At 26.3% G+C, this 115,176-nt stretch overlaps 2 protein-coding genes across 3 annotated transcripts; both read left to right on the top strand.

The window, feature by feature from the left end:
* Positions 1 to 9,304: 9,304 nt before the first annotated feature.
* LOC132927516 (teneurin-a) lies at positions 9,305 to 44,633 on the top strand. Of its 2 annotated transcripts, none has more exons than XM_060992057.1 (35): positions 9,305 to 9,827; positions 19,336 to 19,614; positions 19,682 to 19,786; positions 20,658 to 21,257; positions 21,339 to 21,533; positions 21,591 to 21,800; positions 21,876 to 22,061; positions 22,162 to 22,308; positions 23,336 to 23,543; positions 25,309 to 25,335; positions 31,368 to 31,487; positions 31,550 to 31,728; positions 31,808 to 31,941; positions 32,729 to 32,971; positions 33,100 to 33,265; positions 33,429 to 33,681; positions 33,753 to 33,991; positions 35,564 to 35,721; positions 35,784 to 36,166; positions 37,507 to 37,648; positions 37,712 to 37,969; positions 38,041 to 38,199; positions 38,442 to 38,679; positions 38,775 to 39,034; positions 39,095 to 39,270; positions 39,335 to 39,467; positions 39,607 to 39,879; positions 40,338 to 40,646; positions 40,710 to 41,026; positions 41,390 to 41,531; positions 41,591 to 41,722; positions 41,790 to 42,047; positions 42,561 to 42,738; positions 42,946 to 43,586; positions 44,214 to 44,633. In XM_060992057.1, exons 2-35 carry the CDS (start codon positions 19,392 to 19,394, stop codon positions 44,520 to 44,522), a joined length of 7,701 nt encoding a protein of 2,566 aa, XP_060848040.1. In that variant the 5' UTR covers positions 9,305 to 9,827; positions 19,336 to 19,391; the 3' UTR covers positions 44,523 to 44,633. The 2 variants fall into 2 exon arrangements, with proteins under 2 accessions (XP_060848040.1, XP_060848039.1); XM_060992056.1 differs by having other exon boundaries at positions 38,439 to 38,679.
* A 5,672-nt stretch (positions 44,634 to 50,305) lies between these two features.
* LOC132926500 (procathepsin L) lies at positions 50,306 to 90,860 on the top strand. The gene is made up of 8 exons (XM_060990866.1): positions 50,306 to 50,568; positions 50,636 to 50,756; positions 55,549 to 55,698; positions 62,321 to 62,434; positions 63,013 to 63,146; positions 63,253 to 63,388; positions 87,842 to 88,002; positions 89,933 to 90,860. Coding segments are annotated over exons 1-8 (1,059 nt in total). The 5' UTR covers positions 50,306 to 50,566; the 3' UTR covers positions 90,174 to 90,860.
* The last annotated feature ends 24,316 nt before the right edge of the window (positions 90,861 to 115,176 follow it).

The raw sequence follows: 115,176 nt of genomic DNA, 5'->3' as shown, positions 1-115,176 counted from the left end.
TTAATCCGCTTATATAGTGTAGATATAATTTGTGTTCGATGTGCAGGCATAAATTCCCAAAGCCAAAGTTGTTCTAGTAGTGCTCAAAACGAGGAAAACATTTGAAAATTGGAATTGGGTAACGAAAAAGTTGAAAAGCAATTTCACACTTTATAAAGTGTCACAAAAGCAAATAGCAGTTTGTTGTATTTACAAATAGCTTCAAAAATATGTTTATAAAAAGAAAAATGTATTTATTACGAACAAATTATTTTGGACTCAAGCTAAAATTCAAAAAAATATTTATTTTACTAATTCAACGTTGCGAGTAATTCAATAATTTGTTTATCTTGTCGAAATTCTGCCACAGCCCACAATTCATGATCATTTTACAGGTACAACGTAGTTATTACTACCTTAAATAAAATGTAATACTACAATTGTAATACCTTGTATGTATTTATAACGTATTTGCTAGCAAAAAAATGTGCTGATGAAGATATAGGATATAGGAATGTATTCATCAAACATATAAATTGTAAAAATTAAGTGCTATAATGTTTGAATTATTTACAAATTTCTAGTGCAATGTATTCTTAGGCTCCCTCAAATTTAAGATGTTCATTGATGAACGATAAACTTAGTAAGTATATTAGTACTATGTGACTGCATAATATTGCGGTCCACAATTGTTGAAGTGTAATACATACGCTAGAACATAAAAATATATTATTATTATTACGATGGTAATTACAAAGTACCTATTTGAACAGATCGATTTTTAATGATAAGTGATTATTATTGTTTCGTATTTCAATTTGGAAGTAAATATTAACTAGCATTATAGTATTTATTAGAAAACTAACTAGAATTTTGATTTTATATTATATTTGTAAGAAACCCTTAAATAAATACCTTAAATCTATATAAAAAAAGTTTTTGTAAAATACAAATTTAATTAAAAAATTTGAATAGCTGATTTATGTTTGCAGGTAATTGTTTAATTATATTTTCACATTTTAATAACTAATTACGCTTATATCCTTTTGACAAATAATTATCATGCAATCTTCTGAGACGCTTCGCAAAATATTGTCTTCAATTTAGCGCTGATAAGTTGACTGAGCTAATTACCTTGTTAACCAACCGTGAGTCTAAGTTTTGTTGCCTCGGATCGTCGTTATTTTTTTTGTATAAGTATGTGTTAATTAATATGAAAACTGAAGAAATATTACTTTGGAAATTTTAAGATGAGAAAATTAGATATGATAGAAGGGAGAGATAACGAAAAATAATAATAAGCATTGTTTGGTTGAAACTTACTGAGTTAATTAAATTTTTTTTTAAAACAATTTGGGGCCGAATAAGCCAAGAGCATAAAACTAAGTCACGAAATAAAATGTTGGAACTTTGTTAGTTCTAAGTACTATTTCCTGTGCCACCCGAGTAATTTTTTTGGAACATCTATCTACTAGATATTTTAATTAAATAAGCTACATTTACTATAACAAATCATTGCAAAACCCAGTGAGATATCTACCTAGTGCATATTTATCTCATTTTAATAACTCTGCATAAACTTTCAGGGGTATATTTCTTACTTAATAATTAATATAATAATTATTAAATTATTAAAATGACATTTATTTATATTTTATACCATATTATATGATTGTTATTAATTTTTGAATCAATATTAATTTACCTACTGTAAAACAACGTAAACAAGGTTATAATATAAATAGATATTAATATATTAGATAAATATATATATATTAATCTACATATTTTGAAAATTTTACTGCTGTGTACCTAATAAATAATAGTATAAAGAAAATTTTCAAGACTATGTACTTAAAAATATAAAATAGTATTAAAATACTTTTAAATTACAATAAAATAATTAAAATCGCTACTCTTCTTTTAAATATTTAATTTAGCTAAATTTGAAATTCAAAAAGCTATAAAAAAAAAATTGTTATTATATATTTTTTAGATTTTTTGGTTTCATTATAAAATACTTATGACAAACCTTCTATTAAATTATAAAGCCTTAGCTATAAAAATGAAAATTTTATAAATTTTAGCTACAGATGAATTTCAAATTTTTTTCAAACATAATTAATTTTGTTAAAAACTGATTTATCCTAAAATTCTTATTTTTTTATTTTATTTTGTTTTTTTGATTCCCTGAAGTACCAATTAGTTCTAATTTACCACCAAAAACTACTCCTGAAGCTGGAAATCAAAACAATTTTACCACTCCAAAAACTAATGAATGTTGTGTTCAGCAAAAAGAAAAATAATAATAATAATTTTAAAATCAATAAATTGCACCACTCAAAATCGAAAATAACCAATTATTATTTATTAGTACTCAGATATTTTAATTATTATAACTCCGCCAAATATAATTTTGTAATATTAAATGTTAGGTTTTTAATATCCTAGATAAATGTAAGTTCGATAAAGTTCTAATATTTTAAAACTAAACAGTAAATAACTAACAGTAAATAATTGAAAATGTTATTTCACAATATTTATCAATCTATTTTCTTCAAACTTATTATTAAGTACTCAAATTCAAATATAAAAAATAACAAACATATTATAGTAAGTAGTACGTAATAAAATTTGAAAAATAAAATTATTTCAATATTAATTGTACCTATTGGCAATCAACGATTTTATTAAAAATTGTTTATCGTAATAAAAATATGAATTGGCTTGTAAATCCGAGATGATTTATTCAAATATATGTATGTGTTTTTTTTTTAATCGTGGGACAAAGGAGTAATTAATTATATATTAATTCCCCTTAGTTTAAAATTGTATTGTGAACTTATATAAAATAATCATATACATAATGACTATTTTAAAATTTTGAAAATATTTTTATTTTTTTTTCAAATAATAGTTTCTATAGATATTACACGAAAAATCGCATTATCTTAAAATTATATGCACCTTATTATAAATTAAAATTACCTACTAACTTTCTAATCAATTAAAATACTGTATAGAATTTAAAATAACAAAATACACCTCCCTAAGTAAAAGCATTAAAAAACCATTCGGAGAATACACTGAATTAGACAATAAGTATTTTAAAATATACAACTCAGGTATTTATAGTATAATTATGGTAAGTGTTTACATTTTAAACCATTTCGGTTAATATATATTTCGGCATTGACAGTCTTAGTTTACAATAAAAATATTAAATTATCCCCAATAATGTACTCTTTAGGCCACAAGATCCCCGATATGGCACGAAAAGCGTGACTAGCAGCCTCAAATTCAGATTACTGTGATTGATTTTTGTACACTTTCAAAGTTCCAAAGATACATAATGAACTAAATTCTCAACTTAATTCTTAGACTTACCGAATTCAATACATTTATTATGTATATGTACATATCACATATGTATAGAATAATACATTAGGTAACACAATTACTTGGGACAAAGCCTGTGATATTGCGTTTTATTTGTTCTTTATAGTATGTGTAATTAGATTAAATAATACAAATTTGTACATTTCAACTTTTTTTATTTAATTAGGTATGTAAATTATAGTTATAAATTTTGTGTTTAGTTATCAAGAAAAAATTAATTAAAATCCTAAATACTCGAAAAAAATCTACTCTGTACAATTTATAGTGTAAATATATATATCAATATATATATTTAATTTAACTTAGCCAATCCAGTTTCAAAAAAATCAACTTTGTTTTGCGGTTCTAATTAAAAAACGAATAACTGCAGATAGATTTATATTAGTATTTTCTATAAATTATATAATTTTCAAAATATTTTCATTCTTTCTGAGCTATAATAATTATACATTTTTTTTTTTTTTTTAGTTTTTCTTAAAAACATGTCAATAAGATATTTTTTACTAAATTTTTAATTGCTTGACAATTTAATAAAAAGATCCAAAAATAAGTCGTTTAGTTGTTTTAACTAGAAAAAAAATGTTGAGTGTAATATAATAATTATTATATAATTTATATGCGATTTGTTTTTGTTAAAAATTAGTTTAACTTACGTATCAGTACGATTAATATTAGTGTAAAATAAAATATTATCCTTAGGAGTAGGTTTTTTTACAATGATTTATTATTGAATGGAATAATTAGTAATTTTTTTATGTACTTATATTGACAGTTAAGTTGTTAATTTTTACAATTTAAATTACATATTCAAGAATTTTTATTTACAGTATATATTATACTAACGTGGTAAAAAAAATAAAATTGATGAATTGTGATTAGCTACATTTTAATTTTTTGAAATATCCATATTTATATGACTTTGAATAAGTAGTGAGCATATATGTAGGTATTTTATGAAGAGGTGGCATTATAAACCACTTTCCAGGTAGAAAGTATTTGTGGTTGGATAATGGAATAAAAACGGCGTGGAGTTCTATGAGAACCCAATCTTCTAACGTATAAAATCGAAGATTGAATGCATTGTAAGTTCCCAATATTCTTGTAATGTTTCTATAGAGAATATAAAGATCTTTATATCGTTAATACATTTTAAAGTAGAATGGGGAATTCGCTATACTCAATAGTAGATTTTGATTTTATCTTGCCATTGAGTATGTTACTCAACGGATGAAATAGATGTGTTAGATTTAAATGTAATGATAAATAAAAAGTTTTGAAACTTATTTATTTTAGACTGATATTATGTTTGCATACATTATATCATATAATCTATAATTTATAAGTTGTTATATATTATTAACTTATATAAGTCAAAATTCAATACTGGTTTACCGTAGAATTATATAAAATGTATACCTATAAGTTATTGGTATTAAATAAAACAAATGCATTCTATATCTTAAAATTAGTCTAAATAAATTGAAAACTAGATTTATATACATAATTTTTACACGCCAGGAAGTGGTAATGGCTAAATTCCTACTTTTGATGTCACAACTAAATTATTTATTTCTTGTTTCAGGTCATATATTTTAACGGTGATCGGTGGTTTTTATTAACCAACTACTTACCTACTACTGTGTAATTCTAACTCGTAGGTACGTAATTAAAAAAAAAATTAATTTAATTCATAAATATTCATTTTTTTTTTTATTCGAGCAAATATTTCCTTCCGTTATGTTAATTGACCACCTATTTATTATGTGCGTTATGCGACCAGTCTATTTCGTGCGTAAAATCGAATTAGGTCGCTAAGTTGTATGCGTTGTATAATGACGTACATGTTATATGCTAGGAGTTTGCATAATTAATACAATAATACGTATAAGTCAGAAGTAGCTAATGTATGGTATTTCATAAGGGATTTGTACAAAGCTCGTTGTCACAAAATGGCCGACCAACAGTCATCTGCCGGTCTGTTATTATACTATACATATTGGTACACGTACTCATATAATACAATTATTTATAATTGGCAATTAAACGGATTACAATACATATTTTATCATTAGATAAATATTTTGATTTATCAAAATACACCAGAAATATTTCTTTAAATTATAATTTCATTCCACTTATTTTGCCGTTTTTCAAAACTATTAGTCTAACTTTTAAAAATTAATCTTATATATTCACTTTTTATTAGGCATTCTTGTTGTTGGCAATTTATCAGCTTCTTTTATTTAAATTAATAAAAAAATTTATACAATTTTTAAGAAAGCTATTTTAATTTTAATGGCAAGCAATTATAAGTATTTATTTTATCGATAATAAGTATCTATAATCTATATATATATATTAAGTAAGCCGTATTATTTGTTATTGTATTGTGCAATTTAATTAATTTTCTAGCCCATTAACTTAAATAGAATGTGTTATAATGATCTACAACCCTCTATAGTACATATAACATTGTTTGGCCATTCTGTAGGAAGCTACTCATTTAAATTAATAAACTAACCCTTTTAAGCCAATTTCACACTCGCATTGATAAAGATGTCATTTAGAGGGTGCCGAACACTTTACTGACAATTTTCAGTAATCTATTTTCTACGCTATATAGTTGAATTATTCACTTTACTATGACATAAATTACTAATTGCAAACTCTGTTTTTTTAGATAAGCCTGACATTACATTACGGATTTATAGAGTTGTGTAGTAAATACGTATATAAAATAAGTATACGGTCTATATAAGTTCTAATGAGAAATATCAAATCTATATTTATTTTAGTTTTGGTTACTAAATCACGTCTATTTTTTAAAAACAGGTGACAAGGATCTATCCAGGTATACCCGAATGTATGGTTTTTCATTATTACCTAAATATGGGTCGTATTTTAATTAGACAGTAAACGTGTTGGAATAAAAAAATGTCTACAATTTAAACGGAAAATTCCGAATTTATTTGTATTTGTAAATACTATCGGGATACATCTATATATTATTTGGTGTTTTTCCTTTGTGTATAAATGTATTCTAAATTTTTAGTGTATACACTATACGTAATAGTAGGAAGCGTTTTTAGATTGTAATTCGATTAAAACTGTTCAAAAGAATTATTATTCAAATGGGTAACTTTTAATTTTTATACAATTTAGTATTTAATTTGGTTTTTTTTATGCGTCTGTTTTATAAATTATAAATGTACACATAGTAGTAATCAGTATTTCAGTATGTTTTATGCTAGCATTCGATTAAAACGTTTCAAAAGACTTATTTGTATTTTTTTTTTCTATATATATTATATATAGAGGGTGCGACGACAGCTACGATGAGTGGCACGAGCCATATTGGGGTCGTAATAATATACTGCAGCACACTACACTAACACGACATAATATAATATAATACATCATAATAATATTACTTCTACAGATCCACGACGAGACTGCCACATCGTATAATACGTGAATATACTTTATCATGTATACCAGGGGTGCCCAAACCGTTTTTAGTCACGATATACAAAAAATACACTTCACCTTTGAGGATCGACTTTCATAGAACATTTTTCCAGTGGCGTGTCCAGTACAAAGTAATTGGGTAGGCCAGTTTTGTTCTGTAGCGTGTAAGCGTGTTTATAACTATTAGTACCTATTAGGGAAGATTTGTCCTGTCATATGGGATATGGGTATGATAATAATATTCAATAATAAATAATAATAATATTAATACTTAATAGTAACATTTTTATTTTTGATAAAAAAAAAAACCAAACAGTCAAATAAAAATTGGGTAGGCCCGGGCTTAGTCGGTCTACCCTGTAAACACGCCACTGCATTTTTCGATAAAACTTATCAAACATTTGTTCACTACAACCTCGATTAATTTTCGTGCGTGTGGCCCTAAAAATAAATTCTAACATGAACGACTTTGAAATTTAGCCGACCTTGATATATACTCAACTATTTTACACATTTTAAGTAAGAACAGCTGAATTTAGAAAAATCAAAATTTTTAGTTAGAAATCAAATTATATTTCTGTATCACTTAATGTGATTGTTGTAAAGCAAAGTGATGGAATTATTATGATATTCAGTTTTACGTGAACATTTTTTTCTGGTAATAATAATATAAAATCTATATATACATTTTATTTACAACTTTTATAAATTAAAAGTCGTATCTAGATTTTATTTAACGAGTTAGTGTAGAAACAAATAGTCCAAATTTAGACTCACAACTAAACTATTTAATTTAAAAATTTTAATTTTCTTAATTTGATTTCCGTAGATTAACTAGAAAAATAGAAAAAAAATACAACCCTATCGTCTATCGAGTAAGTGTTTAGTGATGATTATATGACTCGAATTATATGTATTAAAAATTTAGTAAATATATGATGCAAATATGCAAAAAAAAATGGATCAATATATATCCGCCAATATGCACAAATAATGTATCATAAATTTACACTTAAAATAAAATATTAACTTGAGATTAAATCATGTTTTATTGCAAGTGAAACAAAATAAAACAAATATTGAAGGTACCTTTCAACATTAAAAAATGTTAGTTAACAAAATGCATAAATATAAAATAAATCATTATTTTGGATTTTGGTAACAATTTTAAATATACATTAAATAAAACAAATTTTAAGTTTAAAAAAAGCCAGAATAATTAAAGAAAATAATGAAATAACAGTTCAAATTTGTTGCGTTGACAACGAACAAATACCAATATTTGTATACAACAAGTTAATTTTCAATAATTTTGCTTATCAAATAATTTAATAATATAATGAATCAGTAATTGACAAAATCATTTTTTTCGTCAATACTGGTTATACTTATGTTCACCGATATAAAAATAAATAATTCGTTGATACGTATAATATCAGTCTTTTGATTGTTTAACCAGACATGTTATACTGTGTGATCGTAGAGGGAGGTAAAAAAGCTTAATTTTTCAAAATGTCATGGTTATTGTACTATGCTGGTCGTCGTGTGGGAGGGCGGAACACTTCCGGCGCCGGTGGAGTCGTCAATACGACAAAAGGTAGGTAACCTATACGGCGTATAATGTATATTCGTCGTCGTAGGTACGATGCAGATGCAGAAAGAGCGGCGCGGCGATACGAAACGCACACGGCGCCGCCGCCGTCGGCCAGACGCAATCGTCGATAAAAACGGCTCGGTGAATTGTTGTGGGTCGGGGGGTGGGTTGGCGAGGAGGGACGTAGACGGTGTTCTTGTGTGTTATTTTTCCGTGTACGTTTTGTTTTTGCACGGCCAATCGTAATAGTAATTTAACAATCATATTATGCGCCCGAATAACATTTAAATATTACGAGGAGGAATAGTCGTTGAAAAAAATCATACAAACTATGGCCTCGGCGCGTGTAATGGTGGGGCGGTGGGGAAGACGACTGATCCCCTCTAACAACCCCTTACACACGAAATCCGTCACCGACGGATCCGCAACTGTAATGTTACGAAACCACGAATACAAACGACAGCAACAGCAGCGATAGTAATAGTAATAATAGTAATAATAATAATAATAATAATAATAATCGCGATCGCATATCTCGAACATTTCGCCGGGGTGTATGTGCTTGCTGCACGTATTTACGGCACACGGTGGTGGCAGCATCTGGCCCCGGAGGGTGTATCCACCGGGTCGGGCGGCAGGCACGTTCCGGAAATTTAATTAAATCCACGAAACCGCTTTGGCTTTGATTACGGACTGAAAATCCCCTTTCCGTGAAACGATCGCCGACGACGGCGCACGATGGAGCGCGACGGCGACGGCGGCGACCCCTGTGCAAGCGACACGACCACGGCGGGGTGGACTTGCGCACGACAAGCGTCCCTCTCGCCCTCGCCGGCAGCTTCGCCACCGTTGCGTGCGCGACACATTATGGATTTGCCCGTCCGCCCGACGAGTTGCACAGTCGCCGCCACCGTTCGACCGTATAATAATTGATCGAACGCTTTCTCTCGCTCACTCGGTACCTCCCTCGCTCACGCCCCCTCTCGCTCTCTCTCACTCACCCTCACTCTCTTTCTCGCTTCCTTTTCCTCTTTCGTTCTCTCTCCGTCGCCCTCCGCGGACGGTAGTCGCGCGCATTCGCTCTCCAGACACCGTTCGTACGCGGCCCGAAATAACGATACGCTACAACAACGGCGCACACGGCGGTACATCGTTGTCGTATCCGCGAATCGTCACGACCGTTCTCGTCGTACGGTTTTTTTATTTCTCCGGTTCGAGATCGTCTCTGATCGTCGCCTTGTACTCGCGATGTTTCCCACGGGATGTGTACTGCCGTCGGCGGTACGCCTGCTCGGCCTTTGACGACCGGGTGACTGTAACGAGCGCATCGACGACAGAGCCGCCACCGCCGAACGTGTCCCGAACAGCGTCGGCCGAACGACAAAGGGTGAGTAGTAGACGCCTCTCGTCTAACATAATTATACAACGACGCCCTGCGAGTTGTTTTAATTATCCTATTCGTCATCATTATTATGTTATCGGGTTTATCGAGTTGGTCGACGCAATTACGAGACGATCTGATGTCGTTATTTGTCACGATATATGACATATTATATACATATATATGACGCGGTATGTGATGAGTGTACTTTATAATACGTCTGTAAAAAAAAAAAAGTCCATTTCACCCTTTCATTTTCCTGTTTCCAACGTATAACGCTTGTGGGTGGTATAGGTGTCACGACGGATACCTACATCGATTTATAATTCTTTCTGTACCCTCCCGTTTTTCTATCTTCGTGACTTTAAACTAAAATGTTGACTATATACCAAGGTACCCATGTGGTTTTCGACAATTTATTGTCAGAATTACCAAATAGTAAAACCTATAACCTAATATTATATTATATTGAAATTCGATAACATATATTGCAGAAATTTTAGTACCTACTTCAAGAGTTTTAAAATTTATCAAAATTTTTATTTGAAAACTGATTCACTTGTATCAATGTTTACGAAATAATTTTTGTAAAAATACGTTTGCGTGGAAATAATATTTTGTATTTTTAGTAAGCGTAGAATATGATACATAATTATAACATATATAAATAAGTTTTGATGATGTTTACATAAGTATGAACTATTATTCTATTCTTTATAAATATTTCTAGGAATACAGTATCGTTTTGTTTTACAAAATGAAAAACAATTACAAGAAAAAAATGAATGGATAGTGGGTATGCAAAACCAACTAGATGTGGAAACACCATATACCACACTTAAGTTTAAAGTATAAATCTTAAACCATGTTGCAATAAAAAAAAAATACATTTGAAAATGGAGAAATAAAACTAGGTTTACACTATCATTTGAGTAAAATGTCCATTAATAATATCTTAAAATAATATATTTCACCAAAAATAAAATGTTAAATGTATTTTACTATAGATTTATCAAACTACCATATTTTGTTACTCTATTATATTCAATCAATTACAATTTTATAATTTAAATACTTGAATTATTTCTATAAATTTCTTAAAAATAAATAGACATTTTTTCGTAACTTTTAAAAATACCTATAGACCGTGTCCATTTTATAATACCGATAGATTTAAACATTAAACATTTTATATGTATAAACCTACTATAAAAATACATAATTTTCACCACTCCAATGAGTCTTAAAAATAAATAAATATTTTATTACCTGAAATTTGTTATAAAGCTGCGACTTAACATTTTAAATGCATGTTAGTCACAAATAACAACTAATATAAAATAAAGGCATTTGCGGAAATGGCTGTTAATGTTAAAGGGGCCTAGCTAATATGTTTAACACTTAACACTAATCGCAAAATCTAAAATGAATAAAGTATGATTATAAAATATAAATTTTTTTAGTGGCAGGGAGCTGTTTAAATAACTAAAGCACCCTCATTTTAAGTTTAAATCCCATTCAAATTCTGCTTATATATTTTTAGGTATAATACGTAAGTCTAAAAGTGATTTACAAAAATTATAATATGATAAACTTAATTGTTTCTTTAATGTTTGTTTAATTCAAATTACGAACTAGAAAAGAATCAAATTATATTTAATGTTAATAAGTTATTAAATAATGTATTAATAAAACAGATTATTTATCATATTATTTTTCAATCGTTATTAAGGTATACCAATACCTACTTAAATTGCTTATTTAAATATTTGTTTTAACTCATTCACTTGATAATTACCTATTACCTAGTTTTTGAATATTTTATTCCTTTTTTATTTATATCATTTATGGTAAATTTTTAACGTGAAATTATGATATATTGAATAAATCATTCTACGAGTTAAAATTGTTTTGGTTTTATTGACTTCATTGAATTCGCTTAAATTTTATAATTGTATATTTGTACAGTATAATGGATATTGTTTTTGTGAAATCAAATTTCAGTAATTTATGATGTAAAAAATAATTAAAATAAATTAATAAATCTGGCAGGGTTAATGAAATGATTTTGCTCGTTCGTTTGGCTAAATACTGATAAATCGAATTTATCATTAATATCTATATTTAATACAAATATATATTTGAGTACATTTTATTTATCTTTGTTTTAATTTCTGTCGATATAGTTATTCACGTGTTATACGAGTAGAAATAATAAATAACAGTAGTAATGTTTCTCTAGCGTTGGATAAACAATGTACTATTAAAGTGCAAAAATCATCAACTAAAAATCATGTAAATCTAAATCCACTAACACAATAGATAGGCACTTCAATGAAATTTCATTTATTTTTTTTATTAACATTCTGTGAGAGAGTGGCTTTTTCGAAATCTGATGTTCGTTTGTTGTTGTTTATTGTTGTGTATTTTGGTAGTCGGAAAAAATTCCATGTAAAATATCTAACAGAAGAAAACTCAAAAATTAAATATAACCCGGTAAAAAACCGACAGAAAGAAAAACCCACGCAAGTGATACAATTATACTCTATGTATAGTATGTTTAATATTTATAAATACGAATAAAAAACCTTTATTATAGAATTAGTTTTACACCATCTTTACTTGAAGTTATAATTTCCATTTTTATGATTAGTTAAATAATATAAAAAACATAATGTACCTCATAAATATTTAAAAAGTGAAAAAAATGATTAACAGAAAAAACAGATATTTTCTCTAAACTTAACATGGTTATAATTTTTAGTCAACATAACCTTAATAACTTGCATTTTTTTTTATCCAACTATTAACACAAATTTTTATATATTGATTGTTTTGAGCAAAAGACAGTTTAATTAATTTATATTATTGGGTATCTTTAGTATTTATTTGTCAGTTTCTTGTATACAGATTCAATACTAATTTAAAAACTAAAGTAACATTTAATAAAAAATCTTGATTCGTTATTTTTTCAAATCATGACAAAATGTCAACTAAAATTAAACATTGGATTTTTTCCTGTAAGTTGGATATTTTTCCATGTTTTTTTTTTACTTTTAATTATGTAATATACATTTTTAATTTTAACTGATATATGAATATAACAATGAACATCGGAATAAAATGCCCATAATATAATAAGTTTTAATCCGTCAAGCAGAGTATGACATTAGACGTTATAATCAAATTATCTTATAATTTAATCAAAAAATCCTCGGTGTAGAATAACTCTGTTAGAAAACCAATGCAATTGCGTTTACATTCTGGGCATGTTCGTTCGATGCGGCTGTACGTCGGATGTGCGCACGCGTATGCATCAGTATTCAAATGACTACCCTCGACGCTTTTCTAACATAGACGGGATGTCAAATCATTGACACCGGCCAGTCGCAAAGAAAGTAATCTTTTATTTCTTTTTTTCTTTTACTAACAATCAATCAACGTGTATTGAAACAAACGTGCCTTGATCGAATGACATAAGGTTAGTGATTATTTATTTTATTAGTTTGATGTAAAAATAAATACAAAACAATGTAATTAACGAACCTTTCGTGTGTATATCAATAATTCTTAACAATGATATTAATTCGCAAGATAAATGATATGTTAAATGCTTAATAATACTTCAGCTTTATACAATTATTATTATCGACGAGAGTTTCATGATTCTTATGATTATAATAAATCATAATAGACTGTGAACACAATTTTTTAAAATCTATTAATATTTTTGTTTAATCGTATAAATATGGCTGAACTAAAAATAATATGAAATTATCATATCTTTGTCATTAATTGATTAATACAAAGAGTTGTTATTTCATATCTATTTTAACATCTTAAGGGGAAATGATTTGAGAAGGAACACCAGATGTGATTCTTGTGATGAAAAGAAAACATTATTATTATAAGCCCTTGGCGATATATGGCAGAGATAATAACACACCGGACTGTCTTAATCGTACGCATGGGACTAATGTTAATTATAAAATAGAAAATAACGTTTTAAAAATAACAATTTCTTTCATTATAGAAGAATACTTTTATTCTAGTTAATTCATAAGTGGAAGTGATTTTGGATTATAAAATACATTTATGGCCATGATCCAATGACTGTTTATATCGATCTTTTATTTAACACAAGCACCATTCGCATCATATAAAACTAGTTACAAAATTAAATTGAAGCGTTTACTGAAAGAATTCCAATTAAAGGACAAATACCTAGAGGCTAAAATAGAATGAATAAAAACAATTTGATAACGTCGTAGATTCTTCTAGGTCTTAAGTTTTTCTTGTTAGACGTATAAATCTAATTAAGTTATGTCTATTTGGTGAAAATTTAACGTTTACACATTACAAAAGTTAGTATAATATAGAAACTTAGTTTAAAACTGGTTAAAAATTAAAAATTAGTATCAATCAAAAATCGAATGTATATTAGTAAAAATGTATAAGTAGATGTTTATAGTTACTAAACTATAGTAAAAAAGACAGTTATTTCAATAGTAGCTATTTATTTCACCAGATTTCGGATTTTCAATAACTACCAGAGATTTTAAAAATATATTTACACACTGATTATAAATAGCGAATTTACTATAATATAACTTCTTTAGATGTTATTTTCTGCATACATTGTATATATTTAAATTAAAAATTAAAAACATACAATAGACATTTCATACATATTGAATACACCTATAGGATATTTTTGAAAAGAAATATCATATTATTTAATTATTTTAATACTTAAAAATGATAATTTTTATAATTCTGCATTATTAGTATTAATATTTAATATATATAATTTTAATTCATTTTTATAACATTATCTATTTAAATCTATATTATTAGTTATTTTTTATTATTATTTAAATAAAAATACATTTATTTTAGAACATATTTTTTGTCAATTCATATTGAGCATATCTAGATTTAATATAAGGAACTAATCAAAGGGAATTGAAGAAACATAAAAAAAATGTACAATAGGAACTTCATTAGTTAAAAAAAACTCAAGTTGTCATACGCATGATATATATTTAATATTAGTATAATTATAAATGTTTACCTAAAATTATATATTATATTAAAAATGATACTATTAAACATATCTACTCAATATATATATTATGTAGTATAGCCACCTTGTGAAATCGATCTTTAAATGAAATTTTCCCTCCAATTTAACACAATTTAATTATTTGAAAGTAGCTATTTCAACGTCTCCCGCGTATCCACATATTTTCGCGTCCTATACTGTAAATGTCCAAATATTGATTAAGAAATTGTTATCTTATCACCGCTGATTTAACTACTACTTTTATTTAAATTTTAATTATAACATGAGCGTTCTTTGAGAAGGCAGACGAGAGCATTCACCCCAACCTAGATTTTCATAGACTGGTTAAAGTGCTGATGCAAGCCAATTTTAGAACAGCTAAAGGTCACCATAAGAGCTCATAATACATAGTAGATAGCACAGATAATACTCTTAACTTTAAATTTGATAATAGGTTATTTCACTTTAATATTAATGTGAACAATATCAATGTGTTGTTGAACGAAAATATGATATATCGCGCGTGGATCGGAGAGAAAAAACAAATAAATAATGCAACGATTGCTGAAATTCTCTGTTAAAAAAAAAAAAAAAACAATAAAAAACTATGGCTTTATAATACCTAACTGCAAACAGTAAACTGTCTTATAATATATGGCTGGCTTACAATTAATATATTATTTACAACAGTAATAAATATATTGTAATATACTATAAAATATTGTTAACGATTGAATTGTGAAATATATTCTGTATTTCTGAGTGTACTGTGTAAAGTAAATTGTATTACTATTTTGCTATACGTATTTTATGCTTAAGAGAAATAACTAATAATAATACAATTTTGGTTTTTAAAAATATAACTGATGATAAAATTAGCACATCTATTATAAGAAATTACTAATATCACTTCTAATACATTACTTAAACATTTTAATTGTCTAGGAAATAAGCATATTTGATAAATTAACTATACAATTCTACTACAAAAATCTATAATCGCTATAGATGCTGTGAATAGATAATAGTAATAAAAATAACTGTGAATTCGTAAATGTAGAATCGTAATATAGAATGATTTATTAGTTAGTTATTAGTTAGATTTAATGTTTCCAAAGAGTCTTCATATTATACCTTTATTTGTGAAATAAATTAATTTAAAATAACTATGAATTTAATATAAAAATAATAAACATTTTAAAAATTAATATAGCGAGAATAAATGGATCACCCAAGGGCTTATACTTTATAAATGTATTTTTTTTTATTAGAAAGACTGAATACAATTTCAATAAGCTTGACTACTTGTATAAAAAAAGAGTAGGTGAGTTTGTCAGTTTTTACTTTATTGAATCAGAAACTGATTCTTTGTTCAATCTCACTGTCGTCCGCGTTAAAAAAAGAAATGCTCTGATCAGTCTGACTGGATTGTCACAGGATTTTTTTCCATTCTATAAAATGAAAGCCCTATTATTAAAACGAATTTCAGACGTATTTCAATCAAGCCACTCCCTGTATTGTCAATCCCAGTAAAGTACAAAAGTCCTGAAATGTAGGGGTTATTTTCTACTTACTATTTAGTACTTATATGCAATGTACTTAGAGAATTATGTAACTTTTTTCATTTTTCTTATACATTATAACTCACTTTTTTTTATGATATAGAAAAACTTTGTTTGAACTTATTTCTTGTTAACGCGTATACCGTTGTGATGTATTTGAATATAAGTTTATAATATTATTGTAGAACTGCATTTCAAAGGTATTGGAGAATCATTATGCGAGTACCATATACAATGTTCACATTTTTTATAACGGAATATTGTTGTAATGGCTAAAATTCTTAGATAGTAGTATTGCCAGGAAAAGAAAAAAAATAATACTGTTTAATAAATTTAATTGATCGAGACTTACAATTTTTTTTATAGACGAATTATTTTTACATTTATATTACCTACGTATACCTACTATTATATTTAATCAAATAAACAATAACTATCGAAGTGATTTCAATAACTATTTATTTTACCTTAATTGGATTTGATTTTGCTCAAGTTGTCCCTAGTTAAATTTAGATACCAAATACTTTTTTTAAACTTTTCTATGATTTTTTTTTTATTTAACTCTTTATTGTATCGGCATGGGATTAGCATACGATTTCATTAATAAATCATTAACATGTGATTTATTGGCGAAGCAAAAAGTTTTCTATTAAAAATTAAAATATAATTTTCGTTTGTAATAACGTTAGTTTATTATACATATAATGATCATTGATTAGTGATTATAGATTTTAAATGAATTACACAATATCTACAATTATTGAAACAATTTATGTATGAATACATAAATATCTATTTATTTAGTTTCTTTTTGAATTTTATTTTTAAAAACATGTTTAGATATTAGCTTATAATGAGGGAAATAGAGAACTCGACACATTACTAAAATACTCATCCGAATATCAGAATTTTAATAACATTCAACTTGGATTAACAATTACGCAACATGTCACTTTTTATGATTCACTGTACTATGTTAATCTCTATATTATAATAATAACACGCTAGTTGTTCAAGTGTATGATTCGTTTATAATAGTATGTAGGTAAAGCAATTTATAACAAAATATAATTACCATTCTAAAAATTCAATATATTTCATTATAATTATAAACGTATTGCATATACTTTTTTAACATCCATTAAAAGGATTTTTAAAAGTCATTATCATTGTTAAACTAGGTAGTTGTTGTCTTCACAAAAAAAAGATGAAAGATTCATGTACAATGTGAAAACTATTCTATTCGTATGAGTAGGAATATTTATAGAAGTACGTTTTGTTCAAACATCAATAATACCAAAGGTTAAAGAGCATAATATTATGAATTCGATGTTATGAAAAATATTCTATTCACGGCAATTGAATTTATTTACTTTTCGTGTATAGCTTGGTGATAATATCACAAATAACTTTATCGATATGATTTGAAAAATAGTATTAGGTATATATAAAATTTTAAAATTTACTTTTTGTGCTAAGTTATAAGACATCAATATCAGTGATGTGCGTATGTTCAGTCATTGATACGATGGATTTGTTTCCAATAAAAGGTTTTATGCGCTACTGTCGAATAATATAAAGGAAAAACTTCCTTTTTATTTTGTTATTCATTTTTCGAATTTTACAAAACTATTTTGAGTATAAAGAATGAATGTAGACATATACACTATATAAACATATTGGAAATCTACTTTGTGTCAATACCTAATGTTAGATATATGTTGTTATATCCACTTACATACATTGACATCATCTTTACCTTACCTACTTATAGTTTTATTTTAATAGAACATTAAATATACTCAGACTAAAACTCCAAGAACCAAAACTGCTAGATTTCATAACTATTAGCTTATCATTTCTATATAATTTTACTATTTTAATTTGATATTTCGTTCAAAAAATATTTTATTTTTTTTTTGTTATTAATTAAGACTGGTTATAGTGAATAATAACATGTAAGAGTATCTAATATTATTTGTATCTATAAATCATTCTATAGAATGATGGAACCTACTTACCTACTTATACTTAATTTTATATTAGTGTAATAGTGTCTATTGAATCCAAGTATAGTTTCTAAACTCAAACCTGAAGTATATTTGTAAAATTAATATCCATCTAACATATATTGTATTATACAATTTGTATAGAAACTTGGATTTTATACTTTAATGACTTAAACAAACCTTTGAAATTTGTGTTTTTGTTTCTTTATGTATTTAAAATGTAATATTTTGTCTTTAAATCACATTTTTTGTTGGTTATAAATATTTAAATTTATACAATTATCATTATTAACTATGTAAGCATTAAAAACTTAATTTTAAGTACCTATTATTTTTTTTTTAAATACGTGTAGAATATTTTTTTGTTGGCTACACTTAAAAAAAATTTTAGTAATAATAATGACTGGAAAGTCTCGTCCTTAGCAATGACTAAAATTGTATTGGCAATTAATAGATAATATAATTTTAAAATCAAATCTATATTTTACCTACTCTAACTAAATGTAGGCATAATACAACTGTTTCATTTAAAATTAAAACCAATAACTAATGTCTTCTTATATTAATTTAAACAATATTGTTATCCACTATTGCTAATAATAATATGTTATAGGGTTTTACACCAATAAAGTGATAGATGATATTTTTATTAACATTATATCATAATTTAATATGAAAAATATCGAATGATAATTTTTTAATTTTTTATTATAAGTAGCAAATATCTTCGGTTTTATTGATATAACTTATAATTTTAAATGTATTGCATACAATATACACCCTTGAATAAATATTATTTTAAATTTAGTATGTAGTTCTAAATTTTATTAATTCTTAATGGAAGTAAAATATATTTATAATATTTTTATTTTGTTTAGGTTTTCAATGAATAGTTTATCAGCATGTTAATATTTGAAGTGAAAAATTATTCAAAATGATGTTTCCGGGTGAGCTTAATACAAATTCAAGGGCGAATCCGCCTGTACCAGTTTTTCCATTAAGGTCTACGGGATTGAGTTCTCAATATTCACCGTACTCAACTTCAAGATTTCAAGAAATACAACAAAAATGCAATTTAAAATGCACTTGGAAATGCAGTTTTCTTCTATTGGTATTTGTTACCTTCGTAATCACAACATTCCTTTTTTATTTAATGGGTTAGTTAGTATTGTAGAGAAATTAAATTTCTGTGTTATTAACGATTTTTTTTTTTTATAAAAATAGCTGTAAGGAAATCATGTACTGACACTAGAGAAAAATGCGTTTTCATGGAAAGATCAAGGGATATTGCAATGGATTCGGAAAACTCACTGAAACTTACCACTGAAGGTATGAAATAATTGTATTTCAACAAGATATTATTAAAATAATAACTATTTGAATTCAAATTAAAATACCTTACATTTATACATTTAGTTCAGTAATAGAAACATGTTTAAAACAATTCATTTTTATTATAAACATTTATTGTTATAACTTATAAATAATATAGGAATGATTTTAGAGAATTAGTTGTTAACACATTAAGTTAAATATTTATAATTTCAAAACTAAAATCTAGATTAAATATTATTTTACTTTATTAGTTAATATTTACCGTTCTTAATATACCATATTACCTATATTTTTGTGAACTCATCTTATTTAGAAAAACCCTACGCTGACTTTTAGTGCAAATTTTTTATTATTATGACCATTGAGAGTTGAGGTCAATAGATTACCATCGGTATTACGAAAACATAGTTTTAAATAATTTTAAATGTTCTACAACTATTTGTTGTTTTATGTCTTTATTGTTGTTTCTATTTTTATATTGGACCAATTATTTAGACAATTTCGAACTATGGCATTGATCTTAGATACTAGATTAGCAACTAGATTATTAAATCCAAACTTTAAATTAATAAGATTATTTTTTTAATAATGTCATACATTTTTATACAATGTATAGAAATACATTTTTTATAAAATAAATAAATTAAAAATTACTAAGTAGTTCCTGTTATATTGATTAGATTTTTAGATAATTAGTTTCAATAAAGACATCTTAAAAATAAGTCAACGCTAATATCGATTATGAGAAAATTAAACGAACTTATACATGTGATAACTAATTATGTAACAGATTTTTATTTATTTTCCATATATTTTGATAAATTGTACTTAAGTCTTAATACATACGTAAATTTGTTTTTTACAGCACCACCGTTAACAACTACTACTGTTGCAAATGTATCAACACGGGGTAAATTTAAAAGCGATGTAACTCCAGACGATCTGAATGATTTGCATCGCCAACATACTAGATATCAATGGCCTTCAGTATTGGAGATAACTAGTTTCAATACTCCGTACAGTTCCAATGTATATCCATACCATTTTTGGAACTTGGAGTTTTATAATAAACAGCCAGTGTTTATGAGACTCAATCTAACATTACCATGGGGAGCTAATTTTGCTGTATATGGTCGACGAAACGTAGCTCCTAGTATAACCCAACACGATTTTTCGGAATTCATTAAAGGTGGTAGATTGGACAACAGGCTAAGTCGCAGGTCGACAGATGTTATCGAAAAAGATCCTTTAGTTGTCAATGTAACATTAATACAGTACTTAGACACGGGTCGATGGTTTTTATCTATTTATAATGATGACCTTCGACCACATACGGTAGTACTTAAAATCGCAGAAGCCGAAGACGTTTCAACGACATGTCCTAACGAATGTTCTGGGCACGGGTCTTGTTATCTCGGAAAGTGTGACTGCATAGATGGATATCAAGGAAACGATTGTTCTAAAAGTAAACATGTTTGCATATTACATTTTTTTTCATGTTATCGGACTTTCCCAAATGTTATTAATTTACGAAAAATTCTTAAAGGTGTATGTCCGATGTTGTGTTCGAACCATGGAAAATACGGTGGAGGCCTTTGTCATTGTGAAGAAGGCTGGAAAGGTACAGAATGTGATATACCTGAAACAGATTGCAGAGTAGCTGATTGTTCTGGGCACGGCGTTTGTAAAAATGGCGTATGCCAGTGCCAACAAGGATGGAAAGGGGATGATTGTGGCGAAGGTACTGCGATCGTTTTATATTTATTATTTGATTATAAAGATTTATTTCCATTTTCAGTGGACTGTATGGATAAAAGCTGTTCTGGCCACGGTATTTGTGTATCAGGTAAATGTTATTGCAAAGCTGGATGGCAAGGCGAAGATTGTTCATTAATGAACAAGCAAGTATTCCAATGTCTCCCTCGTTGTTCAGATCATGGTACATATGACTTAGAAACGGGAGTTTGTGTTTGCAATAAATTTTGGACTGGCCCAGATTGTTCACAAGGTATATAATACGTTTCTTGCTCACACCTCATGTAATTAAATCTTTGATAACAAACCCTAACTTCATTAATTTTAGCGTTGTGTAATCTCAACTGTGGTCCACATGGCAAATGTGATCAAGGTAGATGTGAATGTGACATTGGATGGACAGGTGATAAATGTGATCAACTTCCTTGTGACGAAAGATGCTCTGAACATGGGCAATGCAGAAATGGTACATGTGTATGTTCCAGAGGTTGGAACGGCAAACACTGTACTTTTCGTGAGTTAAAAATTATATTCCTAATATAATTCAATATTGTTTTATTATAAACGCAATTTATTAGGTATATTATATAAAATGTGCTCTAATAATTTTTCAGAGGGTTGCGATAATGGTTGCGATAATCATGGAAATTGCGTCTTAATTAACAATTTGTACAGTTGTGTATGTAATGATGGATGGGAAGGAGAAAGTTGTTCGGTTCGCTTGGAAATGGAATGCAACGACGAAATCGATAATGATCAAGGTATACCAATATTTCAATTAATAATGAACATAGTAAGATCAATATTTGACATTCTTCATTTTGGTATTCTCTTGTTGACTTATTCTTAGTATTAATCTTATTATGATCAACTAAATCTTGTTATTGGCCCTTTTTTTTGTTGATTCAATTTTGGTATTGCTGCAAAATCTATTACATTTTTCTGTAAATATATAAAATAAAAAATATAAACAACTCATTTACACAGTTCAATTGACGTAGGTATTTGATGTTTCTACGTAAAAAAATGTTAGTGCCTCATTTTTATGCAGTGATAATATTTTATTGTTAGTTCTGAAGTGTTCCTATATTTTATTTGTTTATACTTTCTTTTATTTTACTTTAGCACACAATTTCCAAAATTTAGATATTTTTTTTATCGAAACTTACAATACATATATTAAAATACTCATTAAATACAAATACAGTTTGACCTTTTTGGTTTTAAATTTTTAGTTTATGTTAATGCCACAGTTACTTACTGGATAAAAAAATCATTTGTAACTTAATTATTCATCAAAAAAACCCATTTACGTAATTTAACAAATATAAATATATGATAGTAACGTAGGTACATAGCAAATTTCACCATACTTAATCAATTGTACAAAATTCTAAAATAATATGTTAATTCAATGTTGATCATTATTTATTAAATCGTAAAGAATCATATTTGTTTATATCGTGATCGCATCACTAAAGAACGTCAACATTGGTATATATATATATATACTACAAGATCATGATTAATTTTGCTTATTACTAATTTTATTTATTATTATTTATCTAATGATTAAAAGTTTGAAATATGACCTCTACCATAAAAATCATATTTGCACGTATATAATGTTTAAATAATTTTACTATAATATATAATTATTTATTTATGAATTTATGATTCACAGTTGAAACACTTAACAAATGTATATTATTTATTGTAAAATAATATTTTTCATTGAAAGGTGTTCAGTTTACTATAATGTACAATACAACATGTATAACTGTTTAGATGGAATGACTGATTGTTCAGATAGCGAGTGCTGTAATTCTGCTTCTTGTGCTGAACATATAATGTGTTTAGCTTCTAATGATCCTCTTGATGTATTACTAAGAAAACAGCCACCATCGGTAACTGCTTCGTTTTACCAAAGAGTGAAATTTCTGGTAGAAGAGCATAGTGTCCAAAGCTATGCACATTTGGATGAATATAGAGAGCAGTAAGTATTCGGTTACATCATTACACCTATTCATACATATATTATATACACATATATTTCAATCACTCATTTAGAGAAATATTTAATGATTCACATGTTAAATACAACTATATTTTAATATTCTTAAGTGTGAACAAAGTAAAGGCACACACAAAGTATAAGTTGTGTGTACCTATACACAACCATTAGTTGTCTGAACACCAAATAATCTCAAAGATATTTTATGCTTAAACTTAATTGGTAAATCCATAATTATATTATTTTTTTAAAGCATTTATTATACAATGATTAGTTATATAATCTTAGATAAGACAGCTATTCAGTATTCTTAAACTGAAAGGATAACGATGAATTAATTTGTAATTTCTTAGTTTCTGATTCGTATTTATTTATTTTTTTATTCTGTTAATTCTTTATTCAGAAAAATAATAGGTGCTAATCAAAAAAAAAAAAAATATTCACAATGTTTTTATTATCATTTTTTATTCATGAAATATCGCTATGTAAATTTAAAAAATAATCAATTTAGACATTTTGAAATGCGTCCAATGATCGATTAGAGTATGTATTGTATTTCAAATGATTTCCAATAGACGTAATGTCATAAGTTATCATGTTGTACTTACAAAATAGACCAATACAACTCCTATAATACTAGTTTCATTGGCCATTTTATTGTATTCAATTGATATACAAATAAGAAGTAATAATAATATGTTTAGGTGTATGGGGTTGGATAGATTTTTCTATCTTTTTTTTTATTGTTATTTTACTTGTTTTACTTATTTTATTTTCAACACTGTGTTGTGTGTGTTAATGCTTTTATTACATAGATATGTCGAAATTCCATTGTGTACGTCTCGAAAAAAAAATACTTGTGACTCATTTCTTACTTTATTTGTAATAAGTAGCTGCCTGTGTAGTACCCTTTTCTGAATAAAAATGTTGTTCCAAAAGGCTTGGCTTTCGGCAAAAACAATATATATATATATATATATATTTATATACAAACATATATATATTTATATATCATATATATATATTATGTATATATACGTGTATTTTACATAATCACATTTACACTTAAATTACGTGATTGTGAAACGACAAGCTTGATAATATCAAGATCGACATATGAAAAACGTGCATTACGAGACTTTTCAAAATGCAGGTGGAGTTCGTTTTGGTTATGAAATAGAATTCTCAACACAATATAGTTGAACAATTTAATAAATAAATAATCTAACGCTGTTAAGATGGTATACTATTGTTTAGTTTAAATTGTTATGAAAAAAAAAAAGTAATAAAACTAAAACACGCAACACAATTCATATAAGTACAAACCAACCACACTGTTAATGTTTCTCAAAAATCTATTTATAGTGCCTATATAATATATTATGATTTAAGAACATTGTTTTAGACATCTTAAACAAATCTATTTATTAAAATTGCGTTCTTTAATTGTACTAAATGTTATTAGAAATATAAGTCAATGAAAACATTATTTTAACAATTACCAACGAACTCCGCCATACTTATGCGTTTGTAAAAAATTGCAATTTATTAACATCGGCTGGGCTGTGTCCAGTGCAATATTTCTATATTTAGTTTGTTTAAGATGTCTAGAGCTCACAAGAGTTAGACGATAAGATATTTTTTTTATATATTTTAAAATGGTATTTTGGTAATATTCCTGCTCTTTTTCATTCTCTTTTTTTCTATTGTCCGTCCTCGTACACTTCGAAACGAATATGTACCATAGTGAATTTTGGAACTCCTTTGCACCTCGGTAAGTTTACAAATTATAAATTGTAATTTTGTTTTTGGTTTTTTTTTTTTTAATATTTCATAAAGCTTGTATTTGATTTTTTTTTCTGACAGCACATAGTCAGATTGCTCATCATTTTGTTCTCATTTTGGTAAACGATTTAAGAAATGACTAATTGATTATAATAATATATATGATAATTTTATAATTTGTTGTTTGCGAAATTTTTAACCCAGATTATTGTAATATTTTTTTTATTTTTTTTTTCGTAACTTCATCAAGAATGAGTAGATTTTTGTTGCCTATAATAACAAACCCTTTCTAGTTATCTCATAATATTATAAACCATTTTATCCGGTTTAACAATTTAACACATTGAACTATTCAAATAAAGGTATAAGGTAACAGCATGGGAATTATTTATGTACAGAGTTGGTGTCGATGTCGTTTACGGGATTAAAATAGCACGTGATTATAATATTGGTTAAAATAAAAAAGTAAACTATTAGTATAGTAAAACTCCACCTGCAAAATGTTTACAAAATCTATTACTTCGTTGATATTGATAATAATAATAAAAATAATAATAATAATAACACAAATTACGCTGTTGATCGAAATTGTACAAGTTTGTTTTTTATACTATATTTACATATTTTGGTTAGCTTATTATTAATTATAATATACAGATAACCTCAGCTGATGCTCTTGCGATATGTTTACAAGTATAATACAGGTATCTACAACTTTGTTTTTTTTTTGTCATATGTGTCTCTATATGTGTCGTCCAGTAGTAATTAGCATATAGGCATTAGAAGCAAACATTTTAGCACTGATATTAAATATTTTGTTTTATAGGTTATTTTTTATATACATATATACCTATTAATTTATAAAAAATAATAAACTAAAAATAATTAAAATTTTAATTCACGATTGTAATTTTCACAACAGATGGATCGATAATGCGGACGATATTATTACAATATATCGGTACTTCCTTAAGATTATTATTATTATTATTTTATTTTATTTTTTTATTATATCACCATTTTTCGGGGATATGTATGCATATATATATATTCATCGATATTACATTTACGGATATTTTAACCGAGTTGTGTATTTTCTTTTATTTACACATGATTATACTTACATCACGAAATCATATAAACTTTTAATTGTACAAAATGTCCGAGATTTTACTCTTCCAAGTACATAATATTATTGTTAGTATTTACCATGCTGCTGCCTTAAACTTTTAAACCATACAATTGTTTAACGCATAGGTTATGCAGCACTTAGCAATCTATCGTGAATTCAAGAGTCAATTACCTACCTAAAATCGGTGTAATTTTCTAACGTATTTGCATACACATTGGTGTATACATAAATTTATTAAATTTCCCTACAGTAAAAATCGAAAATAATTCAGAATGATTTGAAAGCCTTGACCATTAAGCAGAATTACATTACGATCGTACATTTGCCATTTGGTGCATTATATTTTTAAGTCATTTTGGACAGTAATATCATTAGTACTGGATTCATTTGCTCCTCGTATATTATTGTCTGATTATATTTTAAAATCGGGTCAACCATTTCCGTGTATTTTTGCGTAAGAACCGTGATTTGGTCAATCCAATCGAAATTATTATGATGGTTTGACTACCTTTATCGATTGCAGCTAGTTTTTTTCTCACTTTTTTTCGTATCCTAACCTATAATTAATCCACACTTTATGTGTTTATTAATTATATCTATTATATTTCTGTGGAAAAAAAATATAAAACTGACAACACCAACCACAACGAAATCATTATTGCATGCATTAAATTCTCTATTATCATTGACAACGTGAAATAAAGCTTATTTAAAACATCACTAGAATAGGTACTGCACACCATTTTATGCAACAGCCTTCAGAACCAAACGCTACCGGCTTAATATTTTGTCTAATTTATGCTTGTTTTTGTTTTCGTTTTTTTTTTTTATTTTTGTTCAGGCGTATTCTGCTTTTTGCATGTGAACGTATAAATATTCTAGTATATTATGTATTAAAAAATAATAACATTGTAAATAAATACCTAAATTATTATTTATTTAATTCTTGAACAGTATATAATATTAATAACCATTGTTTAATTACCTATCTATTGATTAAACTACCGTAAATCGTTTATACAAACACATCTATGAATTAGGTTATTAATATAACTTGTAAATATGCATACCTATTAGAACCGTACCTACACAGTTAGAAAACGTAAAATTATAATACTCGTATAATACTCGCCTAAACTGATAACTATTGCAGTCGTGCGTATGAATTTGTTTATCGATTTACAAAATATTGCTATAATTACAAATTTAATTTATAATTTATAAAAATGCAGCTAATATCCATTTGCACACATAAACTATTACATTTCAAATGCTCACTATAGTAAACTAAAAAAGTGTAACAATTTTTGAACTTATTTTAAAATAATTTAATAATCTGTTATAAAAAGCCAAAAGCCGAATTGGAAATAAATCAACTGTATTTCAAGGCCTGTAAATGTTGCTTGTTAAATTGTGGCGTCTTTGTGTCTTTCAATATTTTTAGATTTTTTTTATTATTATTTTTCTTTTACAAACTGTTTCATTGTTTAATTAAAATGTTTTTTTCGTATACTTAGTGTCTAAATATTATGTTAATTGTGTCGTACAATTATTATCATATCCGTAACTTTTTTCTAGGTAGATTATTAAGTCAAATATTGCAAAATACACGCGTTGTACATACTAATGAATATAAAATATTACGATCAGATAGATATTACATTATTTTAATTTATAACTACAATTATAGACTACCAAATCAGCTTTGTTGAGTGATATTATAATATTATCTGATTTTTCAATGACTATAAACTTTATTATTATTATTATATTTTTTGTTGAGCAATAACACTTGGAACACTTAAATAATTAGGTACCGTCTTATTTAGGTTATTTTAAAGTTATATTGTAATATTTAAAATAATAAAATGTAACAACTCTTGGTTTATATTATAAATATTATTTCCATATTATATTTCTTAATTTAATATTTAAATAAATCAGGAAAAAAACAGTATGCGTCGCGTATCATTATAGATATCACTGTTAGGTTAATAATATCTACTATAGATTATTGTTCTAAATAAAATGTGAAAATAATGAAATAAACATAAATTATATTAATAAAAAAGTGGGCAAGTGGGTATCGCTCTGCTGTATAGTAGAGATGGAGAGTAGGTCACTGGTCGTGTGGATGTGTTAAATTTGAATACAATGACGGGTATCATTGTATACGAAAAACGATTCTGAACGGAGATGATTTGTCAGTCAATGATAATTAGTTGGATATATTATATTATTATTACTTATATTTAAATTGTAATATATCGTTATTTTACGCGATTTCGTAAAAAATTAAATTTCATACGCTCATAAAATGTTTTCTATATTGACGCTGGAATTTTTTTTTACAATTAACTTAAAGGAAAACTTATGAATAACCTTGTTTTGGATTTTTGAACCTTAAGTATAAATCACAAAAATTTTATGAATTTTCAACTTCAAAATTCTTTGCAAATTTTCGTGATTTTGATATATTTTGTAGACATTTGAACTTTAAATGTTTATAAACAAAAATTGTGACTAAAAATTTATGATTTTTTTTTACTACGATAAGTACAACTTATAATAAACCTTGTATTACATTTTAAACATTTTTTGGATAGCCAATTTTTTTTTATCGGCATTTTAAGAAAAAAAACTTAAAAATGTCGAAAATTTCAATTGTCTATAAGTAGCTTAAAAAAGGTTAAAATATTTTGAACATTTAATCGCAAATAGATAACCATAATATAAACATTTGATGAAAATTTCAAGTATTTGATGAATATTTGAATAATTCGTTTTTGAGTTACAGCAAAATCAAAAAATCGATTTGTCAAAAAGTGGTTATGCGTAAAAATTCCCGTTTTTCCGTAATTTTTTCAGGGTTTTTCCCGACGCTTTTGAAAACTATTGAAAAATGTTTACTTTTGACCCCCCAAAGTACAAACTAGATAAATTTTCCTTTTCAAAGAGGGGTTGAAGTCAAAAGTCAAAGCATTATTACTACTCCAAAAAGTGATGACAGACACAAAAATAAAAAAAAACACACATCATTGTAAAATTAATACAATCATCACTCCGTTCAGAATCTAAAAGTTAAATATATTATTAAACTTACAAATTATAAATTATGAACCAGTAATTATTATGAATTGCATTTTCTAAAAAGCCTGTGTATTTTTAATATATTAGTTTTTTACAATAACTTTTATTAAATCAGTCTGAATATAATGTTAGGTTTTTGTTTTAAGATACACCTATTTAAGACTAACACTATTTTTAATTTTTTTTTTATAATTATTTTTTGACTATCGATTCTTAAATTGTACTATTTTATAATTTTGGAAGATAATTCAACGGTTGGTTTTGCATTTTAACTTTGGGAGCTAATTTTGTAAATTATTTAAGTTCTTAATCTACAAATTTGTCTTTTCTAACTACATAGATAAATACTTTTTACTACTTTATAAATGTTATAATTTTTAATATATTAATAATAATTATAAATATACATAGGTAATTCAAATTTAAATATTATAAAAACTATAGTTATCACAGTGTTTCAATTGAAGAAATCAAATATATAAGCTGATTGAACAAGGTTTTTGTTAAATAATTAATACCTTCCCTAAAAATAATTAATCATATCCAATTATCCATATAATATAATTGCAATTAGTTAAGGCTTAACAATAAAAATATTAAGTGGATAATGTCAGTTGGATATTTAACGATATCACATAATATTTAGGATAGGCGTAGCTATTTCTTTATTTTTTAATATTCTTTTTTAAATTATTTATAACGGACTATTTTATAGGTTAGATTTAAAAAAAAAGATCTTTTCCGTTATACGTATGCCACTATTTAAATTGAATTTTTTAGTAGTTTTGTTCGAGGAAGTATTGTGCAATATCGTCGAGTATTCGCCTTCTTCATAAATATAAATAAAAATTTAAATATAAATGTATATAACTGGGATATACACAATAAAACAAGACTTTCAATTAAAAATAATATATTTTTCACTATAATTTGTAGCGAACTTGACACAATATACATATATTATACATGTATTTTAAAGATAACTATATGCAGTGAGAATAAGTATATATAATTACTCATTAGGTATACATAATAGATGTAAGATATCCAGAAATGTAGAAATATGGATCAGAAATTTCGAAATTTTAGATTAAAGACAGTTGTATACGTCTTGGTAACGGTGCAATCATAAACAAAGGAATAAAGAAAATTTTTTTAGACTTTTAATTTAATTAATTAAATACGAAAAATCATCAAAAAAAAAATATATCATAATCATGGTTCACGTAATTTACACACGAGTAAATGACTAAAAAATCAACTTAAATAGTGGTATATGTATAACGGAAAAAATCCAAAAAATTTTTAATCGAGTACAATATTTTATTTTATTTGTAGTTTTGCTCAAATATGTGTGATACCTATCAATTATCAAGTAATATTCGTTAACTTTTTTTAAACGTTCAATAATTTCTTAAAATAAATGTTGAATACATAACATATTATGTTGGATAGATTTCCGTATAAAATATTTTAAAATTGATATTATAATATACAAAATTAATAATTTCAATTATTTTACAAATATTTCTACACAATTATTATAACTTTAATTACATTAAAAAAAAAAAAACATTACTCACATAACGAGTAACGGCTACAGTGGTAATTTATTTTCAACACTTAGGTAATTAATAATTGTTTAAATTTGACATTTTTAAATCAATAAATATTAACATGATCTACTGTTTCTATTATTTTTGATTAATATTTTAAGAAGAAAATAACACATGATCGACGATAACGGCTTATTTAGTAAGTATTAATGGTATTAATATGTTAATGTGTTTTTTCTCTAGACGAGTATCTGTAGTGCGGGGCCAAGTATTGTCACCACAAGGATTGGGTATTATAGGCATTCGAGTTTCAGTAGATCGAGATTCAAGATTTGGATTCACGTTAACTAGGGCTGGTGGATGGTAAATAAAATAAATTTAAATCAATCTCTGTGAATGCATTGATTAAATATGTGTGTGCTTAGGTTTGACGTAATGGTCAACGGCGGCGAAGCAGTGACTCTTCAGTTTCAGCGAAGCCCCTTCAGGCCCCAGACCAAAACACTGTATGTACCCTGGAACCAGATCGTATCCATATCTTCAATAATAATGACCTTAAACGAGGAAATGGATTCATATAAAGAATCCACATTGGACTCAAATGGTAGCATTCATTGACGATTTTTTACCAATATCATAAATAATCAATAATCGTTCTCATAAACTAATTACCTTATGTGTAGGTTTAAGTGAACAGAATTCATACAACATAACACCGTGCATTGATCACAAAGAAAATCCACAAATTATATCTACATGGTTGCCAGAGAAAATTGGAGGCATGCCAGGAAAAAGTGTTATATTCGCGGAAACGCAGGTAAAATTCTCCGACAATATTAGTGTGTGTATATTATATTCATATGAGGACACATGTCTGCATGTATTTTCTCAGCCTTACAAACGTAAATTCGTTTTCAGTAATGTCAATTTGGTGCAATAACCTTCGTCTTTCAATAATATAGATAATTTACCTATTAAGTATCTATATAGTTTTTTTCCATGTCCAACCACCTTTGTATTTATATATATTATAAGTAATAATATGTTATTCAGTAAAAAGGACTAGATAAATAACAAACTAACAAATTATATAAATATAAATAAAATAATTAAATAAATACGTACACACTATAATCAATAAACTAATTAATTTGGAGTCACTTAGGATTATTAAAGTAGTCCATTGTACATGTAATTGTATAGCTCGGGTAGTTTATCAGGCTGTGGATTGTTTATAGTTTGTAATCATGATTTGTAGGTTTGTCAGGTATAGAATCAGGAAAAAAGCGTCAAAAGTTACTATTCATCTGTTTATATTAGTTCTCTAGATTGATGACTAAATTATTCTCTGTGGGTAAAATATTCGGCTAGTTTTTCCAACCACTCTCTGATCTTATCCATCGAAAGTTTCCACCAATTTACCTTGATCTTGGTTTCTTTCCAGTATTTTATTACTTAGAGTTAGAACAAAATAAAATGCAAATATTTAAATTATCAATTGTAATATTAAAACTATAAACATTTTCATCAGAAAATTTAAGTTTTGTTAACATAAGTTATTTGAGTTTAGTTGAAAAGTGTAAAATTAATTTTTTTATTTCTAGTTACTTCAAGAAAGTATTGGTATCCCCGGTTCAAATTTGAACCTAATATACAGAAGCAGCTGGGCAACTGGATATTATTCGTATTTAATTATTCATCTCACTCAATCTGATATATCACCACAACTAGAAGTTGTACACATCTCAGTTGAAATTGAAGGATCAATTTATAATCATAAACTTGAGGCGGATCCTAATTTGAAGTACACGTTTACGTGGGATAAGCGAAATGTTTATAAACAAAAAGTAAGTTTGTTTTATGTAGTTAATTTTTAATCGTTTATTTATTCATAATTTATTTACAATATATATATTTTATATTTGTTGTGAGACATTTTATATTTAATGAACATTATTATGTAATACATTAATAGGTCTATGGAATCGCAAATGCAAAAGTTTCAATTGGTTATGAATATAAGAGCTGTAATCAAATCGTATGGGAAGTACAGATGGCGGTTCTACAAGGTTTTGATGTGGATATATCAGATATAGGTGGATGGAGTTTAGATGTGCATCACCATTATAACTTCCACGAAGGTAAATTAAATTGTATATTAAGTATAATATACATAGGTAATTAATGGAAACATTTAAATATACATTTTGATTTAATAATAATAATAATATTCCTAGAACAATTTATATCGTTTAGAATACTTTAATCAATAAATTGATTTAACACCAACATGTACACTTTTAGGGATTTTACAAAAAGGCGATGGTTCTATATTGTACTTTAAACATCAATATCCTCACACATTACATGTCATAACTGGCACAGGTATGCAGAGACCATTGAATTGCAAGGATTGTAATGGACTTGCGAAGGACACAAGGCTCTTATTACCTTTAGCATTAGCCTGTGGTCCTGATGGAAGCCTTTATGTCGGCGACTTTAATCTTATTAGAAAGTTGACATTTGATGGAAGCGTTTTTACAGTATTACAACTTAGGTACTTATTCAGAAAGTTTTAGTACTTAAATATTAAGTGCCTATTATAAAATATGTACAATATTTTTTCAGTGCCACTCAAGTATCATATCAATACTATTTATGCTTGTCTCCTACTGATGGACATTTGTACGTTTCTGATCCTGAAAAGCATCAAATACTTCGTGTTTTAAATACAATTTCAGTAGTAGTTGACCCTACAATAAACTTTGAGGTATACGTTGGTTCAGGAGAACGTTGTATACCAGGTGATCAAAGTAGTTGTGGAGATGGTGGAAAAGCAACCCAAGCAAAACTTTCAAATCCTAAAGGTTTGGAAATTAATCAGTAGTTATTAATACATTACTATATATAACTCATTAAAGAATACAAATTAATTTGCTTAATAGCTATTTATAAGAGAAAATATTAGAAATTTAAAATAACCAATATAACCTTTAGGTATCTATAGGTAGTAATTATAATTTTAAATATTGTCATTGATTTAATCGACGTTGATTCGACTGATTGCACCTTATATGATGCATTTTACTACTGTATTCTGAATTTTATGCCTATGACAAAATATGTATAATCTTAATTCCCAGCCTGGTTCACATTAAAACTTAAATCAATTACCCTCTCTAAAAAGCAAACTCATGCTCTCTTTCCACACACCACCGGGATGGATGGCGTCGTCACAACTGAGGCCGTTGACTTTGCGATAATACGGCAAGTGGTGGCCAATTGAGCTTGGGGAGTGGGGACCGTAGGGTATCGAATATTTTCGAGTGTGAATATAAATAATTTTTTGGTATTGACAGGCTACGATAACCGAAAGAGATCAACGGCATCGTAAGTGCGGAAATACCAAACATATATTTGACATATACACACTGCCTCCTATTTTGCAACCATTGAGCGAATCCAAAGGCGCTTTCTATCTTATACCGGCTATGTGTGTTAAATATCCTCCACTCTTTGCGTAACTACTCTCCAGTTCTCCACGAGCTTGATCTTTTAGTACTAGCTGATAGAAGAGTTTATATTAACTTGGAAGTTCCTCCAAAATTTCATCAACGATTCTGCAGATTGTTCCCTTATCTCTACAACTTTTAATTCTCTCTACGTATGATCCGCTCTACCAGAACTAATTCAAACAATTCAATAAACCACATCATGCGCTTTGCAAATGTCTATCCTTTGTTCTTACATTAATATGGATACCCGGTTCCGTTTGGCTCGTTGCTTATTACTGTACTATGGACCCGTATAATTATAATAAATAATATCAAAGACCACTTTATTATAAAGTAATATTATACATTGAAATACTCATGTCCAGAAATAATTTTGCTATTTTATTTCAAACGATAACAGTTCTAATTAAAATGTACAAATGATACTGTAAACATTGACTGCTAATAATTATGTAATAAATAATTTGAAAAGATTATTCCTTTTTTAAATTAAATAAAAGAATAGATACTCCATATTTACTTCAAGTTAATTTCAACTTGGTTTAAATATGATTTAAAATTATAAATTAATAATTAATATAAAGCTTTATTTAAACAAATAATTGAAAAATATGTAGGTATTTAATATAAAAAATATTGTATGAAACACCAGCAATTAAAACAAAACAAATTAATTGTATTAAAACTAGATAAAAGCGCGTGAGCTTATTTTAAAATTAAACATTAAGTCAAGAACCTCCGATGTTCCATTCAGAATTAGTTTTAATTGCTCTAAAGAGTCAATGTCATATTATACGTATTCAATAATGAATAAGTTATTCAATTAATATTTTATTAATTGTTATTTATTCAAGATGCATCTATAATATGTTAAGTTTGAAGTAATTTTATAAACACTGAACTCTTGAAATGTTTTATTTTTAGGTATTGCTATATCTTCCGATGGGACCATGTATCTAGCTGATGGTACTAATATTAGAGTAATTACTCCTGATGGAATTATTCAAACATTGATCGGTCATCATAAGCATAACAATATTTGGCAACCGATGCCTTGTAAAGCTGCGGTGCCGACTTCACAAGTATGCGAAAAATTATAGGATCAGTGATATTTATTTTTTTAACATACCTATTATTATATTAGGTACAACTTCAGTGGCCTACTAATTTAGCGTTGAATCCTTTGGACGAAAGTTTGCATATCACTGACGATAGAGTAGTTTTAAAAGTGACCAAAGACCATCGTGTCAAAATAGTAGCAGGATCGCCATTGCATTGTTACTCAGGTAATGAAGTAGACAAGGGCGGAAAAGAATCAACATTGCACGAAAACCAAGAAGTAATGACAGAATCATTGAAGGCCACTCAAACGGCTTTGGGCACTATTCTGGGCATAACATTCAGTCCATATGGTGATTTATATATAGCCCAAAGTGATTCACGAAAAGTCAACACTATTAAGGTGGTCAATTCTGCTGGATACATATCACACTTTGCTGGCTATCAGCAAACTCAAAATCCTCAAAAGTAAATAAAAAAAGACCTTATCACAAAAATTAACACAAAGAATCCTATAAAAAAAAAAGAAAAGAGTTTTCAATATTAAACATTTTGATCAGTAGGTACTATCAACTAGTAAAAACGAAACTACCCTATCAATATGAGTTTAGGTATTATAAATTACTAAGATCAGTATTAGTATTTTAAATAATTGTGAATAAATGTGATCCGAATAAAAAATATTTATATTTTTAATTACGTTTTAAAAAATCTCACCCATAAAACAGTTTCTGGTTTATAAAAAAATAAAATACTCATGCTATTATAAATTATTTTTTAGATATAAAAACAACTAATTTTGCTAATAAATATTATTTAATAGTTTTCTATACAATTATGGTTGATAAGAAACTAAAATAAAATACATGATGATACCTAAGTAGAACTTGTGGGTTCAAAAATTATCTACATTGCACATAATACTGTATATTGTGATCTGGATTCTGAAACATTTCTCTCTCTCTTTCTCTCTATTGTTTCTATCCGTATATTGATTTGTGGCCATCCTCCATTCTTTTCTATAAACCGCTTTCCTTTGCATTTCCACGTATGAGTTGCATCCTTGGTATTATCTGGTGAATACATTATAATCTTGGTCTTCTATGGTTCTTCCCCACTACGCTTTCTTCTATAGGTAATCAGTTTTAATAATCTTTAGTGCCACATTATTAAATTTAAAATGAGTTTATCCACAAAATCTACTTAATCCACATCGTTTCGACGAATTATTTTCATTAATTACGCTTTTTTAATTACCGATACAGTCGGTCCATTCGGACGTAACTGTTTCAAGTCCTTGTCATTATTTATATCATCTACAGTACAATGTTGATCAGCTGATATACATTTTCTTTAAGATAGTCTAAAGTATCATTTTCGTTAAAATTCACTGATTTAACATAATAAATACCTACATTTTTATTTCATATACTATCTAAACACGTTTAAAATGTATAGGTATATCTAATGAGTCATTAGTAATGACTAATTACGTTAAATATATTACCTAAAATTATTGACATTTATTTTAACTTTCTTCGCTAAACAAAGTAACAAGTTTTATAATATGTCGAGAAAATGTCGTTACGATCATACATTTATTTATTATAAAATTAGATAAATAGTAAAATATAATATAGGTACTGATAGATACCGCTGAGTAATAACGGAATCTCATTTGATAAGTTATATTAAAAATATTATACCCCAAAATGTTAAATAGTGTGATATTTTTCTTTTTTCTTTATACGTTTAACTAAAATTTTTAAGGAAATAAAATAATTTATTTTAATTTTATGTTTACTTAGGCAGTGTGATTGTGACAGTTTTAATGCTACTTGTCAATGTGGAAATGGGTCCCGGGAACATCTTTTATCGATTACTGCAAAATTTACAACGATTTCAGCTATTATAGCATCTCCAGATGGTGTACTTAACATTGCAGATCAGGTATATCATAATTAATCCTAATTTAAAGTGTATTTAAAATTTAATTTATTGAAACTATTTTAGGGTAATCTTCATATTCTCGCTCTAAAACCATATTTGCCATCACATGCTCTGAATGGAGAGTATCAAATACCATATCCTGCCACTGGAGAACTTTATATTTTTAATAGATATGGGCAACATACAGAAACTCACGATTTAATGACTGGTCAAGTAAAATATACATTCTTATATTCTAAGAATACGAGTTTTGGAAAATTGTCAACTGTAACAGATAGTTCTGGGAACAAAATGTTGTTTTTGAGAGACTATAGTAATGTGGTAAGTAAATGTGGTTTAATAAATTTTAATTTGTATACATTTCCTTAAAAATATGCATATTGTTTTGAAAGGTGAGTGCTATAGAAAATTCACAGGATTATAAATCTGAACTTGTGATATCTGGTGCTGGAAATCTCGTCAAATTTTCAGAAAAAGGACGATCAGAAATAACATTTAACTACGATAGTAGCACTGGTCTTCTTACAAGCCGTTCCGATTCTACTGCAGAAGTACGTTCATTAATTAATAAAAGTCTTGATTTAAGACGATAAACAACATAATTAAATACAATAAAATCTCCGCACTTAATTTATTTTATAAGTATTTTATTTGTAAACACATAACAAAAAATACAGTTAATTACTAAAAATGTATTTTGAATATTAACTTTGAAAATTAATTTTAAAGATGATTATTAATAACTAGTACCACATATATATTAAATGTTTGTTATATATTTTAATTTCAGCAGGGTGGATCGCTATTCATTTATAATTACGATAAATTAGGCCGTTTAGTCGATGTTGTGCTCCCAACGGGTGAAGTTTTTGAACTTTCATCTCATATATCAATGGAAGATGATGGTTTTGAAGTTAACATACTTACACCGTTGCATAACCCTATAAGTATGATATCATTAGATGGCCGCAGGGATCATATAACCATTAAAATGGAGGGAAATGATTACAAAAAACTTATAGTGAAAAATAGTAAGTCTTCATTTTTTATAGAATAACACATGCCTAATACGCTATAATAGGTATAATAATAGAATAAATAATAATGTCTTATTATCTTTATTTAGGCGCTTCTGCTATTAGCGAAGCTATTAGTTTCAAAAATGGTTCATTTATGTTCCGCTCCAGATCTGGAGAAGTAGTGCAATGTTTTGCGGAATCTAAACATCCTATATTAGAACTGTCTTTGCCGGTAGAAGCTGAGATGTTGCAAGTTTTTAATAGACAAATTTCATCTAGAGGTACTTTGTCAAACATTGTATTGTGGACGTATTCCCTCGTCGGAGATGCGGGCTCTACAAAATTCATTATAAGAAGAAAATTAACTGTAAATATTTAATTTTAAAACAGGAATACCATTTACTATTTATTATGCATTTTTGTTTAGATTAATAATAGTTCTGTTCTCATAATTGATTATAATCAATACACAAGAATTGAGACCGTTTACAGTAGTGATAAGCCATCAACTTCTTTACTCAACATTGCATACAGCCAGAATGGCCTACCTTTATCCTGGACAATTGGTCACTCAAAACATAGTGTTAATATAACATATGACAGGTGATTAAATTAAAACAATTAAATTTCTTTGAAAATTAGCATAATCATAAAAATTTTGTTATAGATTCAATCGCCTAGAATCTTGGAGTTGGGGTGCAGTAAACGAGCAATACAAGTACACTCATCATGGTTTGTGTATAGAAAAGCTATTGAGTCATAGAGGTCCTGTAAAATATCTTTATAACAACTGGAATAAGGCAAGTATTACTGTTAATAAATTAAGTTTATTTTTATTGCTGTTTAAAATTGAAACGAAAGACTTTTAGTACAATCATAGGTATATTATATAGTCACTGAAGTTATAATTAATAAATTTAACAATGGTATTTCCAACAGATATCTGAAATTGAACTTTCTACTCACCGAAAGTTTGGATATTTGTATGACGAATCCGGTGGCTTAAAAAATATTGTTTTGCCATCTGGAACTAAACATTCATTTTCATCTCAAACGTCATTGGGATTCATACGGTACACATATACTCCTCCGGGGTCGACACGAGCTTACTTACAACATTATAGTTATACTGGAGCACTACTTCAAACTGTGTATCCTGGAGATGGTGCCCGAGTACTATACAGATATCGTAGTTCTGGTCAATTATCTCAGGTAAATGTTTGAATGAAACTAGTGAATAGTGATGTTAGGGAGAAATTTTCAGAAGAAATTCTATAACAAAAATCTTTTAATAATTGTTTATGTTTAATTATATTTTAGTTAATTTATGAGTAATTAAATAATAAAGTTTATTTAAAAAATGTATATTTATATAATTTACGAAGAATGTAATTGAGATTAAGCTTTATAAAGCTTATTTAAAATTAAGAATAAAGTTTTACTAATGAAATATATTACTAAGTAAAATTAAAAAATATTTCAAATTTTATAAAATAATAAGGTGATAATTAAAATGAAAAGTTAAATTACATACCTACATTTGAAAAGTTTCAGGAGTTAATCTTTTAAATTTCTCAAAAATTAAATTTTTAAAAAATAATTTATCTTAATGAAATAGTAGTTTACGTGCAATTATTTTAAAATGTCTTTGATTATATTGTAATATATAGGTAGTACATGGAGATGGTATAACAAAAGTTAAATACTATCCAAACACGCAACTGCCAAGTCAAGTATTAAATATCGAAATGGATTTCGAATATCGATGGGACTACCAATATAATGATGGGTTGTTAATCGAAGAAAGAATTGATTATGGGCCTAAGACTGGTCTTAGCAATGCAAAAATAACATACGAATATGACAGTAATTTCAGAGTGATTCTGATTGAAGGTCGCATTGGTGGACAGAGCTTACCAGAAAATCGCATTGAATACAACCCGATCACTGGTAGCAAACAGCTATTAGGTCAATTCGAGGTAAGTTATTTTTTACAAAAATATGTAGAAACATTCAACTACTAAGTAATTATTTATTTATAGCGAAGTACAAACGGAAACATAACAAGACTTACCGACGGAACTGGTATATTTAATCGAGTAACAAATGACTATTTCCAAGTGACACACATGTCCGTCACGATACACCAGATGGAAGTTTTCCGCATGGAGTTTATGTATAATCTAGATGGTCGGATTGAACAATCACGTACTTACACGCATAATGTAGGTGTAAACACTTATACAATCGTTAAGAACTACACGTTTGATGCTGATTGGCAACTAATGTCAGTGGAAGCACAAGAGCCATGGAGTTTTAAATATGATCAAAATGGAAATATGCTCGCCATGACGTACAGGTGCATATAATAATATTAATATTACATATTTATACATGTTATCATAAACATAAAACATACTATTCTTACTAATAACTGTATTATTTTTAAAACACACATGTATACTTTTATAAATGCATAAATACAGTCGAGTCGCGAATTCACGATAACTCAAAAAATTTGACAACTCGATTTTTTTTATTCCCCTAGAAATATAATTATAAATTCGATTTAAATATCTCGAATAATACATAGGTATCTCAAAGTGAATTTTTATCTCCCTTCAACTTCGAGTTATCGCGATTTGACTGTATATAGGTACATATATTAAAATAAATTAAATGGTGCTACAAAAATCTTAATATTTATTTATTTGATATTTAGGGGTAATATGATTCCTATGGAACACAGTGTTATGGATCGAATAGAAAAGTTCGGAGAAGGTCTTTATAGGTATAATAACCGAGGACTTGTTGTGCAAAATGCTAGAGAAGAAAAATTCCAATATAATTCTAAAGGACTTCTGGTAATAAATAACATATTTAAAAAAAAAAAAAAAACTTAATAAAATTCAATAAAAATTAGGTGAGGGCAATAAAAAGAGGCCGATTTGATGTACGATACTTCTACGATCATCTCAATAGGCTTAGTACACGAAAAGATAATTTTGGAAATGTTACTCAGTTCTTTTATACTAATCATAACAATCCAAACGAAGTAAGTTAATAATATTACATAAATTACAATATTATGTATTTACTAACACGTGTTATCCGTTCAACAGGTCAGTAATATATTTAGTCCGAGAGATGGAAAGTTGATGTCGCTAACATATGACGATAGGGGATTTTTAATTTACGCTCAAGTGCATAGATATAAGTATTATGTAGCTACTGACCATTGTGGAACACCTGTCATGATTTTCAATCAATACGGAGAAGGCATTAGAGAAATTATGAGATCTCCATATGGGCACATAGTTTATGATTCTAATCCGTACTTATATTTGCCAATTGATTTTTGTGGTGGACTCTTAGATCAGGTAACTATGATAACTAAAACGTAATTAAACAATAATGTCGTTACATAGAGAATTTAATTGGTGTTTACTTAAGCTTTTAGAATTATTGGTCATTATTTTTTATAACCTAGAAGTCCATCTACTTTTAAGGGGCTCAATTTTCTTAAATAATTTTTGTTAAAATTACAAATTATACATGATTTTACTTCAAAGTTATTGTGAACAAATTACTTCCAGAAATCACATCATTTATTTATATTTTAATTTTTTATTTTGCTTTTGTTTTGAGTTTCTGTTTAAATTGAATCAAACTGACTTGAAATTACTAAAAAAAAATGCTGCATAGCACGCTATCAGTTAAAAATTTAACTATGAAATATTTTACTAATTTTACTAAATGTATTTATTTATATTTACTACAATAATTAATGAAATAAAATCTATCATTTAAAAATAAATTCTTTACAATCATTATTTAAACTTTCGAATTAACAGATATGAATATAATGGTATTTTGTTTTTAACAAAAAACAGGTTACATCATTGGTTCATATGCCCAATGGAAAAGTTTATGATCCTCTAGTCGGACAATGGATGTCACCTCAATGGGAAGGCATGCTAGCTCGTGCAACAGAACCTCAACAATTACATTTATACAGGTTCAATGGCAATGATCCAATAAATGTAATGCCTACTCGACAATACCTTAAAGGTATGTAGTTGAAAAAAAAGTCATATACTTAATATTATATATTGTTTGAAGTATGCTACAGTTATAGAATATAACCATTATATAACCATACATTTTGTATTATATTCTTCTTTTATATATCTCCAAATCTTAATTATTTTCAGTTCAATAGAATATAGAATTAAAATTATTTTTAATTATTCTAAATATAGTCTTAAACTTTTATAGATGAAAAATATTGGTTATCTTTGGTCGGCTACGACTTGAAGCTACTCATGCCTCAGATGCCACAATCCATTTCAACATTCCCGTCATTATTACCATCTATGTCGGCAAGTCTTGGTAACATACCATTGGACATAACATCCGTTTATTTCAATCATTTGACCAAATTGTTGAACAAACGAAAACTCACATCTCTTCCGGAATCCCAAACCCACGCTGACCCGATAATTAATTCATTCAAAGAGAAACCGAAATATTTTGATCCGATGTGGATGACGTTCTACATGAACGATTTAGAAGAGAATGCAGATAGAGGTCCCAAAGCACACGGGACCCAGCCGGGAGCATCTCTAACACCACTTTTTGGTAACGGTATTCATATATCGAGATCATCGGACGGTCGTGTGATTGTACAAAGCGTACCCAACGCCAATCCAATTTATAAGGATGTGTTTACGTCAGTTTTCAACGATACGTTCTTATTACCATTCAGCTTAGTAATGCACGGTGCCCAACAAGATGCTTATTACTTTGTTAAAAAAGACATTTGGCATGCTAATGAAGATAAGGCACAACTAAAGAGATTTGGTTCGCAGATGAATACTACTTTCCACGAAAAAGAGTCCGATAATAATTCTGGAAAGGTAAGGACATTAATTTAATAGTATTCCTAGTTTGGGTAAAATAGTGTACAGTACTTCATCTGTCAGTTTTTCCATCGTATAAAGTACAGACAATAGTATCGTATAATCGAAGTTAGGTAAGTTAGATAATATTTGCAACTCGTTAAATGAAGTATTTAAAGTTACTTTTTTCTTTTTTATCTTGTAAAAAGTGCAAATTTAATAGAAAAAAATTACTCAACTTCGTTAAAAAATATAATTTTTTTTTTAAAACTGAATATTTACACTTGTGCTTAAATCTCAATATTTTTTTATATTGAATTGTTGATGGCCTTTGAAAATTCTAAACTACCATTCATTTTTAGATTATATATTGTTTTGTAGGGGCTATAGTGGGAGGGTCATTGTTTAAATACTTTGCTTAGGGTTTGAAATATGCTCGCTACGCTACTGATGCTAATTGGATGTATGTTACTAACAACTTAAAATGCACTACAATACAAATAATTGATATTGTATATAGAAATGATAAGATGTTTTAAGACAAGTGTTGTCAACATTACCCTTAATTATTTTAAATTTTAAGACTTGACCCCCAAAGTTTTCTGAGTTTTCATGGTATCTATATCCCCTTTTTTTCGTTTCCAGATGGTGGACGTGCGAATACATTGTGCGGACACGGTGATAAATTTGCGGTACGGCACAACACTGGAACACGAGAAACAGCGACTGTTACATCACGCCAAGACGTCTGTGATGCGAAAGGCTTGGCATAGGGAACGAGATCTGTTGAGATTGGGTTTACCCACGAACAAAGACTGGTCGGTCGCCGAGATCGATGAAATACTGAAATCAGGCTATGCCAACGGTTTCGACGGTGAATACATCCGAGACACCGAAAGGTATCCGGAGCTGTGTGACGATCCGTACAACATTAGATTCGTAAAGACAAATTAATGTCCGCGACATCAACGTCGCTTTCACAGCTATTGCTGGACTCTGTAAAATGAATTCTTGTTTATATAAATATATTGTTTAAGAAGAAAAAACAATCATTAAATTGACCAATACTGTTTGTGTGGTCCTTGATTTTAATCATCGGCGATCACAATAGCGTCGTGGGTTGTTTTCCACAGTTACGCTGACGCACAATTCAACCAAAACTGAGATATCGTTGGAAACTACATTATTGTGATTAAAAATAGGTACCTTAAGTGAAATACGACTAGTCAACATCAGATCACTCACATTTTATCCAGTCAACGAGTTGATCTGCAGTATTTGTCTAATTTTAATGCTATATGTGGTTGATTATTATTGTTTGATTGATTGCCATTATTTTTAGGTTAAAATATTGTTATTCTTTTATAATTTCCCTTATAAATGTTATGTGTATAAACCACATATACCAAAGGCTATATTTAAGTCTGGATCATTCAGGTCAAAACACTCGTTCCAGAAACTTTTTAAAACATATATTTTTTTTTCATTTTAATACTTAGGTGTCTATGAGAATTTATGATACAAATAATACGTTCATGTTATCGACATCATTTAGATTGCTTATGATCCTAAGTACGGCCTTGTGTGTACTGTGTATTTTTACTTTATTTGATGTTTTCGTTGATTCGTCCTATAGTGATTTAAAAAAACAAACTTTTTAAATCACTGTATTTTGCTATATTTATTCAAAATGTTAATATTATTACGGTGTGTTTATGTATATTGTTTATTTTATAAACCTTGAGTTTATAACGTCCTTATGGTAAATTATGTATTTTATATAAGTTGAATAATTTATTTCTACTGGCTCAGGATAGAAACCTATTGTTTGATAATGATTCCAATGTTCTTTTATTACAAAGTATATTCGTTTGTACTTAATTTTGCCAAAAACGCCATTTAATCACTTTATTTTTATATTTAAATAATATTCGATTTTGTATGATCAACCCTTATTTATTCAATCCCTGGTGACATTTTTTCTTTTTTTTTAAGTGTCCCATGCATTGAATTTTATGTACAGTTATTACCTAATTTACGGCCACTGTATTATAGGTGCCGAATATCAGTATTAATTACCAAAATTATCATTATCGATGATTTAAGATGAACTTACTTGATGTGTCCAGATATTTATAACATTGTAAAAATACTTATTATCAATATAAATATTTAACGAATAAATTTACTGCATTTACATGTATTTTATTTACATAAAAAATTGTATTCATTTATTTGACATCGGTTACCTAAGATATGGAATAATAAAAAACAATAATTAGCTAGCCCTTTCAAGTTTCACGAGAAACATATTTGTTTTCTTCATATTAGCAATTGATGTGGGTTAAACTAAGATATTTTCAATATGTTTGAATATTTTGATAATTTGATACTTAATCAAGAGAATTGCTATTGTAATGGCACTCGGGTGTGTACATTGAAATAATATGCTATTATAATGGCGCTTGGGCAATAATACCAAAAGTATTGATGCCATTATAATCACAGTTGGGCTTTGAAATTGAAATTATATTTCACTGTTCAATTTGTTGTATGTTAAATGGAATTAAAAATTCATTAAAAAATATTCAGTAACAAACTTTTTATTTTTGTAGCAGCATATAATAAACTTTGATTTTGTAAGTTTACAAGTTCTTTAAAGTAAATCCATTTTATTAGTTGATTATTAGAATAAAACAAAGAATCCCAATCTTCTAATGTGTTTCTCACTAATTTTACCATATGACAAGAATCTAAAATGATATGTTTGTTTTCTTTAGATGATAGTAGTTCAAAGGATGTTTTCAGATCTGGGTACTGTAACTTTGCTCTCAAGATATTTGACATTGCAAGATTATTTACAGCATCATTTCTACCTTTGATTTCTCCTTTTTTCAATTTTAAGTTCATTATATCTTTAGGAAATCCTTTAGAATTTTTTCTTAAAGTGCCTACCATGTGAGTTTCTTTACTTAATAATATATGAGCTAAATTAAGACTTGTATAATAATTATCCATAATTAGAGTTCTACCTTTATTTAAATAATCAGTCATAAGTTGCAACACCACTTTAGAGGCACAAGTTATGTCATTGCTTGTAGGTGTTGTATTTTTACCACTATATTATATTACACTATAATATTGAATCCTAAAAATGAAAGTGAATATTAGGTTTAATATATCAATAATTTTTCAAAAGTAATACCTGTTACAGTATCCCATTCGTGAATATTTGGAAAAATGTCATTAGAAATAAAATCTTGGGAACTATTTGTAGGAGTATTTGAAACTAGAGAATTTGTACTAGGATCTACATTCTACATAAGTATCTAACTATCAGAAAGTTCGTCTGAGCTAGTTGGTATATACTCACTACCAGAATCGTAATTGAAATCTGAGTCATTTAAAGCATCTAAAATATCATCTGAATTCATGGTGTAAGTTTAAAAAATGACGTTTTGGTGATCGATTACTAATTAGGTATTTATTTTTTGATAGCATAATTATTAATTATTGTAATGATAAGGTGATCTGGTGATAATATTAGTATGATATCACACAATGACAGTTATCACATGCATACGATAATGATAAATAAATATTAGAAAAAATAGAAAACAAATGTTCATGGAGCAATAATCAATCTATAACCCTAAATTATAAAAAAATATATACTGAGAGGCCCTGGGTTTTCTCAATGTTCCCTATGCACAATTGTATTATTTGTGTACCACGAGAGTACCCGGGTTCTCTCAGGTAATTATTGATAGATTATTAGTAAGCATTCAAAATAAATATTTTTTCATCTTAGGCATTTTTTCGTATCATCAATAATTAATGAGTTATTGATTTGGTACATTCATGTAAATATTTAAAAATTGTCGTGGTACGCTAAAGCAGGAACGGTGAGAGAACCTGAGCACCCTCATGGTAGCCAACGTGTTAAGGCAAATTTTCTTAATGCAAATGTTATTAATTGTCCGTGTGTTAAATTAAATTTGGTTTTCATTATAAATGTTTTCACATTCAACTAAACTACTGTTGTCTACACCAAAGTCAATGATCGGAATTTCTTTAGAGTCTTAAGGTAAATATGATGTACACTGAACTGACATATACACTTATGCACATATATGAATGTATAATTTTATCAGCTATAAAATGTATAATGTGTCATGGTTCGAAATAATGCATATATTTTACAAAAAACGCAAAAAACATAAACATTCTACGTTAAAGTTGCAACTCGAGCTTACGCAGCGCCACCTATAGCCGTTTAATCGTACGGCTCATTTCAGTAGGTATATTTTTACATGCGGGCGGCCGTACGAGTTTGGTTTCCTTATTTTAGTCTTCATGATTACGGATTCATTATAACGGTTTTTGGCAGTGACTTAAATTACAGTTGTTTCAATTAGGTATATAAATTATATTTATATATTTAAAAAAAGAATTACACACGAAAATAAGTAATAACAAGTGCGCAATGCAATTGAATTATTTTCTACGAATGTGGGAACACGGAATAAGCGAATGACGTGCGACTGCGATACGATAGGGATTAGCGATACTGTGATGCGCGACGATTAGAAATAATATTTATTTTAAAATTGACGAATTCCTTATTAATAGCAGTATAAAGTATAAAACAGTGAGCTATCTTTAGTAAATTTTTATTTGATAAAAATTAATATTTTACGTAGTTATTAAATTATTTAATGTCTTACTTCTGTTAGTTATCTAACCGTAAAATATCAAAAGGTTAATATTTTATTACATAACTATAACCAAATTGTCTTTTAAATAATGGTAAAAATAAATTTTTGGCGTTGTAAAAAATATATTCCTACTTCACGTGTCACGTCTCTAGTATAATTTCACTCTCATGCTCACATATACGTGTCAATTATTCAATAAAAATATAAAATTTACTTTTTAAATTTGTGATAACTTTATTTGACAAAAAATCAAGGTTAGGTAGGAAAAATTGAAAAATAAAACTAAATTTAAACCAAATAATATTTCTTCTTGTAGCCTGCAGAGTAAATATATTAATATACAACAATAATAGTATGTTTAACGTACCAATAACGTCAATAAAAAAATTCAACTTTTCAAAATTGTTCGTCACTCTATAACTGTTGCAGGAACTGATCAATTATTTTGAAAAATTATTTTAATAAAAATTATCCGAGAAATTCTAATTCTATGTATATTGTATACATATCATAGATGTTAAATTTGAATTGTTAGCATTACTTATAAAATGTCGAAATAGAGTGATTTAAACGAAATGGTAAAAAGTAAAGTTCATTATATTTATAAAAATAAAGAAATTACACTTAGTGTTCATAATAATGAAAAAAAACAAGAAAAATTTACCTAACTTAGATTAGGTACCCAATATAAAATAAAATGATGCAACGTTTATTAACCGAATTACTGGTGTTAAATTTATTAGAAAACGTATTCATTAACTAATAAAACCATTTATTACAAATACTTGAAATACTATTCGTTTCAAATATGTTATGTTAGGTACACGTCCTTTTTTTAAAATTAATAATAAAATCTAATCGCTCAAATACTTTATTGAGTTTATTGATTACATGCAGAGTTATGGATACTTAATATTTCGATTAATTTCTTTACTATTAATATTATAGTAGGTTGATATAATTTTTGATGAAAACATTGTATTTTTTAAATATGTATTATTAAAATAATATTTATCTATATCATATTATATTATTGTTATTAACTTTGGAGTTAGTAAACCCTTACTATAAATGTAAAATAGTGCTTACAAGTTTATAGTTAATATTATTATTTTAAAACTAATCTACATTAGTATACCTAGTAAAATTTATAATATTTACCTATATAAGTCGTTGTAAGTCACTCATAATATTTTTGAATTATAACAAACAATCAGCATCGTTATTCATCGTTTAAATATGCTATTTCGTCCAATTCGAACTACAAATTTAATATCTGTAAAAATTAATTGAGTTTATATATTTTTTTAGTTTTCGTATGAACTACTTAAAAGGAACATTGTCTTACATTTTTAAATCTTAACTGTAAATATTGAAGAGTTTATACATTTTATAAATTTTTCTGATTTTAACTTCTGATACATAAATAAAAAAAACTGCAATTATGTATTTTTAATATTTTCATAAGGATATAAGAACAACTCATGTGGAGTATTGTATTAAATTTTTAAGAAGACCCAACGAATATTTTTTTAAACGTTAATTATAAAAAAAAAATTTTTTTCTGTTTATTTTTGAAATTTTTACTTTAGACTATATAATTTTTTTTCAGAAATCATCTCCAAATTGAAAATCTATGCATTTTTTACTACCACAAATAGAGATGACAGATAGAAAAAAAACATGTCATTGTAAAATCAATAGGTATATTCACGATCCACTCAGAATCTATGCCAGATCCAGATAAAAATAAATTAGGTATAAAAATGTTCAAACGTCCCGCGTCTGTATAGAAACAGAAAAGTTTTTAAGAAAAAAAAAATACAAGTAGCTAACACAATATGTAATAAATGACCTATATTAACGAAAACCACGAATCGCGAAATATTCTTGTGGTAATCGGTAGGCGATACCCCTCTCTCTCGAATGTAGAGGAACGGTTTAGCAACACAACGGAAAACGCGTTGTACCTTTATATAATGTAATATGTATATATATATATATTATATTATATACCTGAGTGTGCGGGCACGCGTTATCCGGTCGTCGGCGGCATTGATTTTCGTCGAGTGTGCAAAAATGTTTGTTTGCATTCCTTTTTACACGGTGGTTAAGCAATACATCGTCGAAACCTCTCCGCAGAACACCTCGACCGACCCCGACTGATGATAGCCCGCACATGTTGTTATTGCCGCCGGTCAAATCCAAACGTGCCGTATCGCATCACGTAAAAGTTCTATCGATATCGGGTATCGCGTGGGAGTTGATGGGAAGTGGACGATGTAAGTGCATCGATAATAATCAATTTTGCGTTTGTAATTAGTCGTTTGTGGTTTGTTCGACTTGCAGGCACGGTACCAGGCAAGCTCCACTTTGGCCGCTGTTTTGTTGCGTGATACTCCTCGAAACCGTCGGTGGAGCGAAGCCAAAACATTCCGCTCATTTGGATCCGCACTGGGACAATTTTAAGGTAAGTTCGTCTAACAGATCTGACGTTAGCTACTTGAGTACAACTCGTTTTGTTATATGACCGACTTTCTGAGAAAACGTGTGTAGAAATAACACTGTGTAGTTAACAATTAAATGGACCTATATGGATCTTTATGACACTACACTTGTACACAGTACACGAAAAGAATGTATTTAATTACATTTTTTTTTTAGTTTACGTATTTTTTCGTTAAATAATTCATAGATAGTAAATATTTTATTACTAATAATAAATGTATAAAGTATCAAATGGTATTTAGAACAAAAAAATACATTAACTAAAAAAAAAATTTAATTTAATACATTTTTTTCAAAGTTATACCTAGCCCCAACTTCGCCAATTTTTGGTTTAGATTACATGTTGATAGATCAAAATTGCTTGAAAAAAATTGATTAATTCGAAAATGATATTAAAAATAGTGGTTACCATTAAAAAAAAAAAATAATGTTGCGCATGCGAAAACTACACGAGTTAAAAAAATTGTAATTCATAGGAACTTATGATCCGTTTGTCTAATTTAACGTCTCGCAAACAGAATTGAACAATATTTAAAGGGTAATGAGTGATAAAGTGTACCCTGTTTTCTGGGACACACGGTATATATATTGTTATTATATTATAATTTCCACCGAATATTCATATTATAATTTACTAGACATCTTATGATTTGTATAACATTTTGTACTATTTATATATATATTTGAAATTTGCCATTTATTTTTAGTTTTTCGACAATATTATGATACATAATTTCTTCTAGGTAAAAATTACATTTAATTTAAAGTTTCACATAAAGGTTTTTCTAACAGGAATGAAAAATATCGAAAATACATGGTCGATTTTTTCATAAATGTTAAAGAATATAATATTTTTACGAAATCCATCAACATTTTCAACAGTATTATTTAGGCAGGTGTTTCCATAAATATTTAAGTTTAACACCTTAGGTTTGAAAATTAAAAACAAGATTCTTTATACATTTTTACGATTGGAAATTTAAAAAATGTTTAGAATAAAATCACATATTAGGTGGTACGTATGGTTATGACTTATGAGTGATCGAAATTATATTTTTACGACATTGTAATATTGTAATATTGTACATTAAAATGTATAATACCTATAACGACTTATCCTCATACAATTTTTGTTATTTTGTTGTAATTTAAAAAAAATAAATAATCGTAGAAACTTAAAATATTCCACCATTATTTAAATTATTATTTTCTATGACATTTTAAAAATATTTAGACTTATTTCAAGCTATTTAAAATTTTCTATTTTTTAGTTTATTTTTTAAATACGCAATAAAAAGAGGAAAAATATAGATAATCGCTTTGCTGTACAAAAGTTGTCAATTTTACCACGTCATTGATTAATTCACTGTAATGTGTATATTAAATTTGAATTTAATGAATTAATTTATACCTACGGAAACGATTCTGATCAACGACGACCTGTCAGCCTATATTACTAAATATATTTCGCGATATATGAAACAATATCGATTTTGTTGAATTTTGCTTTATCTTAAGAAAAATCATTAAAAATATTTATCTCTTCAAATATTACTACAAAAATCTCTAATTTAATTTTTTTAACTTTCATTTAATATACTTCTTATAAAAGCGCTTGGAATTAAATGTATGGTTTGTAATGATATTAATTATTTGTATGATGTATAAATTAATAAGTATGTGCGTAAATTAATATAAAGGTACTAGAAAATTTGAATAATTTTATATAGTTTAATCTTATGAGTTGTGAGTTTGTGACATATACAAATAGCTGTTTGTCTTTTTTTTAATATGATTAAATTGAAAATAGTAAATATTTAAAATTAAATTAAAAAGAAAGAAAGTAGGTAACTACTCATCTGTTGTAAAATAGCCAATAGATATCGAGTGTACCTCATCATACAGATACTTTGAGAAATACTATATCAAAGTATATTTTTTTAATGTTTAAAATTTGTATTTGAGTTGATACTTAAAAATAATTTGAATACCTTTGTCTTTTACTCAAGGTAAATACCCACTTTATAAGACTGGGCTGAAACTATATACGTATAATACCTACTTTATATACTTATATAATAATAAAATATTACGATGATAATTCATCAGTGTATAATTCATTAAATGTGTAAATATACATTAAGTCAAACGATGATATCAATTATTTAAAATATCTATTGCCTCTTTGAAGATTGCAAGTACTTGAAGTATATCAATAATAAATAATGTTATCTATCGCCCAAAGTTGTTACTTGTTAGTCTCAAATAATTAAAGCAAAACCAAGGGTTTTGCATAAATTAATGATTTTACGAATAAACGTGTTATTCTCGACTTATATGACCCAAGATACCATAAGGTACAAAGTTCTTGATCCACGAGCTTACAAATTAATTTATATACATAACACTTTTAGGGACAATTTTGACTTAACGAAAAATTGGGACCTGATAAGTAAAACTTTTTGATTATAAATTATATTTCGAGAACAACCATTTTTATGTACTTATCAACGTAAATAAAATAAAATAAAATATATTTTATTTATATGTATGTGTGTGCTTAACAATAAATATTTTATTTTAGATATATATATATAATATAATATATAGTATATATATTTATACTTCGTTTACAAAAAATGTATTATATTTTTTTTTATATAAATATTCCAATTAATGTAAATTATTTTTTTAAACTATAAGTAATATGGTAAGTTGGATAACATTTTGCATTTATTAAATTATTAATTGTTATAAAAGCATATATCTATTTATATCATGAATTATTGTTATTAACTTTAAAGTCAATACTGACTTACTGTAGAAAATATTGTGAATTTTCAATTTCATACTCAATCACATCAATTCGTTAATATTCTTACTTCAAACAAAAATGAAAAAAATGTAGAAATGTTTTTTTTAAATATTTTTTATTGAAATAAGTAAAACTAACGAGTTATTATGTATTATAGTTTTTAACTTTTTAACTAAGCATAATATTTTTTAACAACATGAAATTAAATAGAAATTTTAAATTCTTTAAGTATCTAGTTTAAAATTTGATTTTAAATCTTAAAAAAAGTATGCACCACCTATTCAAAACAAAACTAAATTTATTTTCTTTACTATTATAAGAAAAAAAATTGAGAAACTTTAGTCTTTCGAATAGGTAGGTATAAATTATTATTTTTATAAATTTAAAATTTGTCCATAACTATTTTATCTATTTTTTAGTTTTGACCTCCCTCCTCCGCAAATAGACTAAAAAAAATTTGCTAATAGAAATTACAAAGTTAAATATTTTTATTGTTCCTAAGGTGACTATAAGATATATCAAAATTTATATGTAAAACCAATACATGTGTTGCTCTAAAATGGTACTTATATTTAGCTAAAATTTAGTATTTAAAAAAAAATTAATTGTATGTGGTCAAATTACTTCAATTATTATAGACACAAATGTTATAACAAATTTTCTTATCTTTTAAATATTTGTTTTTATACAATCTTTTAGAAACTTGTAATTTTAGGTATGTATTTTATGTTGTAATTGTAACATACTATTCGTACTGTATTAAATTTTGTCATAACCTTTTATTGTTACGAAAATATCAGAATTCAATAAATAATATAATTTAACGCAACGTAAAATCAACTGACCGAGCTTAAAAACCAGGTCTCATACTGTATGATGATTTAGCATTTATTTCAAACCTATAATAACAATAGAATACCTGGATTTTTTTGTTTAATAATTAGTTTTGTATTTGTCTAGTTAAGTAAAAATTAAAAACTAATAACACTTGACATATAATATGTATAATTCATTATCTATTTAGATCGATTTTTTTTATTTCTTATAAATGCTTTCATCATACAATGGAATGGACTAAATATAAACATAGTGGTCTCTACAGTTAAACTGTAGATCAATTCAACAATATTATGTTTGTTAATAATATGTTAATAAAAATATTTAGATATAGCGCTAGGTAATAAAATGTAATTATTACTTTAGTAATATTATAATTTTATCAATACTTAGTTAATGCTTAATTCCACCTAAATTAAAATATTAGGTTATTGAGGATTTATTTGGATCGACCAACATTTTGTCAATTTAAATATTTTAGATTCTTGGTGGATTAATTATTGATGCATTGATCTGATCATACAATGATGTGTAATTTTTTTTTTTGTCTGTCATCACCTTTTTTGGTAGTGAAAACTTAATTAATTAAAAATTCGATTTTCAACCCGAAGAGAATTTTAATAGCTATCCAAATGATACTTTAGAGGTAAAAAAAAACGGAAATTTTTACGCAAAATCAATTTTCCAAACTCAAAATGTGGTTATCACGCAACTTGACAATAATTCTATAAGCTGTTATTCTTTCATTTTTAAATAACAATTTTACCGCTAGATGGATGTACATGTACCGTCCATTAAAATTATTCGCTTTTTTTGTGCCGAATCTGGTCATCTATGCAGTAACGTTGTAAATCCAGAAACTACAAATTTTTACAACTAGATTGTGTCATATCTAACACAATATGCACGAAAGGTTAATTTATGACCTATATCGCTATATCCATTGAATTTATACTATGATTATTTATCACAAAATAATTATATTACTCTACATGACTTGGGTACCTATGTTTATAATTTATAACTTATTACTTATTATAATGTTTAAATAATCAGAAGATAATATTTACTTAGGTAATAAATCGTTATTTATATTTTATAGGCGGAACATAATAAAACATACATAAGAAATAATGAACACCACCATCGTTCAGCGTGGGAGGAGAACTTTCATCACATTAATAGACACAACGAAGAGGCCAAAAGTGGAAAACACAATTACACACTGGATTTGAATCATTTAGCTGATATGGTAAACAATTTTCAATCTAAAATAATTTTGTTATTTTGAGCAAATGTTCTTATAATTTGTTTATAATTTGAACTTCAAATTTGTTAAACAACATTTGCGCTATAAATATAATCTATAGTGTTAGATTATAATTTATTTCCGCAAAAAATCATGATCATCAATTAACAAATTTAATTTGTTTGCACAAAATACAAAAGTATAGATGGATCTATTTTTCATTTTTTTTCTCAACATCCGTAAGACCGTAAACTTAATGGCCATGACATATGGTGACAACATTAATTTAAAATATCCAAAAATGTATTGGATATTCTTAGAACTTTTTTATAATTTATTGAGTGTTCGTTAAAAATGTATTACTCAGCAATTTTTCTATAGCTCCTCTGAGTTCATACACTAATTGCTAATAACACTTTAAATACCTACTACGGTTTGTTGAATATGTTACTTGATTTATTGGAACTTGGTTTGTTTTTATATTTGTTACGAGACCTTTCCAATTATTTTATCTAGATAATCCACGAAACTGTTTGGATACCAGTTAAAAGTCGGTTTCGTTTTCGAAATCATTTTTTTCAATGAATTTTTTCTTAAAAATTTAAGAACTTGTGGAGTATAACATTTTAATTGTATATTATAATAATTAATGGTTGAAAATTTAAACTCTTAAAATCACTAAAAATGCATAACTACAGGCATTTTGATAAATAAGCTTATAAATAATAAAAAGTTCGAAAATAGTAAATAAAATCTGGTATATTTATGTGCATATGTATTACTAAATTAGGTATAATTCAAATTTCAACCGATCTAGCAATTTTAGTATTATTCTATATTGTTATAGTTATCTCTAATTCAATTTAGGTAGGGTAGATAGTTATATGATAGTCGATAATAGCAATTTTAATGTAAGCTAATTACGTATTAAATATTATAAATGAAACGTATAAAATCTATTATTATTAGATAGGTACCTACATAAATATTATTTCATGCATGATATTTATATTATGTAAATGCAACAGTGACAAAAATATGTTGGCATTATTTAATAAATTCAATAACATATTGTTCAGTGATAAAATTTCATAATTATCTATCCAAAGATCTATCGAATGTATCAGTCTGTAGTTCATGATAATAATTAATAAGGTCTACACTATTTATTGATATGAACAATAGAACAAATGACAATGAACATTTTTTTATAATATTATATACCTACTTGAAGTTTTTATGTTACATTTTGTTATTATTTAACAGGTATTATAAATTGTATATTTGTATTAATATATTATTTAAAAAGTTAAGTGCAACAAATTACTTAAAATATTTTTGATTATTAATTTAATTTAATTTATCACATAGATATATTCTAGATAATAAAAGGTGTATTTTTCTTCTTGTAGCTTCACAGCTCTGTAAAAGTTTCGGCTGCCATTGTGAAGCCACTAGGGCTAGGGCACACACGAATTGCCTCCAATTTTTAGTGGTGACTTTCTTGCACTGGGGTCAGCTCCGATAGATATAGCTAATCGATTTCTAGTTCAAATCACAAACAATATTTTTTATAAATAATAATTGGAAGTGCAATACACGATGGTTAATATAATATTAAACAAGTAATGCATAACCATAAAAAAAAAAATCAATATACCTATTAATACAATGTAGTACTTATCGTAATGTTTTTGAGGTTTAATTTCAATACTTCAATGTTTTTTTATGAATTAAATAAACTATTTTTTATTTCGATTTATATCTTTCTTAAATTAATGTTTACGAGTATGTATTGATTAGTTCTATAATTTGTATTTGTTGATTATACCTATAAAATGTTTCTAATCTAATAATATGTTTTTCAAAAAAAATTATTATTATTTTAATATATTAGTATTTTTAAATAAATGAAAAATAAGCATTACTTACCAAAAGTACTAATGAATTCGCGTACATGTATATATAAATATATGTATAACTTGTACATACCAATGAGGTAGAAATAACTGGTCCTAGCTTATAAAAAAAAATAATCACTAACAATGATTAAATGGAAAAAAAATATTTAATAAGTTATTTGGTTAATCTAAAAAAGGTTTTTAATTTTCTATATGCTTAAATGTGATGGAATTCAATATTTAACAAAAATTGGTTATTGATGTTTTGAACAGCTTAATACTTAAAAAAAGATTAATAATACGTATAAATTAGTAATGAGTAATGTTGTAATATTTTATATGTAGCTTAGATAGTTAAATGTTAAAAGTTTTTACTAAGTTGTGTATAATTAAAATGTAAAGTAAGTACATTAAAATAGTGATTTTGAGATTGTGTTGTATTGTGTGTAGTTCTGTTGCTACTCGAAAACTTCCCATGGGGTTTTAGTCAGGTAGATTAAAATTGAATTTAAAACCACAATAATTAAATTACGGTTAATTAATTTTGTTAAACAATTCGAACTCTAATGAATTTATATGAACCAATGGAGTAACCATTAACCAACAGGATGTTTTATTAGTGTAATTTGTTATTTTGTTATGGCTACTTATAACTTTAATGAATAATTATTTGTAGTATATAAACAACTGTTATTATCCATATTAAAATATCATATATTTTATAAATATTTTAATAAAATTATACACTAATGACTAATATAGTAACCAATATCTTATGTTATATATATACTATAGTCTATAGTATTAACTATTATTATATGTAATCTAGCAAGCACACATCTACAGATGTGAACAATTTAATTGTCTATAGATTTACATTTCAAGTATAATAAAAACGATTAGTGAGTTGTATAAAAAAAGTTTTTGATAATTGATCGCGATTGTGTACATCTAGGTACTATAGATCCTTCTCACTTCTGTATTATCATTTACCTAACTTCTACCTTTATTCAACTAAATAGGTAAAAATATGCAATAATCGTTTATAATTATTATATAAACTAAAATTTTCTGGTAAAATAAGGTATTGAGAAAAAAATAACTTTTAGAACTTTAGGTAGATAGGTGTATAAAATATGTGTCAAAACGTTTTAAAAAAATCCAGTATATTGTACGGGTTTACTGTATTTGAAGGGTGAAATTTATACATAAGTCCGGGAAAATGTTATTCACTTATAAAATCCTATTTCGATGTATACTCTCTCCACATTTATTACATTACTGTATAAACTTACTATACGCGTGACGGGTTTAAATTTATATACAAGTCTGGGTAGATAAATGTTATTCATTAATACCTACAAAATCGTGACAAATTTATTCATTTATACCGGTAAATCATATCCCGAATTCAATATGTCACGCACTCACACGTACATACACATATAATCTTTATTACTTTGTTTTTTTAAAAATTAATTTTAAACTTTCTAATATTATTGAGCATTAAATTATAAATATTAAAATATATAACATTATGAGTTGTCTGTAGAGAGAAGCCCGTAACTGTTTTTTTTGTAGTAGGTTTATTTTGTAGGTATATTAATATTTTTAATTTTGCGAATTCAGCACTCAAAATACACCAAAAGTTTCACTGATATGTATAATATATAATTAATTAACATTATTATTTGAATTAATAAATTCTAATTTACTAGAAAAATAATAATCAAACTAGCAAGTATTGACACATGTATAAATAGTATGATTGCTTCACTTATTAGTTATTTGCTTAAATTTTAATAATAAATAAATAACACGGTTTTTAAATACAAAAAAGCATTGGACGAGTGTCGACATAAAGTATCTAATCTAACCGATATTAAGAGACGACTAGACACTCAAATGCGACCTTCGTTACTCTCACTCGAAAAAGTACCAGACTGACGACTGTCGTCAAGGGACCGTAACCAACGCAATCAAGAATTCACTTAACGGGTCCACTGACGACTATTGACACTCCAAATCTAAAATTTAATAGTGTTTCCACTTCAGAATCAGCCATCAATGGTATCAATGACACATAAGACATCGTTATCAATGTTATCATTCATCATCATCACCAAATTATAAAAAATAACTTTCAAGTTTCAACTTATAAAACTCAAGACTAGAGACTATCAGTATCTGTTCAAAAGATCGAGACGTATTTCCGACCTAGGGTATTTACTTGTGGAACGAGTTAAATAGGCAGCTAGTAAAAATACCTCTCAATATACATGTTGTCAACATTATCAATTTTACAAAATCAACTTACCCCATACAATTTTTTTATTATTTTGTAAAAATAATAAATAGCAAGATATAATTATGATGTAACAATTTCTAAAATATGTTTTACATACCTTGACTAATATGTATTCACTGTAGTATTTAAAAAAAATAATTAAAACTAGGATAACGAAGTTTAAAAAAAAAAATTTTTTTTTTAAATATATGACACATAATAGTTATGAAGTAATTTACTTTTAATTATCAATTGTTCGTATAACTTGACTTCATCAGCATTTGTATTAATGGGTTTTTTTTTGTTGGAAGTCGTAAGCATAAAAGTTCCTATTCTCCGTTCAATGGATTCCACAAGCAAGTTTGAATTACTTTTAAAATTAAAAACAATGGTCTCAAGACACCCAGAAGAAATTAAACATGTAAACTAGTACAATACAAAAACTCAAGCAATTAAATTTTTTTCCTTAATGAATAACTGGCTCTGGTTGCCTTAAATCACCAGCACACAGCATAATTTACATTTTACACACATTTTTTCTCCGTTAATTTATATATATCTTATATATATATATCATCAATATCGACAATATATTTATTATCGGATGACTTCATTGTTATCAAAATTATACTGATACCTAATGCATAAACTTTATTCTTATATTATATATAATATAGTAGTTGCAAGTTAGCGAAAAGAAAAAGAAAGCATGTCCCACGAGTCCACAGATAACGACCAAAAAGTTATCTCAAAGTTTAAAAATTGTTCACCTACACTATAGGCATACATATATACAGTTATTTATGAATTCACAAAGTGTATATACAAAAATAAACTAAAACATTTTTGTATAAGACATAGTTCCTGGTAAACAATCTGTTTTCATAGGATAAAAAAGTTTTGACATTTTACATTTAACGTTATCTCAGGTTACCTACTATAATATATTATATAACATCGATATACTTACGTTATTCACATTGCTGATGATTAGGACCCGGATTTCAATGCATAGTGCATTATTTTGTGTGTGCTTTAGATTCCAAGTTTGCAAAAAGGTTCAGTGAATCACTGTTCTAGGAAAATGCATTCCAAGTACATAATTCGTTTATATGACACATACTTCAAACTTCAAAGATGAATAAGTTCTCTATTAGATATTCAAAAAAAAAAAGGTTTTAAAATGCATATGTTTAAAATTAAATTAAATATTATAAATTAACAAATGTTTATTAAGAGTACTTATTTTGTGCTATTTATATTATAGATACATTTGTCAAAATAAGGGTTGTAAAGTAGAATAATGACCCCTGCTAGACATTTATTTAATTTAACAACCTATAACATTCCCAGCGCTTTTTCTTATTACTCAATATTTTAAATTATATGACAAAAATGGAATGAATTGCATAAGAAAAAATCCCCGCTATATAAAATACAATTTGGATGACTCTAATATATATATATATATATATATATTTCAAATTATGGTGTAATAATAACAATAAATAAATTTACAATGGTATCTTTTATAGTTTTATGTATTTTTATACTCTTAAGTACTTTACATTAACTTATACATTCATTTTTGGAAATTGTATAAAAAATATATAATCAAAAACATTTTTGTTAAATGTAAATATCATTAGTTGAATTTGTAGTGGATAATTCAACTTGACCTCAACGCTTATAAGAGTCGAAAAATAGAAAATGCTACGTGGGAAGTATAATTGTATAACTTAAAATAACAATATTAAGTGCCTTTATATAGATTTAAGTATAATGTAGTAATAAAAATGCATACGGTAACTTAAAAATAAAATATTAGCCAATATAATATTGTGTATTTACAGAAATTATAAATTTATCTATAACAAATAAGATAGTAGGTTGTGGGACACTTTGTACGGTCACGTAAAAAAAATTTATTAATTAATTAAAAAATATTTCAGATAGAAAAAAATTCATACATTTTACGTAATTTATTATTACAAATTTAATACATTTAATAGGTACAGGTAATCCTATAGTTTTATTGTAAATTTCTAATAGAAAAAAATAAATAGTTATTAATATCATAAGATAATAATATATACATATTATTTATAATTTTAAATTATTGTGGACTAATCTTAAAAACAATTTTTTTAAATTATTTAGTGTTGATATAAATTTTAGGCTTAGTCAAATATTTTGAAAATATATTACAATATTTACAATAGTAATACGCATATCAGTAATATAGACGGCCGTTTCCGCTCATAATTGTTTTTCATACACAATTATTTATCAATTTATCATTTTATAAATATGAATTTTATTTAAAGAAATAATATCTAATGGTCGTTTAAATGTAAATAATTTCTACAAATGATATGTTATGTATTTTTAGAAAGTTTTATTTTTCCATATAATGATAATTTTGTAATTTTTACAGCCTATGCATCTGTACAATAAACATTTTACTAGTCTTTCATCAAGCAAATTAACCAAAAGCACAGATATGCATACTGATCCGTCTCAACATCATACGAAATCAATTCCTGAAGAGGTACGTAATCATAATTAATTATTCTTATTAGTTATTACAATAGGAATAGTTAGGACTGTTAGCATAAATGATTAACTGGTACCCTATAATGGCATCAAAACAATGGTATTTTATTTATAATTTCTTAGGATGATAACAATAAAAATTAACCTTTTAAAAATCAAAAATATTATCAATAAAATAAACTGCAAAGTTTAAAGAAAACGTTCGGAATGGTTTCTAGCTTAACAAATAACCCTAAAAATAATGGATAAATTAATTTTTTACAAATTTAAATGTTATTTTTGTAGTATTTAACTTTGAATAATTTGAATATTTTGACTCGTAAAGACGTGCATTTACTTTAAATCAGCGAGCATAAAATATTCCCTAAGGTAATGAAAATGTTTTTTTGACAAATATAAAGATGGAGGTGATTTTTTTTTTTTGTTAATTTTATAGCAATGTATTTGTATTTAATAATGTTATGGACATTGAATTGCGTCTATTTTTATGTAAATTTTACATTTTCTTCGCGGGCTACGTATAAGGACGACATTATCCGTAAAACCACTAAAGGCTTTTTTTCCGGTCGACAGGTTGACTGGCGGGAAAGAGGGTTTAACACGCCCGGATGGAATCAATTGGACTGTGGTGCGTGCTATGCTTTCAGTATAGCTTCCATGCTTGAAGGACAGCTGTTTAAAGCCACGGGAGAGTTGCACACATTAAGGCGAGTATAAAAAAAAAAAAAAAATGAAAAAAAAAAACCAAAAGGAAACGAAACCCAAAACGTACAAGACTTTACTTTTGATGTTATTGTCTTGGGACATGTTTAGCTCGCAACAAATCATCGACTGTTCAATCGCATATGGAAATCTCGGTTGTTCCGGTGGATCGTTGAAAAACACATTGCAGTATCTCCGGAGAGTCGGGGGAATTATGCAAGGACTCGAGTATTCGTATAAAGCAAAGGTGAGTACGTCAAATTTTTTTCACAGAAAAACTTTTTTTAATATATAGGTCACCCAGTTAACGACGTATATAAACCGAAACGTTTATAATAATTTCACATGTATTTTGGACTTTGGTACTTTCGCCAACACTTATTATTGGTAGTATTTATACGGAGTCGGATATATTTTGGCATGCCTGCGAATATTGTTATAGCACCCATGTGGACGGTGTATTTGAAATTGATAAATTAAATACATATAAGAATAAATAAAGAATAATGTTTAGTAATAAAATAAATAATAATACGTGTTATATCCCATATCTGGTAAGAAATTGTACAATAAAAATTAATATTTATGTTGCCATGTTGGTGTGTTTTATCACTATTATCTACTATGTATTAGTAGTGGTTGCTGTCGAGTGGAATGAAACTTAAATCATGAAATTATTTCACAAAACGTCGTAAAATTAAATAGTACCCGGTACCTATACTTATAATAATTAATTTATTAAAACTCACTATTAACAAATTAACAAATCTCCGTGATAGCATTATTTGGTTTGCAAATCAAGTTGAATCGTTTTTATACATTTTTTACCATCTCTACTAGGTATTTAAAGTCTTGTCTCAAGTGTCAATTTAGTACTCATCTGCGTGGCATATATATTGAAAACCACAGCTACTATTGGCTCAACTAGATTGATATAAAGGATACTATTATCAAAATAAAGTGAATAAAGTGAGAGACATGATTTTTTTCACATTTAATTATCTGAAAACTTCGATTGATGGGTATACCTATGTTGTCAGCAGTTCCATTTTTTTCTTTCGAAACAGCATGCGTGTTTTAATAAATTGTGTAATACCATTGAGAAATATTTCAATAATTTTTCACTGGTGAGAAATTTGAGATAATGATATACTTACATCCTTACATCAGTATCCTGCAGCCAAAACTGAAGAACTCGAGACAGTGAGTGATACGAATGTTACATTTTGTAATATTATTATCTAAATATATAAAAATGATTATTATAATTTTTTTTTTTTTATCAAATTGAAATTAATCTTCATTGTGGATAAAATAAAAGCAATACTTAATAAAATAAATATACTAATATATTTTAGATTTATTTCTTTCATGATGATGTATTATGTTACATTGTTACATACAAAAGTTGACTGTTCGTATTTATTTTAGTGATAATTCGGAGACACCGATACTATGGAAATTCTATCACGTTAGTCAATAATATCAATATAGGAACCAATTTTGTCTGGAACCATTAGACTGAAACATTAATTACCAATTTTATATATACAAATTATATAATAACCTATTGATCCTATATTATATAGGTAGACATTTAAGTATAAAACTGAATTAGTTTAATAATTTAGTTATTCAAATTATTATTAATATATTTATTTTTAATAAATTAAAAAGTTTATATTTTTTAACTGAAACATTCTTTTTTTTTTAGGACAATTTGAATAAATTATAAACCCTAAAATATATAATATGATAAAAATAGTGAGCAAGAACAAATAATAATTAAATTACAAAGTAACAAATACTGTTCCTAGTCATGGTAATTTTTTAATTAAATTATTTCGTTAAACACATTATTCATCCGTTTATTTAGGTACCATACGTTTTCAAATGCGATTAATATGATTTATTATTAATTTGAAATTTTAATAGGAAATTAAAATAATTTTTTTCAATGTTAACATCACGATTAGTAATATTATTTATATTTTTATCTAGAATGAACTCATTAGGTTATATATACGGTATAGACACCTCTATACATATTATTGAAAATATACTTTAAGTTTTATTTATCACCATTTACCATCGGTATTTGTAAAAATGATAATAATGCGGGGAAAAAAACCTTTTTTCCTTATTATTATTATTATTATTATTATTTTTTTTTTTAAAGAAAGGAAATTAAGTGAACCAAGATAATTCTAAAACCTACTGACTACTTCAATATATTATTGAGAATTTTATAAAAAGTAAAAACATAATATTTCAATCGACAAAAAGTATATAATTAAGTAAATTGATGAGCCACATGCAAAAATGATGTCATAGTGAACTTCATGAAATTTTTTAATAAAATCAAATACCATTATGACAAAAGACAATCACTATGGTCAATACTGTCGTGTTCTCGTGTTATAGATTTTATTTTTTACTTAAAAAAAAAATGATATTATAAATTATAATACATACATATTATAATTTTTTCCCTGACGCTGCAACCTATACAAAATACTTATTAATGCTATTAATATTCATATTTTTTTTCGTTTATTCTTTTAGGCACTGTGTTTTACTTTATAGTTTTTGAGGTAGTAGACGTACCTATATGTATAAGAGGTGGTACATATATTTGACTAAAACTTATACGTCTGTATGCATACATATGTCCAACTATATCCGTCTGGAAACATTGCTTCGAGGCACCATGTAGCTAAAAATAATAAAGCTCGAACCCCATCAAAACTTCCAACGTTGTTTAGTCGGCCAGCTGCTTATTTCAACCCTCGTATTATATATATTTATGTTCGTATACTGTATATATACTATACATTATTTTCCCGTCACTCGCCCGTTTTTCCAGAGTGGTCCCAAAATTATGCGAAGGGGGCGTATATTGTTTGCATTTTTTCCCCAACGTTACGATAGAAATATTATTATTAATACTGGAATGAGAAACGAATACGCATTTCCTCAAGATAATATCACAAAATTAAAATTCATAATTATATTATAATAATTAATATTTTAATATTAATACTCAATCCATTTGGTTAATTAGTCTACGTAATCTGTAAAAAGGCGTAGACTTGTACATAAATCATGCATTTCGTATGTTAATAAAATTCAATATTTTCATAATAATCGTAGGTATTTCACTACTTATTGCATTTTTTTCAAACCTGATAGTTCATATTTTCATAGTCATATTACAATTATTTGCATGTCATTAAAACAGCCAAGTAATTTTAATGTATAGACTTTTTTTTTATTCAATAAAGCTTAATATGTTTCAATAGATGAAATTTATTTTTATTTTTAGAAATTCTTTAGTCAAAGGAAAATATTAATTATCTCGTAATTTTGTTGACAATCATGGATATTATTAAATGTGATCATCTCATATTTTGTCCTTGATAACTTTAAATTTTTTATTTAACAGTCGTTATTGCAACCGCCTCGTCAATTTGCTTAGATTTAGTGATTGACATATGTGTTTTACTATACATGAAATGTTTAATGCTACTTTTAAGTAGTATTTTAATTAATTGGTTAGATCTGTTGAAAATTTTGTATAGGGAACCACGAGTTCAAAATGTACAATAGATATGTAATTATATATTGTTTTAAATTTTGGAGACTAGAGTAAACTACGTAATGAGATAAAACTAAACATAGGTTTTTCTAAATTTAAGAATTTTAAATTTTTCATACACAGTAATATTTATATTTTTTTATAGTCATTGTATGTATGTGAAAATTCCTCTTCTCAAGAGTTACCTTCTTTAAAAATTACTCTGTATTCTGCATAACAAATTAGTTTACCAATAATCCTCAAATCATTTATTTGATTTATTTGTAAATTAAAGAGCGTGCGACATAATGTAATCTCCTGAGAAAAAACTGCTTAATAAAAGTGTTTTGAGAATTATTTATTTTATCATTATGTTTTCTATTCGATAAATAAAAACATATAATAACGTATAATATGGTCCTTTAATGCCGAATTTATTAACACTTTGTTTTAATATAGTATGTTAAATAGTATCAATTGCCTTTGATAAATCTAAATAAACAGTCATATGAATATTTTTTTTAACTAAACATTAATTATGAATGTAGCTTAATACTGCCGAACCTAGAATGGATGTACGAGTATAGTGTCATAGTGTCTAAAAATAAAATTAAAATAAAGCTTGTATTTTATACATTTAATTAGATTTTTGTTATATATTATAATATTATTTATATATACGAAAAATAAAAAATAAAAACACTATTGAATATTACATTATTGTACATGATTTTAGACATCACGTAATATTGGAGAAATACGTGTAGGTACAATTTCATGAATTAATTATATTTATTGCTAATTATATATGATATGCGTACATAGTAATTTCACTAAACATTTTAAACACGTCAAACAGAATGGCCACCTGATTCGCGTGAATAAAAATATCAACAAAAACGTTAACGAACGTTAACGGGAAAACAAATAAAGGGGATCCCAACAATTTGAAGGGGCTTTTAGTGTGTACGTGATTTCCAGTTGGGTAGGTCGTACTGATCAATAGGAAGATGTAGTAGCAGTAGTAGTAATAGTATACTCCCTTATAGACTATAAAATAAAACAAGTAATATCCTAATCCAAAATTTAGGCTAAAACCGAAAAATCATGATTGAACCTATATAATGTATAACAATTGCTCATCAGTCATCACCGCGTAGAGTATAGATCCTTCTTAAATAAAAATAGGTGTATAAGTCTTGTAAATAGTTGTAATGTTTTACTAACGGGGTGTGTATACGGTTTTATCTCCATGAGGCCAAGTCTGTATTAAGGGTGTGGCAAGTTCATTAAGACTATATCAAAATTATCTAAAATTTGGGTGATAAGCCCGTGAGGATAGTGCGTGCCACACACGGGATTGGAGTAAGTATTAGTATTTTTGTTGGCGTTTTAATTTGTTACCGATTACAAAATATGATTTTAAAAAAATTATTCATATACTTTAGAAACCAAACATTATTATAATACTTTGTAGGTAGTGATTTTTCGACTTAAATTCTCGTAAAATCATAAATTATAATAAAAAATGTAAACATTTGTTTTCTTGTTTCTTAAGATAACTAATTTATGTAAATATTTTAAATTTGAACCATTAATTTCTCAGTATTCAAATAGTTGAGTAAGTTATAAAGTTTATATAAAGCATGTTTGTATAATTAAGAGTATATGGGAAGGACTGTAGGAGGATAGAAACCACGGCGAGATAGCTTACTTTATATATTGTATAGTAACTGGTTAATAAATAATTAGTGTAAGTTACTGTGTATACATTATGTAATTAAATAAAATATAGCCAATGTAGATCTCGAAAAATCACTAGATACCGTATTCGAAACAACCTCGACTTCATTTTCTAGTTTTTCAATATCCCAGTAAATATATCATACGCATTTTTACTTACAGCTGTAACGAGTAAATATCAAAGTACCTATTTTTTCATTAAAAAAATATATTTAATTTGTAGGTATATAACAATTGTTTAACTAATACGACTTAGCAATCTATTTTTATGTATCGAGTTAGGAACTCTAGTAAGAATATTCCAGTTGCAACTTTGTTTATAGATCGTCAAATCTGAGGGTGTTAATGCAACATTTGTGAATTACTGATAGTCATAACCAACAGACAGAAAGCTATAATTATAACGTATTAGGACAGAAACCACACGAGTGATCCGCGCATCACAGCCACGCATGTAATAGTATACCACTACTGTAGAGATAAAATACACATTGTTGTTCGACGTATGTACGGGATAGTGGTAAGTACTGATAGTTTGATTTCAGAGGTGCCTTTGTGTAGACAATTTCACTTCGACGGGAGCTGCCCTAGGTTTGTAACGCGGGGCTTTTTGTTTGGTGGTAGGTAGGGCGTAAGTATAATCTGGCCATTATCACGAGTAAGCTTGTTAGTTACAGTATCTACTGAAGTCGGTAGACTAAATTCGAGTAATGTCCCAGTGACTGTATTTGGTTCATATATAATGTGGGATTGGTTGATTATTCGGAGAGTTTCCCATATACATTTGGAAATTCGCCAGTTTTAACACTACATAGAAATTTAGAAATCTATATTAATATTTAACCACTATTATTATTTAGAGTACCAACTGTAATTAAAATGTATATAAAATGTTTGATAATGGCCAATTAATCGTGGCTTATTTTCTGAAAAAAAAAATACAATTTTTTTTCGAAATCATCTACTTTGAACAATTATTTCTGTTTCAAAGGTGTGAATTGAAAATTAATTTATTGGCCCCTGTTTGTCATAGATTTTAAATAATATAAATTAAGTATTGCAAAATGATAACTCTTTGATATTAATAAATGTATAAATTATTTGCATAGTAATACCATGATATGAACTTATTACACGTTATACGTAGTACGTACATACAAATATAAGTAGATATTTGCTTTTACCAAAATACCGCAGCATAGCAAATAACGTTGCCTATATATATTATGACATATTGACATTATAAAATGTTATATTACGTGGTTTATTGATATTAGAACACGATGCAAGTTACATAATGATGTTTAAACAGAATCAAATATAAATAAACCGTTTTGATTGTTTATGTATGCAATATAGTTTACCCAACTATAATTAAATATAAATTAAAAGCTCATACTTATGTAAAATGTATGTATATAGTAGTCAGTAGGATACTGCAATTTCGTTTTGAATCATTTTTCTTTTGAACCTCAAAACGCCTAAATTATGTATAACTGCTGTCTGCTGATAGAAACAAGTTCACGCAGTATTTCATTAATTTAATTATTGCATTTTACCGTGTTATAAAGTAAGCGGTAGTAACCAGCCGAATAATTTAATATTATTATTTTGCGTTAGTAAAAATTTCAATAAATAGTTGTAAAATATTATTTAATACTGTTTTGACTTTTAATTTTCCGCCAAATAAAACAAATTTTCACCTATAGTTGGCACGTTAGAAACACTAACAAATAATAAATATGACATGGACATTAGGCATATGTATAATATCAAGAAATGTATGTTTTTTTTAGTTTTTATACACATACATTGATTGAATAAAAGATATATTTTTGAGTGAATTAGCTGAACTGGGTAGGAAATGTTGTTGAATTTATCGACTTATAGAATGTACATAAAAAAAATCCTATATTTTGCATTTAAAATTGTATTGTGCAAAATTAATTACCTTTCAACTTTCTTTGATTAAATATAATAACCTGTTGTGTAGCTGCTTGTTTTTATTTTCCTTATAGAATAGATTTGAAAAATTTAAGTTGTAAACCTTTTTTTTTCAGTTTTTAAAGTTTTTGTTTAGGTAATTATTAACACAAAGGTATGAAGTAAAACGACGGTTCGCGAAGAAATAGTTTTAATTTTATAAATTATGTATTTAAGACCCGAGAGCTTGAAAATAATAGCAGGTTTAAGATCATCTACTATTGTACGAGCAAGTCTTAAGTATATAAAAGCTTACATTTTATCCAACAAAGCTTTTCAATTTATTTTCTATTTCTGCGGCTGTCTCCACTTGCTTTACCTGTCAGGCCAGTCTAAAACGATTAAGGTAGGTATCGTGAATCGTGATCTACTTGAAAATCCAATCCAATAAAAAATAAATATTCCATTTTTGGGGTTATCTATGTCACTAAATAATCTCTCTCCTTCCATCCCATTATTTATTTTCTTGTACCTTTCTACATTGTATCCTGTATAATATAATATTACGATGTTCGTATAACTATTATCGTAGTTATGTTGTTGGTTTCACACTGTGAGTGTTTACGTTAATACTATTGTAAATAAAGATACAAATAAACAATACATTCTATAATGTTAATTTTTATTATTAATGAATACTAATTTAAAATTTTACTTTTTAACTCTTAAAAAGTTCGTTTTTTTAAAAAATAAAATAGTAGATGAGTTATGAATTATAATAATAAAAGAAAAATTATAAAGGCATCCAAATATATAAATTATTATATTATTATGTGAATCACGAAATGGTTTAAATGTTTAATTTTAATATTTATGCACAGCGGTATTCAGGTGATTATACCATCCGATCACATTCATTTTTATAAAATTAAATTATTCGCTTAATTTCGAAAAGTAAATTAATGTGTAAATCATGTTTGTTATATTTTATTTCTCATATTTTTTTTTCGGTTGCTTGGATCAGTGAAACAAGGCGATGCACTGGTTTGATATGACTGGTATGTCAAGTTCCTGACGATAAACAATAATTCATAAAATATTAAAAAGTTATTATTATTTCACTATTAAACTTATAATTTTAGTTTATTTGATGGGCCTAATCTTGGATATAATTCCTTATTCTGAATTACTTATTGTTTTATCATCGAGTTCTTTCCATCGCTTTAAATAATTTAAGTGAATATCTTAGTAAAACACTAAAATGTACCTTTATGACGAATCATGAATAGGTAGATAAATTTAAGCTCTATAGTCCATAAACATTTTACAGAAGACAATTATTTTTCAAATTTAAATTTAACTTCGTTTTGACTTTTTGAAAATAACTATACAATTTGTTGCATGAAAAACTTAATTCAAGAGATATATGATTCAATTTATTTTATTATTTTCAATCACTGTTTGTCATTTTATATTGTTCAACTTTTATTCAATCGAACATATTTTACATTTATTTTCATAATATTACACAACACATTATTAGACACATAATTAGATGCACAAACCACGTATAGGTACACGATTGATGCTTTACTGCAGTTCACTTTTTTTTAATTGTCATTCTAAACTTTCCGTCTCACTAAATCTACCTCTATAAACTTCAAATAGTTTTAAATATATTAACTGTACTGTTTATTGCAGATAACTAACGTTCTTAGAACAATTTTCCTTTTGAATATTTTAAATTAAAATTATATTGTTTCAACGAAATAACTTTTACACGGTGAACGGCCAACAGAATAACAATAAGTTAAGCACAAATGTCAAGACTGTTGAACCTAACTCAAATTTTGAAATATGTATTGATGTGGACAAACACGGTGAGATATACTATAAATATATATACATAGTAAACATGTATATAATATATATGGCGTGGCCGTTTTATCGCGACCATGCAATAACCAGGCTTTGAATGATTTTATTATATTTTTGTTTAACCTTTTAGAAGTATAATATTTTAACGATGAGAGTTAGGTAATATAAAAAAAAAATATCCTGAGATTATAGGTATGAGTATATATTTTTAACAAAACATTGCATCATATTATGTAGCAAGTGTTTATTTTGGAACACAACCATCTGCTTACTTTAAATATACACTCTTCACTCCTGAAATAATTTTACACATGGTACCTAACTATTTGAATACATAATAGAAATTATTGATAATTCAACTTCTGAAATATTGACAAAAATTAATCATGTTAATTGGTCAATTTTCATTAAAATTTTCGAAATGTGCAAATAAAATTAAATAACAAAAAATACTCTCTTTAATATTTCACTAAAACCACAGGGGTAAAACGGTATATACATGAAAATATGCATTTATATCCAGTTTACCTTATCCAGTCTTTATTTTTTTTTTATTCTTAGAAAAAACAACAACAATAATTTATTTAAACATAAACAGACTATTACCCAAATGACAAGAATTTAGATACAAGATACTATAGCTACATCAATTTTTACTTTTAGATACAATGAATATTTTCTCAAATAATGATTATACTATAATTACAATTATAATATACATAAGAACATCAAAATATTATTCGTATTAAAAAACGTATAATTTAATCGACTGTGATGTCAAATGTTAGCTTTAGTTTAAATTAAATTAAAAACATAAACATACATCTATTATCTACATATTTCTGAAATTACTTAAAATACACATGATTATTATTATTTAACAAAAGTCAACAGTATTAATAATTACGTTTATTTTGGTTTTCTTTTATAAGATTCAAATTTATCAAAAATATTTTTTTGTATTCTGAAATTGATAAAAAAAAAATTATAATATAATTGTATATCTATAATAAAAATTAAAAGTAAAGGTAAAAATGTATATTAATTATCAGAATATGACGCTGGAAATTCAAAGTGGACTTAATAGATCCATGCATATATTTATCATTTTAACACGTCATGCAAATAGTTTTCAAATTACTTATTTCAACATTCTTAAAATATTTTCATCTATATAATGGCTGGAATTTCTGATGGAAGGGTTTGAGATTCAGACATCTTATTAAATGTACAAAACAAATAATTACCATATAAACTGGTAATAAAATACGACGTATGTTATAGATAATTAGGTGAACAACGAGAGCGTTTTTATATTTCTTAGTTCTTTGGTACCCAAATACCCAATATATAATATAATTGCTATAAAAAATAAATGTATACTAGCATCATTGATATTTAATATATTATCATTATTATTTTTATTATTTATTTTATAAAGCGTTAACTTAGACACCTAAATATTTTACCTACACCGATTTATATGTTAACCACCGTGGTTTCTCCAGTAGTAGAAATCTTTACTGTATACACACTTGTACCTTTTAAAACTTTTATTATTATCTTAAGTTAAGGGCGTGAAGGCATTCTCGAATCTCGAATTTAATTCTTATTTTAATCAACAATGGCGTGGGCCGTACATATTTTGTAAGTCCATAATAAACCATGCCGGCTGTCTGCCAGATTATAGTTTTAAATTACATTTGCTACGTTCGTAAATAACATTTACAACATGCATTTTTCCACTGGTTACCTGAGTGACATTAAACTTTAATTAAAACAATTCAAATTATATCGAATTAAATTAAATCCAACATTCCAACCGACAAGCGTTCAAAATAATGATTTAATTGTACGCCAGTGTTCGCTTATACTTAAATAGACTTATAAGTAAAGATAAATTTGGATTATTAACCACGATAATGTATTAGTATATTTGGTAAAATACAATATTTACTGGATATATAATATAAAAAAGGCGCGTATAACTGGAGACAAAACAAAAAGTTATTGGTAATACGATACAGGAATGTGACATCTTATCAAAACAAATATACCGTGTTGGTTAGTGTGTTTAAGTTTTTCGCTGTCAAAAATAGTAAAATCTGTTTGTCATAAGTTTCGCTAAAACAACCGTAAAATAACAAATTAAATACTCTTTTCGCCATCTAATATACAAGTTTGTATGTCCATTCAAAATTATTTGAAAATTAAATTATATTAGTTGGGTACTTTTATCTACTTAGTGCCGCCCTGTACTTAGTATTTATGAAACTACAAGGCTAGTAGAATTATATCGGATCCTAAAAATCTTAAAATCCGTAAAATAAATTATAAACTATAAAGTTTGCATATAGCTCGAATGGTATTGAATCAACTGTAATCCGAATGAAAATATTACATGGTTAATAATTGTGTTATGAGACTAACAGGATACAAATAAAGTTAATTAATAACTAGTCAATAATTCAATATTAATAAACTTGCATTAGTTTTAAACAACATTGACATATAATGCTGAAGTTGAATAACACGAATACTATGGGTGGGTAAATTAAAACTCACGAACAAACATTTTTTTGAAATTTCGAAATAGATTGAACCAAATAAACCAGAAATATCATACGTCGCTTAATGTCTTGTAATTGAATAATAACTTATTGTTAAAATTCGTGTAAATTAATTTGTTCTATGCTTGAATAAAGTTTTAATTTTCTATTTAAATCATATAATTATTCAAATATTTATCTTTGCACGGACGCGATATTAAATATTTGTAGATATTATTTTATGACCGTTATTAATTTTAAATTAATTTTTATTTAATCAAAATCTTCAATAAAATAGCTATTAGCTTTTTCCAGTTATTTACATTATGATTTATTAGTGATATCGAAGTTAATTTGAATTTGCATAGTTCCGTTTGCTGAAGACGTCAACTTGTATTTTTTTATTTCGTTTGTCTATTCGATTTGGGATCTTGGGTTTTTTTAATAACTAGTGGGATGTATGGTTTTATTATTTCGTAATTTAAGTATAGACATTTGACATTCTGTGAATAATATTTGATATGCTTATTTGTTATTTGGAATGTTAGTTGTAGTGGGTTATTTTTTAGTCATAAGGATACGATGGCTATATGAGTAATATATATATATTATTTAAAATACTTTAAAAAATGTATACAGTTTACTTCTATTCCATTGGAAATTCCTCATAAAGGAGTGGTGAAGTTTGTTAGGTTTAAAAAAGTTGAAACTAAAACTTTGGTGAGTCTTAAGACCAATGACATGATTTTTTTTATTTCAAGAACAGCTGTATTAATTTATATAAGTTCAATTTTTTAGTAAATCAATAACAATTTTAATTATTTTATTTTATTAAATTGAAAAAATGTTCGTCATTATATATTTTATTGTTTTCTACACATTCAAAATACCATTAGAATTTATCTATGGTAATAGAAATTACCATAGACATTTTAATCAATTTATTCACATTTTTATATATAAAATAAATTACTAATTCTATTATATATATGGTTTAACCCACTGTATAAATGAGAGCAATGTAAATAATATATTGGTAATTATCAGGATTTTTGATGCACTAAAAATGTGTTAAATATGCTCTAAAAATTTCATAATACCGGAAAATACTGTATAAAAATGTTTATATTAAAGAAAATTTTGAAATTAATAATTAAAAATTGTATACAAAAAAATGATTTATTTATATGCTTAATCTTCCCGTTGTTCTTTGCCACCAGAAAAAAAGGGAAATTTTATTAATATTAAACACAGTATGTTATATTATATTCTTTGAGCTATAAACTATTAAATTATTTACCTTTAAAATAAGAATTACATTGCAATCGTTGGACAATAATTTCTTTATATTTTCGAACTTCAATAATCTTCTATTGGGTATCAATACATTTTTGTGCACATAACACTTTACAACTGTGGACGTGTTGGGTATATTTGAAGTATACCATGTCGCTACTCATTAAGTCTGCTGATATATTTAAATTACTACCATATTCTTTTCCAATTAATTTTTTTTATGTATAATTACTAATTATAATAACCCTATCGCTCTCAACTGTATATATGCCGAGTCGTCGTTTTTCAGGTAAAAACTTTTGTGTGACAATTCATTTATAATTTGTTTGATTGGATGATAGAATATTACAAAAAAAGTGTGAAAAAAAAATATAGTTAAGTTAACTTTACATTTACCATTATCATAACATTCATAACTATATTATATTATTATTAAATTAATCATAGTTCATAAAAAAAAAAATTATTTGATTATGTTTTATTATTCATAATATATTTACCATTATCATTGGTCATTAATTATAACTATTATTATAAAATGATTACTTCTTTTTGTGTGAAATGTTTTGTAACAGTAGTTGTTTGTTTGTTTCGTTATCGGCTCCTTGAAATAACACTCGAATTCGGACTTCTATACGATTTGGTTCATTTTTAGATTTTTCTCCAAGCTCAATCAGTTCTTTTTTTGCAATGTCATTACTTATTTTTTGTCATATTTTATTTTTTCTCTATATCGTATTTATCTTATTTATCCGTGGATGAATTGAGATAACAAAGTTATCTCAAGTAAGTTGATTTATTTAAAGCATTCCGAGTGATATGTTTTATATTCAAAAATATAAAAAACTATACCTATATAACCGACTTTTAATAATAAATAATAAATAAATTTTTATGAACTATGGTTTTAACGAAATAGTTTGGTGAACAATGGTAAATGTATAATTGACAATAATCTTTTTCTTGGATTTTTTTACCGTTTGCCGTTTGAAAAACGCCCCATGAACAAATTTTGAAAACCGCGCACTTAATTTTATCGAACTACTCATATAATCATAACTTGAATACGCTTGTGTTACAAAATCATATCGTGCGGGCGTCAATGAATCGGCGTCAGACGTAACTTCGCAGCTGAGCCGTCAGCTAAAAATAACAACAACAAACAACAACAACAGTAATAACGACGGCATGATATAACAGCTAACAGTAACAACAACAACAACAACAACAACAACAACAACAGTAATAATAATGGCATGCCAACAGCAATGGTCGCGATTAATCTGGAGATGGAGTGAGGAAACGCGCGTACGTGCATTGCGAGGGTGCAATTGACGGAGCCGTATAGCCGACCGTTGACATGGCACCTACCCCTAACGCATATACTCGTGGTAGGTGTATATACGAACGTAAATGCACCGTTGGCCGATCATGCCTGCTCCCTTTCAACCTCCTACCCGACCCTCGAAATGACCGAGACGATGTGTCAAATGTTTCAAAGTCCTTCAGTGATGAGTTTTTTTGGGGTGTGGGTAAACTAGAAGTTGTGAGGGTGCGAGGTTTCACGAAGGATGGACAGAAACGCTGCGGGCGATGTACTGTTTTCCTTGCGGCTGCGGGTTATTGATTGCCTCGCGTTCAACTACCCTCCTAGTTGCAGCACACCGCGACCGAATGGAAATACGTTCCGACCGAATACATTATTATTCTACTGCGCGGACCAAAGAATTATTCATCTCGTTTGGTCCACGTACGGTAAACTGGTTATAGGTAACACAGGGGACGTATATAAGGTCAGATTCCTACATGAGCTTTTTTTTTTTTTCTAACAAAATTTTACCAAGTTTTTTTTTATTATCAATTAGCTTACAGTTAATCAACGAAGCATCAGTCGATATTAAACATTTTAAAACATTGCATGTATCAATTAAATATGTACCTATGAAATCAGTAAAAATAAAAATAATTATATACGTTAATTTAATAACTTTATTAAATTGTATAAATATTATATTTTTATAATATTAGAATGAACTACCTACTTTGTATAAAATATAAATTACCAATTGTCTCAGAAATTATTCTTTTACTTGTATTAATATAATAATTATAAAATAATAATAACAAATATTTATACGACCAATGTATTTATATTAAATCTCAAAGTATACTCGATTATTAATTGTTCAATGTATTTTACATAAAACTGACTAAGAAATCTGATTTGTTTCACCTGTATCACCAATAGTAGATCTTTTTTAAGTGTTGAAAAGGACTAAAATGTTTGCAAAAAAAAAATTTTGCAACTATTATAATACTACTTAAGATATAGATAATAGATTTAGTAACCGATCTCATCGTTCATTTTGGTTTAACGGAAGCCACAATTACAGTACGGAAATTGACATGTAGTATATCAAATGTATTTGTAGTGCAGTAGAGAACATTTCAAAACTATTAATAATTTTAATCTCTACTAATAATCCTTTAAACCTAATAATTTTTATGAAAAATATATTATAATGATATTATAATGATATTGTAATATAGATAAATAAAAATACGATAAAAACACGAAAACACATCAATTGATCATCATTCTCCCCGAAACATGCTATGTATAAATTATGTGAATAACACACAAATAGAAGAGATCAATAAAGATGAATAAAAAAAGTTATAATTTTATACTAAACTCTTCTTATATTTTAAATAAACAGTTATAACTGGTTGACCCTATTATAAATTTGTAATTATTGGTCTACAAAATGTTTAAACTTTTATTGTTGCTGGCTTTAAATTATGTTTTATTACTGCCCGAGTATGAGTGTTTATGATTTTAATGATTTTTGTTTTTTTTTCGTGTCGTTTAGGGTAGTTTTTCAGAGTGTATTTGTTGTACTTTGTTCTGTGATTTTTTTTTTAGAATTATTGTAAAGCAAAGTTTTCAACTGAAAAATGAACACAATTTCCATAAATATATAATAAAATACTTCTATAATAATTAATAAAAAAATATCTTAAATCACTTCCAAATTTTGAAATGTATATTCTGACCTATTATGTTTTATTCTCAGTACTAATTCTATCATATTTCAAAGTTTAAAGCATTATTTTTATTAATTACATATTATATAGGTAAGCATTGGAATTGTTTATTATTATTGTATAATTGTATTTACTTCCCTTATAACATTTTAATGGTTTCCGTAAAACTCGTCCAATTTAAAGTCATATTATAACAATCACTATTTTCAAATTGAAGTATCTGATATCTAAAATTTAGAACCATTTAATTTTAATCTATTTTATTACTACTATTAATAACCTTAAATAGCATATAACTACCACTTATGATTACGGTTCTAGGGTTTAAATTTTAAAAATAAATGTCAGCAAGCAATTTCAACAGGGTTCTAATCAGAATCGTTTCTGGAATGTGATAATTTATTATTGCTCTCAGATTTAATATTCTGCCAACGTGAGCGAAACGAGACAATAGTGCCAAACACACCCGGTGCTTGTATCCGATATGGCTTTTTGTTTATTAACACGTTTCATATAATTTTAAAGCCGTAGTGGGTTACGTCTGCTTAATAATTTGTTATTATAAAACAAATGAAAGTGCTCAAAATGAATGAAATATTAAATAGGTTGTGGTATGCAAAATGTTACAATAATAGTTGCATTCAGATAAGAGTAGCCTATTATTTGTTGTTGATATAATTTTCGTTTATCAGTTCAGTGTAGAGTAACTTTAATTTATTTACGTTTTAATACAATTTAGTAATTCAATTCATTATGCAGGCAAACAAAACATTTGTGAATTATTATAGCAAATTTGATAACGGAATTAAAATCAACTAACAAGTTATTAATATAGCTGGTCCAGAATAAATTAGTTCTGTACCTACCTGCATTATTAAAAATAATTATTATTATTGTGATCTTGGATTGAAGTAAATATAAAATATAACTTTTTTTGCTGATCCATATCATATCAAAATAAATCAGGCAAAAAAATATGTACGTGGTCAATACCAACAAATGGGGGATAGAATATAACCGTTCTGTTGTATAGTACCTACATTATGTATAAGAGTTGAGCAGAAACCTTATACTCAAATATAAGGTCTATGTAGTCGGATATACTTAATTATTGAGTAGACACTATATTATAATGGATGTATCGAATTTGAATTCAATGATAAATCATTGTATACACTGAAAAACAGTTCTAAGCAAAACTATCCAACTGTTGGTAATCGAGCTAAGCAAATAAATATTATTTCAATAGTAACATAAAAATATTAACAAATAATAGTGTTTCTTTTTAGCTTATAAAAATCTTATCAAAAGTACAAACTTAATCCAATTTTCTACTTGAAACCTTCTTTGAAGTTGATAATCAAAACATTTTTTTTTCTAAAGTTTCTTCAGACACAAAAATAAATAACACAAATCATTATCTAAATAAATATAGTAATCGCACTACACTCAAAATCCTAAACGTTTGGAATTTAAAACGTACATTTCGAAAGAAAAAGTTCAATCGATCGGTTGTAGTTTTAAATTTTAAATTTGCTCTTTAGATACCTATTCAAGAGCAAATAAACTTTGGAATGTGTATATAAATAATCATAAGAAAGAAAATTATTTAGATAAGTTCTTTTGGTACCTATTAAATTAATAAGATCACTCGGACGGAGTTGCCTACAGCTATAAACCTTTGATGTTTTAAGATAGTTATCGTGAAAAATCGCGAACAACCGAGTGTACATAGAACACTTATTTTATTCTACAGGACCAGGCTACACATATAGCCGCATAGGTATATGATAAAATATACATAAAATATTAATATTAAATTTATTATCTTGTCATCAATAAAATCTCTACTAATTGTAATATTATTTATTTAATATATTATTATAGGCGGGTAGGGTGGTATACCCTGGTGACGTTCATAATTTTAGGCATATCGTGACGAGTTTGAAGTTGAAAACTTTAATCGATATCCACTACGGCTATGATAGATGTGTCATCACTACGGAGGAAGTTAAAATTATGAATAATAAATAATAATAATTGTCGACATGTATATATGGGTGATAGTAAATTTATACTCTGTGCATGTACCGCCACTGCAAATATATAATTTAATAAAATATCTACCTGCCAGAAGTGAACGAAATTCGCTAACGTGGACCATCCATCCCTGTTCATAAATCTGAATTCAATTTCATTCTGACCTCAACAGTGTAAATAATCGGATTTGACGCAGTATGTACCGAAATTAGTTGTTGATAAATGTGCGAGACCGCTATTGATCTCCGCCGTGTACATTTAATTATTGTCATCATCCTGGTTGGCCGTATTTGTGGAAACACAGCAATAATATTACAATAGAGTGATATATAAACAATTTTTGTTTACTCTATACGCCACAATGTTCATATATAGGTTTGTTTGACCAAGCCCCGCACGGAAATAAAAAGTATTTTTAACTTTTCGTCATAAATGTTTTAGTTTTTATTGGATCGAAGGTGAAGTATATACCTAATGATTATTTTTATATTATTTTATCGATAAATGGTTAACTTCCAAAATTATACTATTTTTTTTAAATATTATGAAAATAAAAATAATCATACAAGCTGTAATACAACCAATAAAGCACATTACCTACACTAACTGTAATAATTTTTATCAATTAAGACTAAGTCATAAACTTGAGGCATTTGAGGCTCTCACCGATCCTGAACAATTATCAGTCAGTTACATAGGTACGAGAATTATAGGTATCTAATACATTTAATTTATCGTCGCCTTCTTTAAGCTAAAATATTTCTATAATAATTTCGGAATAATGCTATCGTACAAGTGGACTTCGAACAAATAATAATTGTTTGTTGTACGAATAATAAACAAATTAATGATAACCGTTTAGTATAGATCAATAGATCATCGGTCATTAGTCTTAATGTTTTATGCAGCATTGCACAGTGTTTTGTGGTTACTATTACTATACTTCATTACTTATATTATATTATTTAAAGATTTAACTATTTTAACATAAACACTTTAAAAGCTTAATACTTTACTATGTAAAAAAATTACATCACTCTGGAAGGGAAAAATAAACAATAGATGACAGTAATTTCAATGACTGTCTTGAATGTCTAGTACCTATTTAGTCTGATAGGAATTTCAATATGAATAAGTTATTTTGTCAGATGTACTAGACGTGTATTGTTTTTTTGTCCTTAAAAGTAATAAATAAATCCATTCTTAGAACAATTTACATTTAAAAAAACAAAATAATATATAAATAGATTAGGTAACTATAAAATATAAGCATACCTATGTAATTTGCACAAAAGTAATGTAATTTAAGTCGCAGCTAAAAATTAAATTCATTTTGGCTTCTGTACCATATAAATCTAAATGAAATGACATTGTGTAATCTGTGCAATCTTTTACATATACAAATTGCATCTATAAACATTATATTGTACTTTTTTTAACTTATCAGTTATCAATATGTATTTTAAATCATTAATCGATCAGTTAATTTTAATAGATACATTTCAAAAAACATATTAAACTGTATTAATTAAATTAAATAATTTAAGCTAATTATAATTTTGTAAGTATATGTACTTAAATGAGTAATATTTCTATTATTAATAAAATATATACAAATCAGGAATATTATAGGTAAATAATTATTAAACTGTTTATGTTATTAATAGTCAATGTTATGCATTCATGCTTTATTTGCTAAAGCCTAAAGGTAACTGATTTGAGCTTGGTAAATTTATTAGGTAATTTCTAACATTTAAAATAATTGAAGGTTTGATACATATTAATTCATTAATTCGTTTTTTAATATTTAGATATGGCGCGAATAACGAGTTGTTTTTTATATCTTGGCGTAGATTACATACGTATTTAAATGTATACTGATAAATAGTTATTAGTGGCGAAAATTACATTTACTAAAATTGGCGCAAAGTACCATCTCCCAATCGCGAACATCACTTATTCACGTTGGCACGTCGCTTAGTCACTCTTTAGTTTCTAAAAATCTGATTACAATCAGATTTGGGTTTTTATTATCAAAGCATAGGTGATATTTTACGTTTATTTCTGCATGAAGTTATAGTCATATCAACAAGGTTGTGTTTGCTCTTCACTCTTCGGGCACTGTTATTCATTATTTTCTATTTCCGTGTTCTTTGATTATTACAACGGGCGTGTATTTGATTCAATAAACATATAGTTGTAAACTATTTTCTAGTGTTGACGCCTAACACGTAGAGATAAAAAATACTAATTATATGTGTGTACAAAAACGATATTGAGCGAATTTTGGTTTATTCAAAAATAGTTTTATTGAAACATAGTGTGATAGATTGTTTCAATTTTTTCTCTCCATTTTGAAAACGTTATTTTTTAAATTGAAAAAAATTACTATTAATAAGTAGGCTGACTTATTATTACTCAACTAAACTTTTTAATTTTCCTTAATTTTAACTTTCCTAATTATTACTAATTATCATAACGGCTTAAATTTGTATAGTATAATGTAATTTTATTTACAAAAATATTTACTAATTTACTATACTAATGATAAGTAATTTGTGTTAGAGCTAATAAGTGTTTGGATAAATAGTTTAAATATTTTAAATTGGATTATATTTGTATTATACTTAATATACATTGATAAAACAAGTGCATATACCTAAACTATAAAATCAGATAATAGCCGAGTTAACTAATAAGTAGAAAAAATTATTTAAAAACAAAAAAATATATATAATAAAATATGTATTTAAAATTATTCAATATAATTACCTAATATCTGTAAGTCAATATCAACTGAATCTTGTTTATTGGATTAATATACAATATGTCAATATAATATATAAAAAATAACATTCAAAGAGCGTATGTTGGGTATATGTCTATAAAACATGTTTAAACTATGACACATGAGCAATGAGCAATTGAATGTAGCAAATTACAATACAAATAAATAAGTATAATAATTTTAAAAATGTCAATGCAAAATTTAAAAAAAATGACTTATAACATTAAAAAATTTATAAATAAAAATACAAAATAAAATTGATATACCTAACTCTTAACACTTAAAATGAGTCTTTAGCTAAGATAGAATTATATAAATAGTATTAAAGATAAAAAGATACAAGAAAACAATACACACGACATGTATTTTGTCTCAGTTTTACAAATTCATATCATACCAAATTGTAAGTTCTAAATAATCTATTGAACTCTGTTATATTAAATAATTTAGTGAATTGGCCTATTATCAAATTTAAAACTAATAATAGTATCTAGTGAATTAAAAAGTTTAAACTGTTGAGGTTTTGTTTTTTTTTATATTGTAATGTTAAAGCGAACTATGTGTCAAAATACCATTTAAAATTCTAAAATGCTGATAATTCATTTTAAAATAAAAATATAAAAAAAAACTGAACAATTTAAACTCTTTGTTATATGTATACTTTTGCATTTTTTGTTGATTTCAGAAAAAAAGTGCATATCTACTTGTATCTAAAATTGTATACTTTTTATGCATAAATAATATTTTCCACTATATGCACGTTATTCTTTTATTACCTACCAATATATTTTATAGTCAAATATGTACCTATTTATTATTATTATTTTAATTGAATATATATTATACATATTTAATTTTACAATTTAGCGGAAGATTTTATATTTTAAAAAGTATATAAAAATAAAATACAATACCTATAATGTGAGAATGATTATGATTTTTAATACTTATATACGTTGAAATTGATTTATTATAATATATATTACGTTTTTTTTTTAATAAATATAGTTAGTGTATTAATGATAAATTATTATGCTTTTATTAAAAATATTAAACTTAAAACATTTTCTTGACATGCATTAAATTTTCTTGTTTTTTTAAAATTGAAATTATATAAAATTATATTTGTGATTGTTACGTTTTTGATATTTTAAATACTGTAGAAAATCAACAATAAATTTATTATTTTTGCTAAAATTATCACCAAGTATTTTGATTAAAATGTTCAAAGAGTAAATAATTTTTACATATTTTAGAAACATTGTTAATCTTATATTATAGTTGGTATATTCTTATGAATGTATCATATAATATTGTATCCCGAGTAAAATTATAATAATATTATGAAAACTATAATGTTTTGGGATTGCAATTAAGGAATAATTGTATCACTAATTAGGAACATAATATTATGTTGTATCGCACTTGAACTCAACATTCTAAGTTTCATAAAATATATAAATTTGATAACGATTTAAACTCTCATTAGTCTAGTAAAACTATATTTCTGGGGCGTGCTTATCGGAAAAATGTAACTTTTTATAAACGATATTGTCTAATCATAAACTCATAATCTATCATTTGTTTTTATTTTAATATATTGAAATTCTATGGGGATAACAATGATGGTGATACGGCATTTCTAAGACACCAGTATACTTAAGTATTTTTATTTTTTAAATTTTAAATAGATGATTTTTTTTGATTTTGTTTCATGATTATAGCACTAGAATACTAGCTAATAAATATATTAAACAATAATTTATTTAAAAAGTTTAATTGCATATTAAATTTAGTATAATATTATAGATAATACAATAAGTTAGAGTTAAATGAAAAATATCATAAACTTTTAATTAATAAATTACATAACTACACTTCTTTTCAAGAAACTTTTAAAACTAATTAAGTTTAATTATTGTAAAACAATAATTTAGTTTTTTTGCTAACTTTTCTTGCGTAGGCACTATATTATAATAAACCGAAACAAACGAACTTAAAAAAAGTGAATAAAAACCAAATTCTGGAGTTCACTCATGCCTTCCATTTTTAATTACATTAGCTAGTACGTTTGTGAACCAATTGTTTATATTCGCTGTTAATAAAATAATATCGATACAATATTATCTACGAGTATAATGATATACGCAAAAATATTTTTAAAAATACAACTACATTGACCTATGAGATATTTTTACATAATATACTTAAGAAACTATAAGGTTGGACAAAATATTGCCGTAGCCAAAATGTCCAATGTGTTTATGCGTGACTGTACCCACCGCTCATACATATTTAAATGCCTTAACACTTAATTTATACAAATGTAAAATATGCAAATTGTATATAATTAACTTATATTTATTTATAACCGTAAATAATCGACACATTAAGTATGATATAATGGTTATATTAGGTTATATTTAACATACTACTGAAATCTAACAGTTAGGTACTTTAGGTAACCTATACAAAATAAATAAGCTTGACGTATATTTTACAGATAAAGAATTCATTTATCCATATTTTCAAGTATTGATTTATGTTGTATATAATTTTGGTTTGTGCAGATTTATAAATTATTTTTTCAACTCATTAATTTACGCAATATTTTCCATTGTATCCTTTTTGAATGAAATTGTCTTATTATAAAATATAATAATTGTTTATAAACTCACTGAGTCAAATCCGTTTGTCTTGTTTATTTAAATGCCACTGCATAAATTCAATGTTAATCCCATGATGTTATTCGTTTTTAAATATTTTTTTTTACTAATATTCCTTCGCACAAAATTGATTTATATTTTTTGAATTTGTAGATAAATGATTTCAAAATTAATTTAAAAAAAAATTTGTATAATAATTTTAATAATTTGTGTTAGTGTGTCTGTGTATGTGTATGTGGGATATGTACAGTTATACCTTATACATATTATTTAAATTTCTTCAGAACTGGTACTAATTGTCACTTTTGGCTCTCATAGTTTTATTTATTCACAATTCTGGATTAAAGTCGAAATCACAGTGATTTTTTTAGATTTTAGAATATAGTTTGAAAATCAATTTATTTGTGAGAACAATTGTTATTATTTTTTTTTCAGAAAATACGTATAAAGCGTCACTATAGGAGGTAAATAACAGAAGCTAAAGAAAAGCTTTGGCTATGTTCCAATATTTGAATTTTGTAAAGTATTATTTTATAAACGATTTATTTGTTTGCTATCGCCTGAACCAACTATATTAAAAATTTACTGTTTTTATTAGTTGCTATTATTATTATTCATTATACTTCATTAGGTAATAAAATAATCAAGGATTTGAGAAGTTGTGAACTGAAAATATTAAATTCAAATATCAATATTATTTTTCTTTGTCTCTATACAAATACAATATTTTTATTAATTTTTAAAATTAATACATTTCTTTATTATTGGTCTAAATACATCGGGTAGTCTGTATCTAAAATTAGAGTTAAATGTATCAAAATATTATTGTATTATTATTATTATTATTTTTTTTTTTTTTGTTATATGAATCTAATAATTGAGAAAAATGGGGAAAGGTGATGTTTAATTAAAGTTTGAAATAATTAATAAAAATTAAACTTATTAATATTTGCTCCGGCTTGAGTTCATTTAGATTATCATAAAAAATAAGTGTACTGTATATAAATTAAATAAATTAATTGATTTTTATTGAATTTTGTTTTTTTAGAAATTAATGTTTGTGTGAAGAAATACATAAAATATAGTACATAATAATGTGTTAAACAATAACATATTATAATATTAGGTTATATTTTTAGTTAGGCGTAAGTAAATTATTTACACATTTTTAATTTTACCAACTTTATTTCAGAAAACATTGTGTCATTTTAAAAAATATAGAGCAGTACTTCAAATTTCAAAAATTTCAATACTGCCACCATCCGATGAACACGCGCTAAAAGTAGCTGTGGCGCTTATAGGACCAATCAGCGTATCAGTGAATGCAAATCCAAAAACATTTCAATTGTACTCGTAAGTATATTTAAATACATATTTTTAAGCATCTGATTTTTGATATACACAAAGTTCTTTATTAAAAGTATCACGTTAACTTATAATTATTTTTTTTTAATTTCTTTGATTAAAAAATTATGAATAATAAATACTAATTAATCATTAATAAAGCCTTGATTAAAATGCTAAAAAACTATCAAAAAAAAAAACTTATAAAAATTTATTTTCAACGTAATAATATCTTTTAAAAATTATTATAATAGGCAATCAATTAGAAAAACGAGTGATTAAGTCTTCGTATTTTTTAAATTTTTTGCTTAGAAGTAGGTACATATTTGAATTTAGCCTTCAATAGTAGATTAAAAATCAGTTGTAATCCTTAAATCAGAAAAAGTCATTATCCAATTGTCAATTTCAATTGATAGGATTTTTTTTTTTAGTTTCATGTTTCATATTTGTAGAACTAAGACTTTAATCCAAATTTTGAAGGATTTTTCACTGCGTTATAAAACTCTTTTCAGGGCGTTGATTTGTTAGAATTTCTATTAAATCTAATCTCTATCGAACAGTCATACCTGACTAGTATCTCCAGATTTGTGATTAATACCTATTATATAGAATGAATAAATCAAAATAATTTAGATTTTCTTATTCGTATTTTTATAATCATAATTTCGGTTAATTGAACCTACAGATTTTATCATTTAATGTTTGATCATATTGGTAATAGTTATACTTAGTGTTAGTTATTAAATAAAAATCAAATAGCTTAATTTCTGATATTTCTAACAATGAACACAAGAAATTTATTTGCCATATTATAATTAATTAAACTTTTGTGTGGCAGAAATAAAAACTTCATCAAAAATAACTGTGTAGAATTGAACGAGTTTATTTTTAAATTGTTACTCCCTTTATGTATAAACGTTCAAATTTTCAAAAATGTTTTTTTTTTTTAATGTTCATTTTAAGTGGTATCTTTTTTTATAGATCCACAACTTAATTTACGTGAAGGTTATGCAAAGACTTTTGAAAATGTCGATACGTCATGCCACTTTGCGATAAATGATATACTCATTTTAAATACATACTAACTATTTTTGATTTAATAAATTGTATTGTATATTTTATCGTATTTATTGTTTTGTGCTAAATCTCACTTAACCTTTAAACATTCTTTTAAACTTAAAATAATTAAATTATGCTTATCTCGTAACAGTAAAGAAATGTTATTAAAACGTACGTATCAGTCGGTTTTTTACTAAAAAGGACTATATTATTATACTTTATTATATATAAATGTGTGTGTGTGTGTGTGTGTTGATACTTCTAAAGAGAAGCAGAAAATATAGTATTACCTACATTACATTATTATATACCTCTCAATATCGAACACCGCATCCAATCCGCCACAAGCAGATTCCCAAAAACGGGCATCAATTTTCATCGAAGATTATTGATAACTAAATATAGCTTTCGGTTTTACACTTTTAATAAATATATTATTATACAGTATAAAGTAAATGATAAAAATATTATATGTACTACGAACCCTGTGTACAGTACAAATATATTTTTAAATTCCGTTTTTCACCTACATTTCTTAACAACGCAACAAGTCTACATTGATAGTGCTACGTCGTTGAAATAATTATTGTAGTGACTGATTTCAGTGTCCTACACATCGATCACTACACCTGTCACCATAGATATCTCTACCACTAAGTGGTTATACCTATATCTTCTAAACGTTTTAAACAGTTGTAAATAACAAATGGATATGAGTGAACTTTAACAATTCAAACATGACATGGTAAATCAATGTATTTGAATATGACAATATTTTTAAATTGCCAAACACAATTAATCGTATACTATATCGATATTCTCTATTGTAAAATACAGCAATGACATTAAACACATCATACATTTCTATTTATGTTCACAGATCCGGAGTTTACGACGACCCAGCCTGTTCGTCCAGCATCGTTAACCACGCAATGTTGCTGGTCGGGTACACAAAGAACGCTTGGATTTTGAAAAACTGGTGGAGCTCGAAATGGGGTGACAACGGTTACATGTACTTGGCACGTGGCAAGAACCAGTGTGCTGTGTCCACCTACGCTGCTTACGCTACCATATTATTGCCGAGCCATCGATCACAGCATTCGACGCATCCTCATGGTTGACCGTGATACGAAATTTTCTATCGTCTCGAGTCACAGCTAAAGCCAAATATATTTATATGAATCAAACATCTATCAAATATGAATTTTAAAAATGACTAAATACCTATGTATTAAATAATGGTTTATTATTAAAAAAAAATGATCTTTACATTAAAATAAAAATATATTATAATATGTTTATACATAATTGAATACACAATTTGAAATATTTTATAACTTGAAATCAATTCCACGTCAAGGCATTTGAACAAATAAATGTTAATGGAATTTTTTTCGGAATTCAGGATTTTTAGGATAATATCAAATTTTATAAATTGTGTACCTAGCAAAATGAAAATATTGATAAATTTTACTTGATTTTCTAAGTATACAAATAACGTAACAAAACAATAAAAAAAAAAATTAATAAACAGATAGGTATACTAGTATGACACTATTTTTGTTGTGAGTAATATCTTAATCCTAAAGACTGATCTTACTAGCCACTTATTACTTGTTTTAACTAAAAGTAATAAATACAATAATAAAGCTTAGATATTTTTTTTTATTATTAATTTATTATGCTTAATAAGTTTTAAGCAACGTTCAAGGGTACGTCATACCCACATGTATTGCCTCCGCGCGTGTACTAACGTGCAACATAAAATATTTGCATTCAGCAGATTTTATTTTATGTTGATAGCTTTAATATAAGAATCAATTTACTTATTATAAGACTTAAAGACAAAAATATTATCTTATGCGTCTCGCGGGATTTTATTAATATTATAATTTTAAAGGAAGTTTTATGAGTTATGAATATTTTATAAAGTTGTAATATTTTGTATACGCTTAAAAATATAAAATTGTATTGTAATTTTTTCAATGAAATATAAATTTTGTCCGATCATAACATATCAATAACTCAATCTTTATTTATAATTATACATTTAATGATATCTTCTTAAAAAATACAAAAATAAAAGTTGATTAGTTATAGTTTAAGGATCCAGATATTGTTGGCTTATCGTCTGTCGAAGATTTAAGTTTGGATTTTAAAATTTCAAGTTTCGAAAATACTCATTCATACTTAACTAATTGTGTGCACGGAACATCTTTGAATCATAATATGTACAATATGCTTAATAAACCAGATTATATTATTTATTTAGTGTAAAGTACGGCTGATAGCCCGATGGTTACATTACAAGAAACATTTAACTATTTAAGTACAATATATAGACATATAGTTGAATATTAGAATACAATTTAATGCTATAATAAGAAATTATTAGTTCAATAAAAATTTGGAATATCTTAGTCAAAGTATATATACCTATGTGATTATAACATTTGGCCATTTGGCTATAACAATCCAATATTGAAATTATCTAAGACCGCGTGCAATCCCCAAGTAGTCGTGTAGTCGAGTGGAGCAAACCTACATTGTCTATATTACATGTACATTATTGTCGTCGTGTCCCGGAGTGCATTAGGAAAAGTTATTCCCCAGGGCAACATAATTTTGCCACTCCACCCAATAACATAACTTAAACCACTCCTCCCACAAAAAAAAAGAAAAATACAGTTTATATAAAATTAATTTATTAAGTAAAAAATGATAATGAAAAATAATAAAATATTTAAAATTTCCTACGAGTTTATTTGAGGGCAAAAATAGTAATATAATAAGTTTGTAATCGTTTTGACTAGTATGAAAATTAAGTACAGGAAATTTCTACAAAGTAGGTAAAGTAACTATAAAATGTTGATTAATTTAAACATTTAAAGTTACTTATTTATTTAAATAATAAATATATTTTACAATAAATCAAAAGCTCTTTATACCTATACATATCTCACGTAAGATTATATTGTATTATTGCGTAGGTTTTTATAAAAATCAAATTTATTTTCAAAAAACGCGAGTAATTGCAAAAATTAAAAATACGATATTATTGATCCGACACACAAACGAAACGTATAACCAATCGTATTCTACTAGCTGAATTACCAGGCTTCGCCCGTGTATAATTGTTCTCTAAATGAAAGTCTTAAATCAATAGACATTATTGTGTTTTAAGGAAGAAAAAAATGTATTTTACTTCATTTAATAAAGTGCTAAATAAATTGTACGAGTATTAATAGCTGAATTAATTTAAAAAAATAATAATAATATTTACAAATGATTCTAATATGATTCTATGCACATATTATTATTAAAAATAATTCTATAATTAAAATTATAATTTGTAACCGTAAACTTTAAAATAAAATTCCCCCTCTCCCACCCCTTAAATAAAAAAAAATGAAAAATTGCGTTAAGTGATGACACTCACTAAGGTATTTGGAACAACTATATGAAAAAAACAATTGGAAAAATGTTAAATATAATGTCGTCACAAAATTGGAACATAAAAAAAAATTGTTCTTTTATATAAATAATATATATATATGTATGTATAAGGATTTCATAAGTTTCAAAGTATTGTTCGATAGCTAATAGTCATATTACTCATATAGTCATATTGATTGTTGAATTAGATAATTATGTACACTGACATCGTATAATCGCATAGAAAAACCGGAGCACAATACGTATGCAACATTAATACATTATATACATAGGTATATTATAATAGGTACAATATGATATATTTTTTATTGTTTGATGAATCTAATTCAATAACCAATATAATTTAATCTATTCCCCAAACGCACAGAAACGAAATTCATATAATATAATTAGGTATAGTATCAGTGGTGGACCTAGGATTATACAGTACCTACTGTGGGTCCGCTTCACTTACGAAAGGTCACTTTGTAGAAGTTTGAATCAGCTATGTATTACAAAGTCGTTTGCTGCGCTCGTGATTTACCTTATTTGTATCACATTTTGATGCCAACATTCAATATAAGATTATAAGACATTAGTCATAAATTATGATAAACTATGATAAAATTTAACTTATAGTTACAAACTTTAGGTATAATCGTATAAATCATTAATTGTTATTTTGAGAAGGGATTATACCACCTCCTATACATACTTGTCATTTTATTTTTATATGTATAGTTGTAGTGTATTTATTTAATATTAGTTTTCAATGAATGCTTTTATTTCCATAGTAGAATAGAAGATGGTTCTAAGTTATAATTCAATACAAAAATAATACTTATATATACTTTATAAAGTTTATATTTTTATCATAATATATAAAAATAAAAGTAAGTAAAGTAAAAGTAAAGAACATTCCAATAATTTTCTGCTCTTTTTCATTAAGTACTATAAATGTACCTACTTATTATGTTATTAAACTCAATTATTTGTGCTATGTTGCTTTCTATGCTAAATATTGCCAAATTTGATAGCCGGTCTTCAGTCATAGTTAAGCAAACGTAAGTTTTGACAATTTTCATATTTCCAACGTACTGATTGATATAATGAAGCGATAAGAATTCTGAATACAAATTTGAACTCGTCAAGTCTAATTGATATCAACTTTTCCACATATTTAATTTTATTCCCCCAAAGTCCTAAAAACGTTACGTTGATACGCGCCGGCCGCACAATTTGACCCCCCCCCCCCCCTTGTATACGTTCCTTGACCCTCTCGCCAGTCACCAAAAGAATATTTTATTATAATCCCCATTAAAATGCTGTTTATAAATGGGCGTTAAAAACAATATGGACTATCGATTTATATATTTTACTATTTTTTGTACGCAATTACGAACATATCGATGGATATCTTAATCGTAAAATAACATAACATTTTAAACACTATTTCCACTTGTCCAATTTTTCGGCGTCGTAGACAATAATCACGCAATCAAATACAAAATGTTTTGTTTTTAAAATGTATCTCACTAATTACTAAATAAAATTAGGTACACGCATTTTGAGGATATTAATCTAAAAAACAGACAAGGATTACTTGATAGTGTTGTTGCATGCACGGCAATATATTATTTACACGCAATAGGTATACTTACTATCTACCACTAGTCTACCTTAATAAAAAAAAAAGTGTGGCCATATGAACTGATTGAGAACATTCTCCGCCATTAATAGACAAAATAAATTAATACGAAGTTCATAATTGATATTATATTATACTCAGATAGTTTTTTTTTTATTTTGATTTAACATATGCATTTATTTACAGTATTTTATTTTAATAAAGTAGTTATACAATAAACAATTTTTATTTTTTACCGTTATCAGCATTATCATAATATAATAATTTTTAAAAACAATTATTCTTTTTTTTGTCTCGCATAAATGTATCAAAAAAACTAATTAAGTAGAAATTGAATTTATGTATTTTTGTTACAAACACGGTGAAATATTTTTTTTTTTTTAGGAGATAATTTTTTTACAACATTGTACTTTCTATGTTGACAAAAATTTTATTTACATTTATTGACATTTCTAACTTCCACAAATACATATTATATAGATTATGAAAAGATATTTAAAAAAACAATTCTTACTTGACTAATAATAAATTAGACATATTTCAGCCTTTAAGTTTAACGAGGTTTACTAGGAATATAAGAACGTATCTTTAAAATAATGTAATAAATCTGTATAATAAGAATAAATTAATAAGAAAAAATAAGTAATTCTTAGTATTTAAGCTACAATGATACATGTATTGTGTTGAATGTATATATATATAATACATTATGTATTTTTTAAACTGAATCAAATAAAAAGTAAATACAATATAGGATAAATATTATATCTTACGTATACTTAACAAAAACATGAGTAATTATTTTGGACCCAATATCTCCTCGTTTTTGATAACCGCAAGTCACGACTTCCTTCTAATCGGTTCTAAGAAGAAACCCTTTTCTATATAAGTTCGAGCACTCAATAACAGCATACTCTAGCATTGTTATAATATTTTAATAAAAAATAAACAATAAAAATAGATTATTGGTATTTTAATAGATACTAATTAAAATACCTACTTATTGATATGACAATGTATTGAATTGAAATAATAAATAAATATAAATAGAGCCAAAAATTATAGGTACAAAGGAGTAGACGTGTAGTCACTTAAAAAAACAATCTTTAGCGCATCTTACATTTAAACGATGTAATAATATATAAATAAATTGAATCACAATTTAAAGTTTATCCATTATGCACGTTCTGTGACACTCTATTAAGCCTTTATTATACTCGTTGGTACCACTATATTATATAGTGAACAATTCAATAAAATCCAATACCTGTAGCTCTATGTTATATACTGTTACGTAATGTGAAAACAAGAATTTGCATCATATGACGATTTTCTCGCATTTCTATGTACTAATAATGTACTTACATTTATTGTTAATTTAACAAATTGCGTTGAAATATACAACGTCGCAAAGAGAACGGTCCACTACATCAGTTTTATACGTATTGCCCTTAAGCTGAAGTTGATACCTAATCTTCATGACTAACCAACTAATTTAATTCAATAGATTAATTTCTAATATTTTAAAATCTTTTATGACATTTCGGCTGACGAACCCCTGTATTATGTGATGCAGTAAAAGTAGTCACAGCGTAGAATATAAACAACTGCAACAAATAGCATTATAAGGTATCAGTTTTAAGGCCCGTAATATTGAAAGTCGTTTTATTATATCCTGCAGGACTTGCTTGTAGTTGATAAAGTACAGTTCATCGTCACTTGACCTTGTAGCATACATGACAAATCTTGAGTACCAAGTGTAAGCGAAAATCGGAATACCTATAATTCACGCGTAGGTAATCACTGTCATGAACACAATATTATGAGAACAAAATAAAACCTCCAGGGCATGTGGCGTGTGTATAATACTAACGTACTGTAATATTATACATATACTATATACAATTTACAAATATAAATAAGTATAAATAAACATTTTGAAACTTTCAAAACACCATTTTTAGATCACCACTGTTTGAAAGATCCTATTAACACCACAGGTCAAAAATATAGCCTGCATTATTAATGATTATAAACATTTGAAATTCTCAATTTTTTTTAGTTAAGTATTTTCTATAAGTATTAATAAAAATGCTCAGCTAGAAGGCATGTTAATTTAAAATAATATTCTTCATCAATTATTGTTCATTTAGTAATTTAGTAATTTAAAAATATTAAAAAAAACATTTTCATCAATTTGAAGGCCTGTATTTAAAACTTTAAATGTTGACTAAATTATTAACATTTTGCAAGTACATAACATTTTCAACTTAAATAAATATAATGCTTTAAAAATTAATAAAAGTTGTACTTAAAGCAATCAAAAATATTTTTAACGTTTTTGAAATTTTGAAATTATATTGTAGTTGAAAAATTAATTACAGGAAAAAAACAAAAAAAAATATATTGACACAATTTTTATAATCATTTTAAGCTAAAATGTTGACAAAATTGAATATATATAAACGAAAAAAATGATTTTAGTTATTTTTTTAGATTTTTCGGTCTTAATGTATATATGTATAATTATTATTATTTTATAATACAAACATTGATATTTTTAAAATATTTAGATTAATATATTGAATTATTTATACCACAAACCTATTTAAGTCGGTCCGAGTTCTGATGTGCCATTGACTTATAATTACGGAATAAAGATTATTATAATAATTATGTACGTTTTTTATGAAAATCTATTCAACATACCGTATTACTTATAGTAATAATATAAATACGCAATAATTACATTTATGACAGTGGGTTATAACGACGAAGTCCAATATTTTTAAATGTGTTGGGTGTATATATACATTATTATTATTGTTTCAGTCTTTAACTACAATGGCTACAAATTAATACATTTTTCAATGGTGTAACTATTAATGCTAAAAATTAACCATCTGAAAGGCCGGTTTTTTTTTTTATAACGATTAATATAATATAACTATATGATTCACAATAATAAGTTGTAATGCATTAGATTATATTAATCGTTTTAACCCGAGTGCAATGAATTCGAACATTTTCGTCTATGCAAGAAGCGCAGTCAAACGTAATAAGATTGTAAATTGTGGTTAATTTGTAAATAACCCACGTTGTCGATTGTTAATTATTTATGAAGATTCATCACTTACAAATTTATAATTACAAGTTACAACACATAGGAGGTACCTTGATTTTAATATTTCCGGTTAAGTGACCTACATAATCACATTATTCACGTAATTGTTCGTAAAACAGAATACACTTGTCTATACCTATTATTTGTAGGATAAGATCGATTTACCTGATTTAACGTTGATCTCGTCAAATATCGATTACGTTATACATTACCTCCCTTTAAGCTTCACATCATGATGGGTATATAATAGTCAAAGGACTTTATTTTTGAGTATAATTTATCATATATTTTTTTTTTATTGTGCACGGAACGAAAGTACATAGTTTTTTAGGCGCTTACAACAACGCATGCAACCAAACACACTGATAACGGTGTCGTGACAATAGCATAGAAAAGGGTTTTTGCGGACAACAATGGTGGATGATACATTAGTGAACACATTTTACGTGTTTCGTTAACACGTAGGAACGCGAATTTCTATCGAACAAAATGTTAGTTTTTATAAATTGTAAAACCTGTATAGGTATAACACTGATATGCACAGTAGGTACTTTATTACTATAGATAGGTATATACTTATAAATTATAAGTTATAGGTAGTAACTATATTATTATTTACACGACGACCATACGAGATACGCCTTGTTTTTAGGTTCTCTATATCGTTGTCCCTTATACGCTTATTTTATAAAATGTCAAGCTTTCAGAAGGAACAGGATAAAATATATAACGTACAGTAATAATTCATGTTAACGAATTGGTTTAATTATATATATTATATTATTTTATTGTGAAAAGAAAAAATATTATGTTTTTCAATTTTTACATCATTCTTAAGTCTTGTGTATGATTGTGAGCGTACCCGTAGTATATGATGAACGCGAAAGCTCAACATTTACGTGGTTGTGTAGTGCGACAGGACAGATAACAAGATAATAATAAAATATGTATTAATTAATATTGTAGGAAATCTTGCAATATAACAGATGCCTATAAATAGCTGGAGCGATTGGTGGTTAGAGGGATCGGAAACCAAATGTCAATAAATCCTTGACTAAATTATTTTTTTCAAGTCTCACAAAAAACAAAATAAACGTTGAAAAATATTTGATTTTGATATCTTTTATTATTACTAAATCAATGCGAACGGGGATGTGTAGTGATATCTATAAAGTATTTGTGGGACTGAAGGTATTTACTATTAGACAATGTTTCAAATATTATTTCTCTCTTTTATATTAGTTAATTTACAAAAATGTGTTGTACTTTATGCTTGGTTGAAAAGTACTGAAAAATTCTTGAAAAGTTATTTTATATGGTTTAAACTATTATATTCTATTAGAAACTTGTTAATTTTTATCTATGAGATTGTTTACTCAGAGTAATTGAAGCAGCTTAAATTTAAAATTACCAAAAAAAAAGAAAATTAAATTTAAAAAAATTAATTGATTTTTGTAAAAGCATATAGGTATTCAAATATCTTAGACTTTAGAGAGACCTTGGTCCCTATAACCCTCTAAAACCAACCCTGTTTAATTAATCGATGTAAGTATATATTTTGTGTCTAACCCTTTTTAATATATGGAATATGGATACGAGTATATATAAATGTATAATTATAGATTATAAAAACAATTATTTTATATCATAATAATAACTGTACTTACTACGTATAATATAGTTAAAACTTAAAACAAAATGATACAATCAAAACGTAATATCTATTTAATAGTAGGTAGTAATACTTAATATACTAAAATAATATCTATAATAGAAATTATAATAGAAAACAACAAAATAATAAAAAAAAATATAACAATTATTAACATATTTTTATAAGGAGGTCGTATTTTCAATATCGGTTGATTTATTATTGGTAGCATTACCTACTTATAAATTATAATTAATACCTATTATCTACTGATAAACCTATTGATTAACATTAGTTAATCAAAAAAATAATTTAATTATTCAAAATATTAATTAATATTATCAGTTGACGTCAATTATTTGTCTTAAACGAATAGAATATTGTTATATAAAATTGTATTTCAAGATATATTATAGATGGCTTAACTTGTAAATAGGAATCATTATAAATTATAATCAAAAAATCTTCTTGACAACACATCATTGTTTAATTCATTTAGTGAATTCTTTAAGTTTTGTAAAAAAAAAAACAAATTTATTCGTAACGTAACAAAATGTGTCTTATATGCTGCTTTTCGTTATTTTGCTTCATGGTTTACCTTGGAGCATCGTTAAATTTACAAAAATATTTTATAGAAGCTATAAGATTTTTAAAATGCTCTTTCAAGTCTGTGTTATCTCAAGAACGCGACAATCCAAAAGACTTATGTTGCTCACCGTCTTTACGACGAAGGAGGCGTAACTAAACTGAAATATGTATACACATCCAGAAGAAATCATACTTATCGTCGAAATAATCAAATTCTATGAACGAACGCATAAACAAAATAATAAAATTCATAAGTGTAAAAAATCTTCCGGTTAGTTGTTAAATATCATAATGTATTTCTTTCTGACTCGGCAACCATTGAAAATGTGAGGTACCTAAGTAATATATCTACTCTAAGGTCGACTTTACACTCACGACGTGTGCACATATTATTTGAGAGCGATTAAACGATTTCTAACCGAACTAAAAGCGTTTAAATATTTTAACACGTTCCAAAAAAAAACACTACAGAACATTTTAAAACTACGCCGCCGCACCCCCACGCACTGCTGTGTCGTATAGGTCATAGGATATACGCTACGATCGTAGTAGGTACTCGCGCGTATTGCTGAGTATCGTAATATTATAACGTAATAGGTACAACATTACAGTCAATACAGAAAGCGAAAAAAAACAGCTCTACAGTCGAATGGTATTGTATATTGTGTTTTTTCCAAACATAATAATATTATAAAATCGGCGTGACCAGTAAATTGAACGCAGGCGTAATGAAATTAACCTCACGAAACCTCCGGAAGACATGAAAAATCGTTACGGTCAGACAACACTAAATAATATTGTATAAATATATAATAATATACTCATAATATTATGTACCAGCCGCGTAGTTCGCGTATACTGCAGGTCTATTCATATAATATTATTGTAAAATGTAAAAAACGTATTAATACGATTTCTGTGGTGTAAAAATGGCCTTATAGCAAGAACGAATAGTTAGTCATATTATAGTCCGGAGAAGCGTAGACATTTGAACATTAAAAAAAAAAAAAAAACTAGTGAACTAGTTAATGTATTTTAATGTAGATGTCTACAAGGCCGTAGCCAGAAAAATATTTCGGGGGGATTTAGACTGTTTAGAGTATAAATATGTTATATTATACAAGTTTTAAATATAATAAGCATTTAAACATCTTATTTCCAAAAAAAATTGGGGGGGGGTCTGAACCCTACCCCCCTCTGGCTACGCCCTTGGATGTCTATACACTATATATTGGTTTTGATATGAAATCATATTATTATACTCATTATAAGAACAAACAAAAACTATTTTGAATAGGACCTATACTTATTAATCTACCTGTTTTGTTCAACGAATGTATTCATAATATCGACCCCGTATTCGTGTTCAAACGTTTTGGATCAACCATAAAAACGTCCGTTTTCTTCCGGAGTAAAATAGTTAATTTTTCAATAAATCATTTAGGACTTTAGGAGTTTAGAACTAATTTTAGATAACATTTAACAACCGCCTTTGTTAGTTTTTTATGTTCTTAAAAAGTACTTTTTTGTTTATTACAAAGGGTACGCCATAATCTTTATGTGCGTGCGATTCATAGTAAACATTTTAAAACAAAAGTCTGAGAGATCTATGTTTGAAAACACTTATAGTAAACGAGAATACGTGATTTGTAATGGATTGCTCCCGTGTATTCTATAAACGCTTACTACTGTGTGTTTTGTGTGTTTTCCAAGGGGAAATATTTTCAAACAAACATTTTTATGATTTTAATTATTTCTGTGTTTCATTATTTTTTTTATACTTAAAGATATAGTTTTCTTTTGAGCATTTATTTCCTTATTTTTTTTTTTTTTTGTACGCTGTGGTTTATTTTTTTAATTACTGGGATTTATTTTTTTGTAAAAAGACGAAAACATTGAAATATATTACATTTTTGAAAACATAAAATGAAATACTATTTATAACAAAAGATAACATAGTATTAAAATAATAAAAATATAATAAATAAATAATGTAATTTCTACAAATAAAACAAAAAGGTTTTAACTGTCTAAATACTCTAAATGAATGATGAATGGTTTTTATTCTTCAATGGGAGACTTTATATAAAAACGAGTTAAGTATAATACGAGTATACGCAGCTAACGTAGTGATATCTAAATTAATTTAATTGAAGTATATTAAATTGAAGTCAAATTATTAAGTTACTGAAGTTTGTATATTATTTCTGTTGATAATTTTGATTTAGTGTATTAATACTCTTTGATTGAACTACAGACGTATACGATTTTGGTAAGTACCACAATAAAATAGTAAGTGATCAGAATGACATAAAGAAATTTAATTTAATTAATAATATTATACCTAATAGTATACCTTATTATAACCACTGAACTTTAGTTCAGTGCCTATAACATTGTTATTTTACCATTAAATTCGTTATTAATATATTAAATATCAAAATATAAATTTATTATAATTTATAGTATTTATACTTATCCCGAATAATAAAACTATACATTTTAACGCTGGACTCAATACTAATAATGATCTCAGATATTTTGCGTTTATTTAAAAACTGAACTGTTAGTAATCAAATAATAAATCAATACTGATAAAATGAGTATAGTAATAAAGGTGAGCTTTAGTTTGTTAAAAGTTATATTTTTTCCATCGTTTATCGTAACTAATTGTCTTATTAACTTAATAACTTAATTTATAATTAGGTAAAGTGTTCATTATAATAACTTTCTTTTTAGGTTAATTTGAAAAATAATAATAGGTACTACGTTAAGTTTAAATAATGTTTTAAGTATTATGTCTATAATTGTAACAAATTACTTAATAATTTGTACTTATTTTTCGTATACAACGATTTTAAATAAAAACAAGCAAATAAAAATATCAAATATTTTCCCAATTCCACTATTCCCAATCCAATTTTTCCAATTACAATATTTTTCAAAAAAAAATTATAATAGTTAAATAAAATCAAAATCCTAATCTAATTGTTGTAAGCCATTTGTGTGTAGTTATTCTCCATAAGGTGTTAAAAGTTTTGTTTTCATCATCAACTTTACGCTTTTTTGCGGACATTATTAAGCACTTCAAAAACACAAAAATAATATATTCAATGACAGCACGACACGAATGATAAGAAACTGATATAATTAAATAGGTCGGAACAAACAGCTATGGTTAAAAGCTATAAGTGTACATACTATGTGTGTATATACTATATTATGACATTTAGACATTAAACGATGTTTAATACAAAATAACAATTATTATATCGATTAGATAGAGTATAGAATATACATATAGATTATAAAATAGACTATAGACGATTAACTTTAAAATTGTATGATATAATTTGCAAATGTAGGACGGGCCAGATAAAAAAGGCTCTCGGGCCCACAGTTGCCCACCTCTGATCTAGACTAGTGGAACTCAAATGTTATCATTTTTATTGCTTGGTTAATAAAATTAACAATAAATCATTTCTGTTTTGTATTGAGATATGATTTTGAAAAAAATAAATAACTCTTTGAAAAAAATGATATTGTGAAAAACGACTTTTTGGAAAAATAGTATTGTAAAAAAGAACTTTTGGGGGAAAAAAATGTGATAAACAGATTGGAAATAGTGTCTCCCTAACATATATATTTAGTATATGCCTAAACTTATATTATATGTGATATATGTATAATTATTGTGACATAGTTTATAACAAATATAGTTAAATATTAAATACTTTTAAAAAGAATTTAGAATAAGTACTAAATATAATTTTTACCACCATTCTAAATTATTTATCCTTTTTTCGGTTTAATACAAATGAATGCCTACAAATGGTATGATATATTTTTCCTGTGCTGTTGATGAAATAATTATAATTTATCTACATTTAGGATTAGGTTCAAAGAGGCAATAAAACACTGTATTATCCGGGGTCCGGGCCATGAGAAAAACAAATTTTATTTTTTACATAACCACAAATCGGGAAAAACGGGTGTATATAATTAATATTTTTTTCAAATTTTTCCTATTTTTTCATTTTTTTCATTTTTTTTTGGTACTTGTTGCATTATTTATTTTATTTATTTCCTAATTTCACTGATAAGTCAGACTATAGTTTTATTTTACCATAATTTAATACTACAATTTCTTAAAGTATTAAGATAACGTTACTTCATTAATTAAATCATTTATATCAACTACTAATAAATTTATTGTATTTTAATAAGGTATATTCCTATCTGTCTTAAATATATGTTGATGAGTAATACATAATTACCTAAACAGAATTGAAAAGACAGTGGAAATTACTAATTACTATACATTAATATTAGTAAAGTTAATTGTTCAATCAATTGTATTTACGATGAATATTGAAAACATTGAAAACTTATTGTATATAATGGGACAGACTTCTGAATGCTGCGTTGGTGCTAATTTCATATCATATAAAACAATATCATTTTTAATAAGTCTATATATTTTTATTTTTACATAATTTTAATATGTATATACAATTTTTAGATTCAGAGCGGAGCGATAAATGTATTGATTTTACAATGATGTGCGTTTTTTTGTTCTTATCTGTATAATACTTGATGAGTAGTCACAAAATGCTTTAATTTTCAATTTTGAGCGTGATTTCTGGTAACATATCAAATATGAACCGTACTTTTGAGAGGTCAAAATTCTTAATATTTTTAAAATAACCACTAAAGTAGAAAAATTATGGAAAAATTGAAATTTTTATACAAAATCAGTTTTCGACCAAATCAAATTTTTTGTAACGAATTAAATAACCATACGGCTATTTAAAAATAACCATATTCTGTATAATATAATAAAATATAAATAAATTTATCAAAATATTTTGACTTCTTTTGGACTATTTATAAATATTTCCATTTTATTTTTTATAAATATCGATAAAAAATTATTCATTGAGTAAAAATGCTTGAAAATTTAATACAAGACTTCTCAAAAGTTATTAATTAGTAGCCAAACATTGAATTTATAATGACAACATTTTTAATAAGCGTTTAATTTGGGATTTTGAAGAAATTCATAAAAGCTCGAAAATGTTAAAATTATTTTTTCGGAAATGCTTGTTTTTATTTTAGATCAAAGAATAGATAATTTAATTTAAGATACAATATAAGTTTTTCAACCTAAAAAATAAAAACAAATTTTCTGAAAATTCGCATCAATTTTTTATAAGCGTTTGAAATTAAATTTTCAAAAAGAAATTTTTAGAGTTTCAGTTTTAATAATTTAATTTTTTTTTAAAAACGTGTTTATAAAATTGCTTAGTTAGTGGAACTTTTATTCAAGATCCCACATAAGTTGTTCTTATATAGATCTTTAAAAATATTTAAAACCAAAAGCGTACATTTTTTTTATAAACATTTTAAGTTTAAATTTGGAAGAAATTACATATCTAAACTATGAATTAAACGGTATTCATTGTTTTGTTATAGTTCAAAATCATTAATTGTGGGTACTTATATAAAACTTTGATGTATATTTTTATATTTTATACAAATTTTCAATTGTAATATTTTTGATGAAAATTAATTCAATCTATGGTATTACGCATAGTAAAAAAATTACTTTAATTCCAATAACAAAAAATACCACATGAAATTTAATAATTGGTGATATTATAGGCTGACAGACCGTTTCCTCTCAGAATTGTTTTTCGTATAGAATAATTGAACATTTAATTCAATTTTAACACATCCATCACGATGACCCACTCGACACCTGCTGTACAACAAAGTGGTACTCACTTACCTAACTTTTTTTTTAAATTATTTTTTATCAAATAAATTTTCTTTTTCATAATTATATAATATATTATATGGGTTTTATTGTTACAGAACATTTTATGACAGTTTTTTTATGCTTCAAACTTTTTTCCTAGAACTTTTTTTACCTTGGACTTTTTGGTACTCTACTAATAAATCATTATGTCGCAGTTTACAAATAACAATTATACTTAAATAATTAATGGACACGTGAAGTCTTTCGTTGTCGTTAAAATCGTAAAAAAATATAGCACCATTATAAAAGTGTATTGATAACGTAATTTAGAAATGGTAGGAAATAAAAATAGAAATGGAGACAAGTGTCTATAGAGACACAACTAAAACGAGATTGGACATAGAACGTAATTGCCAATTAGTACATAAGTCTTTATAGTATATTATTACTAATTAAAAACGAACCTCTGGATAAGTTGTTTATAGTTGAGAACCAGATGGCTTACTATACTGTAATGTAATTTACTTAATAAGTTCAACATGCAGATCTAGTCAATAGCATTTTGCTACAAAGTCGTTCAAATTGCATTATATTATATGTGTCATCTTACTTTATCAATTAAATTATGTCAATAGGTAGGTTTGCATAAATTATCGATCAGCATCATTATAGATTATGATGAGTTTAACAGTCGAACACGTGTTATTACTAATAAAAAAGTTTAGGATGAAATAAAATCAACTTTAATTTATAATATGGACATTCTGCACACCCGAAGATTACAGAGAATTATAAATATATTAACAATAAATGCGAGTAAAATGTGGGCAGAGCTTAATCAATTTATTTAGAGCTGAGGTTGAAGTCCCAGTTCCAATTTTCCATAAGTTTCTACTCGTATATTTACTTGGGTAAAATAGCTTATTAAAATAACATGTATTAAAAAAAAATTAAATTAACTGCTTAAATAAATTATGATGCATAAATAAATAAAAATATATATAGTAAATAAATAGTAATTTATTATAAATAAATAATGCATTTTTTAAACTCAAAAAACTTATTCTTTGTGAGAATAAAAATTAAAAGTTCTCTATAGTACATTTTAATTTAAATCCTTTTCCTTTCTTTTCATATTAATCCATTATTAAAAAATATGTTTGAAATATTAATACATTATATAAATTGGCAAACGAGTTAAATTATCATTATTTGTTCTAACTTTCGAATTATTTTCTTTCGTATATGATATTACAGCGTTTTATTTTAATGACAAATCAATAACAGTTTTTAACTTGGCAAATAAATAAAAAAAAAGCTTTTACTAATTTTACTTTTTCAATCTTAACGTTCCACGAATTAAATTAATTGGTTATCTGTTTTGTTTTTTATTATTATACATAGATATTTATATATATTCTATTGTTTAACAACTTATAATAGCCAATAGTTTACAATACCACAACCACAATTTAACATGTTCATACATGTTGACTAATCATTTATACAAATCAATAAATTATGATAATTGTTTGTACAAAATCCTAGTTGCAATCTTATTAATATTTTCATGTTTGCATTTAACGTGCGCAATGTTATGAAAAGATATTCGCAGTAAATATAACAACTTACTATTTTCTTATAACTGCGTTACATAAAAATACTTAAAAATATATATATAATTATTATGGGAGTATCCTCTCCCAATTAGTTCTACCAATAAATACATAAATATGTACTAATATATTTTATGACAGATTATATTCAATTATTCTTCATAAGTACAGAATGAATTTTAAGGGATTTAAATTGGGAGGGCCTATCTTCACCCATGCCCATGTAATAAAATTAATCAAACAATATTAGTACTAAGCATTTCATATTTTAACAATATTTTTTTCAGTGTAACATTATCTAATTAAGCGTAAAATATTTAAAGATCTATCAAGATTTTTTTTTTAAGATTATACAAGATGTCATAACGAATTGGTTTTTAAAAATTTGTTTCCATAATTTTATAACAATATTAAACAAATCTTTATGTATTATTATTAATGATATAACTTATACATTTAAAATCCAAATTTTAGACATTATAGTGGTCTATACTTACACTTATTTATTCGAAATATGTTTTAAAAGATGGGCAAGTGGGTGCTATTCTGTTATATACTAGATTCACGACTATTAAGAAAACTATTGTGAAATTTTTACTATTGATTCCCCGAAAGTACCAATTAGATCTAATTTATTATTATAAAATATAAACACTAAAATTTTCTTTGTTTTACTTAAGCTGATTTTTTTTTCATAAAAAAAGTTTTGACCATGTTTAACTTTAAAAGAATAATATCACATTTCCTTGCACCGAAAGGTGACCAATCAAGATGAGTGCTCAACAACAATCTTTATATGGCTTTTTTTTTTATTGTAAAACTTAATAATTCACAGTTATAAACGAGAGAGGCACGAACACCTACGTGTGGCCTACAACTAAGTTCTAACCAACTGATTGCTAATGTTCGAAAATAATTGAACTAATTTCCATTTTCAAGAAAATGGGCTGATAAGAACAATATGCCTACAAACAATATGAACACATATATTATATTTTTTACAGCTCTCATTTATATTTCATATTTTGTAACTCTACATCATAAATGTGAAAATGTAAAATATTATTTCGAATCTATATATACATTAATACATTATCCATCACGAATGTTATCGGAAAATACATTTTAGTCTACAGTAATAACAACGGAACGGTGTTTTTGAAAACAATTATTATTGTTATTGGAGATTAGACTTTTTGTTTTGTTCATGTAAACTATAATATAATGCGAGTAGAAAACAGTATAATATTATATTATTATTATTGTTGCCATGGTTGCACGCGCTTGTCCGATTTCCAACAACAATCATATGGCACGTCCCCCATATTATTATAATAATGCAGATGTTATAAATTCATTTAACTTATGTTTCTTTTTGGACTCTTCTACTCTTCTCTTTAATTGTTATATTGTATTGTAAACATTTCGTAAATTCTATTTTTTCGATAAAGCAGTTGTTTATACAATAATACAATATATACACGACGTATATTAAGCTTGTTATATACTTACCTATAGTATATATATTTATGTTATGGGCAAAGTGTTGAACATTGGCATTCTATAGAATCCCTTTTACTGTATGGTAATGTATTCAATTGTAATATGGTGTTATTTCAATCATGCATAGACCATATCTATACATATTCTAGGATTTCTGTGGAATGCTGATGCTACGTTAGGTACAGTATGAAGTTTTGAATAATGTTTAATCAATACAAATGTTCACTATTTTATTTTTCATTGGAACTTCGTCAATGGATACCTACTAAATTTTTTTGGAATAATGTAAATTGAGTCCTTGAAATTTGAGTATAAAGTTTTAAGTCTTTGCCCTAGTTTTTTGAACGATAATACTCATCAATTGTTACCTAAAATAATATAAAAATTATAATAAATAATAAAATATGAACGAATGACTTAATAACTATGTATTATTTTATGTTTGCTTCTATATAACAACAGCTAAAACATTTCGATTATCTCTGTGACCTTTTGTCTAGGTACACATGGCACTGGAACTCGATTTGTTACACCAACTTCTGTCGGTTTAAGTTTTTTTATCTGATCATTTTGTAATGTATAATTATTTTATACATTTCAAACTATTGGCGTTCAGAATTCTATATAATTATTATATAGTACATTTTATAATTTTCCTACTCGTTTTTGATATTTTATAGAAAGTATATAATTATTTTATATAACAAAATTCAACACTTGGTTGGTGGGTAACATAATAAATTATTAACCTAAAAGCGTAAATAAACGATAAATAAATGTATTTATACACTCCAATTGATATCAGATTTAAATATTTATTTAATTTGTGCGAGTGTGTGTTCGAATGAAAATATGAATTGAACTAGGTCACTGGTCAAAATATATTGAAACTCAATAACTTAGCTACATACCTTAAATATATAATACCATTCAGTAACGTCCTTTAAAAGGGTATACTGGCTTGCTTTATGTAATATATAATATAAGGTATATAGGTCCCTATGGTTCATAAATAAATATATATATCTAGTGTACGATTGAAGTAAGGTGGCGTAATTGTACTATTTTATAATTTAATTAACAATATAGCTCCCGTTTGTTTTCATTTATTTATTGAACATTTTCGTTTTCCTTTTTTTGGAAAATCATAAAAACTAATAAAATTAATATGATCATCTGTGAATAATGCCTAAGATGATATAATGTTTTACCATTGAATATGTAGCGTAATTTACCGTAAGTAGCGAATTTATCAGCTATGTACGTATTTCTACCAATCCTAAAAGGGAGAGAGGATTAAAATAATAATTGTCTGATAATAAAGTATTTTTTGTATTTCTTTGAATACATGCGTAGGCGCAAGACGTAGGCCGTAGGTATAGTATTAAAGTGCGACTAGCTCGTAGGATTTCTTTTAAATTTATATATTCTAAGGGATGTTTTATCTTTAGACTAATACTGGTAACCAACCACCAGCGTCCATTGCAATTTGTTCCCATTCAATAGCACTGTTAAAATAAACATATCTAACCACCCACTTTAGATTTTCATTAGGTAGGTATTGAAAAACAAAATTAGGGTACATATATCATAATGTGTCCAAATATAGTATGAGTATTCAAAACCAAAAAACTAGTATATTGTAAAAAAATATACAATATATTCTGAAAAGAAATAAATAAGAAAATATTCTTTTACATTAGAATTTGATTGACGGAAGTTTTTTGCAATCCACTCAATTACAACTTGATAATTTTACGATAGCGTACTTACATTTGTATAAGTGGTAGGTACCAACTCATATTCCACGTTGATTCATCAGTGTATTTGATTTTTCTTGATCCAATATAGTGTTTTATGGTTCAGAAATACAATAACGCCCTTATATATATATAAAAAAACTATGTCGATTTATTTGTTTGTGTGTATTATCTACTTTCTAGTGTCTACAACGCTAAGTAGGCACTCTAGTTTTACTTGAGATATGGTGTGTAAAGAGTTTTACAAATAACAAAATTGATTTATCGCTGACTGTAAACAGTTTTCTTTTTATATGTAATACAATGTTTATATAATTGTATATTGGATGTACGGGATGAGAGTACCTACGACTAGAAAAAAAAGATAAAAAGTAAAATCAATAAAATAAGTCAAAGTTTATGATCACTGATTAATAATTACAATAAAAATCCGGGAACTCGCTGCTGATATGTAGTGTGTACCTATAGGTTTCAAATAAAACTCGTCACTGAAATAGATGCATTAATTGTACGACTAATGACTATGTTTGTCTAATATAATATTAACTATTCTTAGAAATAGTTGCGATCCATCCGTCTCATAGACGTAATTAGAATCAAAAATCTAATGTCGTTAAAATATGAAGTGTAATAATATATTAAAGCGTATATTATGACGGGCTCGCACTATATAACATATTTGCTATTATCATATAAAAATATATTCAATAAAATCATTTCATATATTTATTTTAAACAAATCAATCCAACGAAATAACTAAGCTAATAGGTATATTATTATGTTTTCAGCTTCCAAATCGTATTCGTACATCGTGCATGATTAAATTTGAAAACAATATAGAATCAGTTCAATATTTTATTAGAGCTTTATTTTTTTCATTTTAATTTTTTTTCATTCTATCAAATATACCCACGTTATTAAAAGTAAATTTATTAGTGTTAATTTTACGTAACACTAAAATGTTCATATAAATACTAAACATACGGTGGGATACGAATACGAGAATATTTTGATGCGTTACATTTTATAAGACACTTATTAGTTATACCGATTAAAATTCTTTAAACGTATAATGCCAAAAAAAAATTGAATAGGTATAATATATTTTACTTTACCGCTGACTAGTAACAATGAAACGAGACTACTTACTTTGGCACACATGTATTGCGGAGTAAAAGATTATTAAATATTATTACAATTATTGTAACGTAAACAAAAGTAAATAATTTTCTAACTATTATGTAGTTAAAAATTAATAAAACTTTCAGTTTATGACTAGGAAACTAAATATGGTGCATATTTTACGTATATTATTATATTTTACTAATAGATTGACATTTTCAAAATATTTAGACTATTTTAAACAATTGTCTAATAATTAAACATACGTACACTGTTCTACGATAAGTAAATATTAAGTAAAAAGTTAATAACAATTATATTTAAATTATATAAATATTTAATAAATATGGAAATTTTTATTATGAGAAATAATTTATTAACAATATACATAATAATTTCGACCGAAATGAATTCAACTTAAACGTATTTTTAATAGTGATTATATTTACTAATATAAATGATAAACTATAGGTATAAATAAAGATTGATATACTATTTCCGCTCGGAATCTTTTTTATGCAATTATTTGTTGTTAAATTAAATATTGACACACTCGTCGTTACAGTAATTTACTCAATGACCATGTAATCGCCGCAAATAGCACAGCGATTAGTGATTTATTAAGTAAAAATTATTCTAAAACGTATGTCAATACAAGATTCATGATACTTACACAACCTACATTTTTATAAATTTTGAATTATTATTTATTTATTTATTGTTGAGATATCTGATATTGGTTCTTAGCTTGGAGTAAAATTGGATTTAAACTATTATGGCAGTTATAATAAATTAAGGTTCAATCCTTTATATTGTCTTTTTTAATTGTCAATTGTAACTTTTGTTAATTTTGATAGTCTTGTGTATTGTATCTCATTGGTTACTGTCTTTTTTAAATTCTACCCCTTGTCACATTACGTTCATTGTTGATGGATTTGGTTTGTTTTTATTATATTATAGTATTCCGTTCCTGATTTGAAAAGAATACAGTATAAAAGTATAATGTATTTTATTTTATTTTATTTATAAATGTACCTATATTATAATATAAATACAGTAACAGTGCTTCATATCATTACAAAATGTTTATTATTTACCGATGCTTAATTTCAGTAAGCGATAATTTCTTTAATAATTCCGCCGTTTCTTTCGCCCAGAATCGGTTTTTTGTACACATATACAAAGTAAATTCTTTTATGGATGTACGGTACATCATGTACCTATAGATAGCTAGATAGGTACAACGATTAATATATTGAGTTCAAATTTGAAACTTTTGATACAATGACCTGTAAATTATAATGAACTCCGTTCAAAAATTCCTATTATACATCATGAGCGAATTTTAAACTGCTGTAAATACAACTTTAAGGTTACTTATATATTAAATTACAAGTATTAATGCCAAGAATTAAAAATGTTATAGGGTATAAATGGAAATTTTTTTTAGCAAATTAGAACATTGCGAGTGCCTATAAATAGCTTGAAAATAGTCTAAATATTTTCAAAATTTCAATCTCGTTTAAGCGCAAGATCTTAAACAAAAATAATCGATTTATTATTCGAACAAGTATAGTTGAATTAAAGTTGCTAAGTAAAATATGTATGAATATATTACTGAACAAACCGTCTCGACCCAAAAATGTAAGTATTCGGCATTTATTATTTAGCATCTATTATAATATGTGTAGGTACTATGTATGATGTATAACGGTAAATGTATATAATATGCCTAATATCTATTATATGACCTAAAATTGTATCAGTAGATAGATGAATATAAAATATAAATACGTGTTGATGACACTGCAATATGAGAATATTTTAAGACTTTGTTTTGTTATCTGTTGATTAAATTATAAATAATCATCTTTTACGGGATTACCTCGGGCACTTTATGAAACATCATATTTGTGTACGTGTTGTGCATAAAATATTATACACCTTATTGGTTCAACGCGTCTTTCCTTAAATACATCCTGTTCTTTTATTTTTGTAATAATTTAGATAATTTTTACATGAATAATTTTATTATATTAGTTTAGTGCTTTTGTTATTTAATTAAAAATTGTATTTTGTACACGGTGTGCAACGCAATGATTAAAAGGTACGTCGAATAACTAGTAACTACACAAACAAGTAAAATTTAATACAAAACTTTAATAAAAACATTATTCCTCGTTAGGAAAAATATAATTTTCTTAAAATATTTATTATATTTATGTAATATAATAAACAGTTTTTATTTCGTAATGTAAATATTTATGATTCATTATTCTAAAGCACTGGACCCATGACTAGTATAGTGGTATATTTTAAGAATACACCTATATTTGACCTCTTCCCAAGTAGTTATTTTATTAAATGTTGCTACTGTCTGACACAGTAGTTACTAAGGTATATACATAGATATATCAAGCATATTAATATTATACGGAAATAGTCGACTAGCAAAAAACTAAAAACCATTCACATAACTGATTATTATAAGGACATGATATATATACATATAAACATAATATTATTTTATATTATGTAGAAATAAATACTGTTTATACATTGATGCCCATACATTTTTGATTTTAATTTTGATGGATTTCACTATTTCTGATGGTCAACACTTATTATTTTTATAGCAGTGTAATTTGGGGCGCGTCCAAATGTCATTCTTGAAAAAAAATATCTATCCAAAAATTAACTAAGTATTGATTTTTTTGTTTATTTTTTTTTAAATTTCAATTAATTATTACTTATTAGTTTTTGACGATTTGAATTACAAAATGATGTACAGAGACAGGAGTTAAGGTTACTTTGACAAGTATGTCTTTATATTTGAAATCTTTAATATATATTTTATTCAAAACGTTAATATACGTAAATAGTTAATATTTTCTCGTTTAATGTCTGAAAAATATTGGTAAATATTATATTATGATTGATTCACAAAATAATTCTGTGTTCTTTTTTTCTTGGTTTGGAGGCGTTTATATGCTTTACTGATTAATATAAACATTCATACTTTAAACTTAACCTAACTTGTATAGTTGTACTTGTTATTTGTTATTTTATATTAATGATAAAAAAACGCAATAATCTAATTATCAGCTGGCTATGTCATATTATATGCTTTGATATAGTTATCGATTAATTAACATTTGTTCTAAATAGCTAACTCCAACTAATATTTCATCCAATTAACAAATTTATATGTCAAAGATAACGGGTCTATAATATGCTTGTCGCAATAGTCAAGCCACTTTACAAAATTTTATGTAATCTTGTCATTTGCAGCTGTCAGAGGTCCCGAGGACTTTTAAAAACATATAGTTACGTCAAACGAAATCAAATTTTATTAAATTATAGTGTTTTATCAATGATATACATTCCGTATTTAGTGTAGATAGATATTCGCAATAACTGTAACGTTGGTTTTATTTTAATTCATTTTTTTTTTGTTTCTATGGTTACTAGAAGACAAAATTATGGACAATAACATTTAAAAACTTTTGTAAATGGAGTATAATAAAAACCACATTGATATAATTGATTAGAGACAGCTCATACGTATTTCTTCAAAAACGATTGACATTAGACATTTGGGGTTGCTTGGAGAAACCATTGAGATATTAAAAAAATTTTGCCTTCGAAGAACCATCCAGATGGAATATATAAATTCAAATATAATACATCATCCATTACCCACTCAAAAACTAGATACACAGGAAATCTATTGTGTGACAGTGAATTTTTTTCAGATATTAACTTGGTTTTAAAATTAATAATATATAAATGCTAAAAACACTATTTTGTTAACACTTTTGAGTACCTACCTATATACTCAATTACTGTAAGTATACAATACTTAAATACACATAACATTATTATAAATGCTTGAGAAATATAAAATCATATCAA

Source organism: Rhopalosiphum padi, chromosome 3 (genome assembly GCF_020882245.1).
Source record: "Rhopalosiphum padi isolate XX-2018 chromosome 3, ASM2088224v1, whole genome shotgun sequence".
Lineage (NCBI taxonomy): Eukaryota > Metazoa > Arthropoda > Insecta > Hemiptera > Aphididae > Rhopalosiphum > Rhopalosiphum padi.
Note: the sequence above shows the minus strand (reverse complement) of the source record. Positions and strands in the feature narration are given on the sequence as shown.

Excerpts from the sequence above, each read along its gene's own strand:
- LOC132927516 (XM_060992056.1), top strand. The coding sequence starts at position 19,392 with ATGATGTTTCCGGGTGAGCTTAATACAAATTCAAGGGCGAATCCGCCT. Across the intron at positions 22,062-22,161 it reads CGGCAAACACTGTACTTTTC|AGGGTTGCGATAATGGTTGC; the intron begins GTGAGTTAAAAA and ends ATAATTTTTCAG. Across the intron at positions 41,723-41,789 it reads ATCATAACAATCCAAACGAA|GTCAGTAATATATTTAGTCC; the intron begins GTAAGTTAATAA and ends TCCGTTCAACAG.
- LOC132926500 (XM_060990866.1), top strand. Across the intron at positions 62,435-63,012 it reads CGAAATCAATTCCTGAAGAG|GTTGACTGGCGGGAAAGAGG; the intron begins GTACGTAATCAT and ends TCCGGTCGACAG. Across the intron at positions 88,003-89,932 it reads AAAACATTTCAATTGTACTC|ATCCGGAGTTTACGACGACC; the intron begins GTAAGTATATTT and ends TTATGTTCACAG.